We start from the raw sequence: 142,870 nt of genomic DNA, 5'->3' as shown, positions 1-142,870 counted from the left end.
TGGATGCAGCACTCCAGGTAAGGTCTCACCAGAGCAGAGTAGTGGCAGAATTCCCTCTTTTCAGCTCTGGCCACACTGCTTTGGATGCAGCCCAGGCTGCCCATTGGCCTTCTGGGCTGCAAGTGCACAATGCTGGCTCCTGTCCACCTTCTCACCCACCAGCATCCCAAGTCCTTTTCTGCAGAGCTGCTCTCAATCTCATCACCCCTCAGCCTGGACTGATACTGAGGGTTGCCCTGACCTAGGTGCAGGACTTTGCACTTTGCCCTATTGAACCTCACAAGATTCTCTTCAGTTCACCTCTGCAGGCTGTCCAGGTGCCTCTGGATGGCACCCATCCTGTTTGTCAGATTTATCAACCACACCACGCACCTGCAAACTTGCTGAAGGTGCTCTCAGTCCTGCTGTCTGTATCACTGATGATGCTGAACAGCACTGGTCCTAGGACAGATCCTTAAGGGACACCACTTGTCACCCACCTCCATCTGGACACTGCGATGTTGACCCTTTGGATGCAGCCATCCACACTTCCTTCAGCCTGAGCTGCTGTGCTGTGTTTCTTTGGTTTATCAGATGTGTTCCACACATGGTCTTATTTTACATATAGGTATCTTAGTGTCTCAGCTTGACCTTCCAGAGGGACACTGACCAGGATGGTGTATGATGGATTTCTGCAAGCATTCACAGTGCCTCTAGCTGCTCTTACATGAAATCTGAGCCTTTAGTTCACCACAGGTAAGGAAACACTTGAGCTGTGACAGACTGACAACATGTGACAACACAGCTCACACAGGGCAGAAAACACTGGGGTAAAGGAGAAGGCGGTGTCAGCTTCAGGAGGTTCCTGGACTTCTCCAGAAGGTCTTCTCCAGTCCTGGGAACCTGAAATCTTCTTTTGCTTGACCAAGGAGCAGACAAAGCTTTCTGGACGCTGGCTGTGGGTGTTAACTGCTCCAGAGAACCACACAGTACAGCTTACACTGCACACAGTCTCAGGAGGTTGACCTGGATTTGAGGTTAACATTAAAGCTTCCCGAGGGCAAAGGAAACAAAAGGTATTCTACCTTCCTCCTTCTGTCTGCACTCACATTCCAGCACTGGTGCCAGACAGAGCTCACTTGTGAACAGGACCATGGAGAATGGCATCCACTGCCTGTGCACCCAGGTTCACATGGCAGAAGGCTGAACACACAGGCAGAATAAAAGTGTGGAAAACATGAGCCACCTTATGTGACACAGCCTTTAGTGGGCACAAGAGCCACACAGCCCTCACTCACTGCTTTCTCTTCTGCTCACACTCACGTTCCTGCTGGGAATGTCTTTTTTTGGCATGGCTTTGGAGATGCTTCCTGGTAAGCTCCTGATCCCCACGGAGCAGAGTTAAAATCGCTCCAGCTGCAAAAGAAACCCAGGGACACACACATTGCAACATCAGTGTTTCTCTTACAGCTGGTGCCATCAAATAAAGGAAGGTGCTCTGCAGGAGTGCTTCTCGAAACCAACAACAGGAGGCAAGCTTTCTTCTGGTAGAGATCTTCCTTTCCTATTCCACCTTTCAGTCCTTGCTCCAAATGGTTCACTGCACTGGAGATCACTGACTGCAGACTCGCAGCCTGAGAGCAGAGCAGCTTTAGATTGGATGTTAGGAACAAGTTCTGCACCAGGAGGCCGCTGGAACACTGCAACAGGTTGCCCAAGGAGGTAGGTGGTTGAGGCCCCATCCCTGGAGATATTCAAAGTGAGGCTGGAAAGGGCTCTGAGCAACCTGATCTAGTGGAGGATGTCCCTGCTGACTGCAGAGGGGATTGGACTGGGTGACCTTTGGAGGTCCCTTCCCACCCAGACCATTCTATTCTATGAATATGAAACAGAATTTGCAAGAATCATTTTGCCCTGCCACTATTGCAACCCAGTTACTTTTCAAGAGCACTTTTGAAAAGCCTTCGTGGAAGTTCATGCTGAAAATGAACACTTCAGCCAAGCTTCAGCCATTGCTCTTGGTGTAGAAGTAGAGCTCACCTGCAAAACCTACCTCAAGTTAACTCAGCAACAGGAAGATATTAGAAAAATGTTGTGAAAGGAAAAAACCTATTTCACAAAGCCAAGTATTTCTGGAAGCAGTAAGAAATGAATATCAGTTCTCTCCTGGGAGAATGGAGCTGGTTGCATGTAAACCCGTTCTGCTTTTCAGAATGGTTTTTAAATAGAAGCTGTGCTTCTGAATAAGCTCTGAAAAATGCAGGGATCACAAAGCTTTGACCCCAGACTTATGGCTACACCCAAAGAGACAGACCCTGAGAAGAGATTCGTGGTGGATGAGTTTGTTTGTCAAATCCAGCAGAAGAGAACCACTGTCCCTCAGGAGAAACACCTCCAAAGGATGGTAACAGGCAGCTGCCACTCTGCATACCACAGCGAGGGGCAATGTGGGAAAATGGAAGCTTCTGATGGGGGATAGAGGGATCCATGCTGTTCCCCAGCAGCAGCTCTGGGAAAGACCACTGCCCTATAGAGTCTGAGACTGTTTTCTATGCCCCCTGTCTCAATAGCTACAGAATCCCTTCTCCACTTCCTTGGTCCCCTTGCAAGATCCTCAGGCTTCCTCAACATCTAAATTTTAGTGCCCAGGTCCTGCCCACAACTTCTGCCCAGGTCTGTTGGTAGCAAAGGGCAGTCTGTGCCACGTCTGAGTTGCAGCTGTGCAAGCAAACGCCTGTGTGCCAAGCAGGCAGCAAGCAGTCAGGCCCCAAACTTGCTAGGCTCATCCCTCCAGAAAACTCTCCACTGCCCACATGATGTTTCTCCTTGACCTTCTAGGCACTCATGGTGAGATCCACCTCTCCTCACTCCTCCTGCAGTGTAGAGTCACTCGTCTGTCTTAGCTGCCCAGGCTCCCATTATTGGCACAGGAGCTGGAGACAACAGAGCTCAGGGGGCAATTCATCCCACATCAGGGAGAGGTGAAACATGCCTCAACCCTGTGCTTTCTATTTACTAACACTCCCCTGACTATAACAGAAGCTGCAAAAGCAGATGCTGGTGTTAAAAGCACCTAATGTTAGATGAACTCCACCCTAGACTCCAGGTACATTTATATTCACTTTGCTGTTTGAACCCAAGAGCAACTTTGGAACCAGGCGTGAGCAGTGCAAACTGGCTCACTTCCCAGCTGCTCACAGTCAGGGTCCTTTGGAGCAGATGATCTGCACCCACAGAAAAGATGAGTGGGAGCATCCCAGTGCCCTCCCCACCTCCCTAGGCCTCTCAGCCTCCCATGCCTGCACAGACACTAGCACAGGCCACACTCCAGAACCTTCTATGGCTGTTCTGCAAGACGCATGTGCCCACACATCTATGCTCTTCCAAGCACTGACCTCATCCCCTTCTTCCCCTTGTAGAAAGACTTTTGACCAGGAAGACAGCAGACATGGGTGAGTTCAGACTGATAAGGTCTTTACAAGGCTGCCTGCCAGCCCTTTAAGTCCAGCACATCACTCACTGGGTTTCCATCTCAACATATCAGAAATTGCCAGCACCCTTTGAAAGCTGGTAGTCACAGCAGAGTCGTGGGTGCCAAACGAGCTGCATGGGCTTAGACCACACCACTGATCCTCTTGGGAAGCATGACCTGTCTACTATGGATGAACCAGTACCCTCTGCTTACAGGAGTGCTTCTGTGAGCTCAGGCTGCCACTCTGCAGGACATCTCTAACAGGGCCCTGTGGCTTCTGCAGAGTGAACATCTGTAGGACCAAGGAGCAGAGTGTGTGTGTATGTGTGTGTGTGTGCAAGGATGAGGTGGCTCTCCCTAGCAGCAAGCTGCAAGACCAAAGTGTATCCTTTCCATGGGGAGCTGTGGGAATGAGGTGCATGTCCCCAGGACTGATCTGTGAGAGCAAAGTGAGCCACATGGGAGAGTTCAGGGAGTGGTGAGATGCCAGCACCCTGCTGCCACACAGGTGGTTGGGATGCATAACCTGCATGATCTCCAGCTAAACCACTCTGCAAAGTCCACAGGTTTGGCACACTTGATGAAAATCTTTGTGCAAGTTTTTCTGGTCATAAGGGCAACGCCACTGTCAGGGGTTCCCTCCCTGTGGGCTCTCACAAGGCCAGCAACATCTTTGTACGTGGTGCATTTAGAGGACAATCAGGGGTCTCCTCTGCAAGCCCTCAGGTAGAGCTGAGATCAGAGTGAAGATACTTGCTGAGCAGCACCAAAGCTGGCTTTCACACGGGCTTGTTTGAAAAAATTAAAGTGGTATTGCTCAATCCTTACATTGCTGCCTACCTGAGCAGCAAAGCTGACTCTTAATGTGTCTCTTTAAAAATTAAATGCAAGGCCTTGATCTCCACAGGTCTTTCAAATGTGTCCTATGCCCTTAGTTCCTGTGACATCTTAAAGAGAAAAAAATAAATAAATACAAATAAATTATTTACTAATAGTGAGTAGATTGCTTAACAGCATGCCAGTGGTGTGTTTTGAGCCATGATGCCAAGGCCATGGAATGTGAGCCAGGCATTTGGCAAGAGATAGCAGCAGGATATGGGTGAGCTCAAGGCTTGCTGGCACACACAGAAGGAGTGTACTGGATGCAGAGAGCCAAACTGGATGCAGTTTAGTCTGCATTGTGTGTAGGACATGCTACCTGCATTTCTGCCTCTGGATTTTCCTATCCAGAGACTATTTGCTTGCTTGAATATAAACTTACAGATACATATTGGGAGTGGGTTCAAGAATCAGCCTCAAGAAATTAACACTGCAGCAGCCATTAACATCTCTATCCTATGGAGCTGAAACTAAACAATAGCTGAAAAATTATTAAAGGTTGCAGGTTTAAAGAAAAGAAGGATCTTCATTCACATGACTTCAACCAAAACACCTACAGTGGGAGGCGTAGAAATGCTGTTACCTGTGTTAGGAGGAAAGGCAAAGAAAGCTTCTTTAGGACTTCTTTATGAGATGCCCTGGCCATACCACCATCTCATCTCCTTCATTCCTCCAGGATTCAGCCAATCAGAGGAAGTCCTGAAATGCAACAGCCATTAAGTCATTGTGTAATGAGTGAATTCTGGTTTGGGATGGAAAAAAAAAAAGCACACAAATGTGATTTTAACACTTCCATTGGGAAAAAACATTGATCTGGTCACAGCAGGCACAGGTGGCTTTATTAGCTCATTCTACAACACTTAGAGGCTGTCTCCTCATCTTACTGGCTGGCAGTTAAGCTTCTAAGTACCTGATTTTGTGAATAGAAATACAGATTTATCAGTTAGGCTTTATACTAAATAGTTACATAATTCATGATGTTGGGAACACTCTGATTATAATAAATACACTACCCAGAGTGATGGAACACAAGGACCTATATGCCACCCTTGCAAGCATAAAAGCTTCTCAGTTGTGTTTTCTGAGACTTTCCAAGCTCTGTCTGAAAATAAACCATGCCACTTTGTCATGCTCTTCCACAGCTCTCCAAAGGTGTCCATTTTCTTGTGAAATGGTCTATCTCCCCATCATGCACAGGACTCAACAATGTTGTCCTTCACTGAAGGGATCAACAAACCCAGCAGCATTGCACAAGTGAAGAAAGAGCACACAATACACTAAACAAAAATAAACACAGGGTCACACCACGTGAATTGGAATAGGAAGCATGATCTACATGGAGAGAATCAACAAATCATTCCAATATTAACTCCTAATTTCCACTCTAGAGAATTCCTAGCATTTCTTGGACCAAAACATGCAGCGAGTATGCAGCTTGGCTGGTTTGAGCTGAGCAGACACCTGTTCTGGCTGACCTTCCTAAAAGATATATGGGAAGCAGGGCTGTAGCCAGTACCATCACCCTGCCCAGTGTTCTGAGAAGAAACACAGTTCTTGGGACAGGCACAGGACCTGAGGAAAATTCTGGTTGGTGTACAACCTGATCCCACACTGGAGGAACTGAATACAAAACCTCTCACAGTCTTTAGTGGATACTGAAGCAATCATTTGCTCATCTAGGTTCTTTCTGCTCTGGCTAAACCACCATGTGTCCCAGGTTTCTTTGAAACAGGTATGCATCTAACATCAGAGGCTAAAGCTGCCCCTTGATGTCTCATCACAAGAAACAGAAAATGGCTGTTGCTTAGTAGTACCTAGAAGCCAAGAGTTTAGGACGAAAGAGCAAGTTTAAACACCTTCTAATTCTACATGCCAAAGCTGAGATAAGCCACAGATAACAGAGTTGTATTTGCTAAGAACAGGATGAAATTCAGGAGCCTGAATTAGCCTAATTCCCTAGACTGCTGGGGAGGACTGCAGTTACACAGCTGCCCAGTCATTTAGCAGCCATGTGGTCAATTCCCTTCCCTAATTTATCTTCCCATTCCCATGACAATTTAGCTATCCACATCAGAAGAATATGGCTTGCAGGCTGAACCAGTGGTTTTCTGGGAACTCTAAACTTAAGATATAGTATGACAGGCAGACATAAATAACCCACAAATGCTTAAAAGTCAAAATCCCAGTGAAAAACCCAGGCATGTCCGCTTCCGCCTGGGTGGCATCAAACCACATCCCCAGCTTCTCTGGGAGACAATGGAAAACACAAATGGATGGGGACTGACAGCCAGCCTCTAGCTGCTTACAGTTATTGCCAGAGGAGATCAGTTTCGCTCAACACTGCTCACTTTCCACAAAGAAGTTTCCCTTACCTGCCCTAGGCTTCCTTAGGGGTATTTTAAACCTTCCCCCACCTCACCAGGCTGTCTCCCATGGCAGCAGTGCAAATATCGGTGCTGCCAATAGCCTCTGAAGCCTTCCATTGAACACTGCTGAGCAGGCACGGCAGGACTGGAACTGTGGTGACTCAGGAACAGCCACAAATGCTCCAGAGAAAGAAGGCCATGAGCAATGCTGTGTCAACTGCACGTACACAGAAACTGGGCTTAGTATCACGTCAGGCTGGGGAGGAACGTGGTGCTGCCAAACAGGACTTGCTCTGTCTGGCAGACTGGAGAAGCAAATTAGAACTCATAAATGAAGCCTTAATGACAGCAATGTGCCCTTGTGGCCAAGAGGGCAAATGGTATCCAGGGGGGGCATCAAGAAAAGTGTGGCCAGCAGGGCTAGGGAGGTTCTTTTTCCCCTCTACTCTGCTCTGCTGAGACCATGCCCAGAATACTGTGTCCAGTTTTGGGCTTCCCAGTTCAAGAAAGACAGACACCTGCTGCAGAGCCATGAGGATGATTAGGGGACTGGAGTATCTCTCCTGTGAAGAGAGACTGAGAGCCCTGGGGCTGTTTAGTCTGGAGAAGAGAAGGCTGAGAGGGGATCTGATCAATGTCTATCAATAGCTGAGGGGTGGGTGTTAAGTGGAGGGGACCAAGCACAGTAATAAGACAAGGAACAACAGATACAAACTTGAACACAGAAGGCTTCACCTCAACATGAGGAGAGACTTCTTTACAGTGAGGGTGACAGAGCCCTGGAGCAGGCTGCCCAGGGAGGTTGTGGAGTGTCCTTCTCTGGAGCCTTTCAAAACCCACCTAGATGCATTCCTGTGTGGACTACCATAGGTGATCCTGCTCTGGCAGGGAGGTTGATCTCTGGATGATCTCTGGAGGTCCCTCCCAACCTCTAACATTCTGTGATTGTTTTCACCTGCTATTCTAATATGCAGGTTTTTCCTAAGGTTAGGATGTGTGAGGAAAAATGGGTTATGAAGAAGAAGGGGAAAAAACTTTAAAGCTGACAAAAAAATAAAAGGAGCCAAGCTGCCTTGCTGCTGATGCCATGTTCCACCTCCCCAGTTAGGTGACACACAAAGCTCTGCAACTGCTGCTTGCATGCAGCAGCACAGGCACTTCTCCAATTATTAACAAACCAGTGTGAACAGCAGTAAGTGTGCTGGGGAAGCCAGAACAGCCCAGCACTTTACTACCCTTTCTTCCCCTGTCTGCTGCCTCTGGCAATCCCTTTATCGTGTTCTCATTCTCGGTTTGCTCCTTTCCTTCCATCCTTCCTCTCGTGTTACCCACCTGACACTTTTCTACCATTTCAGAGCTGCCTTTCCCTGGCCACCCCCTCAGCCTCAGCTGCTTTCAGACACCCACTGCATTGCTCTGCAATATGAAAATGAGCTGTCACAGTTTCCAGCCTCTGAAGGGAGAGGTGGTTCTGACAGTTCTGCCCTGCAGCTCACAAGCAGAGCCCAGGGTAGGTTATGTCAGTGCGGGGGGAGAAGGGGAGGGAAGGTACAGCAATTCCACACACATGCAGTGCTCCTGGCTGTGTGCTCAGATGGGACTGAAGGTCTGTGGGGGAATGAAAAGCTCCTGTGTGGTAGAGGAGTCAAGGAGTAGTTAAGGCTCCCCACTTCCAAGGGCTGCTCTTTCCCAACCCAAGGACAGGCCACCGAGGTGACAGTCGAGCCTGCTGTAGAGGACAGACAGTGAAGCCCCCCTCTTGCAAAGTTCCCCACCCAAGCTGCACCCCTATCACACTCAGGCCACCAGGCAGTCTCTTACAGAGACCATAGTCCCCCTGCCATAATCAGCATCCAGACATCATCTGAAGAGCTGGTCTAAAGGCCCTGAAGAGGGGAAATGAACAGGATTTTGGCCACCCAGTCCAGCCCCAGACATTCTGTGCACTTGGACTGCAGCTGGTCAGGCTGTAAAGCAAAACTTGTGGGGGCAGAATACAAGCACTGACTGGTGGGAACAAGCCCCAAGGGCAAGAGAAGACAGTAGCAAAGGTGGAGGGAGAGTGAGGAGGCTTCCTGAATGATCAGGAGAACGAACTGAAGAGACTGCCGAGGGTTGCTCTGGAAATTAAAGTTGAAACAAACTGGTTAAAAGGAGAAAAAAAAAACAAAACCGATGGCAGCTGGGGATGAGTTGCTGGAAGTGCTGGCAGGGGAGAAACTGATAGGATGGATCCAGAAGTGGCCGGGTATGAACGGCCATAGGTGGTGTGAAAGACTCCAGCAGGCACACGGGGAACGGCTACGGGCAGAGGCTTTCCCGGAGCGAGGGCAGCGCGGATGTCATGGGAACGAAGGTGCGCTTAAGAAGCAGAGGGCGTGCTCAGGGCATGTGAGATTGGCATCTGGGAAAGGCGAGCCGTGAGGACTAGTGGAGAATTACTGCTGGAAACGGTGCTGCAAGCAGCAAGGGCAGGACCCGCAGCAGCTACGGCAAAGAGCCACGAGGTTTTACCGGGAAACTATAGCGAGTATGGACAAGGAGGAAAAGCAAGGATGGGAGAAGAGAGAAGGAAGAGCAGGAAACAAACAAGAACAAGCCATTCTAAATGAGCATTGATATTTCAAGTCAAGTTTGTTATTTTCTCATGGCTATAGTATAGCAGAGCCCTGTTAGTGTTGAGTTGCATCCTTCTCCACGTTTTCTTCTAGAAAATTTACTGCAGAATCACCTTAATAGTGCAGCACATACCTCCAACATCTTGCCACTGCAAGGAATCAAAAAACAGTTCATGTTACTGATCTTCAGTTTATTTTTTCCACCAGAGTTTTAATACTAAAGTTCTCAGAGTTGCAGTAAAATGTGCATTGCAGACATGTAAGGGTAACAAAGTTACAAAGATCTGTCTAGTTTTCTGCTGATGTATAAGGCAGAAGCTATTAGTTTTGTGAGTTAATTTATCTGCTGGGCTTAAACTGTAGTGCAGGTACAACTTTGAGGAATTTAGTTTTAGGGATAGTAACACATTTCAAAAGAGATGTCAGAACGTTTTGAATACAATAAAATAATCACAAGGAACGGGACAGGACCTGCCATAAACAGAAAACACAATATTTCACCAAGGTCTCTTGTGTGTTAGTCCCCTCACCTTTATGCAGCTGGAGCTGATGCAGAGAGATGCACTTAGAAGCCAAGTGTGCACTTCCCCCAGCTGTGCCTTGCATGATAGCAGCACTTTTTGGCAAAGGAGAGCATGTTCCAGGAGCCAAGCAACCATTTAATTAACATTTTTTCTTCCTGTTGATTTCAGTGGGAAAAACACTTTATTCTGCTAAGACACCCAGAGATGTGGGAACCAGCAGAGTGATTCGTAAGCGATTGTTTGCTGCTACTGGTGAGAAGGATTTGGATCATCCTAGTGAATTCTCTTTTGGGAATCCCCTCTAGATAAGTCGAGCCTATCAGTTTCCCTGCAGGTGTTAACAGGGATCTTATAAAACCTGGCCAAAAGGGGGGCAGATATTCAGGTTACAGGACAGAAACAGAAGCTGGGAGGGAGATGCAGACTTGCCTCTGTCACATGGCACACTTCCTCAGGCATAACAACTGTGGAAGCCGCAGGAGCGAGGGGAGAGGGACCCCCACCACTTGCAGCGTATTGCAGGGCTGCACACCCCATCAGATGTGTGTATAGGGTACTGACATAAAGCTGAACAACAGAACTTCCAGTCATGCATCAGTGGTAATGCTGCCATTAAAGCAATTTCAAAAAGACAGGTCTCCCTGAGAACGACAATAACACTCTTCCGGCAACACACAAGTCTTTGAACTAACTAAGAATTGTTTTAAATTATAATTTGCTCTGGACATGTGTTTGGCAGTTGTTACAGCCTCATTCTCCCTTTAGGTTGAAGAAACTGCCCATTTGCTATTCTTTCATCTGTTTGTTTTTTTCCACTTTCAAACGTAATTAAACAGTTTGGGAGGTTTCCAGGCAAGTTATAAGAGAACACAACCTGCTGTCCGACCCCTTGGCCAGTTGTGATCAGTTGACAAGGGGAAGGGTTAAGCAGAACGAAATACTGGACTATGACACCACTGGGAATGACAGGAAGATGTGTCTTAGAAGAAAAAAAGAAAAAAAAGTAGAAAAATGCTCTGAGCAAACGAAGTTGGACTGCCGAGGGAGAGATCTCTGAAGTGAAGCTGAATAAATAGGAGAAATGGAACTGAACCGTAACATCAGCAGCATTTCTAAAGCTAACACCACTTTGGCACAAGCGGCACTAAACAGCAGCAGCTCTTCAGGTGCTGACACGAACAGCACCTTTTCTGCTTTCATTAAAACGTTCTGACAAGAGCAATCTGCCTTAAATGCTGCATCCAGGAGAATCTACCAGGCAGCTCCCGCCCTTACGGAGTGCCGCAGGCTGCAGCGTGAGGCGATTAGCTGCGACCCAGCTAATTGGCAGCCGCTAGCCAGGCCGGCTAGGCGGCAGCTGCCGGCAAAGCAGGGCGCGGGAGCGCAGGGGCCCCTGGCAGTGTGGCTTGCTCAGGCTGCCTTGCTTTGCAGCTGTGCACCGCTCTCCGGTCTGCGGCGCCGACGTGCCCGCTGGCCCCTCCGGGCTGGGGTTTCCCTCGGAGCTGCTAGCCGCCACAGGGCTCCCACTTGAGGCTCGGGAGCCAGCCGGGGCCCCAACCAGCCTTCACGGGCCGCCCCAGCCGGCAGTGGCCGGCAAACCCGGGGTGATCCCGACGCGTGACAGCAACCCATCCCCACACAGGCCCGGCTGCGTGGGCCTGCACCCGGCGTGGGCCCGACATACTGCCAAGACATATCCGCCGGTAGCCAGGCACGCCCAGCCACGCTGTTTTCTTCGGGAGGAGGGGACTCAGAAAAGCAGAAGAAGGCCGGAGCCGCGGCCGCGCTTCCCCTCAGCTCGGCGGGGAGGGGGCGGATGGGCAGGGGCCGCGTCGGGGAAGCTCCCCCCCCGCAGCTGTGTGACCTCATGCGCGAGGAAGCGCAGGGCCGCCCGCGCCGCTCCCACCCGGAGGCGAGGGGGGCAGGGGGAGGGCACTGACTCAGCCGGCAGCGGGGACTCACCGCGCGCACGCCGCGCTGACACACTGGCCACGCCGCGGGGCAGCCGCCGATCACGCGCGGGCGCCGGGCGCCCATTGGTCGCCGCCTCACACACCTTTGCCAGCGATTGGTGGCGGGCCTTTAGGAGCCCCGCCTCCCCCCCCCGCGCGCGGGTTGGGGGATCCGCCACCTGAATGGGGAGCGGTGAACAAAAAGAGGAAAATAAAGGCAGCGGGTGGAGAGGAGCGGCGGCGCGGACTCTGGGTCGGCAGGGATCCACGCCACCGGTGAGTGGCCGCTCTCCACGGGCCTCGCCAGGGCTGATGGTGGTCAGGGCACTTCAGGGGGGTGTGCGAGGCGGTGAGGGAAGGGGTGCATCGAGGTGGGAAAGGGTGTCCCCGAGGATGGCGCGACAGGGGGAATTCTGAGAGGACGCGGGCGGTGGTCCGTGAGAGGGGAGACCGCAGGCAGCAGCACCGGCGGGAAATCGGACCGAGGAAGCGGCTGGAGGGGTTAAGCCAAGGTGTGGGCACCGGGGCTGCTGGATGGCCTGTGGGGCGAGGGGAAGGAGCAGCAGAGGGGAGAGCCTGTGGGGCAGGTGGGTGAGGAAAGTCACGGGCGGGGAGAGGAGCTGCCAGGGAGTGTGTTGGCCCCACCGAGCCGGCGACGTGCAGCCTATGTGCGTGCGTTCGTGCTCGCCAGCCCGGGCGCGCCCGGCGTGGGCGACAGTCTCCGCAGCTACGTGTGCCAGGCGGCGGGGGAAGGAGGAGGGAGCTGAGGGGATCCCGGCGCGGCGGGAGCAGGCGGGGCCCGCCGCCAGGCGGGGGTGGGCGGTGCGGAGGCTGGGAAGCGGGCTGCTGCTTCGGGAAAGAGCCAGCCGCACCATTTCCCGGCCGGGCGCTGGTGCAGCCAAGCCATGGGCATGCTCCCCAGAGGGACGCCGCTTCGCTTCCCTCGCGGCAGGAGGCGCCGGGCGTGGCAGCACCGACCCTCGTCCGGCCCCCCGCTCGCTGCGAGGCGAAGCAGGGCGAGGCAGCAAAGCTCACCCGGCCGGGCTTTGCCCCGCCCGTCCCCGTGGAGGCGGGGCGGGGTGCGGCCCTGCCCGCGGCTCTGTGGCTGGCTCCCTTCCTGCCGACTGCCGCCGGGCCGAGGGCGGGGGCGCCCGCGCGGGGAACTGGGGGAAAGGTCGGCGCGGCGGAACCCACGCCGCCCAGCGGGCGCTGATCACGCTTTGTTCACATGCCCCCGCCCTGGGCCGCGCCTCGATCGGCGCTGGCCAATGAGCGGCGGCGCGGGGCCGGGAGCCAATAGAGGAGGGCAGGGGTGATGCGCGCCCGCGGGGTGCCCTGAGGTGAGGGTGGCACGCGCCCAAGCCAGGCGGCGCTCAGGCTCCGGGGGGGGGGTCCTCAGGCCGCCGCGCTCGGGGTGCTGGCGGCAGTCTGGGCTGTTGCAGACAGCTGGTGCTGGTATCGTCCCGCTGCCGCCACCACCACCACCACCACCACCAGGTGGCCATGATTTTCTCCTGAAAGACAAACATCTCGACTCCCATGGGCTTGGAGTCAAGAAACGCAGCTTTTCCCCCCACACCGCCTCGTCGCGGGGGTGTGTGTATGTAATTCGCCAACAGCGCAGGCACGGCCCTCAGAGACGGCAGGCGGAGTTAGGGGTGGTGGTGGAACACACAGGTTTTTGCGTGGGTTGGGTCCATGTGGTGATTGGACAGACAGTGAATATACATACGTACGTACGTGTATTTCAGTTCCCCAGGTTGGTGATCTGCCTTGCACGGATGTGTGTGTGAGAGAGACTGAGTGTTTTCTGGAACGTTTTTTGGTAGCATCAGTAGTTTCACACACAATGCTGGAGGTTTATTTCAAAGCAAAAATGCGTGGAGGAGGAAGGTTTGTTGTGGGTTTTTCTGGATGGATATTTTTGTGAAGCTTTCAGACGCAACGCTTGCAATATGGAATAACTTAAACTGTTGCTTAAGATTTGGGGGGAGTAGTTTTTGTCTCAAGAAAATGCATAATCTTCACCAGATGGCCTGATTTCCTCACTAACAACTTCCTAAAAGTATTATGTAAATAAGAAAAGGGGCAGGAAAATGCATGTATACACCCACAATTGATGAAGTGCACCAAAAATGACCAAGTTCGTTGCTTATTTTTACAACGCTTTCTTAAAAATAACTAGAAAATACTCAACATCAGGTATAAAGTTTCCTTTTTTTCCCTCTAACAGAAACAGAAGCAAGAAATGGAGATGATGACTGAGAAACAAAGAGATACCAGGCATTTCTGGAACAATACTCCTGAAAAAAGTGATTATGAGGCTGTAGAAGCCCTTATTTCTATGAGTTGCAACTGGAAATCAGACTTGAAAAAGCATACAGAAATGAGGCCTATAACTCCAGCATCTGACATGTCAGAAGAGAGTGATGAGACTTTGCTTCCTGGAGCAGCAGACTTCACTGCAATCCCAGCATTTGTAAGTGCTTTCATTTGTATGTGATCTTGGTGGTGTTTTAAGGAGCGGTATGTTGATGTGTTGGCAATGCACCCCCCTTACCGTGTCTCTCTCCCCTGCACAGTGCCTGACCCCTCCCTACAGCCCTTCTGACTTTGAGATGTCCCATCCAGGGGCAGCGGTGCCCACTTCAGCGCTGGGCAGGTCGCTGGCTGAGGCTGCCAAGCCTCCTCCGGCCACACCTCGAAGAGAGGCAGAGAGGCCTGTGAAAGCTCAAGCCACAAGCGTTATCCGCCACACAGCTGACGCCCAGCCCTGCAGTCGCAAAACCTGCCCGGTGAGAATAGCCAGTGTGCTGAAATACCAGGATGGTGCTTCGAGGGAAGCAAGCAGCAAACACAGCGCTGAAGCAGAACGTTCCGTGTGTGCTGCCCTGGCACCAAGCAAAGCCAGAGTGGAGAGCAGTGAGCCGCTGGTGGCAGAAGGCAAACCCACAGAACCTGCTGCTGGCCTGGTGCCTGTAGTGAAGCCCTCACTCAGTACACATCAGCCTGTCCCTGGGTTGGTGCAGCAGGCAGCAGTGGTGGCACCACCGTGCTCTGGTCAAAGCAGCGGAGTTCCCCCTGTGCCAGTGATTTGCCAGATGGTCCCAGTGCCCACAAACAACAACGTTGTGACGGCTGTGGTGCCAAACACCACGCCGAGCCAGCAGCCAGCTCTTTGTCAGCCCATGGTCTTCATGGGCACTCAAGTTCCCAAAGCTGCTGTTATGTTTGTTGTGCCCCAGCCAGTTGTGCAGAGCACAAAGGCTCCCATTATTAGTCCAAATGGCACGAGACTCTCTCCCATTGCCCCTGCTCCCGGCTTCATACCTTCTGCAGCAAAACCCACTCCTCCAGTGGATTCTTCAAGAATAAGAAGTCACGTTTGCAGCTACCCGGGGTGCGGGAAAACGTACTTCAAGAGCTCCCATTTGAAGGCTCACATCAGAACACACACAGGTTGGTCACTGGTGCTGGATGTTAGAGAATTCTGGCTGTATACCCAAGTTGTGAGGGTTCTAGCGATGACTGGATTTGTCCACAGAACAAATTGTAGGGCAGCAATGAAACGCTTTCTTCGGCAGCATGCGTTACACTGCTGCCTGATCTCTGACAGGAAATCTCCTGGAGGGGAAGTTGACTCAGCACTTTGTTTGTGCTGGCCTTGCTTCACGTCAGAAGGCAATCAGTAATGCTTCTTACCAGTGTAGAAGTGAGGCCTCACCCAAGGTAGAGGTTTTCCAGAGTTAAAGAAGCTCTATTAGGCATTCTGCACAAGAATGCCTTTGTCAGAAACGGGTAAAACTTAAAGAGATTCTTCTGTGAAAGAATATAAGGGTCCTTTGCAAACTGTTCCTGCCTTGATTGTTTTAGAGTAACTTCTCCATGCCTCAGGTCTTAATTGCAGTAGCAAAACCAGTCACATAGATTTTCACATAGGCTCATGGTGCACTCCCAGGGCTGTGTTGCATGAATCATTACTACAGGCTGTGTTGCAGGGGCTAGTTCTGGGTGTGCTACATCATCATCATCTGCAGTTCACGTGGAGCTGAGAGTTAAAATCGACTGTCTTGAGATACAAAGAGCATCTTAAACTATTTGCTTCCAGAGAATTGTTAGCCCTTTGCACTACTTAGCCTTGAGGATAGTGAGTTTGCCTGTTTAAAATATTGGTACATAAACAATTTTTCCCATTTCACTTACGCACAAAAAGAATTAGTGTTTATGTAGATTTTTGGCTCAACTGTCCTAATAGAAACTTTCCTTTGAAAAGGTCAAACCCTGCAAATCAAGGCAGTAGTGTTTGTTGCTCAGTTAGTGCTCACTGGGGTTTTTAATTTGTATTTTCTTTTCCTTTTAGGAGAAAAGCCGTTTAGCTGCAGCTGGAAAGGCTGTGAGAGGAGGTTTGCCCGGTCTGATGAACTGTCCCGCCATCGCAGAACACACACTGGGGAGAAGAAGTTTGCCTGCCCGATGTGTGAGCGGCGGTTCATGCGGAGCGACCACTTAACAAAGCATGCACGGCGCCACTTGTCGGCCAAGAAGCTGCCGAACTGGCAGATGGAAGTGAGCAAGCTGAACGACATCGCCCTGCCGGCGGCGGCCGCCACCGCCGCCCACTGAAGGGACTCGCTCTGAAGGGGGTGCAATTAACTGTTGTTGCTGGGGCATTGCCAGCGGGGAAAAGGCTTTTTTCTCCTGCTCTGTGGCTCTCCTGCGCCGGCTGTTGATGGCAGCGCGGCAGAGAGGCAAAGGCAGTCTGCGCTTGGTCACAAAACGCATTGCTGGGAGAAGCAGTGGCTGACTGGAACAGCAGGTGTCTTTTGCACTGGTAGGGAGAGAGGGAAAGGGGAGGTTGTAGGGCAGAGCAGCACATGTCATGCCAGTTGTGAATTTTGCAGGTTATACATATCTACTCTAGGGCAGTCACACCTCAGTGTTGCAGTTGGCTGCTGGTGCTCGAGACAACTCCCTTTAATGACCGTCAGTTGTCAGCCTGCAGCGCAGCCCAGGCTAGGAAGAAGCAGTGTATGGGCAGAGGATGCACCTGCATCAGATAATCCAAATCGGTTTTCCTACTTCTGCCACCTTTTCTTGGTAGGAATCTTTTCTTCCTGTCCATTCTCCAGCCCCATCATAAGTGATGCTTTGGTGCCAGACTCCTGGTGATTCTGAAGCTGTCCTCCTGCACAGGATGTTTAATACACCCAGCTTCATACTGCTATTTGGAGGGGCTTGGGGTGGGTGTCCCGGGGCAGCATGAGGGCAGCTGGAGGGTCAGAATATTTCTGAACCCTCATTAGCTTTGTAATATTTTCCCAGCTTCTTTGGCAATCTTTGTGATTATTACAGTTGGTTCTCCTGGGGCATCAAACGGTGCTTCTGCTTTTGTGTTGCTTATGGTTTCCTTTCTACCTTCTCACAGCTGTACCACAACCTTTGTCAGAAGCAGGTACAGTGCACTTTTAAGAGGAAAAATTGTAACTACTCGGGTTGGTTAAGGAAGAAACCCAAGAATCTTAGGCTTCTTGATCATGTTGTTCTTGGAAAGATGGTTTATACTGAAAATTATTTTTTTTTTTTTTAATGTATGGTGTTAAATTAGGAAGTTGTGATTTGACAAATAAAATGAGGCAGTAAGGGCACCAGGCTAGAATTTAAACTAGAGCTTTTGTGACAAATAATGCATCGGCTTTCACTATTTCTATTTTATTCTACTATGTTGAAGACACAGAAAGTGAACAGTTTGGAAACAGTGTATTAGCTTTTTGTGACTACTTTAAAGATTTGCACATTTCTTATGTTGTTCTTTATACTTTGTTTACAGTAAAACCCATTTTCTTTAATGCAGGCCTCTCTTTTCTGTCTCTCTAGCAGAATTTAACCCTTTGCAAAGAAAATAACCTCAAAATACAGTGTCCATGGTTATGTGTCCTGACCAATGAAACGCTCTCTTCACATTTGGTATTTTTTTTAAGCTTCACATTTGGTACTTTATAAAGCCCACAAGAGTGGAATTTCAAGTCTGTGCTTTCTATTCTTGGGTCTGTTTTGTTGTGGTTTTGTGGGGGGTTTTTGGTTGCTGTTTTTTTTGTCTCCCCGCTCTTCATCCTCTCTCCTTCTCTTCACACACCCAAAAAAGAATGTGCTGACATGGGCCTTTTTTATACTGGTGAAAAACTCATCTTTGTGTGTTGATGATGGATCTGCACTGCCTCCCCTGGGACAGAACCTGGCCACCAGGTCGGGGGATGGCTGCCACCCCACAACATGGGATCCAGATGCCCCTGCAGCTTTTCTGGACACAGCTGGAACAGCTGGTGTGGAGATAGGCTTTGAGGCTTCTGTTCTCCAGGCAGGAGGGCAGGGTGCTGGGCTTTGCCCTTCTCAGGGCAGCAGGCAGGCAGCACAGTTCCTCTGCCTTCTGCTGCCTCTGCCTGTGTGCAGGGGGTGGCCACTCTGTGCTGTTTGCCTGGGCTCTTCTGCCTCCCGCCCTGCCTGTGGGCATCCCTGGGTTTCACAACTGCCAGCTGCTGACTCACTGTCCTGCCCTGCAGGGTGCCTGGGGCCAGGGCACTCCTTACCTTGTCCTGTCTGGCCAGTGCCCTGTGCAGGGAAAACAGCAGTCACTGCCTTTTCTTCTTGTTCCAGAGGAATGCGTCATCCGAGCCCAACGCAAAAGAGATGCCTCTCCAGGAGCGCCTCACTCCACCACCTTGCTTTGAGGTATTCTGTGTTTTGTGGGCATAAGATAAGACATTGTAACAGCTCTGGCAGCCAGGCCTTGAACCCCATCTCGCTGAACTGAAATCTGACTTTCCCAAGGTGGGTGCTCTCGTGCTGCTGTGTGATAAAATGGGAAGAGAAGGTGTTCCTCTGCCAGGGCCCCCTTCACTGCCTGGGTTCCCTGAAGAAGCAGCAACTTGGTGGTGCCTTTTTGTGTGGCCTGCTCTGGAGGTGTGTGCAGGGTGTGCCCTGAGGGCACCTGCTGGCAGCACCACAGGGGAGGCTGCAGAGGAAAGCCTGCTCCTGGCATTGCTGTGGGCTGAATGAAATACAGTTTCTCACTCTAAATACAGCATCTAGCAGTAGGAAGTGCACTTCTGAGTGGTCCCAGCCAAAGGCAGAGCCATAATTGTGAGTTTACCTCATGTTGCTTTTAAAGCTTAGCTGTGGCAGCCAGCTGGAAATTAAACCAGCTATTTGGGGCAGTTAATCCAAGTCTAACCTGAAAAATGCAGTTGAAAGGACATTATTAGACACATGTTCAATGCTGATTTTATTATGTGATCAAGTGAGGTTGCATGGTAGGAAACTATTTTTTTCTCTACAGATTTCTGTGAATAATTAGAATTTATTTAGTTCTGTGTGCAAACCAAAAGCACACCTTGTATTTTGTCCTCCTACTTGAGTTTAATCATAGACTTATTAGAGTTGGAAGGGACCTCAAGGATCATCCAGTTCCAACCCCCCTGACATGGGCAGGGACACCTCACACAGGAGCAGCACTCACTACTGCAGTGCTGATTTTTATGTGCACACAGATCAGTGCTAAGCAAGAAGATGAAGGGGTTACAGACACGTCCAAAAGCTGCTTTCAAGAACATTGTTGATCTCTTGGATCCCTTCAGATTGGCAGCCCACCATCTGCACAGCAAACGACATGCCCTGGCAAGCCTCACTGCATCCAGCTCTGGAGGCCATATGACAGGAAAGATCTTGAGGTGCTGGAACATGTCCACAGAAGGGCCACGAGGATGAGCAGAGGGCTGGAGCTCCTCTGCTATGGAGACAGAGTGAGAGAGTTGGGGTTGTTCAGTCTGGAGAAGGCTCCAAGGAGACCTTCTTGTGGCCTTCCAGTATCTGAAGGTTAGACTTGGATTAACTGCCCCAAATAGCTGGTTTAATTTCCAGCTGGCTGCCACAGCTAAGCTTTAAAAGCAACATGAGGTAAACTCACAATTATGGCTCTGCCTTTGGCTGGGACCACTCAGAAGTGCACTTCCTACTGCTAGATGCTGTGTTTACAGTGAGAAACTGTATTTCATTCAGCCCACAGCAAAGCCAGGAGCAGGCTTTCCTCTGCAGCCTCCCCTGTGGTGCTGCTAGCAGGTTCCCTCAGGGCACACCCTGCACACACCTCCAGAGCAGGCCACACAAAAAGGCACCACCAAGTTGCTGCTTCTTCAGGGAACCCAGGCAGTGAAGGGGGCCCTGGCAGAGGAACACCTTCTCTTCCCATTTTATCACACAGCAGCACGAGAGCAGGTTATTCAGAGCCACAGGCAGCCTGGCCTTAAAAACCTACAGGGATGAGGCTTCCACCACCTCCCTGGGCAACCTCTTCCAGTGTCTCACCACCCTCATCGGGAAGAACTTCTTCCTGACATCCAGTCTGAATCTACCCATTTCCAGTTTTGTACCATTCCCCCCAGTCCTATCACTCCTTGCGACCCTAAAAAGTCCCTCCCCAGCTTTCTTGTAGCCCCCTTCAGATACTGGAAGGCCACAAGAAGGTCTCCTTGGAGCCTTCTCCAGACTGAACAACCCCAACTCTCTCACTCTGTCTCCATAGCAGAGGAGCTCCAGCCCTCTGCTCATCCTCGTGGCCCTTCTGTGGACATGTTCCAGCACCTCAAGATCTTTCCTGTCATATGGCCTCCAGAACTGGATGCAGTGAGGCTTGCCAGGGCATGTCATTTGCTGTGCAGATGGTGGGCTGCCAATCTGAAGGGATCCAAGAGATCAACAATGTTCTTGAAAGCAGCTTTTGGACGTGTCTGTAACCCCTTCATCTTCTTGCTTAGCACTGATCTGTGTGCACATAAAAATCAGCACTGCAGTAGTGAGTGCTGCTCCTGTGAGCTGCCCCAAAGAGACGGTCCCCAAACTGACGGGCAGGGGAGAGCAGCTGGGGTCTCACAGCAGATTGTCCTGGAAAAGGAGGGAGTGAGTCACTGTGTTCAAAAAACCAAGTGATGTAACCCTGCACTTGGTGTGCCTGCCTCACTGAGGGGCACCAGGGCCGGTGGGGGACCGTTTGTGGGGATGAGGGTGCTTGCCTGCCCTGGACTGCAGGCAGGTTGCTCCTGCTGCAGGAAAGGAAGGGCAGAACACATTGGGGTCTGGTTATCCCACCCTCTGCTGAAATCAGGAGGGATCAGCAACAGGGTACTGCAGTGCCAGGGCACCATGCATGTTCCCTAATTGTGCCTCTGCCAGTGCTCAGGGGTTTTAATCACTTCAGAGAGGATGGAGAGAGGGGTGGAAAAAGCAAGCATTTTCGCCTGTGGGCTGAAGAAGAAGGCTTTCCATTACAGTAAGAGTATTTGTGGGAGGATTAGATGCTGTACAAGTGAATTTGTGTTTAAAAAGGGTTCTTGAGCAGGGGCAGCTTGTCTGGAGCCAGAGATGCAGCTTAGGCAAGAGCCAGGGCAGCTTCTCTACTCATCCTACCTGGACAGCTTAGCTTTCTTTTTCCTCCTGAGCTTCTCCATCCAGCAGTGCTATTTCAAAATACCTTTCAACAACTGGTCCTGTGATCCTGGCAAAGGGTCCACACAGCAGTGAGTGCCACTCTGCAGATGTGGCACATGCCCAGAGAGGCAAGAGAAAAGGCTTTAATTGTCATCCAGCCTTGCACACCACATACAGAAGCCTCAGGTATTCCCTTGACAGCTCCCTGCTTCTGCCCTCAACAGATGATTTGTCTGCTTTGGTAACAAACTTGGATCACCAAGGAAACACTCACAAGATGTCAGAAGAGTTAGAGGACAAAATCAGGTCAAGGGAAATGATGAATGGAATGAGTCTGTGCATTACAGGCTCAAGCTCCCTGTCCTGCATCACAGATAGTTCTGCAGAAATCTTTGCTCCTCCTGCAGCATGTGGTCAGAGGGGTAACACTCAGCTAGAACACAGTGGTTTGGAATGTGTCTTATGACAGAATTCAGTGTGGCACACAGTGCTGCCACAGCTTCACTAGGAATACAGGGGTCTGGTAGACTTTCTCTTGCCATCCAAAGAAAGTAACATGTTTGGCAATCAGAAAAGGAGAGCATGAGAAGGCAAGGGCTGAACTTGTGAATGCACTTGCTGTGTTGTGAGGTAAATACCTAGAAGATACATGAAGTAATTCAGGAACTTTGATAGGATCTGCCAGTTTGGATGATACTTTATCATTGTATATTCTACTCTGAAAGCCAAAGGAAGTGGTGAAAAAGTGCTGCTGTTACCACTACTTCAACTGCTCAGAAGGGCTTATTAGCTGTCAAGGTACTGACAGGGCAGCAGCCTCCCAGACAAACTGCTGCAGCAGTCAAAGGGATGCCCCAGCCCACCCTGCCTCATTCCCCACCCTTAATATTCCCCAGGGCCCCACAAAACTTGAATGGCTTTGAACAGTTGAGGCATTTGGTGTCTCCCCTCTGCCCAGTTCACCTTCTGACTGCTTCCAACACAGGCAGGAGGAACTGACATTTGTTAAGTTGGTTTTCATTTAAACCCTCACAAATATTCAAAGTGGTGAGTTGTTAATTTGCAGCTGGGGGAGGAATGTATTTTATTTGGTTGCCTTTTATTTGGTTGCTTTTTTATTTTGGTGCATTTTATTTGGTTGCATTTTAATTTTTTGCATTTCATTTTATTTTATTTATTTTAATTTCATTTAAATTTGATTTTTAATTTTAATTTTATTTATTTTAATTTTAGTTTTCTTTTTAAATTTTTCTTTCATTTCCATTTATGCCAGAGACTTTTCAACTCCCTGTTTAAGGGAGGCAACCAGTATGATAGTCAACGATGAGTCACTGGGCCAGGAAAAGAGCTGCAGGAAGACTGGACTATTTTTAAAATGTAAAAGAAAGAAAGGAAATATATTATAGATACAGACAGATCTGGAAGGTGACTCCAGCTTCTCTTGAGGGATGCTGTGTTCCCAGGAGCTGGGCAGCAAAACTGCCAGGAGGGAGCAGGGGAGTTTTGGTAGAGCCTTCAAGCTGGTTGTGAAAGGATTCACTGACGTGACAGGGAGCTGCAGAGCCTCTGACACAGCTTTGCAGCTCTCTTCTGAGGGGCACAGCCATGTAGCCAGGCTCGCCTCAGACTATTGCCTTGGCACTGACCCTGCATGCCAGGAGGGAAGGGAAGCCAGGCTGGGCTCTGTGCTGCCATGGCACAAGTGTTGGCTGCGTGCACCAGCACCATTGTGTGTAAGGCCGGGAACCAGTGTGTGAGTCACTGCTGCTGGCAGTGCAGGTGTGGGGCTCTCTGCCAGCTCCTCTGCTGGGAGGTACTGGGCCATGAGCAGGAAGCACTCTGCAGTGCAGCCCCTCCAGCTCTTGGCTGGTTTCACACTGCCCTACTGCAAGGTGCCACTGGGAAACAAACAAACAAGCAAGCAAGCAACAAGCATCTGTTTGGCTGCAATTGTGAAGCTGTGGCATGGCTGGCAAGGACATTACTGAGTGTGCAAAATGGCCTAGGCTGTCCCCACAGGTTGGAGACACCACTGCATGAAGCTGGGCTTCAGCAGTGGAAAGCTTCACCACTGCCAGAGCTGTCCCCAGGGCCACATGTGGGCAGCGCTGCATGGCCTCCAGTCCTGATCTGAGCTATAACAGAGCTAAAGCTCTCTTCAGTGGATTTACTTCTCAGCTCAGGCTCTTCTGGGGTGCATTAAGAGGAGTATGTGCAGCAGATTGAGGGAGGTTCTCCACCCCCTCTACTCTGCCCTAGTGAGACCTCACCTGGAATATTGCATCCACTTCTGGGCTCTCCAGTTCAAGCGGGACAGGGATCTGCTGGAAAGAGTCCAGGGGAGGGCTACAAGGATGTTGAAGGGACTGGAGCACTGCCTGGTGAGGAGAGGCTGAGAGACCTGGGGATTTTTAGCCTGGAGAGGAAAAGACTGAGAGGGGATTTGATAAATGTCCATAAATATCAGAGGGCTGGGGGTCAAGAGGGAGGGGACAGGCTCTGCTCAGTTGCACCCTGGGACAGGACAAAGGGCAGTGGATATAAACTACAGCACAGGAGGTTCCACCTCAACATGAGGAGGAACTTCTTCACTGTGAGGGTCACAGAGCACTGGAAGAGGCTGTCCAGAGAGGTTGTGGAGTCTCCTTCTCTGGAGACCTTCAAGCCCCATCTGGATGTGTTCCTGTGTGACCTGTGCTGGATTCTATGGTCCTGCTCTGGCAGGGGGGGTTGGACTCGAAGATTTCTGGAGGTCCCTTCCAGCCTCTAACATCCTCTGATCCTGTGACCCGTTACCAAAACCCAATCAGTCATGTGGGGTTAGACTGCTTTTGATGCAGAGAGGTCTGTAGCCCAGGTGATCTGGGTGGCTGACAAAACTTTGCCCTCACCTCCCTGCCCTGTGCTCACACTGTTCCTGCTCCCAACACCGGCTCAGAATCCAACAGCCTGCCAGAGAAGGGTGTCATGGCAGGGTTAAACAGGAGCTTAGAGGGAACAGGTGGGCTGGAAGGTGATGAGCTTGCTTTGGCACCTTAGACACTGATTATGTGCTTGCTGGTGGCTTGATGGCAGTGCTCACAGTTCTCACCCAAGAGACAGCTTGGTGCTGATGCTCAGCAAACTGATAGCTGCACACACAATGAGGCACGTTCAGGAGTTTATTTAGGCTCTGATTTTACAAAACATTGGGTATGGGCAAGAAGGAAGATGGATCTTTAGTATTCAGGTGATAATTTCTCTTGTCTGACTGCACAGAAGGTGAAACAAAGGTCAGTACTGTTTGCACCCTGTAGGATTTGAACGGGGCAGCATCTCGGTGAGTAAATAGAGTGAGCTGGGTGACACCTCCTCAACTACTGTTTATTCAAAGAAATCACCCAAATCAGCATGTTTCTGGAAGGGAATCACAGTCATGCCTCACTTGAGAAAAGTTTGGTTTGTTTGATGAAGTTAAGTAACTTGGCTGCCTCTGTTCCCCCAGATTTTAAGCAGGAGAAAAAGGAAAAAAAAAAAAAAAGGTCCTTGCTTTGTCTGTGGTTTCAACCACAGCAATACTTCAGTATTGCTGGTGTGAGTAGGTAACCAGAAAATAAAAGAAGAAATGCATTCCTGTGAGGGTATCTCAGTGGCTTTTACTACCACCATCAATGGAAACTTTGCAATGAGTATTTACAGGGAAGGAGGAGAATTCCTTAGCAGTGTAAGGCAGTGCTGGCTGTGCTTCATCACCTTGCAACTGAGAAATACAGGCCCTTGCCTCCTGAAAACACTTAAACATGCCTTGAAAGCCACTCCAATACTAAAGCAAAGTGTCAATTGTCCTGAAAGGTGTTGTTTTCCTCAATCACTTAAATAAAAGTCATTCCTTCCACAAGGAATCCACTCTCTGTGCTGTTGATGTTGTTGGCTGGCTTGAATAGGCTACAAAATAAACCATTTCTCTTGCTTGAGCAGGCAGTCTGTGAAGGCTGGGAGCTCCTGGGGAGGCAGTGCTGGATTCCACAGGGACTTAGCAGGGCTTGCCCCAGCTGGCATCTTCAAACTGGCTTCCAGAAGTTATGACATCTGCTGCTTCACTTTCGTGCCAGGGAGGACAGCCTGTGGTGGTTAAATCTGCAGTCTGGAGACACCCCTCAGTGTTGGGACCTGCCTGGCAATGACTTAGGTTTTGTTCCTCCTGGGTTACAGCCTCCCTGTCTTGAGCTCTGAGCCTTTGGTGCATAGCTACTTTGTGAAAGCTTTGGTTCTTGCCTTACTGACAGCTAAGCTAGACTTGTGTGTCAGAGCTGATCACCTGTGCTGCTTTGGAGCTCAGTCAGGAGGACCAAGCATGCCCTGGGCTCAAGCCCTGAGGTAGATTACACTTCCCCCCTTTGGCTGGGGGTGGGCTGGGGAGGGGGGATCTGGGCTTTGTCCTCTCTGCTCTGAGCCCCTGCACTGATATACCTCAGAAGGGTGGCTTGGAGAGGAGAAGAGCAGGCATGAAGAACAGAGGTGCAGGGTCACCCTCTCACCCACTTGTGCTTCTGAGAACCATGGCCTGTCACAGCCCTGCCGCTAATGAGTGTAATTAATACCCACCTAACAGGAACTCTTTCCAGCCCTGAGCACTGATTACAGTGGAATTTCAGCACTGGATTTGAAGCCACAGGACTCTCTCAGTGTCACTGAAGGAAAATAAAATGTTGCCATGGTTTGACTCTTTTGCCTTCTGGCTCCCCTTTCACCCCTGGTGCTTTTTTGTTCACCTGCTGATACTATCCTTTCTGTTTTCCTCTTTCCTGCTGCTCACTTCTTTCTCGCTTCACTGTTTATTGAGCACAGTCACTTTGCAACCCTTTTGATTGGTCCCCAGCCTTGTGGGTGCACCAGGAGAGAGAGAGAGGAAGTGGGGTGCTGGGCTGGATTTTAGTTTTGACAAACACTGATATTTCCCACGGCAACAACCCCCATGTGACAGGGCACCCAGCACAGACCTTGCTCTTGCAGAAGCAAAGGCAGCTCCGAAGTGCTAAGTGCTTTCTAAGTAGGTGTTTAATTGCAGGGGAGATAAGGAATAGGGTCCTGGGGCCAGGGCAGGATGGGGAGAGCCCCGGGGGTGTGTTGGTCACAACAAAGTGAGTCGTTCAAATGCACTGAATGGGACCTCAAACTCTGCAAGGAGAATCTTCTGTGGCTTTTTCTAGGACAGTAGGTTGGTGCAAAAGTCTGCTTCAGAAAGTGCCCCTGCTCTGGCACCCTTCTAGGTTGCACCAGGCAGTGGGCACCTCCACCTCCCGAAGCACATGCCAGTGGGTTCTCATCTGGGCACTTGCTGCCTGAGAATTTGATGCATTAAACTGAGGAGCCACCCACAGAAGGGAATTTTGAGACAGTCTAGCACGTGCCACTCTGGAAGCCAGCTGGGCTCGCCCAGCTGCAGCCCAGATCTCCAGACTTGGTTTGCCTCCTGGCTGTCCAGATTTGACAATTCAGCAATGCCATGCCATTGTTGTTACAGCAGAGTTCTAGGAAGATCTTGCAAGATCTTCCTCTGGGGGAATCTTTTTTTTTTCCTTCTCCCTCACCACTTCCTTCAGACAAAAGGTGATGTTCTCTCAGGTTCCACCTTCTTGTGCTACAGGCACATGGGAGCCAGAAGTGACAAGGCCAGCTTGTATTTCACTGTTTCAGGTTAAAACATATAGTAGTGCTCTGCTGTACTTCAAACAAACAAGCCTGCAAGCCCAACAACCCAATGAATGCCCAGAACAGTTTATTCCTCATATTTTCTTCTGAACAAGCACATGCACAGCTGCTTGCTGAGAGGTTCCTGAAAGGGACAGTTTTTCTGCACAGCAAGGGTCTTCTGAGGCCTCACAAACCTGCCTTTGCAAGCTGTTTGCTATTTTTAATACAAGGTTAAAAGAGAGCATGCTTGTGTGAACCACTGCTATGAATGTGGAGATGGGAGCCTGAAATCTTCACCCTGGGAGATTCTGAGTTCATGCCTGCAGCTGTGGCTCCTTGCCAGCAGCAGTAACACAGGGCAGCAGATCTTGGGTCCCCTGTCTTCCTGTGAGCTTTGCCCCCAGGGTAGCTGGCATGCTTTGGGTGATGCAGCATGCCATGGGGATTGCCATGGGGATTGCTATAGAATCAGAGAATTGTCAGGGTTGGAAGGGACCTCAAGGACATCCAGTTCCAACCTCCCTGCCTCCAACCTCACACTAGATCAGGCCTTAAAAAACCTCAAGGGCTGAGGCTTCCACCAGCTCCTTGGGCAACCTGTGCCAGTGTCTCACCACCCTCATGGGGAAGAACTTCTTCCTGACATCCAATCTGAATCTACCCATCTCTAGTTTTGTTCCATTCCCCTGAGTCCTATCACTCCCTGACAGCCTAAAAAGTCCCTCCCCAGCTTTCTTGTAGCCCCCTTCAGATACTGGAAGGCCACAAGAAGGTCTCCTTGGAGCCTTCTCCAGACTGAACAACCCCAACTCTCTCACTCTGTCTCCAGAGCGGAGCAGCTCCAGCCCTCTGCTCATCCTCGTGGCCCTTCTCTGGACACCTTCCAGCACCTCAAGATCTTTCCTGTAACAGGGCCTCCAGAACTGGATGCAGTACTCCAGGTGGGATCCCACCAGAGTGGAGTAGAGGGGGACTGTCAAGGGTGGTACAGCAGGGGAGGCCTCCAGAAGGAGGCAGAAGCCAGGGAAGGGATGTTGCAGAAGGACCACTTCAAGACTCTGTCCTGTTGGGCAATGCCTCTGGTGTGTGTGGTAGGTGCTGGGTGGTGGTGGCTTGGCACAGCAGCTCCCAGCCCTGGCTTGGCAGCTTCTCTGGCCACACACAGTGCAGCAAACAGAGTCACACAAAGAGGAAGTCCACAGGCAGCTGCAGGGGACAGGGAGGATGTGTGGGTGACAGGGCTCTAGTGGTAGTACAGGAGGCTTGCTGCCCCAAAGAGGGAGCCTGGAGGAAGGCAGGAGTGTGAGGCAGGGTGGCAGGGATTGCGTTGGGTCCCCAAAGGGTACAGGGTAAGGGGTAGGAGGGGATGACTCCAGGCATGCTGAAATTTGGAGTGGTGGCTCAAAGAGTTTGAAAATGTGGTTCCCTAGGACAATGCAAAGCCTAAAACATGTAGAAATGATTAATTAAGCTGTAACTCTGTACTCCCCTCTCTACTTACAGCATTTTAAATGAGCCTTCTGCAAAAATTTAAGCCCAAGAAATGTTTTCCTTTTGTTGTTTTCTTTCTCTGCTCCACTTCAGCATGTTGGCATTCCCCATACATTCCTCTAGTTGACTCAGACTCCAGGGAGAGAGAGCCCAAGAGGGACTGGATGGGGTGGGATCTGCACCATCTCCAGCTGCTGTGCTGACTGTGCTCAGGAGAGCTCTGGGAAGGCATGTAAGGAAGAATTGTTGCTCAGAGATTGTTTTTCTTGTAGCTCTTCTTCCTTTCCTCCCCTGTCAGAGTTATGACATCAAGGGCATGAACTCTTCCAGCAGGGATCTAAGACCTTCTGGCAGGAGCCTCTGTATGTCCTTGGCACAGGGAGCGTTGGGGAAGAAGGGCTGAAAGTGCCTGTTCAGAAGGAAGGAAAGAACAGCAAAGGCAGGAGGAGCAGCTTCTCTTCTGCTTTTGCTGAGCTGGGAAAGCTGCTGCCCATGGCCTCTCTAACATCACCTCCCAACCTCCTGCCTCCCAGCTTTGAGGCAGGTCCTGCAGAACCCACAACTGGGAGCTGCATCTTGGCAATGTCTTCCATTTCCTTCTCCTCCCCTCCTGTGTAATCCCAATTTAGTTTCCCCCCTTCCCCAGGTAACCCTGAAACTAAACACACAGGGGTTGAGAGGGGCTTTTGTAACACCCAGCATCTGCACAAAGCAGGGAAGAAGCTGTGCTGCCAACGCTTCCCCCCCAAGTCCCTGCTGCGGCTGCCTCTGCCTGTGCCTTAGTCTCCAGGAGCTGCTGTGGTGTTTGCCAACTCTTGCTGAGAAAGGGCTCCCCTGCAGTGCTCAGACCTCCTCCTGCAGTCTGTGCAACGCCTGGGTGCACAGCAGCCTCCCTCTTCCCCTTGGGTTTGCCATGGGATGGCTCATTTTGCAATTCAGAAGAAAATCACGAAAAACAACCAACCAAACCCTGCTTGTACTCATTTTCAGTTGTGCAGTTCTCAGCAGACTGGTCTCATCTGATGAAATTCTGAGGGGTTGCTGTGCTGATGGCACAGGGCTTGAGGTAACTCAGTAGCAAGCCCAAAAAACTCCTGCTTTACTGAGAGAGCTGGGAGGTGTGGTTTTCAGTCACCGTAGCTGCTCTGAGGCTTAATTCTTCTAACAAGAACCCCCCAGCACCCTCATGTCTAACTATGGTTATCCTGATTGGAATACAAAGCCATAAACTCTCAATTCAGCCACCCTGAGACCTTGGTGTCTGGGACAGGGTCATGGTATTTTGGAAAGAAGGTCACTCTAGTTTCATGAAGTGGGCTTTTCATGACTCAAAGCTGGCAAAAAGCCTCCAGCCTGATTCTTATCATTCTCCTGGAGTTTCCAAGGGTATTTGGGGGGGATGGGGAATCATAAATAAAACAAGAGCTTCCAGGAAAGTTTGTTATGGAAGAGAAGGGTTTTAAGCCCCAAGGCATGAAGAGCACTGATAATGATGCTTGTTTACAGAGTTAATTCTCTAGTAAAGTCTGTGCTACTAAAAGATGAAAAGGCAGACCCTCATTCCCCCCCCCCCCGTCAAGGACACTGGTTTCCCTGCCATTGCACTGCTGGAACAAATTTAAGCCAGCACATAGGCAGCAGAAGGGTTGTTCAGTGAGCAGGGCAGCCCCCAGGGAAGGTGGCTACCTCCAGGGCAAGAGCAATCTACAAAGAGCACCTCCTGCCCTTCTGCACCAAGAGTGAATGCCCAGAAATAAACAAGAGTAGAATAGGGGAAAAAAGAAGCAGGTTGTTCAGGAACAATGACAGCTGATAAAGTGACAAATCCATTTGTGAATGTAACTTTTACAATCCCTAACAGCCTCAGCCAAAGATGAAGCAATTGCCTTGCTTGGCTCTGGTGCTGAGTGCCCTTCAGTCTGCACTATTTGTATTAGCTCACACGATGCTCTCTTACTACTGCATCCTCAAGAGAAGAATTTTAAAGCCCAACTGCCTTGGTGTTTGAAATCTGCAGTACTGTGGCCTTTACTGGTGTGGCTGGCAGGAGGTGTGAGCCTAGGCAGCTTGCTTTTGGTCTTCATTTTTCTCCACCTGGAAATGTTAAGATGATTTGTTTGCCTAATTGGTGACACTGGTGATGGTCACCTGTGTTTCAGTTGAAATGTCTGCAGCTTAAAACCTGCCAGAGAGCCTACTGGCAGGCTGAGCTGCTTCTCCTCTTGAGCCCAACTGTGTGCCACCTGCCATGACTTGGTGTCACTACTCCAGGTGGAGGTGACATAGAATCACAGAAACATTCAGGTTGGAGATCACCTCAGGATCACCAAGTCCAACCCAGAACCCTACTCTACAAGGCTCACCCCTAAACCATATCCCCAAGCACCACATCCAAACCACATCCAGGGTTGGTGTCTCCACCACCTCCCTGGGCAGCACATTCCAATCCCTGACCACACTTGCTGGGAAAATATTTTTCCTAATGTCCAGTCTAAACCTACCAGAGGCTATTCCCTCTTGTTCTATCACTAATTACCTGTGAGAAGAGACCAGCAGCAGCCTCTCCACAACCTCCTTTCACGTAGTTGTAGACAGCAATGAGGTTTCCCCTCAGCCTCCTCTTTTTCACACTAACCATCCCCAGCTCCTTCAGTTGCTCTTCACCAGATTTATTCTCCAGGCCCTTCACAGCTTCCTTGCCCTCCTCTGCACTGCTCCAGCACCTCCACATCTCTCTTGGGTTGAGGTGCCCCAAACTGGACACAATACTCCAGGTGTGGCCTCACCAGAGCTGAGCACAGGGGGAAAATCCCCTCCCTACTCCTACTCGGCCAAGGTTTCTCCCATCAGGAGTAAGCAGCCTGCTGTGGTCAGCATGGATCTGCAATGGATTGCCCTTGGTCCTCAGCTCTTAACAGAGCTAAAATGTCTCACTGCAGCTGATGTGAAAGTGATGTGAAAGCCTGCTGCATCCCACCTCTTTGGCCTTGGCTCGTCTATATGGTGCTGGGCAGGTGTTTCTGTGCCTTTCATAAGCACTGTGTAGGAACAAAAGAACAGGTAGTGCATGTGCAAAAGGAGCACCAGCATTCCCATCAAAATGCTAATGCTGCTTTGGGCCTCTTGAGGCTGTTCAGTGATGTGCAATAAATTACTTTCCTTAGGCTTTGTGAGCATTTGTGAATTTAACAGTGTTTTCAAGGACCAGAAAGTGTCTCTATAATCACAGTCAAGGAGATGGAATAAAAACTGTTTCAACCAGCAAGCATAAAAATATCTGCCCTTTGCCTTTTGAATCTTCCTTGGTAATATTTGAAATCCAGTTAAACCACCATACCCAGGAGAAAGCTAGCACAAATAATGTCAGAGAGATTGATGCTAATGCTAGTCAGGGGAGAGAGCCTCTGCCTCTTCAAACACATTTTGTTACCCTTCCTTCTGTAGTAATCAAAGGAATATTCTAAAATTGTTAGATTATTAGAGGGGAAGCTCATTTCCCTGCTTGTTATTTGTGGTAGCTCTGCTCCAGTGTAATGAACATAAGTGATGAGCTACTGTTTCTACCAGATCTCTTGGGTCTACCCACACGAAGGGGTGGAAGCAAACTGCTCTTCATTTGCAGGTTAGAAGTGGAAGAGGTCAATGCACAGAAAGCTGTTAATTAATCAGAAAGAATAAGCTGGATTTAAGAGGAAAGCCTGGGTCCCCCTAAGGTGGAACAAAGCAAACAAGAAGGAAAGGTGCTGCAGAGTGTTCCTCTTCCAAGCCAGCCCCCATGACAGGAGGTCAGGTCTCTGCAGTATCATCAAGACACACTCCAGCCCAGAGCCTGAGTTTTACATCTCTCCAAAACACAGGTGGCCCAGGACTGACCCAATATTGCTGGAAGGAAAGAGCTCAAGGACTGGAATAGAATCCTAGAGAAACCAGAGGGGCTACAAGATGTATGGAGGTGGTTTAGGAATTAGATGTGATCAAGCCTGGCTGGAGTGTGAGGTACTGTTGTTGTGGGACGGATGGGAGCTCCTTCCTACAGCCTGTGGTGGGACTGACCCAGGAGGGATGTCATTAGCTCCTTACAGGAGAAGCTAATGAGCCTTCCAGACTAGCAGGCACTATCAGGCCATCCAATTCGACACACTGTGCTTCAGGCCATTACATCTCAGCTAATTAGCTTCGAAATTAGGCAAACCTGGTGCTCAACTATGGTAACATCCACTACTGCCATGACACAGCAGCAGAAGGGGGAAATCCCATCAAGGCTGTGAGTAGCATGTTCCACTTGTTGCCTGCTTTTACGTCACTCTGTGGTCTGGCTGTGGGCCACTGCCTTTTTTACTAGGGACTGAAGAGGCCCCCCAGGACTTGTCTTGACCCTTGGGTGGCTGGCCACAGATGTGGCATCTTGCCATATTTTTGTGAGGAGAGATTGCCAAAGGAGTGAAGTATTTTTGGCATAGCCTGGGTTTGCTTGCAGAGATGTCCCAGAACCTGTGCCTTTCTCTGGTCTGGGGGCAGGGTCTTTGTTCAGTCCTTGCTGGGGTCTCCTCACTCTCCTGTTTCCTCTTTGCATTGATCCAAAGTCACTTCTGCTACCATGCAGCTTAATGTTCTTACTTTAAATTTGTCCTTCATTCTGGTTCATTCTGAAGTTGTTTGGAACCTCTGCTCTGTACTTATTTAGTATTTTGTTCATGCTGTTTTTCTTCCTCAAAAGAAATCACTCTCTGTACCACACCATGCTGGGGCTTCTCCTGAAACAATTATGTGCTGACCAAGGTCCTTGGGCAGTCTGAGGATGCAGCATCTCCCAGCAGGAGGACTCCGAAGTCCTTAAGCCTGTGGATGGCTTTTCTATGGGAATTCTGACCTGAAAGTTTGGGGGTTTTTCTGACACAGTTGGTCAGCTTTACACTTTTCTGTCATTAAAGCACTCCCAGAGAGATGGTCAGAAGAAGAGAAAGGTCCCCGTGCTGCCCTGTGTTTGTGCACAGCCTGAGTGTCAGTGCCCCTTGTCCTGGCTGACTCCTGCCTTCAGCTGCCAGGTAGGTGGCACGGTGTGAGCCCAGGGTGCTACCTGGCATGTAGCAGGTGCCATGATAATGTGGTGTAAAGGAGCAGCTTTTGTTTCAGCCTTCCCACTGGCAGAACTCTTGGCTCAAATTCTCCTTGAAGTGCTTATCAGGCCTCAGACAGATGCCCTGGGTGGTGTTACAATGTGCCTGCAGGCACACAGCCTTATGCCCCACAATCCCAGGGCATGTGGCAGCTGCTGAACCTCCAGAGGACAGCCCCGGGGCAGTGGGGGACCATGAGGAGACCAGGCAAGTGCTGTCACCACCCAGTCCTGGTTGCTCTGACTGCTGCAGACCCCTCCCAGCTTAGTCTGAAGCCAGGACCCTCCTGAGCTCAGAGGGGCAGGATTTATCTTTCGGTGTTGGTATACTTTAACGTGCCACATCCACTCGTGTAGGCAGCAGGCAGAGCCCTCGCAGCTCTCCCTTTTGCAGGCTTTTCCACGCGTGCTGCAGGCAGAGATGCTCAAAGGGACACCAGAAAAACGAACAAAGGAACAAACCAAGGCTGCATTGTATCTTTCTGACAGCTTGCAACCAGTTCTAGTAAAGTGGGAGGGGTGAGGATTTCCCCTGTAATTTAATTAATGTTTTACAGGTTCTTTTAATTGGAGCACTATTTTCACTTGCAGGCCTTTAAAGGCTACAGGTAATGCCTCCTAGTTAAGGACCAGCCTAAGGCACCAAAGAGCTGAGAGATCTTCTATCATTTGTGATTAACCCTGAGATGAAGGGCAATGACATGAGTGTGACTTCACACCCTCCACGTATAATAGAGCAATCAAGAGGACAACCTCAGGGACAGCCAAGCTTTTGTCACCTAGACTGGGGTTTCAGCTCTGTCTTTCAAGAGAACAATCAAATCCCATACATCACTTGGCAAAAGAAAGCTCTGAAGTGGAGGGGGCACAAATGAGGTGGCGGGGGAGGGGGTGGGGGGGGTGGGTGGGGGGGGGTGGTGGTGGTGTGCGGATTAGAAGACAGAGAGAGATGGGAAAAAAAACCAAACAGCTTTTTATCCAAGGGACCAGAGAAGTGACCTGCAGGGCACCAGTGCCCCGTGCTTGTGGAGGTGGCAGCTTACTGACAGTGCCACTGAGTGTGCTGGAAGGATCAGCTTACCTCTAACCTAAATCCAGTGCAGGATTATTAATGAGGTGACAAGTGCAGGGGCCAGAGCCACAACAAATCCGCTGAGTCATTGGTAGAGAGGCAAGCTTGAAGCCACAGGACCTGCTCTGTCATCTAAACCTTTAGTGCTTTCCCCAAGGGAGATGACAGAAAATACATTTAGAAATCTTATTAAAGAGGCTGAGGTGGCGAACTTCTTAGGAGGGATGATGGTTAAAGTTTACTTTGAGCAAAAATGAAAGGGATAGGTGAAGTTGCTCACCTTGTGTGGAAGTGGAATCCTGTTACAATTCCTAGAGCTCTGGCTATTTCTAAACATCCCTGTAAGGCATTTGGGTTCACAACTGCACTCAGAGTCAAGTCATGTTCTTGGGCACCTTCCTCAAGGCAGGGAATTCAGAGAGGGTATCTCTTGTATGAGAATGATCAAAATTTGTTCCCAAATAATTTATTGTGACCAGTATGCTGCAGAATACAGTAACTCGTGGAAGCTCCTGTTGGGCTGACAGATGTCACAGAGCCAGGCTGCTGAAGAGAATTAAGCTCACCTTATCCAGTGTCTGTGCTCTGGGGGGAGAGAGCTGCAGAAGGGGCTGGAAGGGACCTCAAAAGCTCATCCAGTCCAACCCCCCTGCCAGAGCAGGAGTACCTAGAGCAGATCACACAGGAAGGCATCCAGGCAGGTTTTGACTATCTCCAGAGAGGGAGACTCCACAACCTGCCCCCGGCAGCCTGTGCCAAAGGTCATCAGTATAATCCAGTGCAGGACCAAAGGTCATCACTATAATCCAGTGCAGAAACCTAATATGATAGTGGTCTGTCCTGAGGGCTCCTGCACACCCAGGATCACAAACCACAGCTCTGACTCTTGCCTTTCCTCTTCATTTACTATTAGCCCTGCAAAGAAAACTGCCAGCAGGGGTGTGTGCCAGCCTTGGGAGGCCACCTTCACTGGGCTGCTCCTAACAACAGAGTGATGCGGTGGGAAATGAAAATAAATAAATAAACAAACAAATCCGTGTGCCATCTAGTGGCAAAGGAATTGAGTTGATGGGAGATGTGAGCTGCTGTGTCAATGCTGGGTTTCCAAAGGTGTTCTCACCCTGCAAACTCTCAGCTGAGCAGTATTTGGAGGGCACAGAACGGGAGAACGCTTTGGAGTGTGTCCCAGGCTGTTTGCAGCGTGCAGGTGTTCACAAAACACAGTGGCTGCTGGAATGCTTCTATGCTGGAAGATGCCCTTAAGATGCTCCTACCAGCTCAGGCTAGCATTTGGCAGGATATAAAATGAATTAGGAACTTTCTTTAGAATGCCCCCTACGAATGTGCCCCTCTCTCTCTTTGTGAGTCCTAATCAGTAGGAAAAATGGCTGCTCTTGGCTAATTCCTGTAAGAAAAATATAAACCAAGTGTTTTTTCCTAAATTTCCCTTTATTAACCAAAGCCTACTTCCTGCTGAGTGTTTCTTCTTGCCCCCTGGGCTGCCATGATAACCTTCTCGGTATCTACACTGTGAGGCTACTGCCTCAGGCTGCAGCCCTCAGTGAGCTGTAGGGATGAGGGTGAAATGCCTACCCAGCAGGAGAACCTCATGAAGTACAGCATCAGAAAGACACAGAGGCCTTTCTCTCTTTGTGAAGATGATCAAAGAACCCACATTGTATTTTGCCTCCATACCCTGCACTGCTAGATGAGCCATTCCTGGTGGCTACCTTTGCTGAGGATACTGGAAACTTGAAACAGGAGGCAAGCATTTGGGACAGCAGCATGCCCTTGTTGGGACAGCAGCGTGCCCTTGTTGGGACAGCAATGTGCCCTTGTTAGGACAGCAAATGTGCCCTTGTGGCCAAGAGGGCAAATGGTATATGGGGTGCATCAAGAAATGTGTGGCCTGCAGGGCTAGGGAGGTTCTTCTCCCCCTCCACTCTGCCCTGCTGAGACCACACCTGGAATGCTGTGTCCAGTTTTGGGCTCCCCAGTCCCCAGAGGGACAAAGATCTGCTGGAGAGAGCCACAAGGATGATTAGGGGACTTGAGCATCTCCCCTGTGAAGAGAGACTTGAGAGCCTTGGGGCTGCTTAGTCTGGAGAAGAGAAGGCTGAGAGGGATCTGATCAATGTCTATCAATAGCTGAGGGGTGGGTGTCAAGTGGAGGGGGCCAGGATCTTTTCGGTGGTGCACATCAATAAGCCAAGGAACAATGGATACAAACTTGAACATAGAAGATTTCACCTCCACATGAGGAGAAACTTCTTTACAGTGAGGGTGATGGAGCCCTGGAGCAGGCTGCCCAGGGAGGTTGTGGAGTCTCCTTCTCTGGAGCCTTTCAAAACCCGCCTGGATGCATTCCTGTGCACACTACCATAGGTGATCCTGCTCTGGCAGGGGGCTTGGACCTGATGATCTCTGGAGGTCCCTTCCAACTTCTAACATTCTGTTCTTCTGTGGTTCTGTGAATGAGCTAACAATGTTAAAGAGTTGTACAGCAGGTTTTACCATGAGAAATTTCAGAATTTCAGGACCGGAAAGTGACTTTGCTAACAATGGAGAAATTCATTGCTGCTACTGAGTTACTACAAAGTCAGCTTCTAAGGGCTTCTAAGGGCAAAAAGAACTGATGATGCCAGACAGTCTTGTGTTAGTAATAAGGCAGGACATCTAATTACAAGGAAATTAGCCACTGGAGCAAAACACAAAGAGAAGTGCTAGAGTCTGTCTCCTGGAGTCTTCAAAAAGCCTGGATATCTGCCTGGCAGCTAGGCTTGGGGCACTTTGTGATGTAATATGAGCAGATTAGGCCAGATGATCTGGTGGTGCCTTGCAGTCTTGAAATCCCAGAATTAAGTCCTATCTGTCAATAAAGTTGCTGCTCAGGAGTGCAGTTTGGTGTCAGGAGCCTAATTTAGGAACAAAGTGTGAAGAATGTGTTCAAGGGTGAGCAGTAAGGACAAGAGCAGTCATAGCCAGCCCCATGGTCGCTGCAGGACTCAAGATATTCTGCAAGTCTGAAGTCATGGGTGGATGGGAGGTGCTGAAGTATGTTTCTCTTCTGCACTCTCAGCTTCTGTAGAAATAGTTACAGGTACTGGAAGGTACTAGGTCATCCTGGAGCCTTCTCTTCTGCAAGGTGAACAATCACACCTCTCCCAGCCTGTCCCCATAGGGGAGGTGTTCCAGCCCTCTGATTGTCTTCATGGCCTCCTCTGCACTCCCCAGTAGAGGGGCAGAATCCCCTCCCTGCCCTGCTGCTCTCCCTACTTCGGATGCAGCTCAGCACACAGCTGCCTGCTGGGCTGCCAGCAACCATAGCTGGCTCCTGGGGAGTTTGTCACCAACTGACAGCCCCAAGTCCTTCTCCTCCAGGCTGCACTCAAGCCATTCCTTGCCCAGCCTGGATTTGTGCAGGACCAGGCTGGAAACAAGCTCACATCCCTGTGGCTCTCACAACACAACCAAAACCCCAGGCAAGGAAAATGTTGCTGGGAGGCCAGCAAGGAGCAGAGCAAGAGAAGGCACCTTGGAGTCTTACAGCTGGAGCTGAACAGTGAACAGCAGCTGGTGTGAAAATTGACCAGCTGCCCCCAAGCCCCTGTGCCACCGAGGATGGAAGAGCTGGGAAGAGGCAGGGAGGCTGGCTCACGCCACACTGTGCAGGATGGAGGGTGTGGATGGGGAATGAGGAGCTCCTCCAGCTGTGCTCAGCAAGGGACACAACTCCCTTGGCAGTCAGGAGGCAAATTTCTGCGAGTGGAAGCCCAAAGCCTGCACTGCTGCCATCCTCCCAGCCACCCTGGTCATCTGCCCTGGTGAGGCCACATCTGGAATATTGTTTTCAGTTCTGGGCCCCTCAGTTCAAGGAGGACAGAGAACTGTTTGAAAGAGTCTAGCACAGAGCCACAAAGATGATGAAGGCAGTGAAATATCTCCCTGTAAGGAAAGGCTGAGGGAGCCGGGGCTCTTGAGCTTGGAGAAAGGGAAGCTGAGGGCTGCCCTCATTCATGTGGATAAATATGTAAAGAGCAAGAGTCAGGAGAATGGACCAAGGTTCTTTTCAGTGATTTCCAATGATAGGACAAGGGGCAATGGGTGCAAGTTAGAGCATAGGAGGTCCCACCTGAACATAAGGAAAAACTTTTTCACTCTGAGGATGACAGGACACTGGAATAGACTTCCCAGAGAGGTTGTGGAGTCTCCTTCTCTGGAGACACTCAAAACCTGCCTGCTTGTGTGACCTGCTCTGTGTGATCCTGTTCTGGCAGTGGGGTTGGACTCAATGATCTTTCGAGGTCCCTTCCAACCCCTAACATTCTGTAATTCACCGCATCCTCAGGTGCTGAGTGTTCTGCCCTAGTCCCAGCACCTAAGGAAAAGCTCTCTGTCCTTCAGCTGTGGCTCTTCCCAGCTTGGGCAGCCTCTGCAAGAACCAAGCCAAAGGGACAAATGACATATGGTTGTTGGGTTTTTTTTTTTGGAGAAGGCTCCTCCCCTTGAGATGTTTATTGCCAAGGCTTTCTTCCTAGAAATATCCTACAACTCAAATTAAAGTGGTGGGATTAAGAGAAATGTCCTTATGAAAATGTGATGGATCCTGAATGGCTCCTTTCAGGCTTTAAAATCCAGTGGTTGTATGTAAGAGCAGTGCCCACCAGGAACTATGCTACCTCCAGCTGTGCCTTTGGCACGCAGCAAGTATGCCCAAACCCATGGCGACGTTTTCCTGCTGGCACTTTCCTCTTTGCACACCAAACCCCTGCAAAGTGAGGCTCACACACATCTGCTCAGAATGCTGTCTTTTTATTGTGGAAGAGGCCCAAGGAGCTGCTGATGCACTGTTAGCAGGACAGAACTAAAGCCAGCGGAGAGGATAGGTGTGGCAGGGGAAGGGCTGTGCCCGGGGCCCTGCTGCCTGCTGAGGCTCAGTGGCTCGGGGAGCAGGGGCAGCACTTGCAGGCCATTGTGATCTTCAAGATGCCATTGGACTCCAGCAAGTAGGTGACCTTGTCCTCACTCACCCCCGGGGGCAGGCTGATTTCCTTTGTGAACTTTCTGTAGTTATACTCCTTCCCTCTGGTGGTGGTGCGCTCCTCCTCGCACTCTGCTAGCACCTTCACCTTCCCACCTTTCACTGACACAGTGATTTTCTGGGGGTCAAAGTCTTTCACATCCACCAAAGCCAAAAGCTTGTGGTCCTGGGAAGAGTTCAACATCCTGTTAAGTCTCCTTTGTATACTGGAATGAAAAACAAGAGGACAGCTATTCAGTCCAACTCAGAGAAGAATGGGTGGGCCACCTTAAGGACAACAGAAATAAATAGGAAACTGTTGGATCCATCTTCATGCTGATGCACAACACCTGGGAGTGGTGTCTACACCCTCAGAAGGAGCTCACACCTGCATGCCACAGCAGACAGGAGTACTTCAGTGCCCCCTCTTGGGATGGAGCAAGGGTAGCGCTGAAAAGTTCTTTCACCTAAGTCATAGAACCATAGAATTGTCAGAGTTGGAAGGGACCTCAAGGATCAGCCAGTTCCAACCTCCCTGCCATGGGCAAGGGACACCTCACACTAGAGCAGGTTGCTCAGAGCCACATCCAGCCTGGCCTTAAAAACCTCCAGAGATGAGGCTGCCACCACCTCTCTGGGCAACCTGTTCCAGTATCTCACCACCCTCATGGGGAAGAGTTTTTTCCTAACATCCAGTCTGAATCTACCCACTTCCAGTTTTGCTCCATTCCTCCCAGTGCTATCACTCCCTGACACCCTAAAAAGTTCCTCCCCAGCTTTCCTGTAGCCCCCTTCAGATACTGGAAGGCCACAAGAAGGTCTCCTCAGAGCCTTCTCTTCTCACAGAATCACAGAATCAATAAGGTTGGAAAAGACCTCAAGGATCATCAAAGTCCAACCTGTCACCCCAGACCTCATGACTACTAAACCATGTCACCAAGTGCCATGTCCAATCCCCTCTTGAACACCTCCAGGGATGGTGACTCCACCACCCCCCTGGGCAGCACATTCCAACAGCTAACAACTTTCTCCTCACCTCGAGCCTAAACCTCCCCTGGTGCAGCTTGAGACTGAACAGCCCCAACTGTCTCAGTCTGTCCTCATAGGAGAGGCCAGCACTCCTCTTTCATGTGAGGCTGGACACGAGGAAGAAGTTCTTCACCATGAGAGTGGTGAGACCCTGGAATGGGTTGTCCAGGGAGGTGGTTGAGGCCCCATCCCTGGAGGTGTTTAAGGCCAGGCTGGATGAGGCTCTGGCCAGCCTGCTGTAGTGTGAGGTGTCCCTGCCCATGGCTGGGGGGTTGGAACTGGATGATCCTTGTGGTCCCTTCCAACCCTGACTGATTCTATGATTCCATGTATCCATGCAGCCATGAAGCTATGTGTGTCCATCTCATACCTTGTCCTACATTTTAACCGGGTAGCTTAACATGGATCTCGTTTTCCAGTTAGGAGCTTTACTTCAAGCAGTCAGTGGAGAGAGCTGGGCTGGGGGCTCACTGGGACATTAAAATGATTTCCAACCCTGTCAAACAGCAGCTCTGCTCAGCCAGAAGCCTGGCTCTTATTCAAACTATCAGTAAAGCAGCCAATAGAAGAGGTGACCACCTCAGTTCTAACAGCTGAATTGGACACAAGGCACCAAATTAAACAGATGATTGCGTGATGGAAGAGGAAATAGAGCAAACAATAGGGAACAGGCATGACCTCTAAGGTGAGAAATGCTTAATGAGCAGTTCATTAGCAAGGTAACACCCGCTCCAGCAATTCTGCTTGAAGCCTGCAGTGATTCAACCATGCCTGGGGGGGGGTTGGGGGTGGATTTTCAGTGCTAGCTACCCTACCTGCTTGTAGGGGTGTACATTGTATTGGTGGTTGGAGAATAAATGTACTGAGAGCCTTCTCAGCGTTTCTGGAGTTTGCCAGAATGATGGGCTGAAACCCTGCTGTGCTGTGGTCTCAGATGGCAGTAGTATGGACTTCTGTTTAAACCAACAAGGTGTCCTGAGCATGCCAGGGAGCTTGGCACTCTGGGAAGACCATGCCCCAGCCCATTCTGAGAGCTCCAGCTGCCATTCAGACTGAATGTCCATCCTTCCCCTAGGATTTCTGTGTGCAGTGATTCTGCAATGCAGTGCTGTGCCTACCCAGCTCTGGTACCCAATGCACTGATGAAAATCTGGACAGACACCAGTCCTGTGACACCTGGGATCTGAAATCTGCTACTCCACAGCCCTGCATGAGCTGCAGCTACCAGGAAAGCTTAAAGTAACTTTCTGGTTTGCCCAAGTTGGTCTAAAATTAACCCAGGGTTCAGGCTTTTTTCCTTTTTCCTCTGGCTTTGCTGTACCCAGTAGCTAACACGCAGGGCAGACTGAGAGGATAATTGCTGCTATGTAGGTAATGAAAATGTCACATTTTTAATTGCAAAGGTTTCATCAGCTCCAGGTTTTCTCTCCAGCTTGGGTTTGAAGAGAAAATAGCAATGCAGCAAGAAACTCCCACCACTGTTGATGACCAAGGAACAACTTAGCCCTTGGAGCCTCTCGGTGTTTGACTGTGCCTCAACCCAAGCACTAACCTTCTATCATCCAAGCAGTCCCTCCCTGTAGGGCTACAGCTGGGCTTTATATCTACTAGATTCAGTTGTGAACTCCATCCACAGAATGAAGTCACCACACCAGTGGTCAAAATGGAGATGCAGCAATTCCGACACTTATGCCTTCTGCTGTACGAGGTGGAGAACTAGGGACCCATGCCTGCGGTGCATTAACGCTGCAGCCCGAGGCACGTTTGGGCTGCTGCTGAAGACAGTTACACAGTTGTCAGGATTAAACTTTACACTGAAGATGGACTTTGTTCCACAGCTGACCACCTCTGAACCCAGCTGTGTGTTTTACTGTAGATGCAGTTTATGAGATGGCTGAGGTCACAATAGCATGGTCCAAACCCTGCTCAGTGCAGGTGCTGCCTGCGTGGCTCCTCTCAGCCTGCCTGGCTCTACAAGCTGTGCCTTTCTGTTCCCCTTTCAACTAATTCATCCAGAAAAGGACCACTTCCCTCCCCTCCTCCTTGTATTTTTCCAACCTTGCTCCTGATATTGATGCCAAACCTTCCTTCATTCTGTCTTAGAGAGTCCACAGAAAGCAGACAGGGATCATGAGCCAGCAGTGTGCCCAGGTAGCCAAGAAGGCTAATGGCATCCTGGCCTGCATCAGGAATAGTGTGGCCAGCAGGAGCAGGGAGGTCAATCTTTCCCTATACTCAGCACTGGTTAGACCACACCTAGAGTACTATGTCCAGTTCTGGGCTCCTCAATTTAAGAAGGACATTGAGATGCTGTGGAATGTGTCCAGAGAAAGGCAGTGAGGTTGGGGAGAGGTCTGGAGCACAACCCTATGAGGAGAGGTTGAGGGAGCTGGGGGTGTTTAGCCTGGAGAAGAGGAAACTCAGGGGAGACCTTATTGCTGTCTACAACTGCCTGAAGGGAGGTTGTAGCCAGGTGGGGGTTGATCTCTTCTCCCAGGCACCCAGTGACAGAACAAGAGGACACAGTCTCATGCTGCACCACGGGAAGTTTAGGTTTGAGGTGAGGAGAAAGTTCTTCACAGAAAGAGTAACTGACCATGGAATGTGCTGCCCAGGGAGGTGGTGGAGTCACCGTCCCTGGAGGTGGTCAAAAAAAGATTGGATGTGGCATTTGGAGCCATGGTTCAGTTGTCAGGTGGTGTTAGGTGATAGGTTGGACTTGATGATCTCTGAGGTCTTTTTCAACCTGGTTGATTCTGTGGTTCTGTCTTACCTGTCCAGCCTCTGTTCCAGTCTGGCAGCAAGAGCCCTTCCTTCCCGGGGGCTGGGGTCAGACTGGCACAGGCAGCAGGGGTGCAGGGCTGGGCTGCGTTGAGGTGGCACAGGGAATTCCTCGCTGAGCTGCTGCAGATGCAGGTCCATCAGCCTCATCTGCTGCTGCATCTCTCTCTCCGCCTCCCTCAGGTCCTGCCTGGCTTCTTCCAAAAGGCTGTCGTGCAACGACATCGTCGCACCGCGGAGTGCAGGGGGCGCGGCCGCGGCAGCCTGCGCTCCGGTAGGGCAAAAATTGCCTCGAGAGCCTCGTCTGGAGGCGAGCTGAGTGTGTGAGCAGAGCCACACTGCTCCTGCAGCTTCCAGCGGGCACCTTGTGACATCACAGCTCTGCGGTCGCGGCCACAGCCGCCGTGGGATGCACTGCCCAGCACCACGCACAGCTGCGCTCCCTCACTTCAGATCCCACCCACGGACCAGGGCAGCCTGTGGCAAGGGGGCGTGATGGAGGGGTAGGGGCATGGCGGGGTTGTGTGTGCAGTGGCCAGGCAGAGGAGCACAGGCCACAGGGAGCGTGAGTTGGGTGCCGTTTCATGCACAACATCGATTTAGCTCGGCCGCCTCTGCTGTCTCCCTTTCTCCTGCCCTGGTGCAGCAGTGCAGAGGGAACACAAGCCACCCCTCTCCTCTCCCAGGCACAAATCCCCATGGATCAAGTCCAGGACTCCACTCAGGCTTTTAAGCTTGATCTCTTGAAATGTGTAGGGCTTCCTGCTCCCAGGTTCTGACTGCCACTGCCCTTGGGAGAAGAGGGACATGCACTCAGCAGTGGGCTGCAAAGCCATAGTCTCCTGCAGCCTCCCCCTCCATGCATCTTCACTGCTGTTTAGCACAGCCTTAAAGAGAAGGTGCAAAGTACAGAGAGCTGCAGCTGGGCTTTGGTTTGCATCTTTTTGCAAGTGCTTTACACAAGGTGTTGGGCATGTGATGCCTACATGTTTTTTGCTGATGCCCCAGCATTAGGCAAAGGTGACCAGAAACCTTGATCTGAATATGTCAGGTTGAGCTGCAGGGTGCTGGCACCCCCAGAAGCACCCTCAGCTCCCCCAGTGAGTGCCAGAGAAAGGTGAGGTGCTCATGGCAACGTCTGCATAGCTTCACCCCACTGTCTCTCCATTCTGCTGGCTGCCTTCTCCTGGGATTTTCTCCAAAGGTTACAAGTTTCAGATGGGACTTAAAATTTACAGCTTCCATCAGGACCTTCTCCTTCTTCCTCTTAGCTCTCTGCCTTTTGGTGTTTTTTTGTTTGTTTGTTTGGCTTGGTTTGTTTTGGAGGGGATTATTTTTTGTTGTTGTTGGTTTTGATTGTTTGTTTTTATGGGAAAGCACAGCAAATGGTTAAAAACGTTCAGAAAGGGGAGGTTGTCTTTACCTCCCTTACTGGTAGCTGCAGTTAAGGTACTCCTGGGAACACTTTGAGAGCATGAACTTTCAAACATATTTATGTGCTTGCTCTCACACCATACTAAGCAAACAAGGTGCTATGAAATGCAGATCCAGCTCTTTGCTTCCCCCCACTTACAAATGTTACTCCACAGCTGTTGTCCGCCCGTGCATCAGAACGAGGTGCTGCCTTGGCAAGAGTGGGTGAAATGAGGATTTTGCTTGATGGAAGACAGCAAAGGAGGATGCTACATCCTCTAATATTTTACAGAGGAGCCAGGGCATGTGTGCCTCACACACACAAGGCACTGCTGCAAGCAGTTTATCTGAGCTGACAGTTCCACCTTTGTGGATCCTGTGTGTGTTGGGATCTGCTGCTTCCTCACTGGGAGAGCTTGGGCACGGTGCTTGAGACATCAGATCCTGCCCTGAGGACTTCTGAGGTCATCCTGGTCCTGTCAGACTGTTGCATCATTGTTTTCCTGAGAGTGACCCACATGGGTTTCAGTGTCAGCAATGCTCCTGGCATGGGTGGATTTCCCTGGCTCCCTGAAAGGCATCTCCAGTATACCTGAATCACAAACAGCATTGACATCAAAATCTCCTGGGTGTAATTCTGCTATGAAAACTAAGAGAAGACTACAGGAGTGGGGAGTGCTTCATACTTCAGGGAAGTCTGGTCTTTAAGGGCTTGCAGTGAATTATCGATGGGAATGCATAGTCCTTGTGTATTTGAGAAGACAGGAGAAAGACCCCTTGGGAGCCTGGGAGCTGCTTTAGCTTGCTGGTACTTTCCCTTGGGAGAAGCACCTTCCACTATTATTATCTTTATCCAAAAGCCCAGGTAGCCCCAGAGAAGAAAATATTCCCTGCAGTCTCTGAGGAGCTAAAGCTGAGCTGGCCCTGGGGGCTGCTCCCATTTGGAGGAAGCTGGACCTGATGTGAAAGGGGGACCCCAAGAACCACAAAGAGGAGCAGGTCACATCTCAGTCTTGACAAAAACACACAAGGCTGCCTGTTGGACATTACTCACATATAGACATCGGTGTATCACATGCAAGAACAAATTAAAACAATCAAATAATTTCACATACATAATTACACTTACGTATACCAGCCATGAAAAACCTTTGTTAAAAGCCAAACACTTAACAGGCACTTACAAAGCAAAACTTCTTAACAACTCCCAGTTCCCAGCAATGATACTCACCATCAGAATCTATCCCATTATCCTCAGTAAGCTGTAGTCCAAGACATGAACCATATTCTCTCAGACTGGCCTGTGGCACAGAAGCTGATTGCACCCTCCGCAGCACCCTCAGCATCATCCTTCAGGCTTCTGGTGAGCTGAATGAGGCCTTACTTTCCCAAGGAAAAAGAGGAGTTTGGCTTTTCAATAAACCAAGGTCCAGCCTATTTTATATTGAATGGTAGGCTTACCCAGAAAAAAAAATTAAAAATTATACCTTATTACTCATAAAAAGCATCATTTTTTCAGCCTGAAGACAAATCTATTCTTTAAAAGCTGGATTCAATGCTGCCAATGTGTGAAGGGTCCCTCCTGTACGAAGGCAGCACACCTCTCTGATGGCAGGATTCTTGTCTTTAAAATTCTGACACTCTCTAGTCTCTTTGTCTCAACATGAAAGACTCTCTCAGGAAGTCTCTCTCACATGGTAAGAGCCTGAATCCTTTCTTTCACAGAGGAAGTTTTGTTTGCCAAGTCCCATCTGAAGAAAGGGGATTTGGAGCAGACCATTCAAACTGAAGGTTGAGCTAAACCTTCCTGTAGAGTCCTGGGGGTACACACTGCAGGAGCTGCTCTGTAGATGCTGAACATGTGTCAAAAACTTCTGCAGGAAAAGCAACAGCTTGAGAATTATTTGAAGTTAACCCTCCCTAGTGCATGAAACTAGGGGGCCTGGGGATTCACCATGCATCCCACAACAAAACAGGAGGCTCTGCAGGCAGCAGCGCCTGTGGGCTGCCTCCTCCTTTGGGATACATCCATATCGCAGGGAATGTCAGTTTTTCACAGATCACAGAATCAGCCAGGTTGGAAGAGACCTCCAAAGTCAGGAAGAGACCTCCAAGATCCCTGCAGGCATGCTTACCCTTGGCATCTGTTTCCAAACCTGGAGAGCATCAGCACAACCCTCAGGGGAGCACCAAGCAGAGGAACCAGAAAGCAAAACAAATTTGGAGGGCATCCCCACATGTCCTACCAAGGATAAGTAGGTGTCTGTGGACACAGATCAGCCAAGCAGAGATTTGCGAAGCTGCTGCCGCAGAATCACAGAATCACACACACAATCAACCAGGTTGGAACAGATCTCCAAGATCATCAAGTCCAACTGATCACCCAACCCTAACTAATCAACTAGGCCATGGCACTGAGTGCCTCACCCAGGCTTTTCTTAAACACCTCCAGGGATGACTGACCCCACCACCTCCCTGGGCAGCCCACCCAATGGCCAATCTCTCTTTCTGGGAAGAACTTCTTTCTAAGATCAAGCCTAAATTTCCCCCTGCACAGCTTGAGACTGTGTCCTCTTGTTCTGGTGCTGGTTGCCTGGGAAAAGAGACCAACTCCCACCTGGCTGCAGCCTCCCTTCAAGTAGTTGTAGACAGTGATGAGGTCTCCCCTGAGCCTCCTCTTCTCCAGGCTAAACAACCCCCCCTGTTCCCTTCCCACCCCACCACCACCTCACCCCAAAGTGCAGCATGCAGCAGCCCTGCTTTGGGACCAGCTTGGGCTTTTCCTTTGCCTTGCTGTGTCCTGAAACCCCCCTGGAAACTCTGCCATGGGATGCAGTGCCATGCCAGCAGGTGCCCTCTGTGAAATCAATTCACCCAGGGGTAGCAACGGCTGCTTGACAGAGACTTCCCCAAGCACCTGTGTGTGGAGCTGCTCCTCCCTGAGGGCACTGTCACACCAGCTGCCGGTCTTCACTTAGCTTTTCAATCAGTGTTTAAAAATCATGAAAACCTACCTGCAGGCTGGGTCTCTTCTCTTCTCTCCCCTTCTCTCCCTCTCCCTCTCCCTCTCCCTCTCCCTCTCCCTCTCCCTCTCCCTCTCCCTCTCCCTCTCCCTCTCCCCTCTCCCTCTCCCTCTCCCTCTCCCTCTCCCTCTCCCTCTCCTCTCTCTTTTAAATGATCTGAAAACTGGGCTGTAGTTGTTCAACTAAAATGAAATACAGAGCTCTGACAGGAATTTGTAGCCTTGTTTCCCTTTACTGCAGCAGCTAAGCAAGAATTGTGTGCTGGCAGAGAGCTCTCTGTTAGTTAGAGCCCTGTGTTGCTCTTCCCCATGCAAATCATTCACTTTGCACTTACAAGGGATGGATGGGTTGCTAGACTGGACAACTTCACAGTTATTTTGCACCTTGTGTTTTATGATCTGTCTATGAATATCTACATGGTGCTTACCCTTCCTGTGACTTCCCAGGGGCTGAGCAGAATTGTGCCCCTGCTTTGGCTGTGACAAGTGGCTCTCCTGGTTGTATGTACTTGAAAGCAGCTCTGGCAGAGGGCTGCTGCCTCTCTGTAGCGTTTAGCACTGTTTGCAGATTGCAGCAGCTGAATGTTATCAGTTTGGTTTCCCCACTCTCAGTTGCACATGACCATTTGCAGGAGTGTTCTCACAGAGCTTACTATCTCTGGATTTTGAGATTTCTGGTTTGGATTTCTGATTTCCTCTCATTTTGAGGAAAGGGAACCTCAAAAGCATTCAGAGGAGGGAGACTGCTCTGCCTCTTTTGGCAGGTGGTGGCATGGGTGAGTTGCCTGCCATCCCTTTCCAGGTTTTTAATGGTTCAGAGAGTCAGACCCCACCTCAGCCTGGTACATCAACCTCAGCAAATGTTAACAATAACATTTAATGAATTACTGCTGCCACCTGCTCCTAGTACAGCCAGAGGTTGGGACAACCTGCCCATAAAGGTAAACCATAAAGGTAAGGTTTGTCACCAGTCCCCATTTTGTGGGGAAATGTGTGACTTGATACTGCTAACACAAGAGTGGCACATTGGAGGGAGGGAGTTTTTCCCTTACAGGTGCCAAGCCAGCAGTCTGGGAGTCTGTGATGAACAGAGATGCCAGGGGGTCCTTCTAAGCCTGGGCTTGACAAATCTCAAATAGACTGCAGAGAGGTACATGGATGCCCCACAAACTGACTTCAGCTTTTGGCTAAAAACTTCAGTGGGTTCTGTTTCCCTCTACCTTCTTTCTTCCTTTTCTCCCAGCCTTCTGTCATGGTCTTGCCTCTGTCTGAAACACTGTGGTGTGGTTGGCATCTTCTGCAACGTTGCTGTGAGTAGGTGACTGGTGAGGCAGCTAAGGATATCTTAAATAACTTAGTACTCACACAAGCTCCCCCAGCCCCAGCTGATCCCATGTGCCAGGCTCATCACTGAGTGGCCATGAGCTGTTGGGGACACAGTCTTCTCTGAGCTTCTGGAGTGACAACTGGCTCTGGGTTACTTCACTCACCACAGTGTCATGCCAACTTACCCAAACTAAAAGAGCCCCAAGGGTGTCTTGTGGGAGAGATGATGGCCAGGGACTCAGTCAGGCCAGGGGTTTCACCTCTGAAGATCTCTTCTCAGCTTCTTCTGGACTACCCATGGGCTGAGGTGAAGGTAGTCCCACAGCTGCATGCTACCACCCCACAGCACCAGACAAGGACAATATGTAAACTCCCTCTCTACCTCAGATGTGAGTCAACCCCCTAAAGGCAGGTACTGTGTCTTCAGGCATCACCATAAACAGGTAAAGATATTCTGAGGCTGCTGGGTCTCCACCAGAGACCTGACTTTGCTCTTGCAGAGCAATGAGAGAGAGTCATGGCATCTCCAGGCTAAGAGAATGAAGAGTTTTGCATGTGGAGCTTCTAAGAAGGCACCTCTTCAGCAAAGCTGGCATGAGAGAGCACCAGCCTTTACCTTTCACTTCCTTGTCAGGGAAGGATCAAGGTGGGAAGGCACCTTTTCCAGGACTGCACCATGCTGAACCACCTCCAGCTGCTCCATGTATAGAGCTAGGGAGCTGTGGAAGCAGCAGGAACCAGCCAAGTACCTGGGTAGTGGGGCCACACTAGTGTGAAACATCTTCTCCAAAATACCTGCTACTTTTTCAGCAATTTCTGAGAATACACAGCTCTGTAGCAAAGGGTTGGGCTCCTGACTCATGAGGAGATGTTTAATTTACAGAAGCTGCTCACTCCTGAGGCAAGCTAATCTGGTGTGCATTAAACAAGCATTTCCTGATGGGCTGCTGCCCACAGCCAGAGCCACCTCCACTCCTTCCCTTTCCAACACCCCAGCACTGAAGGGCTGTCCTGGGCTTGACCAGCACCATACAGGAGAGGGCTGGATGACTGAGCTGGAGTGTGAGAATCACACCTGGAAACGTCACCCACTATGAGTAATGCTGCTGGAGCCTTGGGACTCATCAGGAAGAGCTTTGTGCTGCAGGAAGGTGAGCTGCTCTGTAATTACTTCCTGTGAGCTGCAGGACAGCTTGCCTGCCCTTCTGGCCATGGCTGGATAATTATGGGCAGTGGTGACACGGACCAAGTCATCCTTGCTCAAGATGCTTTATCCCTTGTGTACACAAGCTCTTGACTGCAGCACCTCTCCTTGGAGAGCAAAAGCCCATGGTGTGCCCTGTCAGTTTTGCATCTTCACTAACCTTGCCCATTCTGGAGCCTCTTCTAAGCCCAGACTGTCCCAGTATCTCCCCACTAGCTCTGGCTTTCTGCCTGCTCGCTGCTCCTTTCATGTGACAGCCTCTGCAATAGCCTGGCTGTGCCACCCCTGCCATTGCTCCCGTGCTGATGGGGTGGTGCAGGCCACTTGGAAGATGCACTAACAGCAACTGCAGCTTTGGAGGGGATGATGCTAATGAAGAACTCCTCTGTCCCTCCATCAGCCAGTCTACTCTGCTCTGAAAGCTGCTGCAACACTCAAAGAGAGCAGCCTGTTGATAAATTGAAATTTCTCCTCCCTGTCACAACCGAAGTCATGTCCAGGCACCCATGTCACCTCTCTGTAGCACAAGCAGGAGGATTGCAGTAGTCTTCAGCCTTAAAGCTGCTCTGAAAGCGCCCCTGCTTCAGCTTTTGTTTGCAGCCAACATGACTGCATTCCTGCTGCTCTCATTTATTTCAAACAGCTCAGCAAACTGCCAGTCTGGTGCCCAGAACAGATGTGAACGGTGGAGCAGCTGAAGATGGTGGTTATCTGTGCCTCCCAGCTCTCAGGTGAATGAACAAAAGGGGTGGGTATGGCCCAGCAGTGCACAACACACCCAGGAGTACAAACTCCCACCTGAAAAGGATACCAAGAGCCACTGGTGTCTACAGGGTTTAGTGTGTGGTGTATTTGCTGCTGGGCTTTGTTCTCACATTGTAGGTATCTTGTCTGTCTAAATGTAAATAAAGAACCAAATCTTATCTGCTAAGAAAACCCAACAATGCATGTTGTGTCGTTAGTTAATGATCTGACATCTGTTCAGGGCAGTCCTCAGCTTTTCTGCATGAGTGCAAATCAATTTTCTAGAGCAACATAAGAGTGAACTCTTTCAGTGAGAGGTCTCTCACTTTCTCCAACACTTCAGCAGAAAACTGTTTGCATGTGCCAAGGCACCATTTGTTTTCTCCCTTGCCGGATGAAGGTAAGGCCTGCCCACTTGTCAGAGATGTGCCCTGGTCACTGGGACACCAGTGAAGATCTGTGCATGTCCATCAGTGTGCTTAAGAAAATACTTCCCCAAAGCACAGTGCTGCCAATCAGTGCTGCCACTCTGAAAGACATCCCTCAGCACCTGAGAGGATGTCAATGACAAATCCCTTGGTGGCATGCATGCTGGGCTGGCAGCAGCACCACTGAGCACAGGACGAGACCTGCCTGTCAGCAGGGATCCCTGGGCTTGGTGAGGCTGATGTGAGGATGCTTAGAGCTGAGTGAGATACGGTGCTGCCACAGCATGGCCTGATGTGAGGGGTCCTGAGCACACCAGTGGGATGCATGGGGCTGTGTCTGCCATGTGCAGCAGCTGCTGTGGCTGCTGGCTTGATGTCACTACCATCATCTTTCCCTTTGTGTCATGCCTGGAGAAGAGGAGGCTCAAGGGAGACCTAATTGCTGTCTACAACTGTCTGAAGGGAGGCTGTAGCCAGCTGGGGGTTGGTCTCTTCTCCCAGGCAACAGTGACAGAAGGAGAGGACACAGTCTCAAGCTGCACCAGGGGAGGTTTAGGCTGGAGGTGAGGAAGAAATTCTTCACAGAAAGAGAGATTGGCCATTGGGATGTGCTGCCCAGGGACGTGTTGGAGTCACCATCCCTGGAAGTATTTAAAATAAGCCTGGATGAGGCACTTAGTGCTATGGTTTAGTTGATTAGATGGTGTTGGGTGATAGGTTGGACTTGACAATCTTGAAGGTGTTTTCCAACCTGGTTAGTTCTGTGATTCTGTGAGGGCTGCCTTTGACCTTGCCTTTCCTGTCTCTTCTCACCACTCAGCAGCTCTGCATCTGAGTGGGACTTGCCCTGGTGCTGCCCAGCTCTGCACAGACAGCAGGCAGATGGAGAACACAGGGATCCCACAGACATGTAGTGACACATCAACATCTGTGTCTGAGGAGGTGATTCATGGGAGGAGCACATCCTCACTTCAACTGTGACTGCCAAAGGAGCAGAAGGAATGGCTGCAAGAGGCAACTGCTTCAGCTGTCTGACTCTGAGCGGGACCTGTGAGTCACCCAGCGCTCTGTCCAGAACCACTGCTGCCTTTGGAGTGGGGACAGGCAGGCACATCCCTGGCAGCAGCCAGCAGGCACCTTGATGGGGCTCACTCCAAATTCCTACAGCAAGCACACCCACTCCCCTCAAAATTTCCTCTGCAGCCAATGGAGAAGAGAGAGGTACTCCCAGGGCACAGTTATCCCACCAGCAGCTGTCCAGCTGAGTCCATTGTGTCCCTGTTGCTCCCCACTGACCCAAATAAGGTGAATCCCACCAGCAGCTGTCTAGCTGAGTCCATTGTGTCCCTGTTTCTCTCCACTGACCCAAAGAAGGTGCAGAGAACTAGCTGAGGTGTGAGCATCACTGCTGTCAGAGCAGGTGGTGCTGCTGTGCTGGTTTTAGGGTTAGGGTAGCAGCAGTAACACCAGTGGATGAGCTTTCTGTGCATGCAGATAATCCTTTCTGAAATGCAGAAAACCTGCTCTGAGCCAGGAACTGCTATGGCTCTCACACAGTTTTCCTGCTCCATAAACTATACTGGAAGAGGCTTTTCTTTACATTAACAGCTTAGAGAACATTTTGGAGCCCTTCCTCCCACAGCATTACACAGAGACACAGCTAATGAGCACTGAGTGCACAGCTAGGCCACTGAGTGCAGAGCTAGTCTAAACCTGTTGGGAATATCCAGGCTGATTCCATACATTAATTACTTGTGTTAAAAAAAAAATTTCCTAAGAGCTTTTTTAAAAGTTAAACTGAAGATCTGGATGGACCTTTCCCTTTTGATGTGTCAAAGGACTGGATAAACCAGAATGAGAAAGCCTGCAACACTCCATGCATCAGCATTGCACATCAGTGTCACTTCTTCTCTGGAGTGCCTCTTTTGCAGTGCAATGAACCCACCTGTTTTGAAATCAATCTTTCTGCCAAGCAGCATCCTAATGCTTAACATGATTGCTCTTAATTTATTGCTTATCTTTCACAGAATCACAGAAACATTCAGGTTGGAGAAGACCCTCAGGATCATCAAGTCCAACCCAGAACCCTACTCTACAATGTCCACCCCTAAACCATTTCCCCAAGCACCTCATCCAAACCACCTTTAAACACATCCAGGGTTGGGGATTCTTTGAAGGAGTGGAGATTCCAGGGCCCACCTTCAGAGTGATAAAGACTTTCAGCTGTGATGGATCATCTTAACAGGTGGGCACAGAGGAGTGGGGAACGTGCTGGGCAGGTTTTACGATGTAGAGAGGAGGGGTGATGGCAGGCAGGAATTTGCCAGTGTGGCACCCTCAGGAGGTTTCCCTACAAGGGTATTTCATGGAGACTCCTAAACCACGCTCAGCTTGCTCTGCTCATCATGCTCACTGCAGCCATCACTCCACCATCATGCCTCACATCACCAGCTTTTGGAAAAAGCCACTGAGAAAAGCCACAGACTAGCAATCCCAGCAACACCTGATGGCTTTCCCTGCCTTACCCCAGGCACCAGCTGCACTGAAAGATGACTTCATGTGGAATGAAAAAATGTGTCCTTGCTGACTCTCTTTCAGTTACCACAGAACAGGCATAAATGGATTGTGACTAGCTGTGAAGTGACCACGGGAAAGAAATCAAGTGTTAAGAGGACTAAGATATAATTACATCTACTTGGTACAGAACTGGGGGCTTGAATATGTGCCTGTTAACATTGTGGACCTGCAAGTCAAACATTTTCACCTGACTGACCTCAACTTTCTGGAGCATCCCCATACAGAAAAACCACCTGAGGTGGCAGCATGGAAACTCTGCTGGCAAAAGCCACCCTGAGACTAACATGAGAGTTGGTGGCCCTACCTCCAGAAGGTTAGTCTGGCTTAGTTACCTTAGTGAAATTTCAGCATGAGCAAGACCAGAGCCCACAGAAGCAAAGAATTTTTGCTGAGAACCTAATCAGGATGAGTGCAGATGTGCTGGGAGACCAGCCTGGTGAGACCTTGCCTGAACACAAGCCAGGGCTTCAGCACAAGTGTGGACAGGGCCTCAGTGTTGAGTCTTCAGGGATGGTTCTGAGAATGACTCACAGTCCCCTGAAGCTGCACTGATTTAAAACAAGCTGTGAGGCACTTCCTGGTGCTTCATTTCTGGGAATAAATGTGGACTACAAAGCTGCATTGCAGTTTCTGGGAAATGCCCAGGCTGGCAGATGGTGATGACTATCTTACAGGTGACTCTGCTGCAAAACTTCTCCAGCACACTGTAGAGGTGTCCTAGCAACTTCTTTCCATGGTCTTTGTGGTCAGATTTGTTTTTGAGATGTGGGCCACCATAAAAAAGTATTTCTGCCTATTTAAACTACTTCTTTGAAGCTGGCAAGTGCAGAGGAGTAGCAGTGTCTGATTTATATAATTTTCAGCTATGCCCTCCAAAACTAACAAAAACCTGAATCAATGTAGGTGGATATTTTGCCTTTTTTTTTTCCAGTCACCATCTCAAATTGCTGAGCAATAGGAAAACTCCAAGGCCATCTTTAAGAAAAACCCCAGTGTTTCCTCTGATCTCTGCCATCTATTACATTCTTGCTGAGCTCCTCTGGCATATCTGAAACCAACAGATGTTGATCATGTGCTTTAGACAACTGGCTCAGACAGTCACTTTGAAATGACACCCTCAGCTAGAAAGGAAGTGAGGGAGCACCTTGAAAGAGTTTGGGTGTAAGGGGAGGGCATAAGAGAAATCCAGATTAGCCCCAGACCTCCTAGAACAGCACTGAGATGTTATTTGTTACTGAAGCCATTCACTACACAAATAAATATTTCTTCAAAGGTAGTAAGGGGGGAAAATTACTTCCCCCCCTCAATTAGCAACTGGAAGGCAGATGTTTTCCTTCTTGTTCCCCTTGGCACCTGCAGTCATCTGTGAGCTCTCTATTTAGAGAGAGCCATAAGGAGCTGAAGTGGAAGATGCAATGTGGAACCAAATCCCTCTGTGCTGCAGCCAGACTCCATCCTGGGCTCAGCAGGATCCATCCCTATGTGATGCTGAACAAACCCCATGCTCACGGAGTTTGGGCATGTCCAAGACACAAACCTTGTGTGTTGGGGATTTGCCAGCTCCTGCCATTTGCCAGGCTTCAGGGCTATAAAGCATTTTGGATCTCTTGCTTAGCACTAACTTTGCACCAACGCCACGATGTCAGCTGTTGGCATTGGCTGCAGAGGTCAGGGCAAACTTCCAGAGTAGATCAGGCCTTGGATCTCTATCAACACCCATCTCTTCCTGCCTGAGAGTTATTCCCACCACTTTTATAGGTGGATGGGACAATGAGTTACTGAACCCACGAAGATGCAGCTCTTTTAATAGCCTGGTTCTCCAGAAAGTCAAGGCTGCTACCACATCTCGTGTACACCATCCAGCCCATCAAACCAGGACTTGATGATCTTGGAGGTCTCTTCCAACCTGGTTGATTCTATGATTCTATGACTTCTAGCTGACAGTATCAATTGTTTTTTAAAGTGTGACTGCACTGCTGACATTTGAAAAGCAATTTAATGTTTCTTCCATGACAGTCCCTTCAAATACTCTGGAAAGAACTTGTATGGAACAGCGGATGGCAGCCACGATGTTTGTCATTTCTGAGCAGCCCAGCCTGGGTTTGGGTACAGCTCGCGCCAGGCAGGACTGCCAGGTGAGCATTGCAGCAAATCCATCTCCTGCATCCACCCAAACCCACTGGGTATGTGCAGGATGGTCAGCCTCATACCCCAGGCCGTGCCAGAGGAGCGCTGCCATAAAAGAGGGCTGAAAGGAATTCGTGCAGGGATGCTGTGGCAGAGGGCAGCAGCACCAAGGGTTAACTCTCTGCTGCTTGCCTCCACAAATCTACACAATGCCTTGCATTTGGCAGCTCATTGGCATCATTCTAAATTAGTCCTTTGTCTCAAAGATTAAAATCTAAAACATAGCTTCAAAAATAAGTGGTGGATATTAAGATTTCATATAGTAAGAGGGCTTGGGTAAGTCTATTTGCCCCAACTCATCAACTAAGGTTGCAAGAGTAATGTTACCAGCGATGCTGTGTCTTTATTGGAAAGCCTTGGGTATTCTTCCCTGGTACCACTTTGACTACCCTAGGTAAGGTCTAATGTGCTCTCTCACCCCACACAGAGCAGTTGAAGCTGGCCTACACACACTCAGACCACCTGGAGGGCTCAGCACCTCAAGCCTTTTAGAGGGGGTCCAGCCCACCCCTCTCATTAAACTGGAAAAACAATGACAGCAGCTGGAGACTGAATCCCTGTCATCAGCACATTCTTCTCAGGGATAGGCTTCCCCCCAGGCTGCAGATGTGTAGTCAGAGGTGTTACACTGGTGTGAATTCAGTGTTCCACCTACCATTGCCACAAGGGATTCAGCTCACCAGAGGATGGATACCAAAATTTCATCATCTGAATCCCACTCCCAGATACATTGACTGCTTTAACTCTTTGCTGAGTAGAGTGGGAGATCAGACATCTAATTCCTACTCCAAATTCTGTTCACAGGCTCTGACTTGATCTTGCATGTCTCAGCTCTTCTCTCCCTCACCTTGGCAGACAAAGTGCAATGTCTTCTGCTTACAGTGATGTATTTTGGTGTAGGAGAAGAGCCTACTAGCCTGAAGTGGCACTCCAGTATGTTTTAAATCGTAGGAAGCAGGAAGCTAAATGGATCTGCACCTGTGTTGCAAAACTCATGGATGTGTGCTAAAAGCCAGAGGATCCCATCCCCAAGCAAAATACTCTTATGCTATATTAGATGGAAGGAGAGCAACAGGCAGCAAGGGACCTGCTTCAGTTTCTGGCACAAGCTGCTAGAAGCAAAGCTTCTTCCTTTGCAATGAACTTTGCTGCTCACTGTAGGAACTTCTGCTCAGCCCTGGGAATAATCTAGAAGCTGCAGTTTTCTGCACAGCATTCTTGTTGACATTTCCAGGAATGTTGGCCTCATTTCTTCCATAACAAAATACAATCTTATGTTGCCAGCTTGGTGTCATCTCTGTTGGTACCTGGAGTTAACAGCCTGGAAAGCACAAAGTGGGGCTCTCCTTAGCTGCCTGAAGCCTTTAGATCTGCTCAGGGCCTCCTCCCTGACTTCAGGACACCCCATCAGCCATAGCTACCACCACCTGTGGTACACCTGCCAGCATCTGCTTGCACTGTTTACAGAGCAAAGTCCCTTCCAGTCCTCCTCCCCTAATCCTCCCACCTCTAGCCAAGCACCCTCCCTGCAAGACTAACAAATTTCCATGCAAAACCTCCAGGCATGCGGCTGCTGAGTGAGTTTAGCAACCAGTCAGAACTAAGTCTGTCCTGGTGCCCATCATTCAGAAGCCATTTCTGATGAGAAAGTTCCTAATCTACTGGAACTGGACATCTGGAACAGGAGAGTGGATGAGATGACCTGAGAGGTCCCTTCCAACCCACGTGCTTCTACCAGTCTGAAAACCTTCAGGCAATGCTGACTCTCAGCAGAACTCACTCTCAGCCATGACAGCAACGATGCCACAGGAGTTATTTCACATGGTACTTCCAGGCTGGCACAAACTCTGGCACAAACCTGCAAGGAACTTGTTCTCCTGGTTGGCTGTTGGTGTATTTATAGCTGCACCTTCATAAGGAAGCTGCTGCTCTATCAGTAGGCCTGAAAATAGCACCATCTACACACCACGGAGTTGTGCAACACAGGGAACTATGTTTCTTAGGCCAAGACAGAAGTTTTCTCTTAAAGATACATTTTGTAAAGGAAGACAGTCTAGTTCTATTTAATTTTTTTCATGACTTAATGAATAATGCATTTTTAAACAACATTGCAGCATGGGATGGTGTCATGAAACAGACTCAAACAATCCAGAGGGCACAGGAAAAGTCTTTTTATTTTGAAGTTGTAAGAAGGAGCAGTTCTGCTATCAGAAAGCAACTCTATTGAGAGCAATTCCAGATAATCAAAAGGCCATTAATCTCTATTACCTGTGTGATCACCTTCTAAGAAATGTATCAGTGGACAAAACACACATTCAGTGTGCTACCCCTTACTGGTACTCCAAAAGCTGACCAGTCAAGATGCAGCCTTGCATCCTCATCAGAGAACTATGGATGCTTCTTGCAGCGTGCTAGAACATCCACTGTGGTGCAAACTCCCATCAGAATAACGCTGTCAGATGAACACTTGGGTTTGTGACTTCTCATCTACACTTAGGAGTAGCTGCCATTTCAGAGAGCAGTGTGAACTCTTAGCGTGAACAAAAGCTGACATTGGCACTACTCGAGTTTATTCTGGCTCCAAGGGCAAGTTCCAGTAGAATCAATTTTAACTTTTTTTCTTTTTTCTTTCATTTTTGCTTGTGCTGAGTGTTTGCCTTGGCACTGGCTTGGGGTTCAGGCATAATGTAAACAAAGCTACAGAAAAGCATTACTTGGAAATGCCAGCACCAGACTGCTGAGCCCCAACAGGCGTGTGCTCCTTTGGGGCTTTTCCAGCTCTTTTCTTGTCTTTTATCTAATAGGTTTCCATAATCCATTTACTTTCAAAGCTTGTATGTAAAGGGTGGAAGGAATAGAGTAATGAAAATTTCTTCCTTATGCCTAGCTGCTAAGAGAACTCCACTGGACAAGTCATGTTATTTGGAAATGTAAACGCTTTGGAGAACTAGATCTTGATCCTGAGAGAAAATTAAAGTATCTGGAGCTTTCCAAACTCTACCAAAAAAACCTTGACAATAATCCCAAGGATGGAGCAAGACCTCCTGCAGGAGTTCATGTGGCCCATCTTCCTACAGTTAAGTGGAAAAGAGAAATGACTGTCAAATGTTAATTTTTCTGTCTGGGGAAAAAAGAGAAATCAAATTGAGATTCAAGGTTTTCCAGGTGACTACCAAAACATGCAAGTGATTCTGATAAAATGACTGAGACCAAGATAGTTTAGAAGAATCTCTCACAGCCATAAACAACATACATGTTTTCAGAGGGAAGGAGGGACCTAACTAGCTTTGGTACAAATAAATGCAGAATTAAGTAATTCAAAGCCACTTATCTCTGTCCAGACAGGGAAAAAAAGGTAAACCACGCATCTACAGATTTTTAGAAGCATAGTTACTGTACTGTCTCACTACCAAACAGAATGAGTCCCATTCCATATTTGCAGAAACCTGTCAGGATTTTCCTTCTAGGATGAGCTAAATTACTTATCTGCATGCTTGAATCCATTTGAATATCACTGTCAGTTGAGAACAGAACATATGGGGAAACACAGAGAGTAATAAACCTGGATTAGATTAACTGAGTATTTATTCTATCTAACATACAAAATAACTGTATTTAAAAAAAAAATTACAAACTCCTCATTAGCTGATTCCTGGATTAGCTCCTTTCAGCTGAACTGGAGAAAGAGCCAAAGAAAGGGAAGACAGGAAGCTGCAAAATTCTTTAGACAGTGGAGGAAAAAAACTGGGATTTCTAGGATTTATGATTACAAAGCCTCAGAAGTTATAATTGACTGGACTAGGTTCTAGAATTCTTATGTATCGTTAGCATGCGATTACCACACTGCTCAAACGCTACAACGTCCCAGGCTCGTTTTGCACATCTCTCATTTCCTGGATTAAAAAAAAAAAAAAAAAAAAAAAAGCAAGACCAGCCTGCACCAGCAGCAAATTCCCCTCAAAGTATCAAAGCTCGGTACAATCCCAGCCAAGGAGTTAGTTTCTATAGAAACAAATGGCTGCTTTATTGACTTTTGTTACTCAACTTCCAGCAAATTGAGATGTCCTTAAAACCAGTTCCATTTGCAAGCTTTCTTGGAACAGTACAGTTCAACTCAGTCCAGAAGGAGGGTGCAGAGCCAGAGCGTCATCGAGAGCTTCACCGCCTCGGGAGATCGCTTTTTATTCTGGTATTAACACCCATTTCCCCGGAAAAGCGTGGATAACTTTGTTTGTTGGACGAAACACTCGCTGCGTCGATACTACCGAGTTACAGCAGGAGGTGACGAAGAGCAGTGAGTCTGAAGCACGCCCACCGGCCACCCCCGTACCGGAGAGCGCGGGGGAAGCCCTGCCGCAACCCCCCACTGGGGACACCTCCAGAGTCAGACCTGACCTCACGCATCTGCTTCCCTCTTTGCATTCCCGAGGCCAGTCCGACCGGGCTCAGCGAGCCGAAGCGTATGCCGCTCACGGGGAACAGCTCGATTCGCGCAGCCCCGGGAAGGCGTTCTTAGCGCTAAAAGACTGCAAGCAAGGCCAGCGGAACGGGTTAGAGCACTACGACCTGTGCCGACACAATGCTCCCGACCTCACAGTCTCCCCCAAAGATAGCCCTGTCCCGCTACCAGCTGAGAAAAGGAGACAGCGCAACGCAGCACAACAGGACTACGCAAGGGGTTGCCCCCATCCGACTCTTCAGGGGGGCCCACGCACGGCGCCGCCCCACCGGGGGCACGTGATTCTTTACGTCTCACGCGTGACATCACGGCGCTCCGGGGAGCCTTCTCGACCAATCGACGGCGCGCTTAGTGAAGGGGCCCTGCGCGGCAGTGTGCGCGCCAGTCAGCGCGAAGCTTACACTGCGGCCGCGCGCTGCCGCCCCGCCTTCCCCGGCGCGGCGCACGGAGGGAGGGAGAAGGGCCCGCTGGAAGTTAAGATGGCGGCGCGTGTGTGAGTGCGGTGCGGGCTGAGCCTCCCTCCGGCGCCTTTGCGGCGGGCTCCTTCTTTCTCACGTTCCGTGCCGCGGCGGGTGAGCCGAGAACTCCGCCGGCGGCCACGAGCGGCCCCGGGGGGAGGGACGGAGGCTGAGGGCCCCCTCCCCCGCCGCCCCCCCTCGCCCCCATTGTGTGCCCGGCCCCCGCCCGCCCGCCTCTCTCCGCCGGGGGGGACAGCGGCGGCGGCGCGGAACATGACCTCGATCCACTTCGTGGTGCACCCGCTGCCGGGCACCGAGGATCAGCTCAATGACCGGTGAGGGGCAGGCCGTGCGGCGGGGGGCGGAGGGGAGGGGCCGGCCCGGCGGGGCTCGGCCCCCTGTGGGTGAGGGGAGGGGCCGCCGGTGGCGGCCGGCCGGAGCGCGGCGCGGCAGGGGCGCCCCGGGGGAGAGGGCCGCGTCGGCCACGAGGGACGTCCGAACACTCCCCCCCACCCGCTACACGGCGTGCCGCCGTCCCGCAGCCGCACCGGCGAGCCGCAGGGCCCCGACGTTTTTCTTTCTATGGGGCTTCCGGCGAGCAGCGGTGCAGGCTGCACCCCACGCGCTCGGCCTTTCCGGGCGGCCGCGCTGTAAACTTTGCCCCTTGAGGGAGCGGGGGTGGGGGGCCGTGACCTTCGTCGCGGGCCCGCCGCCTCTTGGCAGCTCCGGCGAGGATTCCGGCCTGTCAGGGGAGTCCCAGGGTCTGATGGAGGAAGTGGGTTCGCGAGGATCCCCGTGCAAGGAGGAGCGATAACGTGTCCATATTAATCAGAGATGGAGCGAGGCAGACAATGCAGATGGGGGATCGTGGTGTGTGTGAGAGAATGATGGGAGCGAGGATAAAGGAGCCGTGCGCCGGGGATGCTACACGCACACGTACCGCCAGTGAGCTCGGCGTTCCCCTCCGTGCAGACGTTATTCTTTTAAATGAGAGAGGAAGCTCGATCTCCAGATTACAGATTGTGCGGTTTGGCTGGGATTGGAATGACAGCTGGAACAGAAACTCAGTGCATGGAAGCCTCGTAGCTAACTTTCAGTTGGATCGAGAGAGAGGAATCGCAGGCTGGGGGAGGAACTAGAATGCTTGGGAGAAAATAAATCCATGGCCTGAGTTTTCTTAAGTGCTTCATGTGTATTTGACAGCAATCTGTGTGTCTGTCAAAGATTTATTCTATAGCAGTTACTAATGGTGTGTGTTACAGCTTGTGCTTGTTACTACTTAGCCTATTATACAGAAATTCTTAAGAAATGTGTAACTATTCATCTTTAATTTCTTATAAATTTATGTGTCAAGAAATCGAGGTATTTAATCACCACTGGCTAGAAGCTTGTGTATTTTTTACACTATAGATAAATGTTATTTTGTTTTTGTAAATAGTATTTAAATATTTTTAAAGTGTGGTTGTATTCTTCTGGTTTTGATTTTAACCAGGTTTCGTAGGTCTTCACTACTGTTTGTACTTAGGTCACTTTTCCTAGACCAATCTTTCCTGAGATGCCTCTGTGAAAACACAGCTGAGGTTTGGTGGCTGATGATGGGGAAAATAGGTCATTGTAAAGATAAAATTTCTGCTGAATTATATCATCTATGCCCATAAACAGGGGAAAGAAGCATCTAATGATAAAATAGGTCTGAAACGTGAAGTGTGTTAGTGCAGTTCCACCCTCCACACCTTAACCTGATAATGCATTTTACAGAATTCTGCTTCTCATTCCTGAGGGATTGGTTGGCTTTGTCCACAGTAATACATTAAAATTTGGCAAACACCATCTTGCTTTAGACTGACAGTCTGAGAGGTGATGCTGAGAAGTGCTTCTGTATTGCACTGTTTTGACTTAGGTAAGATCTAGGGCTTTGAACTTGAAAGGACTCCAGTGTTTTTTCTTTCTTTTTTTTTTTAAATGATGATAGGCCCTTAGAAACCATTTAGCATGTAATTATCACACTGTGCTCAGAGTGAGAGAGCTCATCTGTTTTTTCAGTCACCTGTTTTGTTGACTTACTGATATTGAGTATGCCTCTTCAGTCTTCATAATGCTTCCTATTTTTTTTAATGTCTGTGGTTGTTTTTTTTTTTTTGTACCACACCAGCAGCTCTTACAACTTGTATTTGATACAGGAAGCTTCATAATACATGGTAATTAATATATGGAGAAAGCTGCAGAAGTGCTATTAAGTAGTGACTTATTCTGAAGAATCAAGTGGCTCCTTGATCTGAGCTGCAAAGTCATAAATTTCCACTTCATAAATATAATTTTATTAGAAGCACAGTAGCTGTGTATCAGAATGTGTATTGCAGTGAAATCAGAATGATTCATACGTAGGGTTGAGGCACACACATATGCTGGAAATGCCAGTTCAATTTCATCAGTAGCATTGCTGCTTATTACTGTTCTGTCAATATAGATCAGGATTTGGATAGCTTAAATTCTCATGCTCACGGAATTTAGGATCTTGGAACATCTCCTATCTTTATGATGTTTCTCCTCTCGCGCTTTATAGGATTTTTTTTTTGAGTTTGTTTTGCAGACAATGATCACTAGTTTTCAGTTAGGTTTTTTCTGTCTGCATTCTGAATGCTGTTTCCCAAGTCTGATTTGGGGGCTGTAATTCTGCATTTTATGCTTTCATTTGTAGTGTATGTAGAACAGGATCAATTGTATAGCTTTCAGTAATGGATCATGTTCTACATCTAAGGAAGAATCCCATTTTAAAACACAAGGGATTTATTGGTGCAATCCTTGTGTGTTCAGGATATATGACAGTTTTGAAATTTTATGGTAAAGTATTTGATAGATTATGCTTAATAATCAGCATAGATATGTGAAGGGTGTGAAGTGTGGTTTGGAAAGCATCTTTCTTGTGAAATAGTGCTCTTACAAGGAGTCTCCAGACTGTGAGGAAGTAGGTTTTTCAGTTTGATTTGATGCAGTTTGTGTCACTTTGCTTTACAGTTTTTTATTGTATTTTCTATTGTCCCTTTTATTCATGCAGTAACTTGGAGAATGATAAAACACTTTGAAGAAAACAGGAAAAAGTAACTGTAGAACCACAAATAATTGGGGAAGACTCCTAAGCACACCTACTCATCATCTGAAAGTACTTCTTAGCTTGTGTTTTTGAAAGTACTACCTTGGTAGTAGTTACTAGACCTCTCTCAAATGTAGTGTTGCCTTGTTCGTGGTATTCGCTCAGATGCCTGGAAGCTAGTTGCACTGAAGAAAGCTCATAGAGGACAATGTTTTTATATATATATATGTGTGTATATATATTTGCAGTTGTATTAGAATTCATTTTCTTGAAGTGGATAGTAGGCTGAACTTTTGATTAGGATAAACTGATGTCATAATGCTTTTTCTAGGAAGTTTATTTAGGAAGATAAGTAATTTGGAATTTTCCCTCAAGTAATTTGCTCTTTTCAAAATGAATGTGAAAAGTTTAACAGGAGAAACATTGAATATGGCCTGCAGTTTGAGAAACAGCTCTATGAAGTGTTTGAGATGTAAAGAATTGATGTATTCAGTCTTTGAAAGAAATGCCCAGCTTCTCTCACAGTGGGTGTTAGGTTTGACAATCAACAAAGTATACCTATTTCTTGTATGTTTCAGAGCTGGACACTTTGTGTTTTGTGAAGGGTGCTTGGCACCATTTCATAGATAAGTTCTATCTGTAAGTTAGTAAATTCTTCTTAGTATATTTCTTAATTTTATGTTAGGTTATGAACTGAGTGTAGCCATGATAAAGAATTATTTCTTGGCTATTAGGAAGTCTCATGGGAGCTACTCTGTAGAATTAGATGAGGAGTCTTTCACTTCACATAAATACCTTTCTGTATGTGAACTAACCTCAGGGACAGTTTTTGTCCAAGGATTTGCCTTTGTTTTTACCATATAATAAGAAAATTCTTGTCAGCTGAGCCATGTAAACCCTAGCATAGGCTAAGATGTCATTTTTGAAGTCAGATGTTAATGTGCTTTTTTTCTCTCCTCTGAAGATGAGATGTAATGAATTTGGTTAAATAGAGGGCGTTCTGAATTTAAGATGAGTGTTAAGAAGTGGCACATAGTAAGTTTTCTCCCAGTTAGCCCTTTGAAACAAGTAATGTGACCAAAAAAAGGTTAATGTGAAGCTTCAGTTTGTATTTATATACTGTTAGATTTGGAGGAAGAGAGGCTTATGCTCACTTTTAGGTGCATTTTTCTTTAATATATTCAATGTCTTTCTCAATTATTTGAGTGTTTATTACTTTAGGCCATACTGGAAATGAAAAATTAACTGGTTACACCCTGTGATAATCAATTTCCGTGGAAAAAGTACTTAGCAAGGACATACCCTTTTAGTCTGTGTCTCTATCTTATAGCTCATGTACATGGAAACGTAATTTCCAGGTAATAGGCAAGTGATAGTGGATATGTGAGCTGCTACTCTGGTGAATTTCCTTAACCCCTCCCCCCCTTTGCATTTACTCATGAGCAAATCTGTTAAAAATCCTAAGCAGATGTTGCTGGAAGGAGCTGGCGTAGGGTGTGGTATGATTCTGTGCAGAGAGCCAGCAGGGATGTGGAGCTGGTGTCTTGGCCCCACATGTCTGCTGGAGTCATTCACAGAGGAGAGATCCTTATCATGCAAGTGTCTCTGTTTAGCCCTGAACTCCCTCTCCAGTGTCCACAGACGTAGTGGGAGAGTACTTGTCCTCTTGTGGAGAGGACAGCATGAACTTCCCTGCTGGTAACTCACCTGTGATCTGCATTGCTGCTTGAGATTGAAGGAAAGAAGGGATTGAAAGATTGTTCTTAAATGGAAAACCTGCACGTTGCATGCAGATATTACAGAACTTCTTTCAGCTCAGGTGATTTATTTTGGTGTGCTTTAAACTGTTTCCTATTTTACCTTAGCAAAAGTGAAGTTAGCCTGCCTCAAATAGGAATAGATGATTTAATCACAAGGAAACCATTGCTGATGTGGTACTTTGATTTCTAGAGTTACAGTTGCTTGATGAGACCTTGGTACTGGAAGAAGCATTGACGGTTTTTAGAATTTCTTGAAAGCATAACAACATTTAAGTTGACTTCTTTTAGAAGAGCATGAGGGAATGATGTGGCTGTTGTGGCATTATTGTCATCACCATCAGACTCTTAGTTGTGGAAACGCTTTCTAAAAAACAAATGTTTTGCTGCCTCAAAAAGTTTGTACCACCACTGTGGTTGTATAGACCATTAGAGGATTCATGTTTGAGAAGCAGTGCATTAAGATCTGATCTTGTTTAAGTATTGTTGTTTAAAGATGATAATTTGGGATGTTAAGCATCAGCACTTGCACATAGGCATCATTTCATGTCTGGTCAGATGTGAAAGATTTACTTATGCATAGGCTAGTAGTCTAGGCCTTTTTGGACTTTGCTATGAACCTCTTCTGGTTACATTTGTTTACTGCACCCCCGACATTGGTTTTTTAGAGTGTGTATGTGTGTAATTGTGAATGTTCTTACTGAAACTTTCCTGAGATGATGTAAGTCTACAGTATTTGCTCCCTTCTGGCGGTGGGGGAGGTTTGTTTTCCCTCCTTCTTACCTTGCACTCAGTTTAAGTGTCTGTTCCCACAGTAAATGGACTTAATTTGCTAAAATTATATAAAGCTAATCCTGGTAAAGGGAAGTAAATACTGTTTTGTGCGTTAGAAAGCCAAACTGGTTTATCTCCTGGCTGTGTGAGCATCAGAGTAGATATCTAAAAAAAGAGATTTTGAAGAAGCTGTAGGAAGGAGAGTTGGGAGTGATGAAGGGGAAGAGGAAGCTGGGTTGAGTTCCTTCCATTTTGAAAGCAGCAAGTTTATTTTGGCAACTGTAATGTGAAACTGTACTGTGCTTGCGATCTGCTCTGAGAGTAGTTGTGACCTGTCACAAGGAATTTATTAAAACAGTAATTGGGGCACAAGTGTTGTCTCTTTTTACCTCCTCAAATTATCTATGAGGTTTGAGCATATTTTTTGCTGGACCAAAGATGAAGTGTGATTAATTGAGAAAGATATTAATAGCCATATTTTAAGATTGGCAATGCAAGTCAGAGCTGTCAGAAACCAACTTTCAAAATTCTAAGAGCAGTAAGATATCAGTCAACAATGTTTTCTGTGATACTTCTTGGTAAAAGTTAAAATCTATACTCAATAGCATACTTCTAAGGTAATTTTGGTATAGTATGCATTTATTAAATGTTGTAGTTGCCAGGTAGGAAACTTTTAAAAATATGTTTGCCATAAATGTATAATTAAACCATAACATAGATGACAAGGTTATGACACTTTTTTTCTTAAACTATCTAAAGTGTAAGTAGATAACTGGTTAGTACACAATTGTTTTCATGTAAAAAATGGCTTAACATTTGAGAAAAACAACTAGGGATATACCTAAGCATGTCAGTCTCTGACAGGGTGTTGAAGCTGCCTTCTTAAACGGTTCTGGTGTGGTTAGTTGTTCATGGCTTAAATGAAATAATATGAATTTTAAAACGATGTATGAAGAGATTTCAAGATAGGTTTTATTGCAGTGTTATTGTTAGTTATACTAACAGCACTCTGTGTAGGTAAATTTGCAAGGTGCTCCCTGTAAAAGCTACTGTTTTGTGTTTCTCTGCCTCAAATCAACAGCCACTTCTGCAGAAGAAAATGATAAACAAAACCTATTTGTGCTTTTCAGTTGCACAAACATTCAATTTTTTTTAAAAGCTTGTACTCAGTGAAGTCCACTAAGGATTTGGCTCTTATTAACAACTTGATGTAGAAGTCTGCATTAGCTGCTATTTGTATATGCCTCAGGGAAAACATGGGGACAAAGCCTATTTGTAGTGGGTAGAAGATTTTAAATTGAGAGGAATGATTAGGAGGAAAAAAAATTGAAGTAAATGTGCAAATGTAATTTTTGAGGTGCACGTGTAGTTTGTCCTGAACTGTAAGCCCATCAGGTTAACTGAGGATGTCACAGACAGCACTAGTTAGTCCACTACAGCAATAATTATCCAGATTTCTGATCTTAATTATTTTTTCTTTCTGGCATAGAACTATTTTGACAGTAACTCTGTGCTCTACTTTTAAAAGTGTTTCTGTTAAAAAAACAACCAAAAAAACCCCCACAAAAATCCAAACAACCAACCAAAACCCAAACCCAAAAAAGACAAGCAGCCAGCTCTGCTTCTTTTGCTCTGACTCTTCTCTTCCAAGGAAAATGAACTATTTTGTTTCAGTTTAAAGATATTTTTGTTACATTTGGGAGAGAACATGTGCCACCTCACTGATCCATAGGAATGAGGTTTGGCTTTTTCAGCACCTCAAGCATACTGTAAAACTGAGTTGAAAGGTGTAAGTTCGGTGCACTGGTCAGCTAACTTGATGCAAAACTGCCAGTTTGATTCCATTGCTGAATTTGCTATCTTTGAAAATTTTGTTTTCCTCTCACAAGTCTCACTGCTCCTGACAGCATTTGTCAGGTAAATAGGCTTCATGCTATCTTTCATCAAATCTTAGGCACTTTAAAGTGCAATGTGTGTTATAGTACCAATCTGTGTTGGTACAGAAGAGTTTTGAATATTCATTTGCCACCCTTTAGTAAACTCCAGCACGATTGTTTTGTTGCACCTAAACTAAAATTAAAACTGCAACTTATAAAACATAGCACATCATGGTGTGCCTCTTTGGCTAGTTTTTGTAATCCCTGATCCATTGGTGTTCTGCTCTAAAATGTCTCTTGGCAATTTCTCAAATTATTTGCATCCGCAATGGAGGTGAAATGTGTATTTTATGTCATTTATGGTGTTGTATTGAAGAATGCAGAATAAAAAACTTTGAAAGCATTCACATGATTAGCATATTTGGACATTAACCATGTTGGAACTTCTCACTATCGTCGTTTTATTGCCAGCTCTGAGGTCTGCCAGTTTAATCTGTGACAGTGTAACTCAACAGATGAAAGCACAAAGGCTGCTGAAGACTTCAGTAATCTTACCAAAGTTGTCTTCAGAAACAAATACCAAGCCACATTCAAAGGGACATATGTTTGATTGTTTGTTTTGTTTTGTTTGCTTTTTACTCAAAGTAGTCAGTACTTTTCTCAAGGTAATAAGGACAGTTGGGGATATTGTGAGTCGGGGTGAGTGTAGCCATGCAGCTGTAGTTTGTTTGTTAGAAAATAACCCATAAGGCGCTCTACACAGGGCTTGGTGGTATTCCTTTAGGCAGCATGGTTGCCCTCATCTCTGGCATGCTAAGATTTGTCTTTTTTTTATTCTGTGTAGTTGTAGTAGTTGACTAGTTTAAGTCAAGCTTGTGTTAAAATGGCATTAAAAAAAAATCTACTTACAGTCTCTTAATCATACTTCGTTCCCTTTTTTATTAGGTTTCCTCAAGTGCTCACCTTTTTCACCTTTGCGATAGATTATCACTTTATATACATAAGTAGTTCTCATACAGTGAGATGGATGTTGACTGAATCTCTGTATTCCACTAAAAATTATAATTACACTATATACTCTCTAGTGTGGAGCCTGGCATTGATTAATATGGAAATATGTCTGTGCTACAACATTTTTACCAACCAACTTATAAATACCTACCCATGTGAATTCAGTGGAATGAGGCTGTGGGCCTTATTCTCCTGTCATTTGAAGTCATTGGGGTTTGTCACTTTCTTCAATAAGTGTGCTAACATCTTGATTTCTTGTTCATATTTCAAAATTAAGTTTCTTAAATGTGTCTCTTGGTGTTTATTCTTTCATTTATGGTATGAAGTTTTGCTTTATCAAGCCTGAAAGTGATCAGAGCTGCACTTTTTCTCTAAATATCAAGAAATGTTCTTCTAAATAGGATTTATGCTTTTAATCCATTTTATATTGTTTTTCTTTTCAATATAACTGAGTTACTGTTGTCTGACCTTCAACAAAGATCTCTTTCTTAGGTATTTGAAATTCATCAGCTTTGATCACATTTAGTACATTTGGTACAGCAGCTTTCCTTTTCCCTTTCTTCTTTTTTTTTTTTTCTTATCCTTTTTTAATTTTGTTCTTAAGACATTATTTATGCAATTTGCTGACTTTGGCAAAATGCATGTCTTTAGAGCAAGGATTTTAAAGTACTTAATAAAACATTCCAATGATACAAATCATAGCATCTTGCTGTTGCGGGGCAGATTGGATAGGCAGAATCTAGCTTGGATTGCCCAGGTCCTGATAAAAGGCTGTTTGCTGGAATGGCCAAAGCTTCCTTTTTTTTTTTTTTTTTCCTCTTCTTTTTTTTTCTTCTAAGTACAGAATCTGTATCTGGACTATTGTTACCTGAAATGCTACAACTGTAGGGAAAATGTGAAGCAGGAGGTGGGGAACATACCTGAGTTGTTGTAGAGGAACTGAAATAATGGTTAGGCTGAGGGGAAGCACCTGGAGCTATGTGGCTGTGATACAGACAGATGGAAAAGAGAGAATCCGTTTTTTGGCAATACAAAAAAGTATTGTGATGCACTGTGCACCTTAAAAGCCTGGATTTCTTCTGAGTTATTTTGCCTGCAGTGTATCTGGCTGCTTGTTTTTCTGGCATGGTGCTTGCTCTCTACTCCCTCTGCCAGGCCTCATTCTGTTCCTGTCTAAATCAAAGATGCAGTGTCTGAGAGGAAGGCTTTGAAGGTGTATGTTTAGTAGAAGATAGTGTAGTATGAGGAGAGGAGTCCATAGTATTTAAAAGGCACTTTTTCCAAGTTTGAGAATGTGACGTGCAGACAATACTGTGGTATCAGAGGTTTTGATGAAGACTTCAAGCCTTGGAATTGGAGGAGTTGGCAAGTAAAGGACTGGACATGCTAAATGATGTTTTCCTGTTGCTGAAACTAATTCAGCATGTGAATAAGCATGCTGACTTTATTGCAAAGCAATTAAAATTCAGTGTTTTGTTTGTGCTTTGTTTTTAATAAAATCCCTTGTTCAAAACACATCACTGCTTTTCGCCAGCCAAGACACACAGTATTTAATAACGTCACCGTTCTTACTTTTAAAAATACTTCTGGAGCATTTGAATGCTCTAATCAAAGGCCATTTTCCAACTTTGCACATAGTCATCACTTCCAAAAGCGTAGAGCAAGAGCAAAAGGGAAAATGGTGGAGAGACTGTGATTTGGGTTCCTACAGCAGCCTCTACTGGGAGCAAAACCTGGCCCTCCTGGCTTTAAGCTGGTATGCTGGTAAATACCCAGCCTCCTTGGTGGCCATAATTGATTCTTGAAGGAGCTTTAACAGTCTATCACTATGGAACACAATAGGACTGGTTTTTTTTTTTTATTTATTTAGTGGGATCACTAGAGCAACAATCTGACATTAAAAACCAAACAAACAAAAAAACAACCAAACAAAACAAAACAAAACAAAAAAAAAAAAAAAAAAAAAAAAAAAAACAACACCAACAACCCAGGATTCCCCCCCCCCCCTTTGTCTAAATGTGGGGTTTTTTTAAGTTTCACTTGTGCTATTCAAATAAGGATACAGCTTCTTAGCTACTTTTTGGTAGCTAGCATTCCTATGTGATTCAGCATTAGTAATACTGGCTCACCTTAATTTCATCTGAGTATTTTTTAAGCATCTTTGAAGACAGCCATGGACTTCTAGACTCCCATTATCCATATTTTGCTACCATGTAAGAATATGCTTCCTGAAATGATGGGCAGCTAAATAGCTTACAGTTTTCATTGTTTAGAGAGTCAGAACTTGGTTGATACAATTGTTTAGTTTTTAGTGGTCTTCTGGCTGAAGAAGTAGCCTTCTGCTAAATGTTAAACAGAAATTCTTTGCAGCTACATGCACTTTGTGCAGTTGAACTGAATCTGGGAACAGAGAATTCTGTTTTGATGCATTCTGCACCAGAAAAGAGATTTTTGTCTCCTTGAATCGGCAGACCCATGTTTCTGTATGTCTGCTGTCATAGAATAACATCAGATTGAGGTTGACTCATTCTCGTGTACTGTATTTTTCTTTTTTTTTCCACAGAAACACTACTTGTTAAGGCAACCTGTAGCTGTAGGTCTGCTTTACTATCAAATCCTCTGGATACTGTGCTAAAAAACATACATACATGTGCTGTAACTGCTGTAAGGATCACACCACTTGTGTTTTTTTCCTATTTCTATTCATACTTTTCATTACAACTTCTCTTCAGAAAGGGGCTGTGCTATGTCATAGCTGTTACAGGGTTGAGTGTTGCTTATTTAAAAAGTGTGACTGACTTTGTTTCTCTCAAAAACCTAGGTTTGCACTGTAGGTTTTGGGTTTATAATTGTTACTCAGAAGGCAATGTTTTCAGTGTCACTTAAATGATAAATCTGAAGAAAGAGTGCAGTAGGTTTTTGAACTAGAGGAACCGGTCAGCCAACTTAGAAATTTATCTAATACTGCATTTCACAAGTCCTGCCGGTGGCTGTCCCATGGTGTTGCTGTTCCTGTTAGAGAAAGAATACTTCCATCTGGATATTTTAGTACTCATGAATATTTTTGTCTAAATAATAGTTCTCAGACATTTTCCTCAATCCTTGGTGCAACTCTCATCTAAGCTACTGCCCTTACAGGGATTCTGTAGCAAAACACAAGCTCCTAGATTTTCAGTGGCAACCCTCCCATCCTTTTGTTACTGTGCCTCCAAGTCAAATGTGTGTAGGTCTTATCCTGAAAGCAAAAAGTCTTCAGAATCACAGAATAGCTGAAGTTAGAAGGGAACTCTGGATATCATTTGGTCCAGCTAACTTCTGTGATCAAGCAAGGCCATCCAGAGCTGGCTGCCCAGAACCATATTTAAACAGCTTTTGCGGATGGACTCCACAGCCTCCCTGGGCAATCTGTGTCAGTGTTCAGTCACCCTCACAGTGAAGTGTTTCCTGATGCTCAGACAGAACCTCCTATGTTTCAATGTGTGCCCATTGCCTATGGTCCTGTCACCAGGCACAGTGGAGTCTGTCTTATTTACACCCTCTCTCAGTGTTTTTATGGGTTGATAACATTCCTCTAGAGCCTTCTCTTCCCCAAGATGAACAGTTCAAGAATGTTCTCTCATTTGAGAGATACTCCAGTCCCATAGTTATCTGTGTGACCCTTTGCTGGACTCTATCCAGTATGTACTGGGGAGCCCAGAACTGGATGCAGAACTCCCATGTGTGTCCTTGCCAGTGATGAATAAAAAGAAGGATTGCATCCCTCAGCCTGCTGGCAATGCTTTAATGCAGCCCAGGATGCCATTCTCTTCTTTGCTGGAAGGCATGCTGGCTCAGGTTTTCCAGGACTCCTCTGTCCTTTTTTGCAGAGCTACTTCCCAGTTGGGCACTCCCTTAGCATGTGCTGGTGCATGGGGTACAGGACATTACACTTTTCATTTTAGAATGCCAGGAGATTGCTGTGCTCTGGATGGCAGCATATCATATCTCTGGCATATCAGCCACTCCTCCCAGTTTGGAGTCATCAGCAAGCTGGCTGAGAGTGTACTCTGCCCTCTCATCCACAGCATTAATGGAGGTGTTGAACAGGACTGGACGTGATGCTGACCCCTGGGGTACACTGCTAGTCCCTGGCCTCTCTGGCTTCATGCTGCTGATCTGGGCACAGCTGTTCAGCCCACCTCGCTGTTTGTTCATTCAGCCTATATATCAGCAGGTTCTCTGTGAAGATCTTATAGGAGACAGTGTCTGAAAGTTTACTAAAGCCTAAGTAGGCAATATCCACTGCCTTCCCCTCGTTATCCTGTGCAGTATTACAAAATCTGCCTTTCTTAAAACTAGGGCTGAAATAAATACATGCTTATCCTCTCTGTAGGGTGAAGGTGACTAAGTCATTTTACCTGCTTCTGCAATATGTGATTTAATTCTGACTATTAGATACTGGTGGGAATCTAACCTTCTGGTGTTGCTCACTATCCTGTCTTTGTTAATTTTTCTTGTCCCCCTTGTAATTGTTGTGGGCTAGCTTATACCTGACTTTAGATATAGGTCACTTTCTGTATCAGTGTTGTTATATCATGAAATAATAATAGTCCCTCTAAGGGAATTTACTTTCTGCAATCATTGCAATAGCCAAAGACTTCTCAGTGATATTGCAGAAAACTGTTTTCAAGAGATTAATTTGTTTGATGTTTGCCATATTAGCTTTCTGCTATAGCTTACTGATTCAGCACAATGTGTTACCCTTTTTCCAGAGAGGACCGTTAAATGGTCAGAATTGCCTTTATTAACTGAATTGACAGTCTTACAAAATAAAGTTTGGGAGCCATACTCTGTAAACTCGAGTTGGTTGATGCCATGAACATTAGAGTAGCTGTTACAGTCAGTGGGTCTACCTTGTTTTCCTCCTGTTTGTGGCAAAGATCAGTGTTAGATAATAGAAGAGTGTAGAATAGGGCAAACATACAGTAATGATTTTCCAGCTTCTATGAGCCTGCAGCTCAAGGATTTCGTGAGCAGTAGTTGTTGCTTTAGTATGTAATAGATGAATATTCTTAACTTATGTTTCTTGGAATGAGAATAGGGCACAGCATTAAGCAGGGTACACCTAATTACTGAGTGGAGGGACTTTCTTTGTCATCTTGTTTGTTTCAATTCTCAGTGTATTATACTCTTAAGAAGTACTCTCAACCCTTGGCTGAGTAGTGTTCCTTACTGTGGAGGCTGTCATTTTGTACTTGAACTTGGGATTTTTTTTAATGGGCATTACTCTCTACATATAATCTTGTTGCCTGCTTTCATGTGGTACTTAAGCGTTTTTTTTTTTTTAATGGATTCTCTCCCCTTATTACCCAGCAAGACTTAAAGTGCTCTTTAAATTCTCTCTTCTTCCCCTCCCACCTTTATTTCTTCATTTGTTCCATTAAGAGAAAGGTGTTGGGTACAGCAGCTGTGGAAGGCTAGCTCTTTGGAAACTGCTTTCTAGCACTGGACATGGCAATTCAGACATGGCGATAAGGAGAAGGATCATTTTGTATGCTGTATTATGGTATGGAAGATGTAGCTGGGTGTGTCTTTACATCAATGACAGGGCCCATCATTTGAGACATCCTGATATCAGAAAATCACAGAACATTAGGTGTTGGAAGGGACCTCCAGAGATCATCCAGTTAGGGTAGTCTGTGCAGGAATGCATCCAGGTGGGTTTTGAAAGTCTCCAGAGAAGGAGATTCCACAACCCCCCCTGGGCAGCCTGCTCCAGGGCTCTGTCACCCTCACTGAAAAGAAGTTTCTGCTCATGCTGAGGTGAAACCTTCTATGTTCAAGTTTGTAATCATTGTTCCTTATTACTGTGCACACCAAAAAGAGCTTGGACCCCTCCGCTTGACACCCACCCTTAAGATGTTGACCAGATCCCCTCTCAGTCTTCTCTGCTCCAGACTGGACAGTCTTTCAGTCTCTCTTCATAGGGGACGCTCAAGTCCCCTAATCATCCTTTTGGCTCTCCACTGGACTCTCTCCAGCAGATCCCTGTCTCTCTTGAATTGGGGAGCCCAAGATCACAAAATAAAGATAACATACTTGCTTAAGCTTCTAATTGGTGTCCATTTTCTGTGTTTCTGAGCCCATTTTCGTGACACTGATAGACAGGCATGGGAGTTCTTCTCCACATGATTCAAGACAGGCAAGTGTGAGGGGGCTTTGGTGTGGAGGCTCTGGAGCTTTGCTGTGCCCACACCTCTTAACTGGCCACATAGCTGCCTCCTTGGGCCTGGTTTGCTGTGCTCAGAGCACTGCAGGGTCTTGGCTGATGGTTAGAGGTGAAGGATGTATTTACTTTAAGTAAATCACTTTTTTCCAGTGATTGAGTAATTTTTTTTTTTTCTCCTATTGGATATCTGCTTTTGGAAAAGCATCGTATCTGTTCTTCTATACTTTTCTACTTTTCTGCTCTCATGTGGAAGTCTCTTAAGTTGTTTGACTTTCAGACTTCTTTCATGTATTGTCTGAAAGAGGCTCGATCACTTAGAAGAATGTACCAGGGCTTGCTTAATTATTTTTATTTTTAATTTCCCTACTTAGAGTTGTTCATCTTACCAAACTAACGTTTTTATATTTTTGGCTCTTCCCCCCCCCCCAAATGTATCTTTCCTTTTCCTCCTTTGCAACTCTTTCCATCATCATCTACTGCTGATGTGAGGAAAGCTTTTCCAGTAGGGCCCCTTCCTGGTACTTAAAGTATACAAATAAGTTAGAGCAGCATCAAGAAAAATCCAAGACAGTCTTCTGAATACTGTGTGTGGGACTCTGTAGTGTTACTTGCTGAGTAAAAAAGACTTCTTTACTTCTGAAATCATTCAGCATGTAAACATTTTATTGTACATCTCTGTGGTTAAATCATTTGTTTGAATTGCTTAGCTTCAGTGATTTTTTTGCTGTGTGTTCTTGAAAGACCTAACTGGCATTTAAAAAGGTAGTCTAAAGTTGCAGAGAAAAATGAAAAATAGCTTTCTTTATGTGGTTACAGAAATTATACTCTGAGATGGCAGGAATTGTTGTAACACTTAAAAACCAATGTGACAGATATACCGTTATTTGGCCAAGGCTGCAAAATGTCAGATTAGATACTAGCACCTGTAAATACTGTTTCTGTTAAACAGCAAGTACATTTTTGAGGGGAGAATTATGTAAACCTAGCTACATGAGATTTTTGTGTGCAGTGCACTGTGCTTTTCATGTTACTTGCCTGCTTGATGAGGTCTTGCAGATGTCCACCAAGTGTAGATGATGTAGTGTGGGTTGGAGTTTTTTGTTTGGTTGGTTTTGTTTGTTGGTTTTCCTTTATTTTTGTAACTCTTAGTTTCCTAACACATGGGGAGAAAGATGAGCATGCTGTCATTGAATTATTCTAAAACTACTTATAGCAGGAAGAAAGTTTTGCTGATGTTTCACGTTTGTTTATTGGTCTCTAAGCTATTGCTGGCATGATGGAAGTAATTGATAAATATTCCTGGACAATGACTGGCAAGACAGGACTGGTGCTGCCTAACTGCTGCAGGCAACTGAGCATGGTGAACATGTATCATAGAAGTCTCTAGAGTCTTAAAAATCCCGAAGACAAAACTGCTTAATTTAAACCAGACAATTTCTATTCTTACAAACATTAAAAGCACAAATTGTAAATCAGGATTTTGCTTATGTGGATTTAGGCACTTGTTTAAATAAGATAAAGTTTAAAATTTACTGAAGTCCATTTTTTAATAAAATATTAAGTATTTTGAAATGGGGTTTCTCTGTAGCTCTCCTGCATTTTTGAGACTAGCTTGGTTTTACAAAGCAGGATATGGTGGAAGGGTATGTCCTCAGATAAATGTCTCTGGAAATAGAAGTGTATTTTGAGGGAAATAATATCTTATGACAAATAAAAGTGTCACATGTCAAGTCTGAGCTTGGAGCCTCTTTGGTTACTTAGTGTGATCAGTTTAGAGAGGCTAGAAATTGTAGCTGCAAGACTTAAACCCAAAACAATCCCTGCTTGGCTTAAACTGATTTTTTGTTTTCCTCAAAACTGTATTTGGATGAATTTTGATAGATATGTTTAAAGTGTCTTAACACAGGAGCCATCATCGCTAAATTTTGTCCAAAGGTTGGCACACTAGTGCATTTCCTAAAAAAACAAAACTAAACTTCTTCCTTTGAAATAGTTGCCTGTGATGAGAATTTTTCAAAGCTTAGCCTGTTGAGGCATCCATCTTGGAGATCCCTTTTGCCACAGAAAGGTTGCAGTGGAACTGTTGACCTTCCCTAATGAGACAACTGATTAAATCATCTCTGCCTGTACATTTTAATGGAGTGTGCTGTCAGCTGAAATAATTGAATTTTATTGTTAAAATTAACCTGATCTTAAATAATGAAAAATACAAAATGTGTAAGGGGGTGGTGATACAAAGCCATGTAATTGTGTCAGTAGAAAGACTTAGATTGCTACAGGAAACGTTTTTATAAAATTATTTAGTTTTTATTTGCACAAACATATTTTCCATGCAGAATACATAAGCACATCTTTCTGTTTGACTCTCGTTTTCCTGCTGGTTTAGTTTTGTGACTGGTGCTCACACAAATGCTGGTGGCAGCACCAGGAAGGGGGTGCAGTGGCGGTGAAACCAGGGACAGTGCTGGGGAACACCACCTTTTTCACTCAGAGGCATTAGGTGTCAAATTCAAGTCCTCATGGGTCTCTAAACTTACTAGGCAGTATTTGGTAATTTTGCTATTACAGCAGTTGCATGAGAAATTGTTGGAGGGTCGGGGAGAAGGGTGAGAGAGTTTTGTTTTTCTGTAGGAGAGTTTAGTACTTCCAGTGTGGTCATTTACCTTCTCTGGTCCCCTCCCTTAAATGTTGACAGCAGCGTCTTTTCAATAGCATTGGATCTCTTTTGATTGATGCTTGCTGCAGATAAACCTCCTCTCTTGAGACTGGTGTTACTAATAGATTTACTTAGTATGCAAGTCTTGGCTTTCTGTGCATATTTCTTCCCTAACACTTCCCCCCCTCCCCCTTTCTTTTACAAGTCAAAAGGATTACGATGATCTTTTATGAATGGAAAAACCTCTGTTTCTTTGGTAGTACTCAGGTTTTGTAACAAAGCTCAGATAAGGAAGCTTTAAGTGTTGCTCATGGAGTAGTATAGTAATTGTCTCCAGACAATTAATCAAGACAAGCACTACTGTGTTTGCTGTCACCTTTTCATACAGGCAGTGCAGTGAACGTAAAGGTAGTTTTTCTGATTCTACCTTTCATGCAGATTGCAAGTGAACTTTGCTTTCTTTCCCATTTGTGGGTTGTCTTCACAGAAACATTATCTATGTATGTGCTCTTGGCCTGTATGAAGTAGTTGTGGCTGGAAATTGGGGCTGTGAAATTGCCTATTTAAGAAACCAGCATCTTGGCTTCGATAGCAAAAGGCAATTCCAAGCACGTTCTCTTCCTTCCTGCTGTCCTTTCAGTAGGCTCCTTTCTTCTTGGGCTTGAAAGTTATTTCTATCAGTATAAATTATCTTGTTTCTCAAGCAGACATATATCTTTTTTTTTTCTCTCCCTCAGGACAAGTGCTTTAGAATTAAATGCTGTTGATATCATTCAGACTTGGCTCTTTGGACCTCTAATCTGTATTTTCTCATGCTCAGGGTTTGCAAGTAACTGAATTCTGTTGTCCATAGCAGTCTGTGTGTAGAAATTGAAGTGAACCCAATAAAAAGAAAGGGTTTAATGATGTGAGTTCAGACAGAGGAAAAGCAATGCTCATGTGCATGTCTTTTTGTGAGGTTTAGAAAGGTATTGCTGATTAAGAAATAGATTTATTGAATGCTTGTGGTGAATGTGGTACCAAAGTTGAGTTCTGGGTTTTTTTTCTTGATTAGGAAGACCTTGCATTACTTTTACAGGATTTACCTTGGGTTTGCATCTTCTTCATGTTGCTTGCCTTCATTGGGAAGAAAGGGAGCACAAGTTTTTCCTGAAGTGCCTACATGCTATTATGAGAGTATCTTTGCTGCCGGGAGACAATCTTTTCTAAGTGGATTAGAAGTTGCCTAAGAAATTGCTGTGCTAGTTTCTACTTTTGGACACCATGCCCTCTAGGCAGGTGTGGTCTGTAAGTTGGCCCTTTTTTGGCCATTACCATTACTTGGCAATGTTCCTTGAAGGTGAGATGGATACACTTTTGGACACATTCTTTCCCTTTTAATAGAGACGGTGTTTTATATAACTCTATACATAGTGAGTTTTCTCTGAATTGTTTCTTATGCTGGTCAAATCCCTTGTTTGTCCCTTTTGACGCTGGCTTTTATGCAACTTTTTCCTGTCTTTTCTGTTTTGGGAAATTGCTGTCATGTTTTTGGCTCTGCTGGGCTAGGTACTCGTATTTCTTAGAAAACTATAAACATGTCTGCTCTGGGGTGCTGTATTCAAGCTTGTACAAAGACACACAACCATATCTACAGTTAATGCTAATTGCTTCATCTGCTTTATTTTGTGTTTCGAGTTGTAAGTGGTGGTAGTGAGGCAGGAGTAGTGCTTTTTGATAGTGGCTTGCAAAACACACAGAAATACAAAAGAACATGGGTTTTGTGGCAAGATAGTAGATGGAAGGGTACTAAAGCAAAAAAAGAAAACAAAACCAACAAAAAACTCCAAAACAAAACTGATTTGAAGCTGAACACTATCCAGTTCTTATACAGACTGTCAACACCAAGTAGTATTTACACCAAGTTTCATTAAATGTGGTGGTAAGTTTTTCCCATGACATTGTAAAAATGCTGCTGCAGTGGATGTTGTTTACTGTGGAGGATCTCTTTCAAACAACTTCATTTCTTTTTGTTTCAGATTAAGGGAAGTTTCAGAGAAGCTGAACAAATATAATTTAAACAGGTAAGGCATATAACGTGTTGCTGTACATCATTTAGGAAAGCAGTTTTTCTAACAACAGTAAGAAGCAAATGATTGTGCTGTAGATTAGTATTAGAGGCATTGAGGCTTTCTAAGACTAAGTTCAGAAATGCTTCAGATAACACAGTTCTTATACTGGGAAGAAAATGTTAGATTTTCAGTTACGATAAAGTATATTACTGAATACTTTCAGTACTCCTTAATTTGAAGTATAAATCCCCCCCCCCCCCTTTTTTTTTTATTACTGACCTAATTTAATTAAAACTCTTATCACCTTTTAAAGTTTTTGTTTTGCTTTTTCTGTGCATAATGGCCAAAAATATATTACAGTTGTTTCAACTGATGCACGTTCTTAGGCATTCTTCAGTGTTTTCATATTGATAATGTTACATCACTGCACATTATTCCTTCCTTATACCACTTGGGATGTGTTTTTTTTTTCAGATGTAAAAAGTTTTAAAATGTTACATGTGCTCACTTTTTGTTTGCAGCCACCCCCCTTTGAATGTATTGGAACAGGCCACTATTAAACAGTGTGTGGTGGGACCAAATCATGCTGCATTTCTTCTTGAGGTAATTTATTTTAATCTGGTCACATAACAAACTTGAAATAATGCAGTTAATTATTTTGCCTGGCATTAAATTGATTAACTTTCTTCAATAACTGTAGACTTGGTTTTGTTTGTATTTTTTTTCTGTAACTTGTCTTTCATTTCAATTTTAGACACTTTTTGTTTTCTTGTTTTAAATATAGGATGGTAGAGTCTGCAGGATTGGGTTTTCAGTTCAACCAGACAGATTGGAATTGGGTAAACCTGATAATAATGATGGGTAAGAACTGCTTTTCTTCATATTCAATCATTCTTTTGAGCTGGACGAGCAGTTTGACTGCTTTTTGGTTTTGTTTGCTTATTTTTAAACTATATTGCCTTTTGAATGGGCACTTGGAGTAGATAAATAATGGTTATGGTGACGCAGCCAAACAGCCTAACATGACAGACTGGTGTAGGTAAAAGTAGTAGATGTGAATCTAAAAGAAGTAAGACAGGATTTCTTTAAATGCAAGGAATAAATCCCTCCAGAAATAATCCTTGTGAAAGAAACTGTGTTAAATTGTTGTTTCATATTGAATCCACTCTTAAAGTGGTCCCATCTGGAGAGGCTCACTTTCTAAACCCCTTGTCTTCAGTCCAGGTAAGTCCCCCTTAATAGGATTATGTAATGGTTCACATTCAAATGCAAACCTCTTCTTAATATTGAAGGAGCGTACTCAGGCTCAGGTTTATAGATGGAACATTTGGTGATTACAATTTGTACCTGAAAACTAACTGAAAACTTAGCACAGTGGCTGACCTAAATCACTAATTAGCTTAATGTGTATTTGCAACTGTGCTATTATGGATTGCTGATGTATGTAAGCTCTCTTAGGCATGCTTTCCACTTTCTTTTTCCAGTGTATCTCCTAACATACAGTTAGATTAGTTTGGAATATTCCCCAAGGGTGTTGCTTAAGCTGGTATGTTACCAGACTAAGTCCCTGAGAATTTAGACCTGGGATTCCAGGTTTTGTTCTTAACCCATTTGGGATTGTTTTGTGACTGATTTACCATCTTTTACTTTCAGTTCAAAGTTGAGCAGTGGCTCAGGGGCAGGAAGGACATCCAGGCCAGGCAGGACTAGTGACTCCCCATGGTTTCTGTCTGGTTCTGAAACTCTGGGCAGACTGGCAGGCAACACCCTTGGGTAAGTTTTGATAGGATTGAGGCTGCAATCTGTTTGTTCCATATTTGAGTATATGTGTATACACATATATAAATGGTATGCAGTATGTGTAAGGGAACGTGTAATTACAGCAGTTGTGTAGGTAGGGTATATTAAACATTGACTTGGTTAAAATAACAGATAGGCAAGTGCCCCTTCAGTTCCTAGGATCCTTCATATTTGTGTGAAGAATAACTGGGCTTTGGCTGTGTTGTCTTTTTTGAACGTTTTTTTGTTCCTTGATTTGGAAGAGCAGTGTTTTAGAGGGACACTATTGATGTAAGCCCTGATAGGCTAGCACATCAGCATCAAGTGAGTGCATTTATGCAGGAAGAATCTGTTATCTATGTTTGCAGACCTTTTGTGCTCAGTTTTATTGTGCCTTCCTCTCCTCTGCCCCAAGTAATGAGCAGTGTTTTGTTAGTTGGGGTCCTATACCTAGTAATAGGAAGGGAACATTTGGAAAAGATTGTGGCTCAGAATCTTTGTAATTGTACTATGTAATAAATGTGCTATACAGATTCTTTTTTTTCATCAGAAGCTTTAAAACTGATGGTGTCCCTTTGTATAGCAAAGTCAATTAGTCTTAATTACATGATCACAGTGAGCTCTTTGTGCTGTTGTAAGACAGTGAACAGTGCTACTTCCTAAGGTTACTAACTGTGGTAAGGGGAACTGTGTTTACAGACTCTGGTTTCTACACGAGTGATTTGTTAAGAGGGAGGAACTGCAGCTTTTTGCCAAAAGTTAATTTGTTTTTTATGCTACCAAATAAGCTAATTTTGTCTGGGGCTTAGTTGCATGAAAGATAACCTACCCTTTTATCCCTCCCCAAACTTTTTGGGAAACCTTTGTGCATCTGAAACAAAAATTCCTGTGTTAAAGACAAACTGCTATTGTCATGTTTACAGCTTGTTGGGGAAAGTGTAAAAGGGTTTTTATCCTCTATGCTCTTAGGAGACCAACCTTGAAGGGTTCTTCACTTCTTCCTTTGCATGTTTAAGAAGTAGTTGAAAGTCACCAAACTGGTAGAGTAGCAGAAGGCACTACAACTGCTCTGTTAAACAATGGGAATATTTCATAAACTGAGTTTAGAAACATTCAAACTGTGGAGTCCTTAGATTAGATCCCTAGATTTGGAAAATTGGTAGAATGCCTAGTGGGCAGAGCAGAGATGTAGAAAAGTAGGAGGTGAGCAGAAAGATTTCCACTTTCTATTAATATTTATTCTAGATTTAGACAACTTTAATAGGAATAACTTTGTCATTATTTACTTTTTTTTCTTTATATCAGGACCAGGTTAGGACACGCTTGGAATATTTGGAATACTCTATGAGTAGAAATGATTGTAACTGACAAGTGTCAATCCTTGATAGTTTATAACTTAGAATAGAAAATGCTTATGTAATGAGTAGTAAAATCTAATATGCAACCTTTTCTTTACACCCTCATCTTCCCTGCTGAGAGCTGAATTGAGAATTCTTGGGTAGGAAGAACTTGGCTCCCACTCAGCCCCCTTCTTGTTCCCTCCAGCCTCCTCTCCACCTTGAGAAACATATTAATGGCTTGTTTTAAAATATTACTTCAGTCTTTGGGTTGGATTTTGTTTTGTTTTCTATTTTCAGTAGTATCTTCTTTTTTCTTTTGGAGTTGTTTTCCTAACTCATGAGACAAGACTTTTCCTAAAGCTATTGCTAAACTACCTTTCATCTTGTTATTGTCTGTGTAGTCATTGACTGGAATCCTGAAAGTGTAGATGTCTCTGTGAGAGAGCCTTGTCTTAGGCAGGTGCTTGAGTTACTCTGTGATTGCATGCTCTTGTCAGGAGGAAGAGAAAAAGAACAAAAAAAGAGAAGGATGTTAGTAATCAACCTAAGCCTTAAAATATAAGACAAGTATTCTTAATTAGCTTTTAGCACTACATGTTGTATGCTTTCAACATGAATTCATTAGATTTTGTTTCAGAGAACATACTTTTTTCTTTTTCCTCCTTATTGAAAAGTTGTTTTGTGAGGAGTTTGAAGATTAGGGTGATTAAGAGCAGGAAAGTACCACTGGTACTGATTATTGAATAGCAATAATACCATATTCACTATCATTTAAGGTAGATTTGTACAACAGTTTAGTTAACCTTGAAGAACAGAGTCTTTCAGCCTTTCATGACAAGAGAGTATCTAGTCTTAGGTCCAGAACAGATGCAGTTTACACAGTTCTCTGGTGTTAAGATTAGTGGAAGGTTGTAGTGATGGCGAGTTGTCTGTTTCTACATATCACAGCCTTTTTACCTCCTTCTTTGATACTGACTCATAGAAATGACCAAACCATTCAATCAGTTTAGGCATGTTTTTGCAATTTGTACAATTCATAGTATTCTCAAATAGGTGTGGGTCTAGAGCATAGTATCTGTTGAAAACTATCCATGAGGGTCTGAGGATCAAGGAACTATCTAGTGTAAGACTTGTTTTGCAATTTCTTAATCTGAAAGTGTCAGAAATTTAGAAGGCCCATCTGAGTGTAGTGACCTTTTGTCAGTCTTCAGACCATGAAGCTGCTGCATATGTGCTTTGTAGGAGGAAGTTAACAGCTGAGTGTTAGATGTTACACTGCTGATAACGTTGCTTTTAGAAACTTCAGGAATTGGTGCATGCATGTATTTATGTGTGTGTACATCCACACAACATAACAGAGTGCTGTGTGACGCGAGCATTGCGAGCGTGGGGGGGGGGGGGGGGGGGGGGGGGGGGGGGTGGGGGGGGGGGGGGGGGGGGGGGGGGGGGGGGGGGGGGGGGGGGGGGGGGGGGGGGGGGGGGGGGGGGGGGGGGGGGGGGAGGGGGGGGGGGGGGGGGGGGGGGGGGGGGTGGGGGGGGGGGTGGGGGGGGGGGGGGGGGGGGGGGGGGGGGGGGGGGGGGGGGGGGGGGGGGGTGGGGGGGGGGGGGGGGGGGGGGGGGGGGGGGGGGGGGGGGGGGGGGGGGGTGGGGGGGGGGGGGGGGGGGGGGGGGGGGGGGGGGGGGGGGGGGGGGTGGGGGGGGGGGGGGGGGGGGGGGGGGGGTGGGGGGGAGGGGGGGGGGGGGGGGGGGGGGGGGGGGGTGGGTGGGGGGTGGGGGGTTGGGGGGAGGTGGGGGTGGGGGTGTGGTGTGGTAGGGGTGGGGTTGGTATGGGGTTTTTTGATGATTGGTTGTGGTTGGGGTTGTGAGGTGTGGGAGGTGTGGTTAGAGTGGTGGGGGAGAGGGTGGGGGATGGTTAATGAGGGGTGGGGGGATGGGGGTGGGAAGTGGGTATGGTGGGGGGGTTGGGGATGGGGGGGAGTTGTGGGTGGTAGTGATTGGGAGGGGATGGAGGTTTGGTGGGTGGTGTGTGTAGGGGGGGGGAATTAGGGGGGGAAATTGGGGGGATGGTTTATTGTGGCGGGTGATTGTGTTTGGATTGATTTGGAGGGGTGAGGTGGTGTCGGAATGTTTGGGGTGTCTTTTGATAGGGGGGGCGGTTTGTTGGTTTGGGGAGTTGTTTTAGATGATTGAAGGAAAAATAAAAAAATAATTTTTAGTGACTGGAGTAATGTATTTGAGAGATAAATGAAAGACATTAAGGATATTTAATCTTTTAAAAATACTAAGAATTTTCCTTCATGGACATCTCTACTTAATTTTTTTATAAATATAACTGATGAATGTTGGAGTAGATTCTAAGACTGTATGAAATTCAGTACCAAAGTTGGAATTCAGTAGCCTACCTCTTACTGAGGGAAAGTTGACTGTCTAGTACAAGATACTATGAAAAATACATGTGAATCTTGTATGTAGAGGGATTGACTTTGGGGGTTTATTAGACTTCCTTCAGAATGAAGCATTCTTTTCTTATGATAGGTGGTTGATGAGCTGAGAATGATCAGTAACCTACTCTGCTCTTACAGGCACAAGTTGTTTTACAAGGAAAGTCCAGAAGCATTATTATTCGGGAACTCCAGCGAACAAATCTTGATGTAAACCTTGCTGTAAATAATTTGTTGAGTCGTGATGATGAAGATGGAGATGATGGGGATGACACAGCAAGTGAATCATATCTTCCTGGAGGTTTGTATCCTGCAACGTTTGATAAGAAAATACCAATGTGTTCTTATTTCCCTGTAATTAAGCACTGACAGCGTGCTGTGCAAGGTATGCAGCAAAGACAGTTCTTGCTTATATGAGCAAAGTCTAAAGATGCACAAAAGATGCACCAAGATGTCTTGAGGGATTAGGTTAGGCATTGAAGAGTAACTGTTGACCCTGTCTATCGGTGGCATGGAAGTTGTTTCTTGTAGAATCTCAGGCTTTATAACATCAGCATTACTTACATCTGTATTTTGCTGCCCAATATGATGCTGACTGCTGTGTGGCTTGCTCATTAAAGCTAATCCTAAAACTTTCTAGTGACTTGCATGTTTTTTACCACTAACATATTCTTAAGGTACAGCAGTTTTTAGAGCAGAAGTTATGCAGCTTTTTTAAATCAAAATGCCTCAAGGTGAGGGCAGAACAGCTTACAGTTGCAGTTAGACTGAGAAATTATTCTTCATCACAAATTCCCCTCATAAATGCTATAGTTCCCTGCCTCTGCTGATAAAATGCTGTCATTCAAGTCCAGCTATTTTTAGAATACTGTCTGTCCCATACAATTGTTTTTATTAAAAGACTTTTGAGTTGTCTTTTGCATTTGCTAAATAATGTAGGTTCTCTTTTCTTGCTGAGTGAACACACTTGAAAACATAGCAGCCAAATCTAATGTTTGGGTTAGGTGCACTGCATGAAAAGAGCACATCTAAACTCTGACTTCATATTAGCTTTCCTTTCTGTGTGTCTAAATGACCTTTTGATATTTTTCTAATGAGTGGGCTTTTTTGTTTTTTGTTTTTTTCTTCTGCTCATCTGGTTCACCAGGAAGGTTCATGGGCTTCCTCCATCTTTATCTTATCAATCATGTGATTAGACAAAGTTGTTTTATTGTTTTTTTGGGTTTATTTTTTTGTTCTGCAGCAAGGGCTTTGTATATCATTTTGCCTCTTCTAGTTTTAGTTGCATCTATCAAGCTTCTTTATTTTGCTGTACAATCAAGAATCCTCAGGTGAGAAGGATGAAAAATCTTTCATTTGAGTCTTGTTTTTTCAGTGATGAGCTTAATAGCATTAGACAGATGCATTGGAAAAGGGAAATTCTCCTGACTCTTTTCAAGTATTCAAAGCAGGAGTTCTTACTCTTAAATGTACCTGAATACATTCTTTCAGAACTGGCCTTCAGAGGATAAGTCACTGCTACTAATTATTTACAGTAGTATTTAACCATACTAACCAGCTTTCAGTGGCATTAACTCTTAGTACCTCTTGAGATGATGTGGATCAGTTAATAGGGACTATCTGACAGCCAGTGACTGGTGATTTATATTTGAAGGCACCTGCACTACAGTCTGTGAGTCTTTTGTATTTGAAATAAAGTAGTATGCAGAGTTTCACTCTCTGTTAGCTGTCCAGAAAACACTTTTGTTCTTGGCTCAATTTTTAAAGCTTCTACACGGTTTAGACTAATTTCTCTTACAACGTGTTGCAATCTTCCGCTTTTTTCTTTCCCCACAGAGAAACTGGGCTAACTCTTCCCTAGTTCTTGTGGGAAAAGAGGTGGGAATGACACTTACTATGTCTTAAATCCAAAGATGTAATTTGCAATTTTAGAACATGCTGTGCTTTCTCTGTCTGTTTTAATGTATTGCAGTTTTATGTGCAAAAAATAGATTTGTTGCACAAAAATGAATTTGATATCTGAATGTGATCAAAACAGTAGGAGAAGTCTAGCTGAGCACTAGTAAGGTCTGTCATGTACCGTTGGTACATGAAATAGTACAAATTATCAGTCCTTCCTTGTGTCACATAACCATGCAGGCTTGTTTTCAGGAAAACAAGAAACTTGCAGATCTCTCTCTAGAAGAATAGCAACATTTTGCCCTTCAGAACTAAGTAGAATCTTTTTTTAAGTCTTTTACTCTAGAAACTTTGCACCCTTCTTGCTTTCACTTGTCATCTCACCCCTGGATGCTCTTTTGGAACTGTGGCATCAAAATTCATAAAAGAAGACTGTAGGAAAGTGATAGATGCTAAATGCTGTGAATCTTTAGGGGTTTATAAATTATTCTGAAAGATAAAGAACTTTTACTTCTTTTATTCTGAATTATGTCAAATTACGCTTTAAAGCTTTTACAGTTTGTTCCTTTCAAGCACCAAAAAAGGCAAATGACAAGAAAGCTTTTGCCTCAGGACTGGGGTGGCTGTTGCATTTTGCTTAAAAGCACAAGCTAGTTTTTACTTTATCCCTTCTGCATGTTTGGTGCTTTGTGGCCCTTAAATTTAGGGATTACTCCTCTAAGCCTCTCAAAAAAGCAAAGCTTTTTTTGAAAAACTCTAAAAGTAGCTTACACTGGATTTTTAAAATCAAAAGGTAATACTTAAAAAAGATAGTGTACTTTCCAACCACTCTGAAATTAATAATTTCTTGTTTAATACATTGTAATTTCATGAATGTATCAGTTGTGCTAATTCCAGTTAGTACTGTCAGGGTTAGGCATCTGACTTTTTTGAAAGTAACAAAACTGTGTCTCAGTTCCCTCTGAATTCTTCAAAATGTCTTCAGTGAAGAGCAGAACTTGACTTTTCTGGACATACTACCTTCATTGTCTCTTGGACCCTTATTACTTTGATTTTGATTTCTTTAGTCTTAGTTCTTTTGTGATAGAAGAATGTGGGTTCATTTGATACATAACGAGTACATAAAGAAAATAATCAAGGTTAAACTACATGGAGCAAGATCATTTAGCATAGAAAAGACTTGAAGGCTTCTAGATTAATTTATTAGGCTGGTTTTCATAGCAAGTTTTATGAGGGGCTGCTTCTGGGCTTTATGTGCTGTTAATCTGTATAGAGATTCTGCAGAAGGCAAAATATTTTGTTGTTTGTATAGCTCAGATGTGTGCATGTTTGCTCAGTAACTTCTGCACGATGTGCTTGCTTCACACTAGTGGGACTTGTGAAGCACAGGTTTGGCAGTATCCAGACTACTCTGGATTTTGGAATGAGCTTGTTTAAAATATTTTTTTTTTCCTTTTATTTAAAGGTGAGAAGAGGGCCAGGCTGGTTTTGTAGTTGTACTGTCTTTCAGCGTGGGGAGGTGGGAACTGGAGCATAGTGTGGGATCAGTTCAGTGGCTTGCCTTTAGGGAAAACAATTAGCTGTATGTTTTTGCTGTGGTTTTGTTGGTGTGGTTTGGTTTTCTTTGTTGTTTGGAGGTTTTGGGTTTGGTTGGTTGGTTGTTTTTGTTTGTGGGTGGGTTTTTTGTTTTTGTTTTTTTTTTTAAGATGAACTTCAAGCTGGGTAATGTTCTGCACTATGTCTTACCAAGAAATGAGTTCTGGAGTTTCTGTTTGAGTCTGGTTTCCTAGGAAACCAAAATATATACTTCTCTCCCTTCACTGTCAGAGTTTTGCCAATGCAGTCCAAACTTGAAAGAGGAGGAAATACTGAAGATGTTGAATCCTTGGATATTTAATAAAAATATGCAGCTGAGAAAAAGGGAGAGAATTTGATTGCCCCCTTAAGGGAAAAGGTTTAATGTGAGCCTGACTTGAGATTGGAATCTATCTAGGCAATGCCTTTAATTAATGAATCCAGTGGTAATGCTATGCATGGAGCTATTGAAAACAAAATTTTCCTCAGTATTTGAATTGCTGCTTGTATGCCTACTGAAATTTTGTGCAGTTTTTTATTTGTGTATTTTGTTTTGTTTTTTCTTTCATGTGTGCTGAATATCCTTTTCCTTCCACTTGCTAGTGGTATCTACTAGTGAATCATAGTTACGTGGTTACCTAAAGAGGTGGCAAGAGCAGGGAAATAGTCATAGAGAATGGTTTTTCATTTGAATTTTTGAACTGGATGTAGCCTTACAGTATCTGCTTTGACAGCGCTATAAAATTCCAGTGGTGTTTGAAAAGGAGTGGATTTAGCTCTTAATCCCTACTAGTTTTAGCAACTTTATTTGCTGGTATGGAAAGTGGAAGAAGGGGCATTTTTTGCTGAAACACTGTGAGAAAATTAAAATCTGATTTGAAGCTAAAATGAGAGAGTAAGAAAAAGCTTCATATCCTCACTCATCTTAAATCACATTTAGCCAAAACCCAGTTTTTCAGGATTTCTAAGTTTTGGTTCTTAGGCCTGATGGCTTGAAGTTTTACTTTCCTGTTTGGAAACACAGCTAAACAAACAAGATGTCTAACATGGTGGGAAGGGTATGTGTGTCACAAACCAGTGTGTATTTTCTGTTAAACAGATTTCTGGCTTAACTGACTTTAAAGAAAACCTCAACATATTGTCCATTTGGAACAAAATTCTTTACTGTACTGGCCAATCCTGTTTTTAAGAAGGGATCACCTTTTTTTTTTTTTTCCTTTCTATTTTTGGCCAAATGGTGACCCAAAAAAAGGAAGAAGAAAACAAGAACAAGTTGTTAGACTATAGAGATGCTGAAGCTTACCTAGGAAGAGATGGTTGTGGTGGTGTGGGAAGAGGGAAGAGGAGCAATGTGTGAATATTGAGAGATAAAACAGTCACTGCTGTGCTTCCAGCTCTTGAAGTCTGGTACTTAGAAGCTGATACTTGTAAGGTGAGGTGTTCTGCAGCTATATCATTGCAGAAAGCTAGTGGAAAATGGATAATGTAGCAGGCAAAGTAAAGCCACTCTTGAGTCATCGGAAGTGTTTTAAAAAGACACAGCCGGTTTACCAAATGCAAAGTTTTATAGAAGGATTTCCATGCAGTCTGTGAAGGATGACTTGCTAAAACGTCCTGCCTGAACCACTGAGTCTCCAATGGTGTGTACTCGAGTGGGTTACTGATGTAATGCAGCTCTTATGAGCACTGTGGATTTCAAAGCAAAGGAGTTACAGCCCTGTTTTCTTGGGGACAGCTGGTAGTAGTTGCTATGTCTTGTGTTTCCTGGGCATAGTTCAGAAATTTAAGGATGACCATTCTGATGTGCAGGACTGTGGAAGTCTCTTAATGCTTTTAATACCAAGAAGTGGAATAATTCAGTGAATTAAACCTAATGTTAAGTGTGGCCTCTGGTTCCTTTTTAGTTTCTGCATACCTTCTCTTTTGTTGCTCTTAAGAACGCTTTTATTTAACTTCAAACCTTGATTTTTAGCCACCTTTTTTTTCCATGCTTGCAATGAGAGGTAGATGCTAAGAACTGGATGTGATGAAATTATATGTACTCCTGTGCTTCTTGAAGGGACTCCCTCTGTAGCCTCATGATAGCTTCATCAGTGGTCTGAGCAGATGAGGTTGTCTTGCTGTCAAAAGGAGCTATCTTGCCATTCCTTTGCATGGTGGTGAGGTTTGTATGTCTGTGTGGGTTACCTGAAATCTAATTTAGGGAGCCTGTTTTTGTTTTTTTATTTATTGACTTATTTTGAAAGTTTGGGAAGGGGCAGAACTGTCTCTTTTGGCTTAGCTGTGTGTGGTGAGGCACTATGGGGCTCTATTTTACTAACACTACTTTTCACCTTACTTCTGTACCCTAGGAAGTATTGTTTCAAGCCAGGTAAATGCACTAGTTGTAGATTTAGAAATCCCACCTTGCACTAAAGAGGCCCCTGCCACAGGAATGTAGAAGGGAGGTAGGACTGTCCTTCCTGTAGCAGCAAGATGGTATTCAAGTTTAGTTGCTGACTTTAATAAATTACACGAATTTACAGGAGTGTCTTTTGTGTATGGATAGTAGCTGTTGGAAGAAAATGCTTTTATATTTTAATGATGAACAGTATTTCAGAGAAACTCAGGTTTTCTAACGTAGAAGCTAGGGAAGTCACATTGTTTAAGGTCAGATTTGGTTTTGGTGGTTCTTTTTTAACTGTGTGGTATTAAAAAATGGTGCTCTTTCCAGCTAACTCTTGTTGTTCTTAATGTAGCTACCATTTAAAGCTTTGTACTGAGAGCTGCAATCTAGCCTTTGTATTAAACAAGTACATAATGCTGTGGAAGAAATGTTCCATGGAGGAGCCTCAAGACATGGCTCTGTGAAGGCCACCTTTTACCTTCGATTCTGTCCCCCCTGAATTCTGGCTCCTCTTTGGAGTTGTGTGTTCCGTGCATGAGTGTGTGTGCACGTCTGTATATGTACCTGTCTTACCCTAGTGCTTTGTTCTTTTCAGTGACAGGCTAAAGTTTGAATTTCTGGGTTACAGAAAAATGTGTTTGGGGCAAGTCTTGTTTGGGGAAAGGTGGTTAGATAAGTGACAGAGCAGTTCTTGTAGGGAGACTGGTTTTGTTCACTGGCCAAGCTTGATTGTAAATGTGGTTGCATAGGAGGCACATGAGTTTGCACTGGTGAATCTGAAGAGCAGAAATTCAATTACTAGCTAGGATTTCTTTTGTTTTGATATTTGTTTAGTTGATGGTCTCTCTAGCTGATGTTTTAAGTAGCTGATTATTCACTTAAGACCCTTGTCTCCTCTTATAGAGGATCTTATGTCTCTTCTGGATGCTGACATACATTCTGCTCACCCAAGTGTCATTATTGATGCTGATGCTATGTTTTCAGAAGATATTAGTTACTTTGGTTATCCATCCTTTCGGCGCTCATCACTTTCCAGGCTAGGCTCATCCAGAGGTAATTTTGCACCTTTTTTCTTTGTAATAAGTAGTTTGCTGTGGGGAAAAAAAAGCTAGTGCTAGTACACACTGGTGGTTTAGATTCTGATTTAATGCGAAAGTAGACTGTGCTATGTTGTCAAATGTAGAGTGGACAAATAGACTGCTACTCATTTATCAAAATTATTAATGAAGTCTGAATATTAGCAGGTAAGTTCTGCAGGAACCTTCCTAGGAATATATTTTAAATCTAATTGTTGATCATTGGTGTTGCAAGGTGTTGTAAAATTTTTGCATGCTAAGTTTAAAATAAACTGTAGCCTAAGTACACACTAATACATAAACTGAATTGCAGAGATTTAATTTAGCTCAAAAATGAGTAGTTGATGACATGCAGCATTCTTAACATTTTCTTTCTTTTCCCTTTCTTTTGAGTTGCTCTTTGTTCACTGTTCTTCACATTTCCTTAATTGCTCCATGACAGAGGTTACCTTTATGGAATAAGGCACTTTAGATGCTCAGGAGGGAGAAAAAAATTATTTCTTTATTCTTTCTTTTTTTTTTTTTCCCCCCTAAGCATTTTTATAGTTGGATGAGGATCACTGTTAACAGCTGAGGAAAAAAAACTCCTTGAGCAGTGTTAAGGCATTTTGCTTATTTTTTATTTGGTTGGTTTTCTAATTCCACTTAAAAGATTTATAACAGACCAGGCAGCAAATTCCTCTCTTTTTGAAGCTGTTGCACAAATGCATAGACTATTTCCAAACTGTTAATCCAACCTCTACTGTGATTGTTTGTTTAGTCCAGTTTGTTGCCTTTCATTAACATGTTTTTATTAATTGCTGAACACAGAAGTTCCTGTTACAAAATTGTCAGGGCTCGGCTTGATGTTTGCTAGAAATAAACACAGTACTTGATGGACTCTGTAAGACAAGCTGTCACGTTTGCCTTAGAAATACTTGCCCATTTTTTGAATCCAGCAAAAAACCCAAGACATGGCATAATTCGTTGAACCTATGATATAATAATGTGGTCATCTCATACATGTAATTCCAGTTGATTTTTGGGAGCATCAATGAAGTACTTAGTAGGTTGAATGCATTAAGTGCATGTGCAAATATTCAGCATCTGACATAACTCCTTCTAAATTCCTCCATGTTTTTTTCTTCCCCTTTCCTAAGATTATTCTATATAAGATGTTGCCAAGAATTTTATAATCCTTATATTCCATGCACAGCTGACTCTTGGAAAGTTAATTTGATTACTTGATTTAAAAAATTTAACTGCATGAGTGAACTGCAGAGTACTGGCTTTAAGACAGTTTGTAGGCCAATTGGAGAGGATGCATTTTGGTAAGGAACGTTTTCCTAAAAGGTTCCTTTTAAAAACTTGGCCTGACTCTTAAAGTTTTCATTTGATCTATTCCAAACAGATACATATGGAATATTGCTTTAAACAAAAGGGGTTGGATTATCAAACATGTATATGATAGCTTTTTTTTAATGCTTGCTTTCTTTAACATTTTCAAACTCTTTTTTGTTGTTGTTTGGGGTTTGTTTTTTTCCTTTGAAAGTTATTATGAAACTCTCTAATAAATGCTTTTTTTTTGGTTTGCATAAAGATAACTAACAGACTATACAGGCTTAGATTTTTATTTTCTGGTTGTTACTACATTGATAAAACCATACTAGAAAACTCTGCTTATCGTACTATAAAACGTTAAACTGCAATGTTAAATGTGTTTGGCCTCCTCTACCGTAAGTGAAAATGCTTTAGCAATTTTTAGTGCACAAAAGTGTAAAAGCTTTTTATTTCTAGCTTATTTAGATGCTTAGTAATTCTCAAGTACGTGTGCTTTGAAAGGGTTAGTGTATTGAATGTTGCATGTCAGGAGTTTATTTTTAATCTTTGTGAGTAGATTTGACTGCTGTTAGTTGCATCCTGAAGGGTCTTTACTAGAGAGTGGCTTACTTTTATCCCACTGGTGTGACCCGATTGCATACCAGTTCTCCTTCTTCCCTTAGAGAGAGACTCTGAGCTGTTGCGTGAACGTGAGTCCGTTTTACGTTTGCGTGAGCGAAGGTGGCTTGATGGAGCCTCATTTGATAACGAAAGAGGCTCTACAAGTAAGGAAGGGGAGCCAAACCTGGACAAGAAGAATACACCTGTCCAAAGCCCTGTTTCCTTAGGAGAAGACTTGCAGTGGTGGCCAGATAAGGTATTGATGATTTTTTTTTTTTAATTTTTTCTTTTTTGCATGCTGTGCAATAGAGGTGTTTATTGTTTCCAAATAAAGACTCTGTGTTTTCTTTTTCCATATCACAGCTTAGGCTCATATGAGATACTGTAATAAAGAGGATTCTTTGTTGTGCACTTAGGAAAATTATAAGTAACTACTTAAAGCCTTACAGCTGCACTTCTGTTGTTACTCTAATTTTCTTCTCCATGTTTTGAAGGCACTGCTGTAGCTCTTACTAGGCTGGATTTTTTTCTTTTGTTCATTTTTTTTTCATTTAGATGTTCAAAGCATTTGATAGGGAATAGGAAATTCGTGAAACAATTTAAACTGTTTTGTTGAAATATTTTTTTGGTTGGAATTATTCTTCTCAGAGACTTTCAATTGAAGTGGCTCAGGCTTTTAAGCAGCAGAGATGTCTTTGGAGCTGACCAATAACTTAAATGAGTATTGGTTGCTCCTTCATCATCCTTTGAGCGTTGATTAGCTGGTTTCCTTTGTAATCTTGATTCCATTTTCAAGGCAAGAAGTAATTCCTGCATCAGATATAAGAATATTAGGAACACCAGCTATGTATTGCTAACTAGATATCTTTATGACTTACCTCGGTGCTTGAGGAAATTACTTTAAAGAAAACAAAACAAGCCCAAACCTACCAAAGAAACCAAAAAACTTCCTGGAAATGGATGTGATAATTTTTATTAGATCAAATTTTACGAACTGGAGTCCTCTTTCTAGTGTTCTCATTTCTGTCTGTCCACAGTATCTATGAGGTTGCTATTTTGATATGTCACACTTTCTTTTGTATGTATCTTTTTTTTTTTTTCTCCTTTCAGACTAAATCTAGGTATAGAGCTTGAAGAAGGAGGTGAATTTAGAGGCTTATTTCTGCTTAGAGTAGCTCACCTTTAGCTGCAATGATCTTCATTTGGGCATCAAACTGAGAAACTAGGATACTTAAAAGAATGTTTGTCTAATGTTTGGCTTTCCCAACCAGATCTTTTATGTCTAGAGTGTGATTTTAATTTTTTTTTTCAGCCAGTAACAACGAACTTCTGCATCAGTGAAAACTGTCAGCTTTTGTTCCTCCTGTTTTGTCATAATGGTAGAATGAAAGCATCATCTAGGTTAGCTAGATGGAGATTTCAGGGATTTTTAGCATTAAAGAACAAATGTAGGTTAAATTTGGAATGGTGACATAACTTTTTTTATTTCCTTTTCTGTGTTTTGGTTACACTGCTATGTCCATGGTGGTTTTCTGTTTTGTTTTCACTACTTCAGGAGTGTTAGCCCTTCTTCTCTCACCCTGAAGCTTGCTTATTAAATTACAGTGTTGTCTTTTTTCTGGATGGGGTTTTTTTATTTGCAAACTCAATAGATCTTGCCCTGGGACAATTATTGCAGCCTTCTTTGGGCATCTTTTATAGAGTTAACTTGTTGTGATATCTAATTGAATGCTTATTTAATTTAAATACACTGAACTTCTTCCAAGATACCAGTTTGCATATGCACTTATACAAACCCTGGCCTCCAGTTAAATGTGTGAAGGTGTCTTACTAAAAAGGCCAAAGTAGTTAAACTTTTCATCCTGTTCTTCAGCTGAGCATCTGTTGATTGTTCTGTATCTTTCCTGCTGTAGCCCCACTGAAGTTTTGTCAGTTGTATTTTCCAATAGACGTTTTTTAAGGTGAGTCCTGGGGGAGATGATTTAGCTGAGAGGTCAATTGAGATGTTTCTTCCATTTTGAAAATTGAAAAGGAGATCTTGAAATGTTAATAGAAAAGACAGTAAGTTAGGGGAGAGATGAAAGGATGTGAGAAATCACTACAAAAGAACTGATCTTGTTTGAAACTATTTTTCCTTCATTTTTCATTATTCTGATGTTTAGTATTTGGTCAGCTTGTGTTTCTGTGAGGTGAAGTACCAACCTGAGAGGAAAGGGATGAAACTTTTGTAAAGCTAACAGTGTTGCCAAATGCAGCAATTTCACCCACAATTTAAGATGTTGAGATGCTGCATAGGTGTAGAGTTTTCTCCACCAAATAAGCAGAGCCTTTTCTTAGCTCAAGAATTCAAATCAAGGAATTAATTCTTCCAATAGTTCAAATCTTGGTCTGTGGTACCGTTTAGTTTACACTGCCACATACCAACATTATGCCATACGTATCAGAGCCATTCTATAGTATGGCAAAGTATGTCTGGTTTTTTTCCTTCTAGGCTGTTAGTTTCAGGCTGAGCCTTTGGTTTGTACAAGTCAGTCAGTGTATTCTCTTTAGCTGCAGAGAGATTGAGATTTTTGTCATCGATTTGCATTATCTTCTCTGGTTTCAAGTCAGAATTTGTAGCTGAAAATGTAGGACTTGGGTTACAGAACCAGAGCTGCCATCCTTGGCTTCATGGAGGTATAGGTAGCTTGGGTCCTGCAGCATTTAGATCACAGAAGTGAACAATAAGAATGGCTTGATTGATAAGGCAGTGCATTTGATAATTGATTTTTTGGGTAGTTGGAAGATAACCTTCATGACTATTCTTAGGAATGGAGCAATGGGATTATGTTGCTCTTTTAGCTCATTTTAAAAAGCCAGCATTTTGGTGGGCAACTTTTCTTTAAATGTCAGAAATTGAGATCTTCCTATCTTTAATTCCATGAGCTCTCCATGTGTTCTCAAAACGTTGTGGAAGCTCTTAAGTGTCCAAGTTAATTGCCTTGTATGTTACTGATAAACTTCAGAAAACAACACTGATTTCTTTCTTCCCTTAGCCTGTCAGAAGCCCTAATGTTGAGTGTGATTGTGTGCGTGCTTGTGTGCAGGCTAAGCTTGAGACAGCTGGATGTATCTTTATTTTCCAGTTCAACACTTATAGGAACTCTGAAAAAACTTCAGTTACAAGTTGATTTTTTTTTTTAATGTATGTATTTAGAATATTGCTGTCTTAGACTTCATGTTTCTGTATTTGTAGGATGGAACAAAGTTTATTTCTATTGGAGCTCTATATTCTGAGCTCGTGGCTGTTAGCAGTAAAGGAGAACTCTACCAATGGAAGTGGAGTGAATCAGAGCCTTACAGAAATGCACAGGTACTGTACATCTCATCTTTAATTGCTTACCTTTTGGAATTGTTGGTATGCCTTGAATATCTAAATATTTTTTTTTTATTTCCAAAGAATCCTTCACTCCATCATCCACGAGCCATGTTCCTGGGACTAACCAATGAAAAGATAGTGCTTCTTTCTGCAAATAGTATTAGAGCAACTGTTGCCACTGAAAACAACAAGGTATGAGATGTGTGCTGCCTGCTGAATTTGTCAAAGCTGTTTTTTTCCAGTGGCAGTATTTTATAAAGAAGTCGATTCTTCAGCTTCATCCGTGATAGAAATTTATTAGATCATTCATCCCATTTGTATAGAGGAAAAGAAGTGGAAAAGTAAAACAAATCTGACTAGTGTTTTGTAAAAATGCAAAAAGGGAATTTGTTCTTAAAAGAACAAATCTGGCAGCTTCAAAGGTGAAACAGTGAAAAGATTCCTGTTTGAGCTGATTATCTGAAGCACTTGGCTTTTTGCTGTTACAGCAGAAACTGAACCTCGTTTAGGACTAGGAAAGCTTGTTAGTGTTCACTAAATATTTATTAGAAAAACTAAGGATATTGAAGCTATCAGTGCTGGGAAGTAAGTTATCTAAATTTTCTTTTCTGCATAGTTAAGAGTGAATGCAAAACTGATGGGGTAAAGTGTATGCATTTCTACTATGTTTATTTATTTATATGTATGTATACATATACACACATATATGTATATATACACATTTATTTAACCTTTTTTGATTTTTGTTGGGGACTGGAAATAGAGGGGAAGAAAAAGTCCTGAAGTGCTCTTTCCTGGGGAAGGAAAAGGTAGTAGGGAATAATTTTCATTTGGTTTTTGATTTTTTTTTTTGGGGGGAGGGGGTGTTTGTGGTTTTTTTTTGGTGGAGGTTTTTTTTTTGTTGTTGTTGTTTTTTCGCTTCTTTTCAAAACCAGTAAATGCTTCATTAAGATGCAACTTTCCTTTTTCCTTCCTCCCCCCTTTCTCTGTACTGTTCTTCCCTTAGGTTGCTACATGGGTAGATGAAACTTTAAGCTCTGTAGCTTCTAAATTGGAACACACAGCACAGACATACTCGGAGCTTCAGGGAGAACGAATTGTTTCTTTACATTGTTGTGCTCTTTACACCTGTGCTCAACTAGAGAACAACTTGTACTGGTGGTAAGTAAATGCTGTGGGTTTGTACAACAGTGTAGATCCACTGGCTGTCTTCTTGTCCTTGTCTCTGGGAAGCATTGGAAAACTACTGAAGCACAGTGTTCTGAGTTTAACTCTGCATTTGTGTTTAGATGCCATTTTTAAAGTATATTTATTCTCTACTGTAATGCCTAAGGATGTTGGATCCAGTTATAACATCTGTAAGAGATTAAGGTTATTCTTTTAGGAGGTGTGTATAAATGCTTTAGCATTCAGATATATCAGTATTACACAGTATCAGAGAATAACCTTCTTTATTCATAGAATTCATTGAATGGTTTAGGTTGGAAGGGACCTTGACAGTCATCTAGCTCCAACCCCCTGCCATGGGCAGGGAAACCTTCCACTAGATCAGTTCATGCAAGGCCTCATCCAATTTGTCCTTGAACACCTCCAGGGAGGGGACATCAAAACCTCCCTGGGCAACCTGTTCAAGTGTCTCACCACTCTTACTGTAAAGAATTTCTTCCTAGTACCCAGTCTAAATCTGCCTTCCTCAAGCTTCAGTCCATTCTCTCTTGTCCTATTGCTTGTTGTAGAAAGTCCTTCCTGGTTTTCTTGTAGGCCTCTTTAAGGTACTGGAAGGCTCTAAGGTCGCCCTAGAGCCTTCTTTTCTCCAGGCAGAGCAACCCCAGCTTGTGCAGCTTCATAGAATCATAGAATTGTTAGGGTTGGAGGGGCCCTCAAGGATCATCCAGTTCCAACCCCCCTACCATGGGCAGGGACACCTCACACTAGGTCAGGTTGGCCACAGCAACAGGTTACATTTCAGGCCTTTCTTATAAGTATGGAACAAACTTAACCTGTGTAGTGTCCATGTTCTTCTGTCAGGGTCTGTTAGAAGATTTGGTCTGTTGGTTTGTGGTCCAGACCTTAAAGAACACAGAAATAACATCACATGGTCTTTCTGGAGCTTCTAAACACTGTAAAATATTGAAGAAGCCAATGTTTAAAAAAAACAACAAAATAAGCAATCCCCTCAAATAACAGTCTCAGAAGACCTCTGATGTTAATTTCTCATTGGATTGAATTCACTGAATATTACTAATGCATTGTCAGTATGCACTATTTTTGTCAGGAGTCATTACAATACATATCATGTCAAAAGCTCAAGTAGCTTCTAGGCAGGGATAAGTTAAATACTTGATGATGAATTGGAAATCAGACTTTTGAAAATTGATTCTATAAACAAGTTTCTCATTAAGTTTTATTAAGTCCGGAAAATACTTCAGTAGAATTGTATGTCTCCATAGAGAAAGTGAAGCTTCTATAATTTGAAGATTAAAAAAAGCTAATCCTGTTGTCCAATGGCTGCTAATTCTGGAAATTATCACTACTCATGGGAAAGATATCCTCAAGTCCTGAGGGGGCAGTTTGCAACTTGAAAGCTGTGACTGGAGCATGCCATCTGCAGCAGGGGCCTTGTAGCATTTTGGACTAGAAGAAAAAAACTTTTGGAAGCAACATCTTCCTTATCACCCTAATAAATGGCCAGTTGAGATGAATTTGGATAGTGGAGATGAATATAGAAATGGATGTAATTTCTACAGTGCCTTCAGATTTTGGAGGAGGTGGCACAGAGACATAGATGTTTGATAGTGGAAATGAATATAGAAATGGATGTAATTTCTGCAGTGCCTTCAGATTTTGGAAAAGGTGGCACAGAGATTTAGATGTTTGATAGTGGAGATAAATATAGAAATGGATGTCATTTCTACAGTGCCTTCAGATTTTGGAGGAGGTGGCACAGAGACTTAGATGTTTGATAAGGACTACCTTAAGGAATAAATTGTTCAAAGTTACCAAAAAAGCATTTATTTCATAGCCTTTTAAAAATTAATGTGTTTGTTGTTTGTTTGTTTTGTTTTGTTTTTTTTTCCTGCAGGGGTGTAGTTCCTTTCAGCCAAAGGAAGAAAATGCTAGAAAAAGCCAGAGCGAAAAATAAAAAGCCGAAATCTAGTGCTGGTATCTCCTCTATGCCAAACATAACTGTTGGAACCCAGGCAAGTGCAGCTGTCCCATCTGGCATTTTCACAGTGCTATATGATAAGCTTTCAGCTTGCTTTAAAAAACACATACAAAACCAAATTACTTCTGTTCTTGTTATGCACAACAGCTGTATCAATTACTAGGGAATTCAAGTAGTGTGTTTTAATTCCGTGGCTGTAAATTTGAAGTGTCCTGTTAGTGTTGTTTCTGTTTTAAGGTGTGCTTTAGACTTGGAGGAATAAGCTGTACTGGTACAAAGTATTTGTGCTTTAACATATGTACTGATTCTGTATTTTGAGAGCAAGTTAAAGTATAGAGATGCAATTCCCAGTCGAGCACATGGCTTTGTAAATGATTTGTCATTTAAGTGCCTGAGATATTAGAGTCTAGGCTAAATTCATTTATGCAGCAGATAGGCTTTTGGTTTGAAGCATTTAGCAAAAAAGTTAGCAGCTGATACAGTGATGCAGGATTCTTTGTGGTTAATATGAGAACCAATATGAGATGAAACAACTTCTTCCCGAGGAGCATTTTGCTTCCCAGTCCACTCTTAATCAACTCTGCAATGCACTTTGTTATTGGATGGATTGTTCCTTTTGTGGTTGAGCATCAAAATACTATATATTAAGTAGTTACACTGCTAAAGTTGTTTCTTTCAGCTGTGAATTGTGCAGCTGCCCCTTTTTTCCTAGCAAAATGATTGTACATCTTGCTGACATGCCACTAGTTCCATAAGTTTTCTTCTTTTTAGGCAACTACATCTGTCACCCAGAAAATGCATGCAGATACCATTATATACTATTTCCCTCAGTACAATCCATTGTTCTAATTAATATTTCTGTCTGTAGGTGTGTTTAAGAAACAACCCCCTCTATCATGCTGGAGCAGTTGCTTTTTCAATCAGTGCTGGAATTCCTAAAGTGGGTGTCCTAATGGAATCTGTTTGGAACATGAATGACAGCTGTCGATTTCAGCTTCGGTCACCCGAGAGCTTGAAGAACATGGAGAAAGCTAGCAAAACTACTGAGGCAAAGTAAGTGCTGAGAACACACACATACACACAATAATACTCTATTGGATTTGTGATTGATTAAAAATTCAAAGGAAGGAAGGTCAGGTTTTTGTAAGCTTGAACTTTTTGCCGCCTTCTGACTTCCTTGTAAACTCTGCTGAATGTGCAGAAATGCGCCCTGCAGGAAAGGCATCTTTGGTTGTATGAAACCACTATGGAAATGCAAAATGCAGAAGGAACGTTAAAAGACTTTGCTGCAGTGTTTCTTAAAGTTTCCAAGATTTTGTGGTTGAACTGAAAGTGGTTTATGGAACTAACTGTTCCCAGGTCCTTCTTCATAGCAATGAGGGACGTGTTTCAGCCCCTCTGTAGCTTGTTTAAAAAAAAAAAAAAAAAAAAGGCTTGACTATTTTAAATGTTTCAATTAGGATGGTAGTTCACAACTATGGAGTAATTTCATTAAAATATTATTAAAGGAACATAGTTGGAACTCACTGACACTTTGTCTTTTGAAACAGAAAACATGTCACCTTTATTTTTCTTCATTCTAAGTAACATCTTTTTATTCTAGACCTGAAAGCAAACAGGAACCAGTGAAAACTGAGATGGGTCCTCCACCATCCCCAGCTTCCACTTGTAGTGATGCATCCTCAATAGCAAGCAGTGCATCAATGCCATATAGTAAGTAATGTGTAGCTAGTAGTAACACAAAATATTTGTGTTGATAAGAAGCTTTCATAAAAGGCACTTCTACAGAGATTTTCTACTCATTTCAGAATCTTTTTGGGTCATTCAGTCTGAACTGCAACGTATGTAAAGGTTGTAGATAATCAGCGAATTGTCAGTGTTATATTTGAAGGGATTAGTGTAAGCAGTGACTACGTGATGTAAGGTGTATCTAAGCAAGCAGAACAGTTCTTAGAAGTATATTTCAGGAGGTCATCAAGAGGAACTCTGAAGATAAAGTTGTTTGTGATGGATTGTAATGTGATAGTGAGTTTTTTTACAGCCCAGAAGTTGAACGTGGTTTGGAAAATTCCTTTTAAGATGAAACTGTTCATGCACAGCTTGCCTTGTAGATGAACTTCAGTGCCTAAGGCAGTAGTTTATCATCTGTTACATACTAGCATACAAAAGCAGTGGGAGGGAGAAATTTTATAGTACAAATTGTACTTAAAAACTGAAGAGTCTGCATTACAATTGACGTAAGTAAAGCATTTGTTCTCCTTTAAACAGCAGATTTATAAAGGGTTAATTAAAATGCCATCATTTTGAAGAAATCTTACCTTTGCTCTTGTTTCTTCTAATTGTTTGCATGCTGCAGTTTTAAGAAGCATTCACCCAGAGAACCAAATGGCTTTGTTCAGTGACTGAGAATCACTCATGCTCAGATCTGCAGCACTAATCAATTTTACTAGGGCAGTCTTCTGCTGCTTTCTTCTCTTTTACAGCTCTTTCAGCTGTAATTTTTCACTGACTGTAGTTTTGCTTTGTATTTTAAACTAGTGTCTGAAGTTAGCTTCAGAGCTTAGAAGTTCCCTACTTCTTTCTTTAAATATGTCAGTAATATTAATTATACTATATACTCAGTGCAGGAGCTCAAAAGTTCCTGTGTTAATTTAGCCATGTTACATATTTAAATTTGATCCTGAGTGTACTGCAGTTATAGTTCAGATATGTTGTCTTTGCAGCAAATCTAACTGTGTTGTAATTGCTGTTAGCCTAAATAGGTATTTTCTGCTTTGATACTCTTCTAGATGTTTACCCCAAAAATCCACATGCAGTGGGCAAGCAGAATTTTTTTGGTAAGGTTGATATATAAAGCACTGTGGCAGGGCTGAATGAGGGGTCTTAAAATATCTAGAGTCTTCACTTGCAGCACAAGTATCAGCATTACCAAAACAATTTCCTACGTTCTGATTATTTTACTTCAATGTTCTTAAATTTCATAGAAAAAACATGGAAGTAACTTGATGTCCCAGTAGGTAGCTCTTATTTCTTGTTAATTTCTGCTTTGGACCATTTACAGTCTGTTTTGTGGGGAGGCAGGGGATATATGGTGTTTACTAAGTGCATTTTGGTGTTTACTGACCATTGTATTTTGTTGCTTCAATGGAATATTTCAAGTCTTTTTTTGATAATAACTTTTTTGTCTCAGAGCGACGACGATCTACTCCTGCCCCAAAAGAGGAGGAGAAAGTGAATGAAGAGCAATGGTCTCTGAGGGAAGTTGTGTTTGTGGAAGATGTTAAGAATGTTCCTGTTGGCAAGGTTTGTCTAAAATCTACTATGTTACCATCTTTGAGGAGGGAGGGGTTAAAAAAGCTTTTGCTTTTAGGTAGGCTCTGTTAAGAGTTACATCTATTGTGACTGATTTTTGCATACATTTCAGTTGAAAGTTTGGGTGAATCTTGTGCTTGGGCAAGGAGAGAACAGGAATGTTTTGATTAGAAATTACATGCTTCATTCATGTGACTTTAAAGTTACTTGATTTATTTACTCCAGAACAAAACTGTTCATTTGGACCTTGTGGGGTTTTTTTCTTTTATTTGTCTTGTAAACTTTTGCTCTGACTAGGAGTGCTTTAGAGGAAAATACTTTCTCCTTTGGCATTGTTGTGTGACCTTAGGAAGGGTTAGGTCATCTAGACACTTCTCTGCTGTGCTTTTCAAAAGTAAGAGTAATGGGAAAGCCATTAAAGATGTTCCCACAAAATGAGAGGTTGAATTGCTTTCTACTTGATTAACAGAAGATAAAAAAAGCTATCAGAATGGGAAATAACTGTCCAACAGGAAACAGTTGGATTTAATTTGGGTTTACTTGTGCTGGAGTAAAAGATTTGCTTTGAGCAGTATCTTTGAAAAGAGGAGGCCCACAATGAATTTTCATTGTCAGGTTTAGGTCATTTCTGCAAAAGGGAATGTGGAGCAACTTAATTCACCAGAACACTTCCGTTTCTGTGAACAATCTGATCTATTGAAGTCACTGAAACCATTGTTTGCCTCTCATAGCTGTTTTGGGAAAGCACCTGTTGTCCTTATGTGTCCTTCCTGTTTTAAGTGCTAAGGTTTTCAGGGCAGAGGCTGTTTTACTATTCCTGCCTGCAGTTGTAAAGGTGTCTGCGTGCTGCATCAAGAAGAGCAACTGTAATAAATGCAGAAGAGCTTGAATTCTTACATGTTGATATTTTTACTGAAGTGCTAAAACTGCTATTCAGAGAGGTAGTGCTGAATCTGTTCTGGACAGAAGTTCATACTACAAAACCAGACAGGCAAATTTGGGCTCTTAAGACTTCCTGGATTAAGAAGCCATACCCTTTTAGAGTCCACCTAGGTATACCTTCATCTAATCTTAGAATCATAGAGTTACTTGGGTTGGAAGAGACCCTTGATCAGCAGGTCCAACCCTTAACCCTACTCTACGAAGTTCACCATTCAACCATATTGCTGAGCACCACATCTTCCATAGTCTTTTGTTCACTGAATGGCATTCTAGAAAGTTATGTCTTTGATGGATTGGTATGAATGACCTCACCAGCACGAGAATCTTGCATGATCATCCTTTATAACCTGAGAAATTGTTATCTTCTGGTGTTTCAGAAAATTGAAAAGGCTTTATTGCTATGTATGCACTTTCTCTGTAGAAACAATTGTGAAATTTGGGCCTAATCAAGACTGACAGTTGCTTGTATCTAATTTTGTTCGGGCCTGAAAGCATACAGAGATCTTACTTCTGCTCAAAATGGAAATATTGGCTGTCCTTGCTGCTGCCCCTTTCTCTCTTAGCTTTGTTTTCCTTTTGAGAAAATTATATTCTTAACTGGAAACTCAAAGGGCCTTGTTATGCAGTGATAGCATAAGCTGTTTGCATACAAAGGAAACCTGTTTTGACAGGTCTGATTATGTATGCATGGCAGCAACTCTTTATAGAGGCTTACAGTCTCGGAACTGACTGTGTCAGTGCGGAGCTGAATAAATCCCTTCAGGGGCAGAGAAAGACACAGATAGATGAAGTATGTCTGGATAGGCTTGCCTGTATCCTTCAGTCCTGAGGGACTTGGTAGAGAACTTTATCATTTGAGTTTGAGGAAGAAGTAATAGACCCATAAACCAACACTTTGGTTGGTTTGTTTGTGGGTTCTTTATGTTTGTTTGGGTTTTGTTCCCCATAACAAACAGCCATCTTGAGGAATGAGCACTGAAACTGTGGAAAAATCTTAGATGGGGCCAGAAAAGAAAAAAAAGTTATCTCCTGTTTCTTGTACTATGAGAGCTAATGAGCACTTAAAGAAGTAAGATAAGTGTAGATAATTTTTTTGTTGTTAGCTAATGTTTGGAACTCATGGCCACAAGAATAGTGTTTATTTCCAACAGTAATTGAACAAATGAATAAGAGAAGGGTGAATCCAGGCTATGAAACATGAGGCTGTCCTGCTGTTTTTCCAGTAGGTGAAGGCTGGAAGGATGATCTGGGAAGTGTCAGTAGAAGTTTCTCTAGTCAGCTGGTGTTGGTTCCGGTTGAACAGAGGATGTTGAAATGGAGGAACCTTTGATGTGATTCAGGATGCCCATGAAGTCATTAAGAAAGCCCAAGTTTTTAAGATTGCAATGGTTTTAGCAAAACAGCAAGGATAATAACCAAGAGCTGTAGAATTTTATCACTGATCATTGCAAACTCTTCTCCTGATAAAGGTCTGGTTTATTTTAAAGCAAATCAACATCAGGAGTTTCTGTATAAAGCTTTTTGGTAAAACTGTGATGTGTTCTGCTTGTAGGTGCTAAAAGTGGATGGTGCTTATGTGGCTGTGAAATTCCCAGGCACCTCCAGTAATGCAAACTGTCAGAGCAGCTCTAATTCAGATCCTGATCCTTCTTCTCTTCTCCAAGACTGCAGGCTGCTCAGAATAGATGAACTGCAGGTATGTCTGTGAAACAGTGAGAAAACAATCAGTGTTTTGAAATGCCAGCACTGTGTGCTTAATTCCATCTTACAATTTCACATGTGCTTTTCAGGTGGTCAAAACGGGTGGAACCCCAAAAGTTCCTGACTGTTTCCAAAGGACACCTAAAAAGCTGTGTATCCCTGAAAAAACAGAGATCCTAGCAGTAAATGTAGATTCAAAAGGTAAGTAGGACTTACCCTGTAAGATACTCTGTTGGATCCTTTATTACCTGTCTCTCTTCCTAGTGGAAAACTACTGTCAAACTAACATAAACAATTGTTTCCATTGCTATTAGTAATTCCTTAAAAGTGCTTTAGTTAGGAGCTCTTTTACTGGCTGCCATCAGTAAAAGACTTTGACTTTTTTCTTTGTGTATATTTGAAGGAGTGCATGCTGTTCTGAAAACTGGGAACTGGGTTCGATACTGCATATTTGACCTTGCCACAGGAAAGGCTGAACAGGAAAATAATTTCCCTACTAGCAGCATTGCATTCCTGGGTCAGAATGAGAGAAGTGTTGCTATTTTTACAGCTGGACAGGTTTGTGCTTTTATATCTCAATCATTTCACCTCACTGCACTTCACTTCCGTCATCTTTGAATGGGATGGTACAGCTTTTTGTCAGGCTTTTCTGAATACTGGGAAAGAAAGAGTTCTTCAAATGGATTGTGAAAGACTTGGCTGCTACCGTTAACGTTTTGAAGGTGCAAGGGGAATAGCAATCTAATTCACTTAAGCACTTTTAATAACCGTATCCAAAATCTACCTTCAATAAAAAGTAAAGCAGAGGGAAAAAAGCTTGACAAAGTTAGTTCCCATGTTAGTGTAAACTTGTTGCCTAGATATGATGCAGAATTGGGTCAGATGAAAGTCCACTCGAGAATAAATTGAAAATGTTAACCACAAAACATCTGTATTTCATACTAAAATCATAGATCAAAATTTTATGCCACTCTTTCTACTATTCCATGTTAAGTATCTTCTGGCTGATGATACAGCTTGATTACACCATGCAGGCATCCACAAGGAGGGCTGAGAAAAAATATGCAAACAGTTTTAGTATATCATAAGTAAATATTTAAGATACTTTATAGCATGTACTGTGTTAAGCATACTTTGGGCGCTTGAGAAAGGAAGTCTGGTATCTTGTGCTGTGCCACTTGTAATGATGGGAGACAGTAGCACAAGGGAGAGGTTTAGGTCAGCTGTTGGTCATTGTTGGCAGTCGAGCAGAAGTGGACCTTTTGTGAAAGTTAATACTTATAAATTGTGGAGACTGAACGATAAAACTTTCTTCCCAAATGTAGGAATCTCCTATTATTCTTAGAGATGGAAATGGTACAATCTATCCCATGGCAAAAGATTGTATGGGTGGGATAAGAGACCCTGACTGGCTTGATCTTCCACCTATTAGTAGTCTTGGAATGGGTGTTCATTCCTTAACAAATCTTCCTGCTAACTCGACCATCAAAAAGAAAGCTGCTATTATCATTATGGCTGTTGAGGTAAAATATTTTCTTTACTACAGAATTATGTGCTTTTTACTCTTGCTTTTATAAAGTTATGCTTAAAGCAGCTTCATGTTCAGCTCTTGATTTGGTTTCACGATTGCAAAGAAACTAATATCAACAGAGGATTCTCTTGGAAACATGAAATCACAAAATTCGCAAAATAAAGTGAAAGATCCATTTTAGGAGTGCATGGCTTCTGTATCGGGCCTTTAACTAGTAATACTTTTTTAGATACTACTTTTAAAACTGTTCCTTTTTTATGCATACTACCAGGATTCAGTTTTGGTTTATGGGTGCACGTTTTTTTTCCAGGGGATCCAGCAACTTGTTTTCTGTGCGCACAATACTTTTTCTTAATTTTCTGTTCTAACCATACATTAGGGAATGATGGGAATTTAGAGATTTAATTTTTTTTTTTCACTTGAATTGCCTGTGGGGGTCTGTTCTCATTTGTGGTGCTATAAGAATAGTTCTGCTATGAATTTATGTATCAGACCTGTATGAACCCTGCTGGTGGTTTGATGCAGTTTAGTTAGATCAGCTGTGTGCCATGCTGCCACCAGGAGGTATTGTGTACCTGTTAGACTGAGATTGATGTCACAGTGAAGTATTCCATCTCTGTGGAAAAGCTTGTACATGGAGTGAGCCTCCCAGACCTTCAGCAGCTTCCGTTTGTCTGCTTTTCAGCGTGTATATCATTTGTTTAAAGCAAATATGTAAGAGCTAGTTTTGTTGGGCCACTTTTCCCATGTTAAAAGTAGCAATGGAATAGAAGTAACCTATCTTAAGATGCCACCTATGAAACCAAAAGCATCGTTTTGTCAGCCTGATAGCTTCTGCTGCTTGAGACTCTCCTATCCTTCAGCTTGTCTGTGCCTGAACGCATGCTGTTTTCTGTTCTTAACGGTGCTATAACTGTCTGTTCTCAGCAGTTCCTGCACTGACTTCCAGTCAATGTTCTGCATTTAGACCTTTCTATTAATTTCAGAAACGGGAAGCTAGAAGTACTTAGTAAACTTCTGTACCTCTGCATTTTGTATTTGAAGTTGTTAAAATATTTTATTCTTTTGAGTACAGAAACAAACTTTAATGCAGCACATTCTCCGATGTGACTATGAGGCTTGCAGACAGTACCTGATGAATCTTGAACAAGCAGTTGTCTTGGATCAGAATCCACAAATGCTGCAGACGTTCCTTGGCCATAGATGTGATGGGAACCGCAATATCCTGCATGCTTGTGTGTCTGTGTGCTTTCCAACCAGCAACAAAGAAACAAAAGAGGAAGAGGGTGAGCTCAACAGTGTCATGAAATACTTTGAAAGTAAACTTTTTATGCACCTTCAATAACATTTTAAATGAAAGCTCATCCTTCATGCATATGTATATATATATCTTAAAATTTAGCACCTGAAATGGTTCCTAGCCTTTCAAAGGTATTTAGACATTGTTTTTATTCCTCTTTCAAGGATTTATCAGAATTCAGTAGTTAAGAATACCAGACTGGTTTTATTGATTGTAAAAGATGAGCTTTTCACATCTGCATGTTAAGTTTAGATTACACCAAAGTATTTTCCCACCGTTGTATCACTAGCTTCCCCATTATATTGCTGGTAAACTTTTAAGAGAAACTGTGTTATTTTTTTGGTTTTTTTTGCAAGTGATTTAATACATGTTAATGCCTCCAATCAGAAATGCTGCTCCCAGTTGACATGTGTTAGGAATCGTGAAAGAATGGCCTTCTGTTAATGGCAGTTACCGACACCATTTAAAAATGTCTATATGAAAAGTATGTTGTCAGAACAACATACTAAGTCAAGCACTCAAGAAAACCTAGGAAATGCCAGAATTAAGTTTACCCATGTTCTATACATGGGTGTGCATTGTGGAATGGTCTTTAATTACACCCTCATACTATTTTTTCCACAGGACTACCTCATTCAGTGCACAAGATGGACGGTGCTCACCGAATGGGTAGCTATTCAATATTTCTTTTTATCCTCATCATTCAGTGTGTGGCCCCATTCCTTACTTACTGCACACCATACAAACCCTGCACTGAATAACAAATGAATTTCCTTGTGGGATTTTTGTATGGTGCTGTCATGGAATTTTAGGCATTTATAGAGCTTAATTGTTCTTTATATCCCTATTTATAAAATGGGGGTAATGCTGCAGCTTTCTCATCTCTTGAAGGCATTATAGCTTGAAGTTTTTCTGTATTCAAAACTATTAACTGACTAATTTTGAGGCTGTTGTTTGAGAAGCCTAGGGCCTGATCTAATTTTTTTTTTTGGTAGGTGTTATTTCAAACCACCTTATTCAAGAGCTGGATTCATAATAGTTTTCTGTGAATGTTAATTATTTCTGTGAGTCAGGTACTTCTAGGTGTCCAGGAATGAGTAAAACGTATCATGTTTATCTGTAAAAACTTGTTTCACAAACTTCTGTGTGCTGTTAGATGTGGCAGAAATAGATTCTAGTTCTCCAAAGTAATGTTCAGTGGCATTAAACACAAGACAGTGCTTTCCTCTCTCTCCTGTTGGCAGCAAACAAAGCATAAACAGCTTGCTCATTGTGCAACTGTTCATCTTTAGTGTGTTGTCCATCCTGTGCACTGATTGAGGCAGGGGTCTTGTGGGGGGGTGGGGGCCAAGATAAAAAAAAACACAAACCAAAAAAACCCCGAAGCAAACCAAATGAAAAACCCCCCAACCTAAACCAAACAAGCCAACCCAACTGAGTAACTGAAGATTGTTTTCCTATAAGCACACAAGGAAGCTGAAATAAGGATGCATGGGCAAACTTAATCTGGCATTTCCTAATTTGAGTGCTTGTCTTTGCAACCTTGACATCTTTTCAGTAACTTCATTTGGATGTAATTTAACTTTCTGAAAAATGAAAATGGTGATCTCAACAGACTTAACACCCCTCTGCCTCTCTCTTTCCCCTCACAAGGGGATTCATGTGTTTATCACATTCACCTTCCACTGCAGCTGTTAGTGATGGATATTAGGAGAAGGTTATTTTCTTTGCATCAGCTGGAGGGCAGTGGTGACTGATATTACTGTCTGCAGATTATAAACCCACCTCTTAAGCTGTAAAAAGTTAAATTTAGGAGTAAACGTTTCAATACCAGCCTCCAGATATGATGTTCCTTAACAATTGCAGAGCATGCAGCGTCTTCCCAGGTAAAAGCTGTCTGAGATTCCTCACTCTTCTTCATGTAGATTACTCCTTAAATGCCAGGAGGAGAATACTGAGGGCAGGGATAAAGTGGTTTTTTTGTCCTTGGGTCCTGTGCCTAGTTTTGTCATAGCTCCTAAAGCATTGTAGAAATGAATTGCAGGAAGAGTGGCCCCAGACACTTTTTTTCACTGAAACACACTTTTTCCTTCTAGTCTGTACAAAAAAACTGTCTTTCACTCTGTTGTAAGGAGATCTGCCCCTCTCCTAGCCTGTATGGTGCTGAAAGTGCCTTCTCTTTCAATTCCTTCTGGAGCCATGGCTACAGTGATTCATAATTTGCTGTGCAGGGCCTGTGCAATCTTTGTCAGTAGCTCCTAAAGAAGCAGTGACTGTTACTCTATGCAGCCTTTGTGTACCTGACTTTACTGCTTTGTCTGTCTGGTCATCTTGCAGTTAAAATCTACCTGAGGTCTTCGATTCAGGTGGCTGCAACAAGTTGTACTGTAACTGTACAACTAGGCAATGTTTTACATTCTGGATAGTACGTGGCACAGTTCAGTCCTCAGACTGGGACCTTTAGGTCTTCTGGTGCTTAGAGTTTCAGATATTACAAGAAATGCTCATTCTTTCTGATGTAAACTGATTCTGCAACCTTACTCTGCTTGTATCACAGTTTATTTTCCTGAGCATGCTCTCAAGCCCCCAACTTTGGAGTGCTGTTCACTGCTGCTCATTGTGAAGTGTGGGGTTTTTCATGTGATTTTTTTTTTTTTTTTGCTCATAATTTCTTTTGAACTCAGCAAGTGTGTAGAATCACTTACGTGATAGGTCACTGTCTCTTGATAATAGTGGAAGCTGAAAGCTTGTTCTGGATTTTGGGTGTATTGAATTTCCTTGATGGCCTTTTTGAAGCCAAACCCAGTCAGAATCGTGGTTAAGCTTGCCCCCCCCACCTAAAAAAAGTGTCTATGAACCTATTCTGTCCCAAATCTTACAAATATCTTATCCACATTTCATGTTTTTATACTACTTCCTTACCATTTTCCCAAGTGACTTCTGGCAGTAACACTTTCCTTCATTTTCAGAAGCAGAGCGCTCTGAAAGGAATACCTTTGCTGAAAGACTCTCAGCTGTGGAGGCTATTGCAAATGCAATCTCTGTTGTGTCAAGCAATGGCCCAGGAAATCGGGCAGGATCCTCAAGCAGCAGAAGGTAAACTGAGTAGTGTTTTCTTCTTGTTTTCTGTATGCTCATTGCCCTATCAGTTGCCAGTCTCTTATGAATTCTTTCATTCAGTCTAGCTTAAGTATTGCTAGTTTAAAGTCAGGGTCCGCTTCCTCAAGTACCAAGCTAGCACTCTAAAAGTTTGGGGTTGTTTTTTGTGGTTTTTTTTTTTTAAGCCTTCTCTGGTGTGAGAACTAATGGTGGGATATTTCTAAATAATGTTGTTTTCTGGAGTCTCCTCAGTTGTGAAGTGGAAATGCTTCTCCTTGTGGGGAAAGGGACTTTGAGGGTAAGCTCTAGTGTTCCTTACCAAGGAGAATTAAGTATCACTGAAGCACTGTAGTATTGCCCAGGCTCATTCTCTTAAGAGACTTTCTGAGGGAGGTGGTCACTTGGAGAGATGACTAAGACTGAGATTGTAGGAAATGATCTAACCAAAAGTGTCTTTTAAAATTTTATTAAGAATAAGGACAAACAATGAAAACAGCATGCTGGTCTTTGATTTGTCTAATAAGAGGTCAAATTGAGCCCCTTGAAAACGATCTTCCAAATGAAATTCACTGAACTTACCTCTTTACTTGACACAAATCACATATGCCTCCATGAATGTTGTAAAAATATTCACAACAGAGATCAACATAACACGTGGTGTTATGGGGAAGAACTTGATTCTTTTTATCCTAAGCAATCATCATTATGGTGGAAGCCCTTTGTATTGAGGTGGCTCTGAATGATAGGTTTTGACTCCATCAGAATCCTGGTGAAATTTACTTAGCATGATGCTAACTGGGTGGTGCTCGTGTCAAGTGACTTTAATGGTATCTGTACTGAGTTCTAGTCAGTTCAGAGCACTGTGGATGAGGGTATAGTGCAGTTTTCTTACTTAACTCCCCAGTCATTTGCCATTGATGTGAAATGATGTCTCTGTCTTTCCCCAGCTGCAGTCCTTGTTACTGTAATTTTTATTTCTTTTTTGCTGTGGGGTAAGGGTTGAAGCTTTCATATTCCATTGAAGATACTACTTATAAGAGGAAGTGCATTTTAAAAAAAAAGGCCAAAAACCAGACCAACAAGCAACAAATCACACGGCTTCCACCTTATCCTCCCACCTTTCTCTCTTGTAATTGTTTACTGATTGTCCTTAGTGAAGTAGCACTTTCATGTTAGATAACTGTAAAAACTCCTTTCATTGACCTTTTGTGCTTAGATTTTAAAAACCAGCAGCAACTAGAGCAAATCCTTGCATGAGCTTAACACCTCTTGCAGTGAGTTTGGGGTGAAAGGAGTGTCAAGTAGTAGAGATAATACTCATCAGTTGCTGCTAGCTACAGCAAGGGACAGTGCTGTGGTGACCAGGGATGTGTTCTGGGCTCAGATCTGTCTTGATACATTGCTGGCTGTCTCTTCATTGGGATGTGGTTTAGTGGGCCTGGTGGTGTTGACAGTTGGACTTGATGATCTTAGAGATCTCCTCCAGCCTTAATGATTTTATGATTCTTCCAAGACCATTATATTCTATTGAAAAAAAAAAGATGAATAAAAGAATGAAAAATACCTCCTTGCTCATTCTTCATTATGCTGAAAAAAAAGTGGTTATGAGAAGAATTTTGGTTTCGTTTTACAGTGTGAAATTCTGTTTTACAATGTTCTAATTATAAATGCAAATGAGATTGAGTTTTTAAAGCTTGGTTTTGTATTTAGTTTGAGATTAAGGGAAATGATGAGAAGATCCTTGAGAGCTGCTGGATTGGGCAGACATGAAGCTGGTGCTTCATCAAGTGATCACCAGGACCCAGTTTCTCCCCCAATAGCACCTCCCAGCTGGGTTCCAGATCCCCCTGCAATGGATCCGGGTAAGTCTTCTTATATCTGACATTAGACTGTAGAGTAAGTTCAATAAAGGAACTGATGGCTTTTAAGGTGAATCACTTAGATTTCAGCATGAGACTAAAATACCTGGTGTCATTGAGGTAGCAAGAGATCGCTGAGGTAGCTTTAAGAGTTTACTGAAGACTTCCCAGCTGGTTTTAAATCCAGTCTGTGTATTTGGTAATGCTAGTGCAGTGTGCTTTGTAATTCTGAGTTAACATTACTGATCTAGGAATGTGGCCATTTGTAGAGAGGAAGCCTGCAGTGTGTTAGACACTGCAGAAAGAGCATGTTGTTAGGGGTGTTTTTATGTATTGATATACATCCTGCTGTTCTGTTTACTGAAAGATGGTGACATTGATTTTATCCTGGCCCCCGCTGTGGGATCTCTTACCACAGCAGCGACTGGCACCGGCCAAGGACCTAGCACCTCCACGATACCAGGTGAGGACATACTGCTTATCTGATTCTTCTTTAGAAGGAGAGTGATCTCAAAAGCCATCTTTGCTTGTGCAGACTTTCTGCATGTGGAAAGACTTCTTAGAAGAAGATTGGACTGAAGCAAAATTTCACAAGTGTGCAGAAAGTAGATGAAGCTCCATGCTGTGTTCTATGTAAAAATTATTTTTACCTGGTGAATGCCCAATATGTAAAAATATGGTAATCAGTATGAAATTGGGATTGCTCTCTGTATTTCAGAGTGTCATTTGGAACTAAAATTTCAAGTGCTGCACTGAAATGTTGCTGAAACTGGCAAACCACTGAAGAGTCAAGCTGCTGATTTATCACCCCAATGAAACACTTTTAATAGTTTTTTGGATTTTTTTTGAGGAAAAAATGGTTCTCTGCAATTATTTTTTTCTTATTGCAGGTCCTTCTACTGAGCCATCTGTAGTGGAATCAAAGGATCGGAAGGCGAACGCTCATTTCATCCTGAAATTACTGTGTGACAGTGTTGTTTTACAACCTTACCTTCGAGAATTGCTGTCAGCCAAGTAAGGGTTTTCGTAAGAGTTCTCACTATCCTGGGTAATGTTACATGCTCTCAAATTTACTACATTTAGAATCCTTTTCAAAAAGACTATTAAAGGTGCATGAGTGAAAATGGAGACTGTTTAAATTAGTGACTGTGTTTGTGTACTGCCAGCCTTTTAAATTTGGTCTGTTTTCACAGAAATAAAACAAATACAAGAGTGCTTACTCACTTTGTGGTGTTTCTGCTGGCACAAGATTAGCAGTGCTAAGTTTTCAAATATTTGTTTCCTATCTCTTCTGGAATAACATCAACAACAACAAAAACTAGTGTTTGTTATTGTCATTTTTTCCCCTAGGGATGCAAGAGGCATGACACCATTCATGTCAGCAGTGAGTGGCCGGGCATATCCTGCTGCAATTACAATCCTAGAAACTGCCCAGAAAATTGCTAAAGGTAACAGCAGTTTCAGTCATTATTAACTTGTGGTTTCCTTCTTCAGTGGGGTATGTCTGCAGATTCATTATTAACAGTGCTTGTTGTGGGTGAAATTCCATGGGCTTCAGCAGCTGGTGAAGGTGGGAAGCATCTCTTTCACTGTTGCTGCATATTTTGAAAGTCTTGCTGTTCTGGAGTATTTTCCTCTTTTGTAGTGTGTATATTATGATAGATTTCTAGGAATATTATTGCTTTTGTATTCTTTATAGAGTTTTCCATGTTTCATTGCTTTACAAACATCAGAGGATTAAGGTACTGGTTTTCACTAGCACAGAGTAATCGGCTGGAACTTCTTTCTTTGAACAGCAAAAAATGGTAGAATAAAGAAGAATGCCAAGCTAGATCCTGTTCCTGAACACACTTGTATACAAACACATTTTGTGACTTGACATTGGTATTTAATCATTTAAGAGAAATACTTGAAGTGTATCTTAACAAGAAACAGATTAGAACTGTGGTGTGACAAGTTCTGTAAAAACCCGTGCATTCCTTAGAAGAATATCAAGTACTTTTTATTTCTTCAAAATGGTGATCCACCAAATTGAGTAGAATATCAGTAAATTAGAAACTGGGGAAGGTTTGGTGATTGCATTTTTCAGTCAGGAATTTGCAGCATCTTCTGTCAGAAACACCTGTAATGTGACAAGCAGAAAGCTCTCTCAAAAAAACTGACACTGAGACTTTATTCAAACTGATTCTGGATGAGATCTTGTAATGGCAGACAGCCCTAGAGCACAGGTTCTGTTGTTGGGGGATGGTTATTTCTGGGTGGTGTTTTTAACCCTGGGATCCAATTGTTCTTTTAGCTGAAGCAACTTCCAGTGAAAAAGAAGATGATGTGTTTATGGGAATGGTTTGTCCTTCTGGTACAAATCCAGATGACTCTCCTTTGTATGTTTTGTGCTGTAATGATACATGCAGTTTCACCTGGACTGGTGCTGAACATATTAACCAAGTAAGTCTGGTCTTTTTTTGGTTTTTTTTTTTATTACTACTGAATTGTTAAGTAAATAGAAATGTGTTTCAACCATGTTAGTTAACCATGTGTTAGTCTCCTAATCTAATTTTTAAATTGTGGAAGTTGTATTGTTTTAATTAGTGTGACTTTTTAAGTCTGGTATAGTTATTACCTCCCCTAATAGCTCTCTGTCCTTTGATAGCTGGCTGAGTTGGTCAGAGGAGGGCTGCTTTTGGGTGTTGCTTTTCCCCTCTCTGGCTGGCTTTGGCCAGGACTTGGATGGAAACAGCTCTCTGAAAACACTTGAGTTTTACCAACTAATTTGTAAACTATTTTATTGTGTTATTTTAACAGTTTTATTGTAACCTGAAACACTGTGAACTTGCAAGTGCTGTAGGGAGAAAACCTCATCATATTGGTGGTTGTTTTTTTTTTCTTTAGGATATATTTGAATGCCGAACATGTGGCCTATTGGAATCACTTTGTTGTTGCACAGAATGTGCAAGGGTCTGTCACAAAGGACATGACTGCAAGTAAGTATTGTGTTCTGTTTCTTGTAATTAAAACAATATTTTGTAGTACCTTTTGTTTGCTGATAATTAATTGTATTTCTCCTTGGTTGAAGTTCTCAGCTATTAGAGAAAGATTATCAAAATACTTAAAACTATCTTCTTTCCCTGTAATCTCTAAGATTTATAGGTTAGAATTGAAAGAGTAACCTGAACTTTTCACTTGGTAGAATTTGAAGCGAATGAGTAATCCCAACACTCTCAAAGCGCTTGACCTTCTAGGAATAATATATCTAAATAGTACCGTGTTTTCATTTTGGCTGCCTGAAGGGAGTTTTCTGAAGCCAGGGATTTTTGATAACAGATAATTCCTGGAAACTTTCAGAAAGATGTGCAGCATATTAATACCTAAGATCATCAACTATAATAAAAAAGTGAGCAAGCAGTCAAACGAGCAGTCAAGATGTCTCTGATCAACCTGGCCCAAGCTTTGAAGCTGCAGAGTGCCATTATTGCAGAGTGTAAATGTTACAGTTTAATATCCTAGCTAACAGATACAATTACAAAGATACTGTTAGCATTGTAACAATTACTGAGATTTTTCTGCATGTTGTGAGGATTTCTAGCTTCACTTTCTTGGCTTGGGGCTTTTTGGGGGAAGAATAAATGGTCTTGGATGACTATTACTAAGGCACTATGCAAAGCCCTGTAGTGAAACTGCACTTTTTAAGTGAGCATAGGAACAAGAAGAATAGCAAATGCCGAGTGCTGATACATAAAATCTCTAGCAGGAATCTTTCTAAGACCTAGTGTATAAAATATGTGGCATCTTACTGAAGAGTGTTGCAGCTCACCTTTTCTGTTTCTTGTAGGCTCAAACGTACATCTCCAACAGCCTACTGTGACTGCTGGGAAAAGTGCAAGTGTAAAACATTAATTGCTGGACAAAAGTCTGCTCGCCTTGATCTCCTTTACCGCCTACTGACCACCACCAATCTTGTTACCATGCCAAACAGCAGGCAAGTCTGTATTTGCAATGACTAGGGCAGAATCATTTTTGTTGGTTTAAAAGGCATGGTATATCTTATCTCCACTAATAATTTTTCATTGCAGGGGAGAACATCTCTTGCTGTTTTTAGTGCAGACAGTTGCCAGGCAAACTGTGGAACACTGCCAGTACAGACCACCTAGAATTAGGGAAGATCGTAATCGTAAAACTGCAAATCCTGAAGGTGAGAGCTGTTTTACTGAAATAAATGGCAAATTCTATATTCCAATACTCTCAGTACTTACATATACGTTATTTTTTTTCATACTTTATAGATTCTGATATGCCTGATCATGATTTAGAACCCCCTCGTTTTGCCCAGCTGGCTTTGGAACGTGTTTTGCAGGACTGGAATGCGCTGAAGTCCATGATCATGTTTGGCTCCCAGGAAAATAAAGACCCGTGTGTATTTACACCTAGCTGTCAGTGTAAAGTTTGATCTGATGTTTGAGACCTACTGACTTACATAAGATTTATTTCCTTTCTTTCTCTTTTTTTTCCAAGTCTTAGTGCCAGCAGTAGGATAGGTCATCTTCTGCCTGAAGAACAAGTTTACCTGAATCAGCAAAGCGGAACTATTCGCTTGGACTGTTTCACACACTGCCTTATTGTCAAGTGTACTGCAGACATCTTGGTGAGCACTCCTAGGCTTGTTTTGCCTCCATGTTCTTAATAATGTGGCATGACAGAGGGTCTCAGGTGGTACACTTGGAGACTAGTTTGAAAATAACTTGAAGTTAGTTGGGGTTTTGTGAATTTATACTGTTTCTGAATGTGGTCTCCCTTTGCACCTTAATTTGTCTGGCTTCCTCCTTCTGAACTACACACCATTATTGTATTGTAATGACCTTTTTCTGCAGCTCTTAGATACTTTGCTGGGTACTCTGGTGAAGGAATTGCAAAACAAGTACACACCAGGACGCAGAGAAGAAGCTATTGCTGTTACAATGAGATTCCTGCGTTCTGTGGCAAGAGTGTTTGTCATTCTTAGTGTGGAAATGGCTTCCTCCAAGAAGAAAAAGTAAGTGTGTGTTTGTGTGTGTGTGTGTATGTGTGGTTTAAGTTTGAAATATTTATTCTCTTATTGAATTAGTTGATACAAATCAACAGTAGTTAGAAGCATCTGAATTAATTTGCAATCTGTAGCCAGCACTGTGTGGAAAGGTGCAAACCTCAGGACTGCACAGTAGCTGCTGGTATGTCAAGTAGCTTTTCAATACAATGCTTGTTAAACTCAAATGTTCATACTGAGCTTTTGCGTTTAAAATGTTAGGATTTTTGGAAGTAGGAGTTTTTAACATGTTCAGATTACATCTGTGGTTGTCTTTCAGTTGTAGATTTAGATATCCAACCTTTGTTTCTGGTTGTTAAATGATAAATGTTTGTTACTGACTTGAGTAACTGCATGTATCTAAGCACAATTGTCTTGACTTTTTTTGGGTACTAGAAAAAACCCAACCAAACCTGTATTACCATACGTTATTTTTTCAGAAAAAACCAAAAGGACATGTTTGACCTTCCTTTCTCCATTTTTTTTTCCCCTCCCCCCCCCCCCCAGCAATTTTATTCCCCAGCCAATTGGAAAATGTAAACGTGTGTTCCAGGCATTATTGCCCTATGCTGTTGAAGAGTTGTGCAATGTAGCAGAATCTTTAATTATTCCAGTCAGGATGGGGATCGCACGACCCACAGCACCCTTTACTCTTGCTAGCACCAGCATAGATGCCATGCAAGGAAGTGAAGAACTGTTTTCTGTGGAGCCTCTGCCACCCAGGCCATCATCTGACCAGTCTAGCAGGTAAAATTTCCTAAAGTTCTTTTCAAAGACTTGTTAAAGGTGTTTTTTGTTTCGGGTGGTGTTGCTTTTCACTAACAGAACTAGAGTAAGGCTTCTTATTCTGGACAAGCATTTTAACAGCAGATTTCTACTGCAGTATGCTTGTAGTGACATCCAGAGGTCCAAATCAATTTTTTGTCTTTTTGTTTGTTTATTTTTCAAGTTCCAGTCAATCTCAGTCATCTTATATTATAAGGAATCCTCAGCAGAGGCGAATCAGCCAGTCACAACCCGTTCGTGGCAGGGATGAAGAACAAGATGATATCGTTTCAGCAGATGTGGAAGAGGTCAGTTTGCTGATTTGGTATGGCACATAATACATCAACACATGCTTCAGCATCTGAACCAGAAATCCATGCACCAGGACCTCCAGTTTGCAGAAGATAACTGGCTTAATAGTTCATAACATTCTAATGTGCCTTAAGCCTTTTGTTCTAACAGAGCTCTGTAATCGTTGTTTTGTATTCAGCAATATTTATCCTTCTCTGAGTATACTGAGTGCCTTACATTTGGCAGTGTAGCAGTATGATTTAGAGTGCTAATAAGTACTTCTGTCATTTCCTTTAGTTGAGTCTTTTAGCAAATGGTTGCTATTATGTAGCTTCTGTTAGAGTGCTAGAGAGTCTTTTACCAGGATGATCTCTTCAATACTTAGAAACCAATTCTAGGTTTTATAGCCAGTTTTACCCTTTCAGCATTAAAATCTAATGTTCAAGGTTGTGTTATGTTTATGGGCCTGATGATGTGGATTTTTGTCCACCACACTGCACTGTAGAACTATGTACAGCTGCTGTAGCTGTGAGTTCATTCTCTGTTAACCTAAGTTCAGTTGAGTGGGTTTTTTTATGTGTGTTTTTTCTGTTTCTTGTTTTTTAAATCAAGTTTTGAACTGAGTTTTTGAAAATAGATTATGGAAGATACTCTAGCATAAAACTACAATGCTCTTTCCAGGTTGAGGTGGTTGAGGGGGTAGCTGGTGAAGAAGACCATCATGATGAACAAGAAGAACATGGTGAAGAAAATGCTGAAGCAGAAGGGCAGCATGATGAGCATGATGAAGATGGTATGTATAATGTACATCATGCACATTGCTGCTTGGATGAGCAAATGGTGCATCAAAAAGATAACCTTTGGAGTCCCAATGACAAGGATTAGGCAGACTTCCATGGCATCTTGCAGAAGGAGATGAGTATAATTATAGATAACTTGTAGTAGGCAAGTAGGTAAACATTTTAAATTTTAAGGTACCAAAGAATTAAAAAAAACAAACCAACAAATGTTGTTATATACTTGTTCAACTCTATCTGGTTTTGTCTCTTGTGTTTGCTACTATAAAATGTTGTTGACATGGACTACTTGAAGGACTAGCTCTTTATAGCTAATGACAGAATGGTGTTTATGGTAGATGTGTTGTCAAAAGGGATCTGAATCAGAGTGAGCTAGTTTTTCAACCCATCGCAAAATATTAGATTACACTTCAATGTTTTGTAGGCAGAATTAATCCATTATGTATAGGAATTGTTGCCATTAATATAACTTGTCCGCTATTTGTTTGGGATTAGATGGCCCAAAGCCATGACTGGACAAAAGTTTATCTTCATTTTCTGACTGCTCTTCGTGTTTACACTACAGGGAATCTGTTAATTCACTTGCTGAGTATTCAGGTCATTTCATTCTCAAAACTTAAATTTGAATAGAACCTGTATTTTTTAATTAGGTATTCCTTAGATACTCTTTTGAAACAGGGTATGGTTAATTGTCCGAATACATGTGCATGAAGAGTTGTGGAGTCTTTTTGGTTTGAGTGACTGATTCTGAAGCCCTGAAGCCTTAATTCCGAGTGTGTCTTGAATGTGTATGTGCAGTAAAAAAGTGAGAGGACCAGGGATTGTTAATTGTTGGAAAATAAGAAAATAGACTTCAGGTATTACTGCATCTTCACACTGCTTTTATAACCTCTCCCTGCATATCCATTCACTTCTGCTATTATAAGAGGCTCTGGGTTTTGTTTAATGTCTTTTAAGAGTCACTACAGTCATTCCATTTTTAATTTTTTTTTCCTAACCATGAAATGTTTTGTATTTTGTTTTTGTAGGCAGTGATATGGAGTTGGATTTGCTAGCTGCTGCTGAAACAGAAAGTGATAGTGAGAGTAACCACAGTAATCAGGACAATGCTAGTGGGCGCAGGAGTGTTGTCACTGCAGCCACTGCTGGCTCAGAAGCAGGTAACACCACGTCATCTTGTCTTTAATCCAGCTGTTTGCATTTAAAGATTGTTGGACAGGAAAAAGAAATACGGCTTTAACAAGGGCAGAACTAGCTTCACCTAAAAATACTATTTCTTGCCTTGGAACCTGGAGCACTTCAGAGAAATAAATGACTTCATGGCTAGATTGGCTAGAACAAGGATTACCTGGTTATGACATTTAAGAAATACTTTGCCCTTGTAAGCTTATTTTCCCTTTGTTTTTTTTTTGGTTTTTTTTTTTTTTTCTGTTCTCAGCTTCTTCCTTCCCACCTCTGCCTTCCCCATGTTTCCTGTTTTTCCTTTGCTTTTCCTTTGCCTGTAATTATACTGTGCTGACATTTTGGAGGATATGTGTTCCAGTGTGGCCTATCTTGCTCCTGTGGAGCTTCTGCATGTGTTAACCAAAAATCACCTTGCACCCTTGTGAAGTAAAATGTTTTTACTCATTCTTAGTGTAGAAGTTAGATACTGTTTAAACCAAAACCTCAACAATCATTTTAAGGCTTTTTGAAAGCAACTGCTCTGCTGTCCAGTTTGGAAGCATAGTTTTTAGAATTCATTGCCTGGGGGCAGAACCAGTGAAGAAACTGAAAATCAAATTGCTTCCTAACCTTTTGAAATGTGAACAGTTTTTTTGTTGTTGTTGGTTTTGTTTTTTTTTTTTTCCTGTGAAACCAATAGAAAATTAACCTTATGTTAGGATAATTTATTAAATTAAATTATAATTATTTTTATATATATATAAAATTAATTATAATTAATTAAATTATAATTAAATTATAATTAGGATAATTTATTAAAATATTTTCAGCAGTGGTACTTCAGCCTTTCTGGTATTTGTTGTTTGGAATGCTGGCATGACACCTGTACACAGGCACAGATGTGCAACTGCCAGTTACTCTTTACTGCTTCTTGTCTTCAACAGGAGCTAGCAGCGTTCCAGCGTTTTTTTCTGAAGACGACTCTCAGTCAAATGACTCCAGTGACTCGGATAGCAGCAGCAGTCAGAGTGATGACATAGAGCAGGAGACCTTCATGCTTGATGAGCCTCTGGAAAGAACCACAAATAGCTCCCATGCCAATGGTGCTGCCCAAGCTCCCCGTTCCATGCAGTGGGCTGTACGTAATACCCAAAACCAGAGGACTACTAGCACTGCTCCCTCTAGTACGTCAGCCCCAGCAGGCAAGTCCGAGTAACACACAGCCATGACTTAGTTAACTCTGGGTTTGTTCCTTCATTTTAGTTTGTTGTCTTAAAGATGAAATCTTACCTGTCTTAGAAGGACAGTGCTGATCTGTCTTGACTGTTGCAGTTCCAGGTTTGGATTTAAAAAAGGAAGGCTGTCTTGTAGTTAATAAGAAGGTAAAGAATCTGCTTATTGGAGCTAGTTGTTTTTTGCCAGTTGCAGTTGTGATGTTTGTAATAGTTACAACTTTATTTCTAGAAACGTTCACAGTGCTAGTCAATACGTAAAATATGTAGCAAAGGTTAAACAAAATCATTAATGTCATGCTTTCTTTTCTGTTTAGCAAGTTCAGCAGGCTTGATTTACATTGATCCATCAAACCTACGTCGCAGTGGTACCATCAGTACGAGTGCTGCAGCAGCAGCTGCAGCGCTTGAAGCCAGCAATGCAAGCAGCTATTTAACATCTGCAAGCAGTTTAGCAAGAGCATACAGTATTGTGATACGGCAGATATCTGACCTCATGGGTCTGATTCCCAAGTACAATCATTTAGTATACTCCCAGATCCCAGCTGCAGTGAAGCTGACTTACCAGGATGCAGTTAACTTGCAGGTAAGAACATCCAGATGTCTGTAAAGAAATATAATTCAATGTAGGTGGGGTTTTTAGGTAAAATCACAGAATTGTTGAGGTTAGAAATGGCCTCTAAAGATTGTCTAGTCCAAATTCCCAGCACTGTGTCCAGTTAGGTTTTGAATATCTCCAGGGTTGGAGACTCTACAACTGCTCTGGACATCCTGGTGTTTAACTGCTTTCATAGAAAAAAAAAAACCCACAATTTTTCTTGAGTTTAAATTGACTTTTCAAGTATTTCATTTTGTGCCTATTGCCTCTTGTCCATTGATATCATTGATAAGAGAGATACTTTGTACCTTTTTATTTATACATATTGATAAGATGCTGCTGAGTTGTTTTGACTATAAACTCTCTCTGCTCTCTCAGCCTCTCCTCATATGAGGGATAGTGTAGGCTGAAGTAGCTGTAGTTACTAATTCAGTTAAATTGTCTATATTTTAGATACATGCTCTTCCAAAAAAAGGAATTTCTGGGGTTTTTATTTTTTTCAGCTAAGTCTGACTGATACCTGTATAGTAGTTAAGTCAAGACTGACTGCTTTGGAGACAGTGGTGGTCTCTACTAAGAGAACTTTTTACCCTGGTGTTTTTTATGTGAACTGTTGAGTCTATAAAAGAAGAAAGTTAATAAGGGACAAATAATTACATGAGGTAAAAGATTTGTACAGGTAAATGTACTGTTTGCTGTCCCTTCTTTCAGGAACTTGATCATCCTTTTTCTGTAACTTGCATATTTTTTGGTACAGTGCTCTTGATTTTTGGTTTTTGAAAGTATATGTAACCAAAGTATGTGGACCAAAGTGCCCAGGATGTGTGTGCCTGGGAGATGCTGGGTGGTCATAAGGTGCGGAGTAAAAGAGATGCTCAGAAGGGAGAGAGGGATGGTGAGAATGCTTTACAGACACCAAGGCATCAAGTGATGGCACCTGCATGCTACTGCAGTAAATTTGCAGCCTCAATAGAGCTTTTGGAAACTGCCGTTGTTTGTTCTTGAATGTGGCTTTACAGTCTCACTGTTTATAGGGAGTCAGAGTAACTGTGAAAGCCAGAATGGAGGCTTGGATTGAAATTGCATTCTCATCATCAGTTCTCTTTTTCTGTAGAATTACGTAGAAGAAAAGCTTATTCCTACTTGGAACTGGATGGTTAGTATCATGGACTCTACTGAAGCTCAGCTGCGTTATGGTTCTGCATTGGCATCTGCTGGTGACCCTGGGCACCCCAATCATCCTCTCCATGCCTCTCAGAACTCAGCCAGAAGGGAAAGGATGACAACCCGTGAAGAAGCTAGCCTAAGAACACTCGAGGGGAGAAGGTATGAAAATGGTTTGATTGCTACATGCAATATGTGTTAGCAGTTTTACAGACAAATCTTGTTCACTGACGTCTTAGGAACACAGTTTTGTAGTGCGGCAGTGGAGTTACTGCTTGCTTTAGTTGGCTACCTGTGTCCTTGCTGCTGTTTTGTGTATTCTCATGTACCATATTCACCTCAAGAATCAGCTCTTTATAATATTCTGCATCTCAGTGCTTTGCAGTAAAGCATAAAACTATGACTGTTGCTCTCATCATCACGCTGGGCTTGTGGGAGAGGATTTTGAGGTTTTCCACCTATACAATATGTGAAGGATGCCATCTGCTGTGCTGCCTGATCCCTGAGTTCAATCCTTTCCTGTCACCAGACGTGCTACTTTGCTCAGTGCCCGTCAGGGGATGATGTCAGCGCGTGGAGATTTCCTCAACTACGCTCTCTCTCTGATGCGCTCACACAACGACGAGCACTCGGATGTGCTGCCCGTCCTAGATGTTTGTTCACTGAAACATGTAGCATATGTTTTTCAAGCCCTTATTTATTGGATTAAAGCAATGAATCAACAGACAACACTGGATACACCTCAGCTGGAACGAAAAAGGTACTGAGGCTGCCACTCCTACAGGCTTCCTAGTTTTCGATATTGACATTGTCACTGTCTGAAGACTTGGTAGGTGGCCAAATGACTGTAAGGTAGTAAGTGTGCAAGTAACACAGCCAGTGGAGTATATAGGAAGTACTCTACAGTACTTTGGCTTTAGACTGAATTTTATATTATGTACAACTCTGATTAGATAAACTCTTGCTTTTATTGATTGCTAGAGATGGATATTGTTAAACCTAATGTTTTCTTCAAGAGGATTGACTCTTCCTTTCTTTCTGTTTTTTTAAAAGAACGCGGGAACTTTTGGAACTGGGTCTTGACAATGAAGATTCGGAGCATGAAAATGATGATGACACCAATCAAAGTTAGTATACAGAAACACTTCTACAGGGTGGCAAAACACAACACTTTCTTGTGTGGTTTTTTTTTTTTTTTTTGCCCCTTTAGCTGATTGAGGTTTGCAATAAATTTTGCTGCTCGTATATGTTTGCAAGATTCTTACCATTGTTAAATTTCTTCTGCCATTGCCTGTTCTTGTTTCGGTGCCCTCTTTTTGTCTCCTTTTCCTCTGACCTGCAAAATCTGTGCCTTTACAATGACAGAACTGAAAATTTGAATTAAACTGATTTTTCTTTTGGTCTGGTGGGACTGCTGCTGCAAATGGTAGGATGTATACCTTACACTAAGTACATACAGCATAGGAGTGCATATTCAGTAAAGCTAGTTGCAGTAAAAAGAGTGAAAGCACTGACTAAGCAACTTGGCACAAATAGAAGGTTTGTGGAAGTGTTACATTTGCAGAGGTGCTCTACCAGTCAGAGAGCTAAGAGGAGTGTATTCATATTTGGTATTTTAAATCTTCTGCTTTTATAACTGTGAAAATTGACTTGAAATCTTTTTGTATTTAGGTGCCACACTCAATGACAAAGATGACGACTCCCTCCCAGCAGAGACTGGCCAAAACCATCCATTTTTCAGACGATCAGACTCTATGACCTTCCTCGGTTGCATTCCACCCAATCCTTTTGAGGTTCCTCTGGCAGAGGCCATCCCCCTGGCAGACCAGCCCCATCTATTACAGGTGACATCAGAGATGATGTTCTGGCAGAAACCTGCAGTTTGCTTTTTCATTTCTAACTGAAATATATTATTTACCCAGAATGCTTTTGTTCATTTTCAGCCAAATGCACGCAAAGAGGATCTGTTTGGCAGACCGAGCCAGGGTCTGTATTCATCTTCTGCCAACAGCGGGAAGTGCTTAATGGAAGTTACAGTGGATAGAAACTGCCTCGAGGTAGATTTAAAGGCTATATTATTGTAAATAATAGGGTAATTTTAGTTAATACCTTCATTCCTTAAAGAGACACATCCATATTTTCAGAGGATTGTAAGAATGATAATTTAAAAGCCCATCAAGTCTGATTACTTGGACTTTTTATGGAAAGTATGCTTTAATTTTTGTTTTTAAATGTAGGAACTTTTATGGTTACTGATTTATGTCAGGTTTCAGACAATATATGTTTTGTAAAGGCTGCAGTACAATCTCAACTTAATTTTGAAATGCCAATGATATCATTATTTGTGATAAGAAGAATTAACTTCTCCCTACAGGCTACTAGATTCAACTTGCCTATAGACTGAGTATTAAATGGCAAATGTATGAAATGCAAACGTAAATTAAGAAAATGGTTTTCCATCTTTGTTGAAATGATTGAAGTTACTATATTTTAATAGGTCCACTACAGTGCTCCCTACTTTGTGGTTTAAAAATAAATAGATAATCCTGAAAAGGCCATCTAAAGTGCTTTGAAAATGCAATTAAATCTTACTTTTTGTTTAGGTTCTTCCAACTAAAATGTCTTATGCTGCCAACTTAAAAAATGTTATGAGCATGCAAAATCGGCAAAAGAAGGAAGGGGAGGAACAAAACGTGCCTACAGAAGAATCTGAGAGCTCAAAGCCAGGACCTTCAGCTCATGATCTTGCAGCACAACTGAAAAGCAGCTTGCTGGCAGAGATAGGGTTGACAGAAAGCGAAGGACCACCTCTCACATCTTTCAGGTAGTTTGACTTAAAAGTTACTTAACAAAGTCATCTTAAAGTCTCTGGAAAGTCTTTTAAAATTAGTAGGTTACTTTTGTTTGAATTAATGGAGGGTTTTTTTTGGTATCTTTTAAAACAAACAGTTTGAACAGTCTTCAAAGAGGTCTGTGCAAACTGTAGTATCCTGGGTTGCATCAGAAGATGCGTGGCCAGCAGATCAAGTGAGGTGATGCTGCCGCTGTGCTCTGGTGAGACCTCACCTGCAGTACTGCATCCAGCTCTGAAGCCCTCAATATAAGAGGACATGGACCTGATGGAGTAGGGCCAGAGGAGGGCCCTATGAAAATGATCTGGGGTTGGAGCACCTCTGCTACAACGACAGATGCTGAGGGAGCTGGAGTTGTTCAGCGTGGAAAAGAGGAGGCTCCAGGGACACCTAATTGCAGCCTTCCAGTACCTGAAGGGGGCCTACAAGAAGGATGGAGAGAGAGTGTTTACAAAGGCCTGTAGTGATAGGATGAGAGGCAATGGCTTCAAACTAGAGCACAGAAGATTTAGATTGGATGTTAGGAACAAGTTCTGCACCATGAGCATAATGGAACACTGGAACAGGCTGCACAGGGTGGGGTTTAGGGCTTCATCCCTGGAAATATTCAGGGTAAGGCTCAACAGGGCTCTAGGCAACCTGATCTAGTTGGGGGTGCCCCTGCTTACTGCAGAGGCGGTTAGATTAGATGACCTTTGGAGGTCTCTTCCAACCCAGACCATTCTATGGTTCTATAAAAGCTCTTTACTAACTGTCAAAATCGGAACTGACATCTTGGTGATACTGACCATGTTTTATGCAGTTAGGTATTGAGTTGCCCTCAGTTTGAAAAACAGCTTTAAAAAAAAATTAGGTTTTGATTGCAGGGAGACCAATCACAATGAATTCCATGCAGCAGTGAAGTTCCATGCTTTCAGAGTAATTTCACTTCAGAAATTAAAATTTTGCACTTCATTTTGTTTAACCTGGAACTCATAGCAGCTTCCTGTGTTTGTGTCCACCGACTTACTGTGCTGTGGTGGTGTTTATCAGAAATAAACACAAAATGTGTCTAAAATTCAACTTGGTTTTGTTTGTCTTCCCTCCTGTCAGGCCACAGTGTAGCTTCATGGGCATGGTAATATCTCATGACATGTTGCTGGGGCGTTGGCGCCTTTCCTTAGAGTTGTTTGGTCGAGTATTCATGGAAGATGTTGGAGCAGAGCCTGGATCGGTATGTGTGTCCCACTGGAAGGACAGTTCCTCTTACAACTACATTGTGAACTTTCCTCATTATTTTGGGTTTGGTTTACTTATTGTTTGTTTGGTTGGTTGTTTTTTTTTTTCTTTTTAAGATACTGACTGAATTAGGTGGCTTTGAAGTGAAGGAATCAAAATTCCGCAGGGAGATGGAAAAACTTAGAAACCAGCAATCCAGGGATTTAACATTGGAGGTAAAATGTTCATTTAGCTTCTGAATTTGTTTTCATTGAAACCTGAAGTATTGCAGTGACTTGATAGAAATCTTTCAGAGTCTGCAAGCAGGTGTCCTAAACCTTACTGTTTTGTAATTATCCTGTAGTTTTTCAGAGTGTAATTGGTTTATTCTTAGTCTGTGCAGAAGAGGCCAGAAACTTCTTGTGAAGCTCGAATCCAAGAAAAGAAAACTTCTTTGTGTTTTCACTAGGTTGATCGAGACAGAGATCTTCTTATTCAGCAAACCATGAGGCAGCTCAACAATCATTTTGGTCGCAGGTGTGCTACCACTCCTATGGCTGTACACAGAGTAAAAGTTACTTTTAAGGATGAGCCAGGAGAGGGCAGCGGCGTAGCACGTAGCTTTTACACGGCTATTGCCCAGGCTTTTCTGTCCAACGAGAAGCTGCCAAACCTGGATTGCATTCAGAACGCCAACAAGGGGACCCATACGAGTAAGTCATGCACAGCAGTTAAGCCTTGGGTGCTTTTTCCACACTGAAATACTTGGCATTGATTTGCTCAGAGGTTTCTCTTCTTAGCTCAGCTCAGTGAAAATTGTGCGTGTTACTTCTCTGAGGCAAGAAAATAGCTTTTTTGGGTTTCTGTTTTGTTTTTGTTTTTTTTCCAAACAACTCTCAGCTTTTTTGAGCATCTTTCTTTTCAGATGTTAATAACTGTCAAGATTTTAGCTACTAAGAGCTTACTAAGAGTGCTAAATTAGATGGTCCTGCTCTGGCTTGGGGGTTAGACTCAAAGATCTCCAGAGGTCCCTTCCAAACCCTGAAATCCTGTGACCCTGATGGCTTTTCCATCTGGCTTATCACAAATAGATTTTAATGTTTTTGAAAGTATGTATAAACTCTTGAAGCATTTTGGCATTTGGAAGTTAGTACAAAGACTTCATATTTCCTAAGCTTGGCTGAACCCAAATCATTAGTTTTAAGTAGAGTGGTTCTGTCTCATTGATGACTTTCAAGCTGTCTTCCAAGGAAAACTGTGCCCTCCTTACACTGAAACTTAGATAGGAGAGGGAAATACAAAGATGTTTAAGCTCATGAGGATTTTTCCCCTTCAGGTCTCATGCAGAGATTGCGAAATAGGGGAGAGAGAGATCGGGAAAGGGAGCGAGAGAGAGAAATGCGGAGAAGTAGTGGCTTACGAGCTGGTTCTCGAAGAGATAGGGATAGGTAAGTGGTGCATTTTTAATCTGTTGGGGATGCTCTGACAAAGAGAATAATTGCTTGGGTTATCTTCAGGAAAGATACTTCCTCAAATTAACAGGGTTTGTCTTTTTTAGCTCTCAGGAGCAATTTATTGATTTATTGATACAATTTTATTGAAATTCATTATATACTTTGATTGTTCAAAGAATAATTATGCTTACTTTAGTATTGATAGATTGTCTCAATCATATGTCATTGTTTGGGGTTCAGCTAGGATAGGGTTATCGTTTTGGTTTGTTATGTCAATGTTGGACCCAAAAAAGGATTGTCATGGTTCAGTCCCAGCTGGCAGCTGAACTGCACACAGACACTCACTCAGCTGCCCACCCCCACATGCTGAAAGGGGAAGGGGAATTGGAAGAAAAAGGCAAAGTCCTGTGGGTTCAGATAGAGTTTAATATAAGAGTACAAAGAGAAACAGAAATCCACCTTGACCTGGCCCCAGTGAGAATTTGCCAAGTCATAGTCACAAGGTCAAAGCACCCCCCCACTTTGTCCCAGCCAGCCCTTCCCTTATATAGCTAGCATTGGATACCCACTGGCTGGTTCAGCTCTGTGTCTTGGCTGCATCCCTTGACAGCTTCTTGTGAAAGGAAAAAACAGAACAAAAACTTAACCTGGACAGGCGTCAATCTTTGTTGCTCAAACAATACTAAAATCTTGTGCACTAGAATAAATTGTGAGGTGGTTTAGAAACAACATGGCTGTTGGTGGCTTGTCTGACTGCTGTACTCAAAATACTGCTAGTATTAAAATCTCTGGTTCATTCTGTTTCTGAATCATTCTCTCCAAGCAGCTATGAGCAGCACTCCTATTACAGCATAAAAAGCTAATGCTATTTTGACTCTGTGTGCAAATGGTATTGTGCCAGAAGATTTGTGGGTGTTTCCTCTGGGATGAGTACAAACTGCGCTCATTTTCTTAAGGGACTTTAGAAGACAACTTTCCATTGACACACGGCCTTTTAGACCAGCGTCAGAAGGAAACCCTAGCGATGACCCCGATCCTCTGCCAGCACACAGACAAGCCCTTGGGGAAAGGCTCTACCCTCGAGTGCAAGCAATGCAACCAGTAAGCCTTATAGCTCTAATACACGTAGCAGTGCATTGTTCTTGGCGTTTTTTAATAATTAATTTCCTTTCTCCATCGTTGAGTAACGTAACTGAGAATATTAGAACATGTAGGGCTGTTGAAATGACAATGAAAATGAAATGAAAAAGGTCTTGGTTCTGTAATCTGTTGTTTAGCCTAGGAGGTACCTTGTAATGCATTCTAGATTTAAAATATTAAAGCTTCCATAAATTCATAATTGAAAATGAGAATAGTAAGACTTGTTACCATTCCTTATCCCCAGGCATTTGCAAGTAAAATCACAGGAATGTTGTTGGAATTGTCCCCTGCTCAGCTGCTTCTATTACTAGCCAGTGAAGATTCCCTTAGAGCAAGAGTTGATGAAGCAATGGAACTCATTATTGCACATGGCAGGTAAAGTACCAAGGATTTAGATAAGAAAACTGATTTTTGTGGCTAAAGCACTTGTACTGTGCTGCATCTCATTCCAACACATGTAACTTATTCCTTGCTTCGTTCTAGATATTTTTCTTTGGGCAAGTGACTCATTGACTTCAGTTTAATCTAGTTTCAGAATATGACAAGTCCTTAATGTGAAATTAACTCTGCTGGTTTTTGTTTGTTTGTTTGTTTTCTTCCTTTTCCCCCTTTCCTTTGAAGGGAGAATGGTGCTGACAGTATATTGGATCTTGGATTGCTAGACTCTTCAGATAAAGTGCAGGTAATGAACTGTTGCACAAATTAAATTCATTTAACATTCAGTTGTATCAGTTAATTTCAAAAGCTTAAGCCCTCCTTTATCACACAAGACAAAGTTCTGTTTAATAATCTTGTGGAGTTACTTTTTTCGCTGCTGCTTTTCCCCTCTTCTCTCGCTGCTGCTTTTCCCCTCTTCTCTCGCTGCTGCTTTTCCCCTCTTCTCTCGCTGCTGCTTTTCCCCTCTTCTCTCGCTGCTGCTTTTCCCCTCTTCTCTCGCTGCTGCTTTTCCCCTCTTTCTTTTGAAAAGTTTAAGCAGTGATTACTGTAAAGTACAAAACGTTACCATTAGACAACATAATGGAAATTCTTTACCAATGGAACTTGAATCTGGGGTCTAGCAGCAGATAGCTTGTTGATGCATGCCAGTAGCTAGAAGTAAGCTTGTTAATTGCTGTTCTGACTTTCCAAACAGGAAAACAGAAAGCGGCATGGTTCCAGCCGCAGCGTGGTAGATATGGAATTAGATGATACAGATGATGGAGATGACAATGCACCGCTTTTCTACCAACCTGGAAAACGAGGGTTTTATACACCAAGACCTGGTAAAAACACAGAAGCAAGGCTGAACTGTTTCAGAAACATTGGCAGGTAGGCTACTGCTAACTTCCTACTCTGTAGAAATGTAAGAGGCAGATGTACAAAATACCAAGGAAATTACCAATGAATCCAAAGCAAAAACTTCATTACTTTTATGCTCTTTCTTTCTCACCTGCACCTAAACAGTGGGGAATGTGTACATGTGAACTTGAGGGCGTTCTTTCCTGATTTTTTTTTTTGTTTATTTGGGGTTTTTTGTTGTTTTGGTTTGGTCTTTTTACAATCTGGAAGTTTTATACTGCAGAAAGTCTCTTTTAGAAATTTTTAGATGACCCTGATTTTCTTTTGAGAATTGCTAGTGCAGGAAAGCTAGCTGCAGCTTTTTTACTTCTTTAATGTGCTTTTGCTAAAAGATCTCCAAGGGAATTCCTGTTGTACCAAAACAAACCCCAAACATTTCTTTTCAGAATCCTAGGATTGTGCTTGTTGCAGAATGAACTCTGTCCCATCACATTAAATAGACACGTAATCAAAGTTCTTCTTGGCAGAAAGGTAAGCTGAACAGAGAAATCTTTAATCACATAAAATCTTACCTTCAAAACCTGCTTTTTTTTTTCCCCATAACATGCACATATTAACTAGCAAAGTTGATAATGGAACTTTAATTTGAAGGTCAAAACTACATGGATGTACTAGAAAATTAGGTATTTGACTATGGAATAATATGTAATAGGTTAGTGTTTGACATTCTTCAGAAACAGCTGGCAGCCTCCCCCTCTTGTCTCTTCCTGAGCTTGAAGACTTGGAGAATTAGTGTTGGAGTAGCGTAGGCAACAGCATTTCAATTTATCAAAAGCATTTCCCTCAGTATTTGAGAGAACTTACTGAATTTTAATTAAATGTTGTCCCAAGTGTGGGTATAATTTAATTCAGAAGGAAAAATGCTTCTCCACCCCAATAAACACTAATTATGTGCTGTACATTTCATGCATTCTAAGTTCTGTCTGATGCAACCAAGGTTTGTAACTGCTGATCTTTCCTTTAAAGTGATGTTGATTGCATCATCAGCTACCCAAAATGAATGACAAAGGATTAATGGCAGAAGGCTGTGCCTCCAGGTGTCTCCTGATACCTTCCAAAAGAAACTCCTTTCTAATTCTTTCCTTAAGGTTTTCCTTCTTGAATGTGCATTCCACCTAATTACATGTTGGATGCATCAAAGAATATTTAAGTTAGGCTTAGTTAATAGATGATTTTTTCTCTCCAGGCTGATTAAAAACAAACAAACAAACAAACAAAAAAAAAACAAACAAAAAAGGAAACTGCAGAAAACAGCAATAAGCAGACACTGGTGTTTGGATTGTTGGAAAGTCTGATATGTAGCTACCAGGCCATCAGGCAGATTGTTTCTGACTTGTTAACCTCCATCAAATCTGTGTTGATCTAGGTGACATGTGGAATTTGTTTTTTAAAGAAGCTCTATAAATTTTCTTTGTAACCTCTGTGCCTTTACAAGTCTCTATGTTCTGCTGATGCTTCTCAGTTGATTGTTTTGATGTAGCTTCAAGAGCAGGCTGGAAGTAGGAGTTGGCCTTTATTTCCAAGTGTTTGCATGCTTTGTTACATGAGTTGTGCACTGCTCTATGCCTGTGCACAGATTAGGTACAGATCACAGAGTTTTGAAGATATTCTTAATCCTCAGTATGTTCCAAACATCTCTCTTTTTGTAGGTGAACTGGCATGACTTTGCCTTTTTCGATCCAGTTATGTATGAAAGCCTTCGGCAGCTTATCCTTGCTTCCCAGAGCACAGATGCTGATGCAGTGTTTGCAGCAATGGACTTGGCCTTTGCAATAGACCTGTGCAAGGAGGAGGGTGGAGGGCAGGTAAGCACAGCCAAACCTGTGTCTCTGTAGCTTCAGAATTCAGCTTATGCAGGTTGCAGTCTACACATAATCCACGCTCTCCTTAGATGGCTGAGATAATGCTTTACCCTTCTTAGATTCATACAGTGCTCCTCTTAGACATTGAAGCATAGGGATTTTTCCTTGAAGGTGATGTAAAGCTTACCATAAAGCCTGGATAGCATAATCAATCCTAGGCCATCTTTAAAGCTAGTAAATGTTGCTTGTTTTTAGAGAGATATTAAGCAATAAATCACTGCAGCATAACATAGTGGTTGTAATAATCTCATTTCCTTTTGTTTTTCCCCTCTTTTTTTTTCTTTCTTTTTTATTTCTTTTTTGTTTGTTTGTTTTTTGTCTTTTTAAATGGTCCTTGTTACTTTGCCATAGGTGGAACTCATTTCCAATGGTGTAAATATACCAGTCACTCCTCAGAATGTATATGAGTATGTCCGGAAATACGCAGAACACCGAATGTTGGTAGTAGCAGAACAGCCTCTACATGTAAGTCTTTGGTGGAGTGTTTTTAAGAAAACTAAAAACCCAACCAAACAAAATTCTTTATGGTTTCTGTCAGTGAATTCTTCTCCTCATTATGGTACTGCTCATCAGGTTTCTCCTGAAGTTTTAATTGATTAAAAATACTGAATTTCCTATTTTTTGGTAATTGTGTATAACTGTTTCTGCAGTACCATGAAAGCTGAGTACTTGGAGTGATTTCTCATTTTTTCTCAGAAGGAAAGATAATTTCTTTTAACTTTCACCTCATTGGTTAAGCATATCTCTTCATTTCTTGAGCTCAAGTAGCATGCATCCTCTTGGAATTCGTGCTTTGCTTTTGGAAATGGTGCTAATTTGTTTTCATAATCTGTCAGCTTTGTTGTTTGGGGTTGGGGTTTTTTATAGACTTATAAAAAAATTAAAAAGAAATGACAAAGTTTTCTATATAAATCATCTGGAACTTCTGACTTGTGCTTTTGTTTTAGAAGGAAAAATTGGCTATGAAACATACAACTCTTCTTACTTTACTAGCTTGGCAAGAAAACTAAGCAATTGACTGTATTAAACTATATTAAAAATAAAAGGGTTTCAAAAATCAAATCAAAATGAAAGTTAACAGAAAATTTAATTTTGCAAACAGTTAACGAAGGAACCACTCACTCTTTGTCATGTACTACATCTAAACTTGGTCATTTCTGCTGCCTGTGGGTTCCTGCTGCACTTCAAGATAAACCAGCAGACTGCTGGGATGCCTCTTTGCAGTTTAGGTCCAAAATTGTCAGAGAGAGAACATAGTCCTGGAATTGAAGTTATTTGATCTCCATGTCTGCCTATATTGGTAGTTTCATTCTTGTTTATTCTTGTTGAATATTTGCATTCATTTGGGAATTTACTAAACCAGATTTATTCCTGTGCTTCCATGCTGAAAATGGAATATCCAGTCTTTTCAGGATACTGCTAACTTACCTAAAATCTATGCATGTGTGTGTAGAACATTTTTAAGGCAGAGCTGGTAAGTGTCTGAGGAAGCAAAGTCAAAGTAATACACGCAAGGTGAATTTTTCATTCATTCTCCTCAGGTTCACTACAGCTCAGCAAAATTCCTGAACTCCTAGTATTGGGCAGTGCATTTGCTTCTGCTCCTGGTGAAGTATTAGTTCAAACTATTCTTGCTTTCTTGTAGGAATGGTTGGCAGGGTTTCAAAGATGGATGCAGTTCTTTCTTTCAGAGAATTTTACATCTGGCATGTAAAGCTTTGAAAGAAAAGAGAAGCCAGGAGAAGAATGAATTTTGAGTTGGGAATTTCACATGGAACTTTTCAGTGATGTGTTTTGAGAGTGATGGAGCTATAATGAATCTCGTGGTTTTTCACTTCAGGCAATGAGGAAGGGTCTCCTGGATGTACTTCCAAAGAATTCATTAGAAGATTTGACAGCAGAAGATTTCAGACTTTTGGTAAACGGCTGTGGTGAAGTGAATGTGCAAATGCTAATCAGCTTCACTTCTTTCAACGATGAGTCAGGTAGGAAATAACTTACTTGGAAGTGGAGCTGCAGGGACACTCTTTGTTTTTAAACTTAAAACTACCTTTCCAAATTTGACATCAGTTAATAACTCACTGAAAGTCATAATAAAATCATTCCTTTTTTTTTTTGCATAACTCTGAAAATCTTTACCTGTAATTGATGGGGGGAGGAAGCACATTTTTGGACTTTGCTGCCATTTGATGTTAAATGCAAGGGTTGTATAATTGCTAGCACAGCTTTCCTTCTGGAAGTTATGTCATGAATGTAGTCTAAGGTTTTTTGCATAATTTTGTGTTGTGCATTATATTTAGCTGTTGTTAGGCTTTTTAGGAGGGAGAGGGTGGGAGTTGTACTTGGGCTATGTCAGCGTTAGCCTTTCCATTCTGAAGTGTGTGTATTACTTTTGATATTACTACTGTCTCTGGTATCATGACTTTATGAATGAGATCACAACTGAGATCCAACTTGCAGTGCACGTAGAACAGGTCTCTTCCTGTTGTCCAATGTACAAGCTGAATTACCTCTCTCTTTAACTTCACACAGGAGAAAATGCTGAGAAGCTTTTGCAATTCAAGCGCTGGTTTTGGTCCATAGTCGAGAAGATGAGTATGACAGAAAGACAAGACCTAGTAAGTTGTCCAGAAGAACTTCAATAATTAATTGTGACTTTGTCTGTGAAGAGTTAAGGTAGCAGAGCAACGTAGTAGAGTTTGATTAGCTTCTCAGTTCTGGAAGCATCAGGTGTGACCCTTAGACCCTGCAACTGAAAGCAAGCATGGTGTGTTCTTACAGGCACAGGGCTCCTCCAGAAGCACAGCTACAGCCTCTGCACAGTTGTTCTGAGTAACTGTGGGTAGTCAGCTGTGTTGTGGGTTGAGTGGAGGTTTAGTTCTCTTCCTGGATCATCTACTCTCCTGACTTCTGTGAATCCTGAAAGCAACACCTGTGTCCCGCCTGTAAGATGTCAGTAATGATACCTGTCCTTCTCAAAGCCCCTTAAGAAAGCTGCTGAGGAGAATGGAAGGACAAGATACTGTTCAGGGGGATTAATTTTGGAGAACTTGCCTGTAAATGGTATTCACTGTATGCTGCTTTAAACTATTTACTTTTAACTTCCTACTACTTAAGGTACTATCTTTCCTTTACAGTTTCCTAAAAGGAAAGAAGGGCTAATCTGAAAAGTGGAAAATACAGAGCACATTTGTTAAGGACTATCTTATGATTCTAAATTTGTGACTCTGCAAGTCAGTATTTCACACTTGTGAAACCAAATGTTTTCTGTTGCTGCTTTTTGTGTGTCCAAGCGCTGTTCTGTAGCCACTGACTGGCTTGTGAGAGATTTCTGATGCATTTGGTATTGATGGCAATCGCCATCTCTTCCCAGAAGGATCTGGGGACGTTTTCCTTACTGAGGATTTGTTGATACAGAACCATGTTGAGTGGTGCTTTTATCAGGTTGAAAACAGAAGTATGTCATACAGGGTCTGGAGCACTGCCTTATGTATGAGGAAAGGCTGCAAGACCTGGGGTGGCTTTGTCTGGAGAGGAGAAGACTGAGAGAGGGGGTCTGATCAGTGTCTATAAATATCTGAGGGCTGGGGGTCAGGAAGAAAGGGATAGAGACAGCCTCTGCTGACTTGTGCCCTGTGATAGGACAAGGAGCAATGGATGGAAACTGCAGCACAGGAGGTTCCACCTCAACATGAGAAAGAACTTCTTTACTGTAAGGGTCACAGAGCACTGGAACAGGCTGCCCAAGAGAGGTTGTGGAGTCTCCTTCTCTGGAGACTTTCAAGCCCTGTCTGGATGTGTTCTTGTGTGACCTGTGCTGGATTTTGTGGCCCTACTCTGGCAGGGGGGTGGACTCAAAGATCTCCAGAGGTCCCTTCCAACCCCTAAGATGCTGTGATCTGTGATACAGGGAGCAGTTGAGGACAGGATGTCTCCTGGCTGCTGACCTGAGTTGGCACAGCGAGCAGAACGCAGCGTGGCCAAACTTGCCGTGACCGTGCCGTTGTTTAACCCGTCCCTGCACGAGCAGGCAATAGGAGTTTTGGCCTTGTACAGAGAAATTGTAAACTTTCTCTTCTTTTTTTCAGGTTTACTTTTGGACCTCAAGTCCATCATTGCCTGCCAGTGAGGAGGGATTCCAGCCTATGCCATCAATCACAATAAGACCGCCAGATGACCAACATCTTCCTACAGCAAACACTTGCATTTCTCGCCTTTATGTCCCCCTCTATTCCTCTAAGCAGATTTTGAAACAGAAATTGTTACTCGCCATTAAGACCAAGAATTTTGGTTTTGTGTAGAGTATAAAAAGTGTGTATTGCTATGTAATATTACTAGCTAAGTTTTGTAGATTTTTCCATTTGTCTATAAAAGTTTATGAAAAGTTAATGCTGTCATACCCCTGGTGGTACTTTAAAAGATTTAAATGCAAACATTCCTGTACTCAATTTGTAACGTCGAGGCCTAAGGAGCACTGGGCAATAGCTGCTGACAACAGTTTTGCTAAGTCAATAACTCCTTTGCCTAACCCCAGCCAAAGATGACAGCAGAACAATATAATTTACACTGTGATTTATCTTTTTGCTGAGGGGGAAAAAAAAATATGTAAAATGTTCTGAAAATTCATTGCTGCCTTTGTGGAAAGTGTTTCAGCAAAGGTTCTTGTATAGAGGGAGTAGGGAATTTCCAAATAAAAAATTAAGGATGTTCTGTGGTTTATTTTAACTTTTTTTTTTCTCTCTTTTTTTTTTTTCCCCTTTGGGTTTTTTTTTTCCCTTTTTTTTTTTTTCCCCTCCAATGGTGTTTAGTTTGTGGTTGGATGCAGTTGTGTATCATGTATATTGAACTTGTAAAAAAGTTCCAGACAGCTCAGATCCCAGAGTTGGGATCATTTACTTTTTATGAAACCACTTCCATTGCAATTTTTGTTCTGACTGCATTGAACTCCGGGCACATCAGATACCATCACTAATATTTTGCATGTAGTCTGTGGGGTTTTGGGTTTTGTTTGGCTTTTTTTTTTTGGTTGGTTGTTTTTTGGGGGTTTTTTGTACATACAATGAGGCCAATGCACAGTATTTCATCACAATCAACATTTTTGTATCCCTTTTTCAGTGAACAGACAGTCAGGAGATTTGTTCCACTACCAGTTCTAACCTGACACTTGTACTACGTTATCTTAACTATGTAAACTCAGCCTGGGCACTTTCTGGTAACTGTAAAATGTTTATAAGATCATGATTATTGAAGATACATTTTGGAAGACTTTAATGTTCGTGAGCAGCTTAACTTCTTTTGTATCTAGCCTTTTTTTAAGTATCTTGTTACAGTTTTTTAATAAAGAAATTACAGATAAAATACCAAGTCATGCTGAAGAAACAATAGTTTTTCTTTATTTAGCCATTTTATACTTTAGCTAACAGCATACCACTAAACGTAGTTGTTCATTGAAAATCTGAATTCTGTAACTGAAAAATTGACCTGCAGAAGACATTCATCCCACATTTTACAGTTAGCAGAGAATCCTGAATGAAAGGGGCCAGGCAACCCAACCCCCTTCTTTTCACAGAATTGGGTTGAAGGGAAAGAGGCTTGTTCTGAAAAATCCCAAGGTAATTAGGTTAGAATAAAATTCTGCAACTGCTCTGTAGTGGGTTCTGCTGTATGTTCAGTTTTGAAGTGGTTGGCTGGTTTTGGGGAGGGCAATATCTGACCGTAACCTAGGACTTGTTTACCTTAATGCTTGAGAGACTTTTTTTTTGAGAGTTAGGAAGTGATGACTGAAGGGAAGGAGCTACTTTTTCTGTGTCAAATTCTTGAAAGCTTGGCAGACTAAGTAATTGAAGGCTAAGAGCTTTTGTGGTGGTGATTATTCTCCCTCTTTCTTGCTTCTCCAACCTCACGAGTCCATGTTAGTGATTTTTTTGTTTTTTTGTTTTTTCTTCCTTTTGATGGGAAGAACTAAACTAGTGTTCTGACAAAACCTGAGTGGAATTGACTAGAGCTCCACTGGGTTTTCCTTTCTGTCAGTCAGTTGAGGATGACCAGAAGTTACCTACAGCTGGGATTTAAAAAAAAAAACCCAAACCTGTGTTTTAATCATTTATTGAGTTGGTAGAGATGTGGAGGACAGAAATCAGAAATTCTGATCACCAGTTGCCAACCCAATGCTAAGAATCCTGTTTTCTAAATAAGGCTGTTTCAGGCTTGTGTAGTTAAACTGCAAATAAATCAAGTAAAGAGATGTAGAATTATTTCTGCATGTACCTAATACTTCCCAAATCATGCTAGAAAAGGATAGTTTCAACATACGAGGGTCAGAGTCTTCTGGATTTCGTGCTGTGATCTCCAGCAGATCTTAGGTTCAAAACTCTGATTTTGCTGTGCTAGTCTCAAAAATAAAACACAGTACAGCTACACAAGTCTAGATCTAGGTGTGGTAGTGCAGAGAAAATAAATACTGGTCTGACTGTTCTCATATACTAATGGAGAATAGTTACAAAGGTGTAAAGCAGCATCTACCTTATGCCTGGATTTTTAACTGGTGTCATCATTTCCATGACCAAAAACGCCTCTAACCGAAA

General features: G+C 43.7%; 2 protein-coding genes across 2 annotated transcripts; both read left to right on the top strand.

Annotated features, from left to right (window-relative positions):
• The first annotated feature begins 11,973 nt into the window (after positions 1-11,973).
• KLF10 (KLF transcription factor 10) lies at positions 11,974-16,413 on the top strand. The gene is made up of 5 exons (XM_054385260.1): positions 11,974-12,014; positions 12,531-12,582; positions 14,033-14,269; positions 14,373-15,249; positions 16,151-16,413. The coding sequence occupies exons 1-5, from the start codon at positions 11,974-11,976 to the stop codon at positions 16,411-16,413; spliced, it is 1,470 nt and encodes a 489-aa protein (XP_054241235.1).
• Positions 16,414-61,540: 45,127 nt separating this feature from the next.
• On the top strand, positions 61,541-140,991 carry UBR5 (ubiquitin protein ligase E3 component n-recognin 5). Its single transcript, XM_054385259.1, has 58 exons — positions 61,541-61,602; positions 80,660-80,704; positions 81,214-81,295; positions 81,477-81,553; positions 82,346-82,465; positions 86,387-86,553; positions 93,016-93,165; positions 95,153-95,364; positions 98,344-98,460; positions 98,548-98,658; positions 99,473-99,627; positions 101,549-101,666; positions 102,501-102,685; positions 103,236-103,345; positions 104,823-104,935; positions 107,439-107,582; positions 107,677-107,788; positions 107,991-108,145; positions 108,913-109,110; positions 110,194-110,404; positions 113,388-113,514; positions 115,228-115,379; positions 115,744-115,839; positions 116,267-116,390; positions 116,727-116,824; positions 117,673-117,821; positions 118,266-118,357; positions 119,206-119,352; positions 119,447-119,565; positions 119,657-119,783; positions 119,886-120,015; positions 120,242-120,402; positions 120,940-121,179; positions 121,382-121,505; positions 122,170-122,281; positions 123,314-123,445; positions 124,394-124,651; positions 124,999-125,267; positions 126,394-126,605; positions 126,973-127,203; positions 127,497-127,570; positions 128,115-128,287; positions 128,387-128,500; positions 129,047-129,267; positions 130,388-130,508; positions 130,630-130,728; positions 130,962-131,205; positions 131,829-131,940; positions 132,903-133,047; positions 133,331-133,461; positions 133,708-133,768; positions 134,219-134,394; positions 134,811-134,895; positions 136,074-136,229; positions 136,638-136,751; positions 138,127-138,271; positions 138,819-138,904; positions 140,375-140,991. Exons 1-58 carry the CDS (start codon positions 61,541-61,543, stop codon positions 140,585-140,587), a joined length of 8,214 nt encoding a protein of 2,737 aa, XP_054241234.1. The 3' UTR covers positions 140,588-140,991.
• Positions 140,992-142,870: the final 1,879 nt, after the last annotated feature.

Source organism: Indicator indicator, chromosome 12 (assembly GCF_027791375.1).
Source record: "Indicator indicator isolate 239-I01 chromosome 12, UM_Iind_1.1, whole genome shotgun sequence".
Taxonomy (NCBI): domain Eukaryota; kingdom Metazoa; phylum Chordata; class Aves; order Piciformes; family Indicatoridae; genus Indicator; species Indicator indicator.
Note: the sequence above shows the minus strand (reverse complement) of the source record. Positions and strands in the feature narration are given on the sequence as shown.

Excerpts from the sequence above, each read along its gene's own strand:
- KLF10 (XM_054385260.1), top strand. The coding sequence starts at position 11,974 with ATGGGGAGCGGTGAACAAAAAGAGGAAAATAAAGGCAGCGG. Across the intron at positions 12,015-12,530 it reads GAGGAAAATAAAGGCAGCGG|GCGGCGGGGGAAGGAGGAGG; the intron begins GTGGAGAGGAGC and ends TACGTGTGCCAG. Across the intron at positions 14,270-14,372 it reads TCACTGCAATCCCAGCATTT|TGCCTGACCCCTCCCTACAG; the intron begins GTAAGTGCTTTC and ends TCCCCTGCACAG.
- UBR5 (XM_054385259.1), top strand. The coding sequence starts at position 61,541 with ATGACCTCGATCCACTTCGTGGTGCACCCGCTGCCGGGCACCGAGGAT. Across the intron at positions 81,296-81,476 it reads ATGCTGCATTTCTTCTTGAG|GATGGTAGAGTCTGCAGGAT; the intron begins GTAATTTATTTT and ends TTTTAAATATAG. Across the intron at positions 122,282-123,313 it reads TGATGAGCATGATGAAGATG|GCAGTGATATGGAGTTGGAT; the intron begins GTATGTATAATG and ends TTGTTTTTGTAG.